General features: G+C 38.0%; 1 protein-coding gene across 1 annotated transcript; it reads left to right on the top strand.

Annotated features, from left to right (window-relative positions):
- The first annotated feature begins 41,975 nt into the window (after positions 1-41,975).
- GALNT6 (polypeptide N-acetylgalactosaminyltransferase 6) lies at positions 41,976-134,978 on the top strand. The gene is made up of 11 exons (XM_053708230.1): positions 41,976-42,216; positions 84,063-84,630; positions 107,863-108,035; positions 112,117-112,266; positions 113,314-113,548; positions 121,627-121,744; positions 128,526-128,726; positions 129,202-129,333; positions 132,210-132,311; positions 132,621-132,779; positions 133,354-134,978. Exons 2-11 carry the CDS (start codon positions 84,146-84,148, stop codon positions 133,465-133,467), a joined length of 1,869 nt encoding a protein of 622 aa, XP_053564205.1. The 5' UTR covers positions 41,976-42,216; positions 84,063-84,145; the 3' UTR covers positions 133,468-134,978.
- Positions 134,979-144,179: the final 9,201 nt, after the last annotated feature.

Here is a 144,179-nt window from a genome sequence, read left to right as displayed (position 1 = left end):
CTAATAAAGTTATAAACCCCTATTCCGCCGCTCCCCGACATCACTGCCACTAAATGAAGTTAATAACTACTACCTGTAAAAAAACACAAAGTCCCCCCAACAGTAAAACCCACCACCCAACCAACCCCCCAAATTAAAAAACCTAACTCTAAAAAAAATAAGCTACCCATTGCCCCTAAAGGGGCATTTTTATGGGCATTGCCCTTAAAAGGGCATTTAGCTCTTTTGCATTGCTCTTACAAGGGTATCTAGCTCTTTTTCAAAGCCCAAAGCCCTAATAAATAAAAAAAAAACACCCAAAAAAACGGAAAAAAAACTAACACTATTCTGGGGTTTTAATTTTTTAATTTTATTTTTTTGTGTATTTTTTTTAGATAAGGGCTTTGGGCTTTGAAAAAGCGCTAAATGCCCTTGTAATGCCCTTGTAAGGGCAATGCCCATACAAATGCCCCTTTAGGGGCAATGGGTAGCTTAGGTTTTTTTTAGAATTAGGTTTTTTTATTTTGGGGGTTGGTTGGGTGGTGGGTTTTACTGTTGGGGGGACTTTGTATTTTTTTACAGGAAAAAGAGCTGATTTCTTTAGGGCAATGCCCTACAAAAGGCCCTTTTAAGGGCTATTGGTAGTTTATTGTAGGCTAGGGGGTGTTTTTATTTTGGGGGGCTTTTTTATTTTTATAGGGCTATTAGATTAGGTGTAATTGTTTTCATTTTTGATAATTCTGTTTATTTTTTGTAATCTTAGTGTTTTTTATTCTTCGGGATTTTAGTGTTAATTATTTTTGGTAAACTTAGATTTTTAAATTTTTTCGTAGGATTTGTTTTATTTTGTTGTAATGTAGATTTTTAATTGTTTTTCTTAGTGTTAGGTTTTTTTAAATTTGTAATTTAGATATTTTAATTGGTAGTATTTTTTATTTTATTAGATTAGTTATATTAAGTTAATTTATAGGTTAATGTTAGGTTTATATTTATTTCACAGGTAAGTTTTTATTTATTTAAATCGAGTTATATTGTAATTTTAATTTAAAGTTAGGGAGTGTTAGGTTTAGCGGTTAATAGTTTAATTTAGTGTTTTGCGATGTGGGTGGCCGGCGGTTTAGGGGTTAATAGGTTTATTTAGTGGCGGAGATGTGGAAGGCCGGAGGTTTAGGGGTTAATAACTTTATTATAGTGGTGGCAATGTCGGAGAGAGGCGGATTAAGGGTTAATAGCTTTTATTAGTGTTGGCGATGTTGGGGGCGGCAGATTAGGGGTTAATAACTTTATTTAGGTGTTGGCGATGTCGGGGGCAGCGGATTAGGGGTGTTTAAGCTAGGGGTTTATGTTAAAGTTAATAGGTTTAAACGTACCTTTTTTTCCCCATAGACATCAATGGGGTTGCTTTATGGAAATTTTTCATTCCACGTTCGCAGGTGTTAGCTTTTTTTCTGACACTCTCTCCCCATTGATGTCTATGGGGTGAAAGCGTGCACAAGCATGTCAAAGCAGCCCTTGGATTTTGTGCGGTATGGAGCTTAACGCCACCATATCGCACGCACAAGGAGGCTTTTCAGAAATTCGTAATGGCAGCAATATAGGGGGTGAAATAACGCAACTTTTGTTGCGTTCGTTTCACACCCTGTATAGCACAAAACTCGTAATCTAGGTGAATGTAATTTCAAAATATGAAGTTAAATTATAGTAAAAAGGTAAAAAACTAAAACCATACTTAATTTTTCTTAAAAATAGTCTCAAAGTCTTGTTGAGTAGGCTGAATGGGGGCACTTCTTGGGTGTATTTTAAGTTCTCTTACAAGTCTCACTTTATTCTCTAAACATGCTATGTCTGCAAGTCTTGCTGTTTATCTCACCAAATGTAAACTGTCTCAAAATATGCAATGCAAATTATGCAAAACTGGAAGTAAATACAAGTTAGCATATGCTGAAAATACCCCAACTTTGATTTGTATTTGCTTTTAAAAAAATGTTTGTTATCAGGTTATCAGTGCTATGGTCCTTCCTATTAAGGGCCAGATTACAAGTGGAGCGATATTTAACTCTACCGCTCAAGTGTAAGTGTGCTAGAAGTAAGCTTTTGCATGTGTCGGACTGCGCTCATATTACAAATTGAAATTAAACTGTTTTCACTCTAGTGCTATCTAACACGCATGAACTTACAAAATTGATCTATTCCCTGATAGAAGTGAAAAGAGCAAAAAAGTGTGGGAGGTGGAAACACCCTACTCGTCGGCAAATATGATCGCATATTCTCAAGTTAATTATTAATATTTCACATTTCAATGTTCTTCACATAGAAGAATGTGTTCTATTTATTCATAAATACATATTTCTACATATATCTGATGGTATTTTGCATTTGCATATATATATATATATATATATATATATATATATACTGTATATATATATATATATATATATATATATATATTACAATAAAGAGAAAATTTCAGAACAAAGCGCATAGAGGTTAAAGTCTCTAAAAAAGTACAATTCAATGATGTGATCTGGATAGATTCCACCTTCACCTTTAGTCTAAATCTGTATAAATCTCTATATAATAGATGGTTTTAGGCTTACCAGAATGAACCTCAGTCATATGAGGTAAGATGAATGCTCCAGGATAGGCAAATGACACCACCCTTCGTCCACCCACGGTTTAACGACTGGGATAATTCCTCTTATACAGGATGAATACTTCAGGAGAGCAAGACACCACCCTTTATCCACCAGGGGTTATAATGTTCGAATATACTTTCTCACAGGAGGAAGATGATCCTAGTGGGGGATGACCGTAATTATAACTGAGTCCTCCAGGGCAGTGGCACTAGGCACTGGGGCAGGTCAGCAGCTCCTCTTACTCTCTGAGTCCTACTGTCCTAGGCAGCTCGGCTGAGTCGAGACTCTGCAGTGGCAATGCAACTGGAACCCACTCTGTCTCCTTTGAAATTATCTACACAGCAAGAACTTGCTTTTCGTATTTTCATCTAATTAAGGGACATCGGTTCTTGGTATCAGCAGCAGCAATACTCTGTCAGTGATGTCACAGTGTAAGGAATCCACTTCGCATTTTCCACTTGTTCCATGTTTTCACAAGTCAGCTGACTTAGGCTATTTAGGTGTTCACCTGTGTGCAAACAGGTGCTTAGTTATTTTCCTTGTAGCAGTTTACAGCTCTCCTGCTCAATGCAGCTACTCGCCTAAATACCAAGCTCTCTCTTTTGGATTACAATTTGTTCATTCAAAATAGAACCAGTTTTTCCTACTGCAAGTTTCTACTATGTTACCTCTCTAAGAAACCAGCTACAAATTATCTGCTGCTTGTTGCTTTATATCAATCTTTGCTACACACAGCCAAGCCTCTCTCACTAAATGGCAGTCTCACTGTAACTGAACAAACAGGATTGGCGTAACATTCTAACTTGGTACATTGCTGAACTGATTTCAACGATCTATAGTAAGTTGGCACTGTTTTCCTCTCACTCCTTACCTGCAAGCACAAGATTTGTTTGTTTCTCAGCGTCTGATACTTTTGTCAGATCCCTCCGCTTGTGCCGCTGTCACTCAGCACATTGACTCCTCCCACACATACTAAATATACTAAAGTTTCTTATGCATCCAGTACTTATCTCTCACATTTGGGACTTCCTTTACTTTATGTACTGAACAATATAGTATACCTGAAGCCTTTTGTTCTGCTTCCTGTTATTTACCAAATTTGATAACAGAGACAGCTATTGAATTTATACATTACTTTATTTACAAATATTAATTTCCTTTCACTTTCAGGCATACAGTCTATGCTATTTAATAGCCTGTTTAAGAAAGTGATACAAATACATTTTTTCTCAAGTCTGCAGTTGTGATCTTTTGCTCCTTCTTCATCAGGCATTACATAATAACTAAGCCCCTCATATGGATCCAGCAGACCTTCCTAATTTAGTCTATAACCTTTCCCAAAGGGTTGACGAACTCACTAATGGTTTGAGGGTTGAAAATGAAACTTTAAGAAAAGTTATCAAGGACATTGCTCCAGCTAAACAACAAGGAACTGAATCAACTGTTGAACCTCATATCTCTCCACTGGATATCTTCAATGGCGATAGATCTCTATACCGCCAGTATAGGAATGCTTGCCTTCTAACTTTCAATTTAAGGCCTCACACATATCCAAATGATAGAGTGAAGGTACTTACCATGATCACTTATTTACGCGGCGAACCCCGCATTTGGGCTGATACCCTATTCGAATCCAATAGCCCATTATTATCTTCTTTACAGTCATTTCTTGCTGTAATGGATGAATTATATTCTGACTCCAATCTACAGCTTACAGCAGAAGGTAAACTCAGAAAATTGAAACAAGGCAATCGGCCTGTTGAATCATACATTACAGAGTTTAAGCTATATGCTATAGATAGCCAATGGAACTCCATTGCGTTAAGGAACCAGTTTCGTCTGGGCCTGTCTGATAATGTAAAGGATGAGCTGGCTCGAACTGAACTTCCAGATTCCCTGGAAGCCCTAATCCGACTCTCCATGCAAATAGACCGCAGGTTGAGAGAAAGAAGATCAGAAAGGCAATTTGGGGAATCCACACCTAAAAGGTTGAGTCTTACTAACCCTCAGCCAGTCTCCCAGCCTACAAGATCTATCAACCCTGAGGCAATGGAAATTGGTTTCATGCGTGGACCACTTTCTTCCGAAGAAAGATTCAGACGCAAATCCAGAGGTTTATGCATGTATTGTGGTTCTCCTTCCCACTCTATCAAAGATTGCTCAACACTACACAAGAATAAGAACAGTAAGCCATATTACAATTTGAGTTCTATGATTGTGCATGACCAACCTGTTCATTGCCTTTTACCTCTCTCATTACACTGGGACTCCAAGACCATCAAGGAAGAGGCCATAATTGACACTGGAGCTCAAGCAAACTATATTGATGTTTCCCTTGTCACTAAGAATAAAATACCTCTGATTAAAAAAATGTCTCCTGTTTCCATTCGGGTAGTAGACGGCACTGAAATTTCCTCAGGTCCTATCTCTCATCACACGATTCCTATTCTGGTCACCACTCATGAATCTCACCAGGAATACATCACATTTGATGTTATCTCTAATCCTCTCTTCCCTATTGTTTTGGGGTTACAGTGGCTGCGCTTACACAAACCTGTCATTTCGTGGAATACTTTGAAGTTGCATTTCTCTTCTCCCTTCTGTAAACAATCCTGTTTCCGGGACATTCCCCTACTACAATTGTCAGAAACTACGCAAATACCCCTTGCCTATCAGAAGTTCACAGAAGTGTTTAGTAAAAAGGAAGCAGACTGCCTACCTCCACATCGGTCCTACGACTGTCCCATCGAACTTAAGCCTGGCACCACTCCACCTTTTGGTCATCTTTATCCACTCTGCCAACCAGAGCTGGACCATTTGAAGACATACCTGGATGAAAATCTAAAAAAAGGCTTTATACGCCCATCGGTTTCACCGGCTGCTTCAGGATTCTTCTTCGTTAGGAACAAGGACAACTCTCTACGCCCTATCATTGATTTCAGAGAATTAAATAAAATCACAGTGAAAAATAGGTACCCCTTGCCACTTATCCCTGAACTTATTGAAAGGCTTCAACATGCAACTATATTCACCAAATTGGATCTCAGAGGGGTGTATAATCTTGTCCGGATTAGAGAAGGTGACGAGTGGCTCACTGCGTTTCGGACCCGCTATGGTCTCTTTGAATACCTAGTGATGCCCTTTGGCCTAACGAATGCACCCTCCACGTTCCAATACTTTGTCAACGACATTTTCCACGACCTTCTTGACATTTGCGTAGTAGTGTACTTGGATGACATTTTAATCTATTCTAACAGCCTTGAAGAACATATAAAACATGTGAGTTGGATACTCTCTAGATTTCAAGTACATCGCCTTTACGCAAAATTAGAAAAATGCGTATTCCATACTACTCAAATCGACTTCCTTGGCTATACCATTGGTCCACATGGAATTAAGATGCAAGAAAATAAAGTTGACGCAGTTAGAGACTGGCCACAACCAAAAAATAGAAAGGACCTGCAACGTTTCCTGGGTTTCAGCAACTACTATAGGAAGTTTATCAAAAATTTCTCCCTTAAAACCAAACCACTGACCAGACTCACTAGCACTTCTATTCCCTTCCAATGGAATGCTTCAGCTACTCAGGCCTTCAATTCATTAAAAGATTCATTCACTTCAGCACCCATTTTACAATTCCCAGATCCCTCACTTCAATTTGTGCTCGAAGTGGATTCTTCTGACTATGCACTTGGCGCTGTTCTATCCCAAAGAAAGTCTTTAACCCAACCACTCCATCCAGTAGCTTTTTACTCCAAGTCCCTTTCTCCTGCAGAGATTAACTATTCTATTGGTGATAAGGAGCTCCTCGCCATTAAAAGGGCATTCGAGAACTGGAGACATCTTTTGGAGGGTACGGAATCCCCAGTCATCATCTATACTGACCACCGCAATCTAGAGTTTCTGCAAAAAAAACAGAATTTATGCTTACCTGATAAATTACTTTCTCCAACGGTGTGTCCGGTCCACGGCGTCATCCATTACTTGTGGGATATTCTCCTCCCCCACAGGGAAAGGCAAGGAGAGCACACAGCAAGAGCTGTCCATATAGTCCCTCCCAGGCTCCGCCCCCCCAGTCATTCGACCGACGGTTAGGAGAAAAAAAGGAGAAACTATAGGGTGCCGTGGTGACTGTAGTGTATAGAGAGAGAAATTTTTCAAACCTGATTAAAAAACCAGGGCGGGCCATGGACCGGACACACCGTTGAAGAAAGTAATTTATCAGGTAAGCATAAATTCTGTTTTCTCCAACATTGGTGTGTCCGGTCCACGGCGTCATCCATTACTTGTGGGAACCAATACCAAAGCTTTAGGACACGGATGAAGGGAGGGAGTAAATCAGGTTACCTAAACAGAAGGCACCACGGCTTGCAAAACCTTTCTCCCAAAAATAGCCTCCGAAGAAGCAAAAAGTATCAAATTTGTAGAATTTGGCAAAAGTGTGCAGAGAAGACCAAGTTGCTGCCTCACATATCTGATCAACAGAAGCCTCGTTCTTGAAGGCCCATGTGGAAGCCACAGCCCTAGTAGAGTGAGCTGTGATTCGTTCAGGAGGCTGCCGTCCGGCAGTCTCATAAGCCAATCGGATAATGCTTTTCAGCCAGAAAGAAAGAGAGGTAGCAGTAGCTTTTTGTCCTCTCCTCTTACCAGAATAAACGACAAACAAAAAAGAAGTTTTGTCTGAAATCCTTTGTTGCTTCTAAATAGAATTTTAAAGCACGGACTACATCTAAATGGTGTAACAAATGTTCCTTCTTTGAAACTGGATTCGGACACAAAGAAGGGACAACTATTTCCTGGTTAATATTCTTGTTGGAAACAACTTTTGGAAGAAAACCAGGCTTGGTACGGAAAACAACCTTATCTGAATGGAACACCAGATAGGGTGGATCACACTGCAAAGCAGATAGTTCAGAAACTCTTCTAGCAGAAGAAATAGCAACCAAAAACAGAACTTTCCAAGATAGTAACTTGATATCTATGGAATGTAAGGGTTCAAATGGAACCCCTTGAAGAACTGAAAAAACTAAATTTAGACTCCAGGGAGGAGTCAAAGGTCTGTAAACAGGTTTGATTCTGACCAAAGCCTGTACAAAAGCTTGTACATCTGGCACAGCTGCCAGTCGTCTGTGTAACAAGACAGATAAAGCAGATCTCTGTCCTTTTAGAGAACTCGCTGACAATCCCTTATCCAAACCTTCTTGTTAGAAAGGAGAGGATCCTGGGAATATTAATCCATGAGAATCCCTTGGATTCACACCAACAGATATATCCTTTCCATATTTTATGGTAAATCCTTCTAGTCACAGGTTTTCTGGCTTGGACCAGAGTATCTATCACTGAATCTGAAAACCCGCGCTTGGATAAAATCAAGCGTTCAATTTCCAAGCAGTCAGCTGGAGAGAAACTAGATTTGGATGTTCGAATGGACCTTGCACTAGAAGATCCTGTCTCAAAGGTAGCTTCCATGGTGGAGCCGATGACATATTCACCAGGTCTGCATACCAAGTCCTGCGTGGCCACGCAGGAGCTATCCGAATCACTGAGGCCTTCTCCTGTTTGATCCTGGCTACAAGCCTGGGAAGGAGAGGGAACGGTGGAAATGCATAAGCTAGGTTGAACAACCAAGGCGTCACTAATGCATCCACTAGAGTCGCCTTGGGATCCCTGGATCTGGACCCGTAGCAAGGAACCTTGAAGTTCTGATGAGACGCCATCAGATCCATGTCTGGAATGTCCCATAATTGAGTCAACTGGGCAAAAACCTCCGGGTGGAGTTCCCACTCCCCCGGATGGAAAGTCTGACGACTCAGATAATCCGCCTCCCAGTTGTCTACTCCTGGGATGTGAATTGCAGATAGATGGCAGGAGTGATCCTCCGCCCATTTGATGATCTTGGATACCTCTCTCATCGCCAAGGAACTCTTTGTTCCTCCCTGATGGTTGATGTAAGCTACAGTCGTCATGTTGTCTGACTGGAATCTTATGAATCCGGCCTTCGCTAGTTGAGGCCAAGCCCGGAGAGCATTGAATATCGCTCTCAGTTCCAGGATGTTTATCGCGAGAAGAGACTCTTCCCGAGACCATAGACCCTGAGCTTTCAGGGAATCCCAGACCGCGCCCCAGCCTAATAGACTGGCGTCGGTCATGACAATGACCCACTCTGGTCTGCGGAAACTCATTCCCTAAGACAGGTGATCCTGTGACAACCACCAACGGAGTGAGTCTCTGGTCATCTGGTCTACTTGAATCTTTGGAGACAAGTCTGTATAGTCCCCATTCCACTGCTTGAGCATGCACAGTTGTAATGGTCTTAGATGAATTTGAGCAAAAGGAACTATGTCCATTGCTGCAACCATCAACCCTACTACTACCATGCACTGAGCTATGGAAGGCAGACTAGAGTGAAGAACTTGACAAGCTTTAGAAGCTTTGACTTTCTGACTTTTGTCAGGAAGATCTTCATTTTTAAAGAATCTATTATCGTTCCCAAGAAGGGAACTCTTGTCGACGGAGACAGGGAACTCTTTTCTACGTTCACCTTCCACCCGTGAAATATGAGAAAGGCTAGAACAATGTCTGTATGAGCCTTTGCTTTGGAAAGAGACGACGTTTGGATTAGAATGTCGTCCAGATAAGGTGCCACTGCAATACCCCTTGGTCTTAGAACCTCTAGAAGGGACCCTAGCACCTTTGTGAAAATCCTTGGATGATCTTTGTGGATAGGAATATGTAGATACGCATCCTTTAAATCCACGGTAGTCATAAATTGACCCTCCTGGATTGTAGATAAAATTGTTCGAATGGTTTCCATTTGAACGATGGAACTCTGAGAAATTTGTTTAGAATTTTTAAATCCAGAATTGGTCTGAAAATTCCCTCTTTTTTGGGAACTACAAACAGATTTGAGTAAAACCCCCGACCTTGTTCCACAGTTGGAACTGGGTGTATCACTCCCATCTTTAACAGGTCTTCTACACAATGTAAGAATGCCTGTCTCTTTATTTGGTTTGAAGATAAGTTAGACATGTGGAACCTTCCCCTTGAGGGTAGTTCCTTGAACTCCAGAAGAAAACCCTGAGAGACTATTTCTAGTGTCCAGGGATCCTGAACATCTCTTGCCTAAGCCTGAGCAAAGAGAGAGAGTCTGCCCCCTACTAGATCCGGTCCCGGATCGGGGGCTACCCCTTCATGCTGTTTTGGTAGCAGCAGCAGGCTTCTTGGCCTGTTTACCCTTGTTCCAGCCTTGCATTGATTTCCAAGCTGGTTTAGTCTGGGAAGCGTTACCCTCTTGTCTAGAGGCTGCCGAGTTGGAAGCCGGTCCGTTCCTGAAATTGCGAATGGAACGAAAATTGGACTTATTCTTAGCCTTGAAAGGTTTATCTTGTGGGAGGGCATGGCCCTTTCCCTCAGTGATGTCTGAAATAATCTCTTTCAATTCTGGCCCAAAAAGGGTCTTACTTTTGAAAGGGGTATTAAGCAATTTTGTCTTGGAAGATACATCCGCCGACCAAGACTTTAGCCAGAGCGCTCTACGCGCCCCAATTGTAAACCCTGAATTTTTTGCCGCTAACCTCGCTAACTGCAAAGCGGTGTCTAAAATAAAGGAATTAGCTAACTTAAGTGCGTGAATTCTGTCCATGACTTCCTCATACGGAGTCTCCCTACTGAGCGACTTTTCCAGTTCCTCGAACCAGAACCACGCCGCTGTAGTGACAGGAATAATGCACGAAATAGGTTAAAGGAGGTAACCTTGCTGTACAAAAATCTTTTTAAGCAAACCCTCCAATTTTTTATCCATAGGATCTTTGAAAGCACAATTGTCCTCAATAGGAATGGTCGTGCGCTTGGCTAGAGTAGAAACCGCCCCCTCGACCTTAGGGACTGTTTGCCATGTGTCCTTCCTGGGGTCGACCATAGGGAACAATTTCTTAAATATAGGAGGAGGGACAAAAGGTATGCCTGGCTTCTCCCACTCCTTATTCACTATGTCCGCCACCCGTTTAGGTATCGGAAAAGCATCAGGGTGCACCGGGACCTCAAGGAACTTGTCCATCTTGCACAATTTTTCTGGGTTGACCAGATTGTCACAATCATCCAGAGTAGATAGCACCTCCTTAAGTAATGCGCAGAGATGCTCTAATTTTGATTTAAATGTCACAACATCAGGTTCTGCCTGCTGAGAAATTCTTCCTGTATCAGAAATTTCCCCATCTGACAAACCCTCCCTCACTGCCACTTCAGATTGGTGTGAGGGTATGACAGAAAAATTATCATCAGCGCCCTCCTGCTCTACAGTGTTTAAAACAGAGCAATCGCGCTTTCTCTGAAATGCTGGCATTTTGGATAAAATATTAGTTATGGAGTTATCCATTACTGCCGTCAATTGCTGCATAGTAACAAGCATTGGCGCGCTAGAAGTACTAGGGGTCGCCTGCGCGGGCATAACTGGTATAGACACAGAAGGAGATGATGTAGAACTATGTCTACTTCCTTCATCTGAGGAATCATCCTGGGCAACTTTACAATTTGTGACAGTACTGTCCTTACTTTGTTTGGACGCTATGGCACAATTATCACACATATTTGAAGGGGGAACCACATTGGCTACCATACATACAGAACATGATCTATCTGAAGGTACAGACATGTTAAACAGGCTTAAACTGGTTAATAAAGCACAAAAACCGTTTTAAAACAAAACCGTTACTGTCTCTTTAAATGTTAAACAGGGCACACTTTATTACTGAATATGTGAAAAACTATGAAGGAATTATCCAATCTTTACCAAATTTTCACCACAGTGTCTTAATGCATTCAAAGTATTGCACCCCAATTTTCAAGCTGTTAACCCTTAAAATGTGGAAACCGGAGCCGTTTTTAATTTTAACCCCCTTACAGTCCCAGCTACAGCCTTTGCTGCGACTTCACCAATCCCAGGGGGGTATATGATATCAAATGAAGCCTTCTAGGAACGTTTTTAGTGGATTCCAGACCCACACACATGCAGCTGCATGTACTGTACTCAAAAGTAACTGCACAGTAATGGCGCGAAAATGAGGCTCTGCCTACTACAGAGAAAGGCCCTTCCTGACTGGGAAGGTGTCTTAACAAGTGCCTGGTGCTAAAAAACGTTCCCCAATGTTATAAAAGTGTGAAATTCAACATCAAACTGCATATAATACTTAAATAAAGCAATCGATTTAGCCCTTAAGAGTGTCTACCAGTGTATAGCCCATAATAAGCCCTTTATTCTGTTTGAGACTAAGAAAATGGCTTACCAATCCCCATGAGGGAAAATGACAGCCTTCCAGCATTACACAGTCTTGTTAGAAAAATGGCTAGTCATACCTTAAGCAGAAAAGTCTGCAAACTGTTCCCCCCAACTGAAGTTCTCTCATCTCAACAGTCCTGTGTGGGAACAGCAACTGATTTTAGTTACTGTCTGCTAAAATCATAATCCTCTTTTAAACAGAACTCTTCATCTCTTTCTGTTTCAGAGTAAATAGTACATACCAGCACTATTTTAAAATAACAAACTCTTGATAGAAGAATAAAAAACTACAACTAAACACCACAAACTCCTCACCATCCCAGAGGAGATGCTACTTGTTCAGAGCGGCAAGGAGAATGACTGGGGGGGCGGAGCCTGGGAGGGACTATATGGACAGCTCTTGCTGTGTGCTCTCCTTGCCTTTCCCTGTGGGGGAGGAGAATATCCCACAAGTAATGGATGACGCCGTGGACTGGACACACCAATGTTGGAGAAATAAAACCCTCTCTAGCAGACAAGTTCGTTGAAGCTTATATTTTAGTAGGTTCAATTATCACATTATATATAGACCTGCTGCCAAGAACGGCAAGGCTGATGCCCTCTCCAGACGAGATCCAAGACCATCTTTTCCTTCTGAACGTACGAGCATTATTCCTGCCGACAAATTCCTCGGTCTCCTACTAACTTTTAACAAACGAATACAAACAGCTCTTCGCTCTGACAATACTATCCCATATGGACAGCTCACTCTGCGAAATAATTTATACTTCCATGGAGATAAAATATATGTTCCAAATATGCTCAGAAATGATCTGATTAAGCAACACCACGACCCCCCACTACTTGGTCACCCTGGTATAAATAAAACAAAGGATCTCCTTTCTAGAAGTTATTGGTGGCCAGATATGTATACCACTGTGAAAGATTATATCCAAAACTGCACAGTCTGTATTACATCTAAAAAGGACAGAAATAAACCCTATGGACAACTTCTACCGATTGACATACCTGAACGTCCTTGGTTTCACATTGGAATGGACTTTATTGTTGAACTTCCTACTAGTTCTGGTTTCAATAACATTTTAGTAGTCACTGATATTCTCACTAAAATGGCTCTCTTTATTCCATTCCATAAAGTACCTACTGCTTCTGAAACTGCACTTCTGTTTCTTAATACTGTTGTTCGTCTCCATGGACTCCCCAGTATCATAACCTCTGATAGAGGTACTCAATTCACCTCAAAATTTTGGAAATCCCTATCAGAACACTTACAAATTGATCATCTGCTGAGTACAGCATTTCACCCGCAAACCAACGGGCAAACCGAAAGACTAAATCAATGGCTCGAACAGTACCTCCGGTGTTACTGCTCCTATCATCAAGAAAAATGGGCTGAATATCTATATTTAGCAGAATTTTCATACAACAACTCTACCAATAGTACAACTAATCTCTCTCCCTTTTATGCTAATTATGCATATCATCCACACTTTAGGATTCTTGACGACACTCCTGTGAATTCACCTGGAGTGGATGACCTCCTAAGAACTATTGTGGAAAATTTCCATCTTCTAAGGAAAAACATTCAAAACGCACAATCCTCTCAAAAGAAGTATTATGACTTACGTAGGAGACCTGCTCCAGCATATGCAGTCGGAGATAGAGTGTGGCTTTCCACTAAAAATATAAAAATTCCAGTTCCCTCAAAGAAGCTTTCTGGTTTGTACATTGGCCCTTTCACGATTACTCGTGTTATCAATGTTAACGCAGTCACTCTGGACCTACCTCCTTCAATACCTATCCACCCAACCTTCCATGTCTCGCTTCTTAAACCAGCTACTTACACTAGCTCTACTTCCATCGTTCTCCCTCCTCCAGCTCTACCCTTGGATTCTGATGTCTTTGAAGTCCAAGACCTCCTTGACTCCAGAATTTGCAATGGGGAATTGCAATACCTCGTAAGGTGGAAGGGTTACTCTCCTGATGAGGATACTTGGGAGCCACATAACCTGATTAATGCACCTCGCCTCCTCTCCCGATTCCACAGACGTTACCCTACGAGACCCAGGCATCAAGCCGAGGATCGGCTTCCTTGGGGGGGGGGCATATGTAAGGAATCCACTTCGCATTTTCCACTTGTTCCATGTTTTCACAAGTCAGCTGACTTAGGCTATTTAGGTGTTCACCTGTGTGCAAACAGGTGCTTAGTTATTTTCCTTGTAGCAGTTTACAGCTCTCCTGCTCAATGCAGCTACTCGCCTAAATACCAAGCTCTCTCTTTTGGATTACAATTTGTTCATTTAAAATAGAACCAGTTTTTCCTACTGCAAGTTTCTACTATGTTACCTCTCTAAGAAACCAGCTACAAATTATCTGCTGCTTGTTGCTTTATATCAATCTTTGCTACACACAGCCAAGCCTCTCTCACTAAATGGCAGTCTCACTGTAACTGAACAAACAGGATTGGCGTAACATTCTAACTTGGCACATTGCTGAACTGATTTCAACGATCTATAGTAAGTTGGCACTGTTTTCCTCTTACTCCTTACCTGCAAGCACAAGATTTGTTTGTTTCTCAGCGTCTGATACTTTTGTCAGATCCCTCCGCTTGTGCCGCTGTCACTCAGCACATTGACTCCTCCCACACATATTAAATATACTAAAGTTTCTTATGCATCCAGTACTTATCTCTCACATTTGGGACTTCCTTTACTTTATGTACTGAACAATATAGTATACCTGAAGCCTTTTGTTCTGCTTCCTGTTATTTACCAAATTTGATAACAGAGACAGCTATTGAATTTATACATTACTTTATTTACAAATATTAATTTCCTTTCACTTTCAGGCATACAGTCTATGCTATTTAATAGCCTGTTTAAGAAAGTGATACAAATACATTGTTTCTCAAGTCTGCAGTTGTGATCTTTTGCTCTTTCTTCATCAGGCATTACACACAGTTAGGAGGCGGACACACAGAGTCAGTGTGTTTTGGAAGATGCCGGTCCTGGCGTTAGGAGTAAGAGCTGTTACTATAGGAATATCTATTTAGAAATACAAAGAACATATTCTGCTGCACATTCAGTTGTTAGATACATAAATAACATTTTGCTCATGATTATATTATAAACATGATCATATGTATAGATATATACAGATATATAGGAATATGTATTTAAAACTGCTTGGAATGTTAAATATTTACAGTAAATACATAGTTAAACACTTTATTAAACATAAATATTTCATACATGTTTTTTCATGTTTTTATCTGCTTCCCTGTAAAGGTCTCCAATGCACTTATGTATACATATGTATTTATGTGTTTATATGTGTATAAATGTCTTTAAATACATAAATACACATATAAATACATAAAACATAATACATGTACATAGACATGTATGTATAGAAATTTATATGTATGTATCTCAATGTTAAATCCCTTTGAAGCCTTTTTTTTCTCTCTGAGACTGCATATCTTTGAGCCCTTATAACTTTTGTCTGCAATGTTTTTTTTGTAATATTTTTATTAGATGGTGTTATTATGAGTGTAAGTGTTCTTTTAAATGTATTTTTGATGTGTTTTCTGACACTTTTTTGTTTTGCAAAAAAGTGAACCAGAGCTCTGAGGAAGCGATAACCTGACATGCGTTTACTTTAATTGCGCTCAAGCGATCGCGTTTACTTTCAACTTGTAATTCGAGCAAAAAAAATGTTTTTCACTTGCTCTCAACTGTTAGCCGCACTTGGAAACGAGCCCTAAATTTGGTGTCATCTTTGAGGTTCATCAGTCCAAAGAGCATCATTACTTTCTATAGGAGGCAACTCGCCACTCGCAGGGAGATCCAAGTTTAGAACGCTCTTTTTTAGAGAGCTATGTGAGCTCCCTATGAAGATAGGTGAGATATTTCACTCTATGCCAGTGAATTTTAGATAATTGGACCCTAAAGCAAGGCTCTATTCCTCCTGTATCCATCGTTATTCCTATTTTATGTATGTTTATGCATAACAGGTTGATCACATATATTTATTAAAACTAGACAGACTGTACTTGCTTAAGGGACAGTAAACTTGATTTTGTTTTTTAAATTTCATTAAATAATGCGATCTTTGTAATTGTTAATAAATCCAGTCACATTTCTTAAAGTGGCGAATTAAAATTATATACTTGCAAAGAACCTATTTGTACCGGTCTCCAGGCCGATCATCAGATTTAACCTTTTTTTTTTTTTTGCAACACTGCCGGTGCCTTAGCTTATGGATAGCCATCTTTGTATTGCCATAGACTATAATAGAGCACGTTCACTCAGTCTCTCTGCCCGGCTTTCCTGTTGTGACTTAGCGTACATGCACAATAAACGGGAACCCCCACACACACACTGCTGCAGATGTATAGCATCTCTTGCTCAGCAGAACAATGGGAATCAGGCTATAGACAGGAATTTGAGGATGCTCAGCTCAGACTGAGCGGGGAAAAAAGAGCTCAGGTTGGGGCGAGCAGGAGGTTGTAGTGGGGGTATGTAAAAATATAACATTTAGTCCAACTGGTGTTTACTAATATCGAGCTAAAAGCATATTTACTCAATGAGTAATAGATGTAACATAAAAACTTATAGTTTTTTTTTTTGTTTGTGACACTGAAGCTTATGAGTGTGTAGTGAGGTGTCAGGTTCTTCCACCAGACCTTTTCAGTGTAATTGAGCATCTTGAAGTAGCAGAGGGAGCAGCAGGACATTGAACCTGAAGTTCCTCCAGAGATTTTAGACAGCAGCCAAGAGTCTTCTGGAGAGCGGAGACTGAATATTTATGGCTCTATGACTGCTACTGATCATTTCTACTTAACACACCACTCCTATTTCCATCATTGGGACCACTTTTGCCTGCTGTGGGGACCCTTGATATCACCTGCACGAACCACCTTACTTGCTGGGGCTCATCATCCGGACTACCCATCTTTCCAGTTCCAGAAGGGGGCCTTGGGATTGTCCCTGGAGACACGACGGAAGTTTCAGCAAGCTGGGTTGCTGTTGAGTACCCAGTACGTGCCTAATAGCACTGTCTGAGTGCTCCTACAGAATGTGAGTACCCTGTTGTGGGCTTTTTTATCTCACTCATCTGTCTTTATTGGTACACACATAGCGCCTCTCTCTTTTCTTCCTTCTTTTTGCACAAACGTCTGCCATTCGTGATGTGAGGAGAGTGCTGCTGCCGTCTTATATTCCTGGGATACTCCTTGTGATTTCCTTTCAGCTGATACCCTGTTGGACCTTCTCAAATAAGTGACTTGTTTTTCCTTTTTTTGGCTACCATTGCCAACTGAGACATTTCTCAATACACCTATACATTGTTTTTTATTGTTTTTCCATTATTATTATTGTTGTTATTATTATTACTATTATTTATTTATATTTAGTTATGGCTCTTAAGCGCCCCCTATTGAGCTATTTCTATTGAAATAGCTATTTCCTTTATAAAAACATATTTGAAGTTTACTGCCAATTTAGCTGAAGTGCTTTAGTGATGAGTGGATGCTGGGAGTACTGTGTTGTAGAATGTGAATATATATGTGTTATGCCAATATATTTTTATTGTATTAGACCCCAGAGCACAAAATACCAGTAAAAATGGTACCGCCTAGTATAATGCTGTCCCATTTAAATTTAAAACTAGCCTAACCCTATATCTATAATTATCTAAAACATACTCTGCATTTACCATGACCCTGTCTAATCAGTAACCCATCCCAAATTCATAATGGGACACATAGTCTAATATTTACTAAACCTCTGATATTAACCTGCTATTTGTTAAAAAGGCGGCTCTGATATTCTTGGGTAATTTCAGGTTATGGATGATTAACATACATACAACAAAGACTCGTTAAAAACTTGCTAATATACAGTATAATTTAAAAAAATGTTATATGCTAAATATTGAATCACTTGAAGCTATTATATTGATATTAAATACAAAATTATATTGACACTTAAAGGGACATGAAACCCAAGATTTTTCTTTCATGATTCAGATAGAACATACAATTTTAAACAACTTTCCTTTATTATCTTTATTATCTAATTTGCGTAGTTTACTTGGTATCCTTTGCTGAAAAGGATACCTAGTTAGTAGGGATAGGCAAATGTTTTGCAACATACAAAAAATTAAACGAATTTTAACACATTCGTTCGTTTGTTTTAAATTTCGAATGTTTGTACAACATTCTAACATTCGTTTCAAGTATTCAAATTATGCAATATTCAAATTCGAAAAATTTGAATTTATATATTTGTAAAAGTATTTTTAATGATTTCTTTAAATGTAATATTCAAATTATGCAATAATCAAATTCGAAAAATTCAAATTTATATATTTGTAATAGTATTTCTAATGCTTTATTTAAAGGGCCATGACAACCAAATGTTGAAACACTTGAAAGTGATGCAGCATAGCTGTAAAAAAACTGACTAGAAAATATCACCTGAACATCTCTATGTAAAAAAGAAAGATATTTTACCTCAAAAGTTCCTCAGTAGCCACATCCCATTGTAAAGGACTTCTAAGCAGCAAATCAGTATATCTGTCCCGAGACAGGCAAGGGAGTGAGCCTCGTGAACTCTCATGTTATTTCCCTATTCAGTTTAAGGAAGTTTACTATGAAATCTCATGAAAGTTAAGTCTAATCTCATGAGATCACAGTAAAAGAGTTTATGACCTCAGCACTGTTGATGTTGATTGGCTGCTGTTCATTTCTTCATTTTTTTTTTTTTTACTTGCAGCTGGACAGCAGCTGAAGTATAACTTTTTACACAGAACTTACTCTGCTGAGCTGAGGAAATTGTGAGGTAAAATATCTTCCTTTTTTACATAGAGATGTTCAGGTGATATTTTCAGCTTTTTTACAGTTATACTGCATCAGTTTCAAGTGATTTAGCATATGAGTATTATGTCCCTTTAAATGTAATATTCAAATTATGCAATATTCGAATTTGAATTATTAGAATTGATATATATGTAATGGTATTTCTAATGCTTCTATAAACGTAATATTCAAATTATGCAATATTCGAATTTGAATAATTAGAATTGATATATATGTAATGGTATTTCTAATGCTTCTATAAACGTAATATTCAAATTATGCAATATTCGAAATAGAAACATTCAAATTGATATATTTGTATCTATTGTGTATCAATTTACCAATTTCCCCACCACATGAACTATTAAACTTCTGAATAGTATTTGTTAAATCGAATGTTACATTCGAAATTTCGAATGTGGACATTCAATCTAATTATGAACAAAAAACTGTAAATAGCATTCGATTATAGAAATTTTGAGAATATTCGTTCTTGTCAACACTCAATTATGTAAATCGAATTTCTACAATAACCTTCATTCTAACATTCAAATTCGAATATAAACATATTCGCCCATCCATACTAGTTAGGTTGGGATGGGAGCTAGCTGCTGGTTAGTGGCTGCACATATATTTCTGTTGTCATTGGCTTACTGATGTGTTCAGCTAGCTCCCAGTAGTCCACTGCTGCTGCTTCAATAAAGGATACCAAGAGTATGAAGCAAATTTGACAACAGTAGTATCATAAAAGAAACATTATGTGTTTAATTTCCCTTTAAAGGGTAATTGTAGGAGAAAATGTGTTATTAAGAAGCAATTAACTTAAAACTGTTGCATGAAAAAAAAATCTATTTCTATCGAACTAGCAAGCAAGTCGGTTTATTCAGCACGGGACCGTCTGTTGCTGCATCACTTGCATATTACAAGCAAAAAACAAAATGATCTCTATAGCTTTTACCACATTCACATTCTGAATCTTTTAAACAAAGTTTGCCTGTACAACCAGGCGCTTTATTTGGACTATGTGGCATCTTATTAACTGCACATAGCAATGCTTTGAAGAAAAAAAATATAATGATTGAGAAATTCATTTAGGTGCAAGCTTTGGAAGAAAATTGACTCTTTTTACAAACAAAAATAAAAATGGTTTTATCTTACAGTATTTGCAAAAAGATGAATTAAAGTTGCCTAATCACCTCCATGTTCCTTTAAATCACTCACATTTTTATATTTAGATACTAATTTAGGCCTAAATTACAAGTAACTCTCCAAAGTAATTTTTTTATAACTCAATAGTCTAGGTTGTGCTAACAGCTGAATGTTAATTAGTGGGTGCTTTAAATCCCTCCCTTAACTGATGGAGCACATGTTAGGGAGTTTGTCATTTAGTTCTGGGCTATACCATTTCAATAAAGACATAAGCATAAAACAACTTCACACACATACATATACACACACACTGTGATGACAGTTTGGTATGAGTAAGATTAGCATAAATGGATTATAAATTCATCCAAAGAGGTTATTCATCAGATTGAATTCATTAGGAAATAGACTCAGTTATGGAAATCTCTAGACAATCTTTATGGTCTTCTAAGAAAGAAAAAAAAGAAACAGAATAGCGTTATTTTTGCAACAAAATACAGCTTGGTAAGAAGGTACACAGGCCTTTATGTAATCATTGGCATGTTTTACAAATCTGTAATTCTAATTTACAAGCCTTTCAGGAGCTCCAAATAATAGCATATAGAAGGGGAGACAGCCCAAGAGACACATTAGTGCAAGTGGACATTAGCCCAAGTAGGGGATGAAACAGAGCTATATTGGCTAAAAAAAATATGGACTGCTTTTCATGTCTGAATAGTTCAAATTGTAACAGCTTGATACGTGGCCCCTATGTGAGTCATCCGAGAATGGGCAAATTATTTTACATCAAAAGATATTATTTGCAATACAGAATATGTTGTGTATTTAATTATATGCCCATGTGGGATGATTTACATAGGGGAGACTATAAGACGTGTCTGTGAGAGGATTAGCCAACATAAAAGGAATATTTGAAACAATCAGATTGATGTGCCAGTTACACACTACTTTTTGCAAGAGTGGCACAATTTAAATCAATTAAGGTTTCAAATCATAGAGCAGGTAGTGTTCCAACAGAGAGAGGGAGATTGAAAGTAAATTCTTAAACAGCAAGGACCATATTGGATATATAAATTGAATACGCTGACACCTAGCGGTTAAAATATGGAATTGGATTAGACCTTATTGTTATAATTTTATGACGATTTGTATATTATTGTTGTACCTCTTGGTGGCGGTATAATAGGTTTTGGGTAAACCATGGTTTCTGTATGGTTAACGTGATTGTTTAGTGGGAGGGGTTTGTGGTCCTTTAAATTGCAAATATTTTTTTTTTTTGTAATGTGACATAACTAAGGGTTAAATACCAAAAAGTTGACTTGTTTTTTTAGTCTTTGCAGAATAAAGAGAAAACAATTTATGAGAATAGTTTTTTATGTAAAAGGCTTGTGCTGTTACCAAATGCAAAATTTAGATAACAAGGCCTTAAGCTTTTGCCCTCACTTGTTGTCATGTTTTGCTATCTAAGTAGCGTGATTATTCCTTATTTTTGGCTATATGTAGTTTCCCCTTTAATTAGGGGTTGTCTTAAAATCCTTTATAAACATCTTCACACCTGTCGAACATTGCTTGTTAATGAAGAATTGTCCCTTCGTTACTGGGAAATCTCCTACTAAGCCACCTGTGTATTAGCTCCTGATTTACTCGCTGATCACCTGTCTAGGAATTGCAGCTACATTCTAACCGTACCTCTGCAGGATAATCCTAAAGCTGTTACAGCTCCTTCTGCTGCTAGCATCGGACCGCCTCCTCCTGTGATCCGTCTTCGCGGTCAAACCTCCAGCTCCGTTACGGTTTCCTGATCCTCATCTATCAGGTTCGTTCGTTCCTAGAACTTAGTCTGCCGTTTCGGTAAGTAAATCTTTCATTTCCTAGTGCAGAGGATATGCACTTATGTTCCAGCAATCACGGAATATTCCGTTCTCTAGCATGTTAACAGTTTCTATTCTCATCGTTCTAAAGCTACAACGTATATGTTTGCTTCTATGTGCACAAGTACTGGGTATATTCTGTAACGCTCCTCGCTTCCGCGGCTCTGTTGCTGCATTGCTTAGCAACATCCTTTGCCTCTGAAGCTGTCTCACTCTGCTGACACGCTCCCTGAAGCCATCCCATTCTGCTGACGTCAGTCCGGGTTCAAATTCTGGCGTGTCCTTCACCAGATGCCTGTTTTCCTTTCTGTGGCTTTGTGAGTACTTATTTGGATACTTTGTTGCCTGATATTCTGTTAACTGACTTTTCTTGCTTGACCATGTCTCTGTTTAACAGTTTCAAACCTGAGGATACTTTGCTACCTGATATACTGTTAACGAACTTTGCTTGCTTGACCACGTCTCTGTTTAACCCTTTCAATCCTGAGTATACTTTGCTGCCTGATATACTGTTAACGAACTTTGCTTGCTTGACCATGTCTCTGTTTAACCCTTTCAAACCTGAGGATACTCTGCTGCTTGATATACTGTTAATGAACTTTGCTTGCCTGACCACGTCTCTGCTTAACCCTCTCAAATCTGAGTTTACCTTATTGCCTGATCTCTCGTTGCCAAATCATTGTCCACCTGACTACGTCTATTTCCTGACCCCCTAACTACAATCAAGCTTCTTGGTGGTATTCTTTGGAATCTGTGAGTACCATCTCACCTAGTTTCATTCTTTTCCTGTGAGGCTGTCATGGGGTCAGGTCCTGGTTTATACTCAGTGTGCTAGTGTGTTGTTAATAATCATTCTAGCATTTGGGTCTGATTCAGGACTTTACCTAACCTGACATAACAAACAGGCCATATATGGATCCCGCTGAGTTATCCAGGGCCGTGACCCTACAAGGGCAGCTTCCTGGAACTCACACAACACACCTGCAATCTCTAGAATCTAAGTTGGACCAGATCACGACTCTTCTTCATAATCTAGCCTCTCCTGTTCAATCTCCTGCAGCCCTGGTTGTTGCTGCTGCCAGTTCTAGCTCTATATACAACCCACCTCAGCCTACTAGTAACTTAACTCCTAGGATTCCTAAAGACTGACGTGGATTCCTAAACCAATGTCATCTTCATTTCAGAAATAACCCTCATGTGTTTTTAAACTCATCCTCTAAGATCACGTTCTTGATTTCCCTCATGAAGGGCAAAGCTCTGGCTTCGGTTTCACCTCTTCTGGAAAAAGATGACCCTTTGCTTTATGATGTATTCTGTGTTCGACAAACCCGGCAGGTCTGCAACAGCCAAGGCAGGACTGTTGGACCAAAAACAAGGTTCTCTCTCTGTAGCACAATACACTATAGAATTCCGGACTTCTGGGCTCTTGCGGCTGAGACTACTTGGAATCCTGGGGCCCTGAGAGCTGCCTTTCGCAAAGGTCTAGGTGAACGTCTAAAAGATGAGCTGAAAAGTTACCCCCACATCAGACTTTTGATTGTCCAATTGATTTTTTACCTAGAGCTCCTCTCCCTAAAGGGAAAACTTATCCTCTGTCAAGTCAGGAATATGTCTCTCTGGAAGAATATATCAAAGACAACTTTCCAGAGGGTTCATTCGTTCTTCTTCCTCACCTGTAGGAGCAGGTTTTTTCTTTGTCGAGAAGAAAGATGGGGGCCTCCGACCCTGTATTGATTATCGTGCCCTGAACCAAATTACTATAAAGAATTCTTATCCTCTTCCGCTCATTCCTGAGCTTTTTGACCGTCTCCAAGGCGCATCCATCTTCTCCAAATTGGATCTCCGTGGGGTGTACAATTTGGTCAGAATACGTAAAGGGGACGAATGGAAGACAGCATTCAACACTAAATTTGGTCACTATGAATATCTTGTTTTGCCTTTTGGGTTACGCAATGCCCCTTCTGTATTCCAACACTATCGGCTAGATTTGGAGTTTTGTCGGTAACGACCCGAAAAACTAACGCCGGCTTTTTTCTGGCCGCACCATAAAAATAACTCTGGTATTGAGAGTCCACAAAAAGGCTGCGTTAGGCTCCAAAAAAGGAGCGTAGAGCATTTTTAACGCAGCTTCAACTCTCGATACCAGAGTTGCTTACGCAAGCGGCCAGCCTCAAAAACGTGCTCGTGCACGATTCCCCCATAGGAAACAATGGGGCTGTTTGAGCTGAAAAAAAACCTAACACCTTCAAAAAAGCCGCGTTCAGCTCTTAACGCAGCCCCATTGTTTGCTATGGGGAAACACTTCTACGTCTGCACCTAACACCCTAACATGTACCCCGAGTCTAAACATCCCTAGCCTTACACTTATTAACCCCTAATCTGCCACCCCAGCTATTGCTGACCCCTGCATATTATTATTAACACCTAATCTGCCGCTCCGTAAACCGCCGCTACTTACATTATCCCTATGTACCCCTAATCTGCTGCCCTAACATCGCCGACCCCTATATTATATTTATTAACCCCTAATCTGCCCCCCACAACGTCGCCTCCACCTACCTACAATTATTAACCCCTAATCTGCCGACCGGACCGCACCGCTACTATAATAAAGTTATTAACCCCTAATCCGCCTCACTAACCCTATAATAAATAGTATTAACCCCTAATCTGCCCTCCCTAACATCGCCGACACCTAACTTCAATTATTAACCCCTAATCTGCCGACCCAATCTCGCCGCTATTCTAATAAATGTATTAACCCCTAAAGCTAAGTCTAACCCTAACACTAACACCCCCCTAAATTAAATATAATTTAAATCTAACGAAATTAATTATCTCTTATTAAATAAATTATTCCTATTTAAAGCTAAATACTTACCTGTAAAATAAATCCTAATATAGCTACAATATAAATTATAATTATATTAGAGCTATTTTAGGATTAATATTTATTTTACAGGTAACTTTGTATTTATTTTAACCAGGTACAATAGCTATTAAATAGTTAAGAACTATTCCAATCAGCCAATAGAATGCAAGCTCAATCTGATTGGCTGATTGGATCAACCAATCGGATTGAACTTGATTCTGATTGGCTGATTCCATCAGCCAATCAGAATATTCCTACCTTAATTACGATTGGCTGATAGAATCCTATCAGCCAATCGGAATTCGAGGGACGCCATCTTGGATGACGTCCCTTAAAGGAACCGTCATTCGTCGTTAGTCCGTCGGGCCAGCAGGATGTTCTGCGTCGGAGGTCTGCAAGATGGATCCGGAAGAAAGAAGATTGAAGATGCCGTTGATAGAAGACTTCATCCGGATCATGGACCTCTTCAGCTCCCGCTTGGATGAAAACTTCATCCGGATCATGGACCTCTTCAGCCCCCGCTTGGGCTTGGATCAGGACATCGGAGGAGCTCTTCTGGACAGATCGTTGAACCCGGTGAGGTGAAGATAAGGTAGGAAGATCTTCAGGGGCTTAGTGTTAGGTTTATTTAAGGGGGGGTTGGGTTAGATTAGGGGTATGTGGGTGGTGGGTTGTAATGTTGGGGGGCTTGGGTATTGTATTTTTTCTTTTACAGGCAAAAGAGCTGAACTTCTTGGGGCATGCCCCGCAAAGGGCCCTGTTCAGGGCTGGTAAGGTAAAAGAGCTTTGAACTTTAGTTATTTAGAATAGGGTAGGGCATTTTTTTATTTTGGGGGGCTTTGTTATTTTATTAGGGGGCTTAGAGTAGGTGTAATTAGTTTAAAATTGTTGTAATATTTTTCTTATGTTTGTAAATATTTTTTTATTTTTTGTAACTTAGTTCTTTTTTATTTTTTGTACTTTAGCAAGTTTATTTAATTGTATTTATTTGTAGGAATTGTATTTAATTAATTTATTGATAGTGTAGTGTTAGGTTAATTGTAGGTAATTGTAGGTAGTTTATTTAATTAATTTATTGATAGTATAGTGTTAGGTTTAATTGTAACTTAGGTTAGGATTTCTTTTACAGGTAAATTTGTAATTATTTTAACTATTTTAGCTATTAAATAGTTCTTAACTATTTAATAGCTATTGTACCTGGTTAAAATAAATACAAAGATACCTGTAAAATAAATATTAATCCTAAAATAGCTCTAATATAATTATAATTTATATTGTAGCTATATTAGGATTTATTTTACAGGTAAGTATTTAGCTTTAAATAGGAATAATTTATTTAATAACAGATAATTAATTTCGTTAGATTTAAATTATATTTAATTTAGGGGGGTGTTAGTGTTAGGGTTAGACTTAGCTTTAGGGGTTAATACATTTATTAGAATAGCGGTGAGCTCCGGTCGGCAGATTAGGGGTTAATAATTGAAGTTAGGTGTCGGCGATGTTAGGGAGGGCAGATTAGGGGTTAATACTATTTATTATAGGGTTAGTGAGGCGGATTAGGGGTTAATAACTTTATTATAGTAGCGCTCAGGTCCGCTCGGCAGATTAGGGGTTAATAAGTGTAGGCAGGTGGAGGCGACGTTGAGGGGGGCAGATTAGGGGTTAATAAATATAATACAGGGGTCGGCGGTGTTAGGGGCAGCAGATTAGGGGTACATAAGGATAACGTAGCTGGCGGCGCTTTGCGGTCGGCAGATTAGGGGTTAATAAGTGTAGGTAGGTGGAGGCGACATTGAGGGGGGCAGATTAGGGGTTAATAAATATAATACAGGGGTCGGCGGTGTTAGGGGCAGCAGATTAGGGGTACATAAGGATAACGTAGGTGGCGGTCGGCAGATTAGGGGTTAAAAAATTTTATTCGAGTGTCGGCGATGTGGGGGGGTCTCGGTTTAGGGGTACATAGGTAGTTTATGGGTGTTAGTGTACTTTAGAGTACAGTAGTTAAGAGCTTTATAAACCGGCGTTAGCCCAGAAAGCTCTTAACTACTGACTTTTTTCCTGCGGCTGGAGTTTTGTCGTTAGATGTCTAACGCTCACTTCAGAAACGACTCTAAATACCGGAGTTAGAAAGATCCCATTGAAAAGATAGGATACGCAATTTACGTAAGGGGATCTGCGGTATGGAAAAGTCGCGGCTGAAAAGTGAGCGTTAGACCCTATTTTGAGTGACTCCAAATACCGGCGGTAGCCTAAAACCAGCGTTAGGAGCCTCTAACGCTGGTTTTCACGGCTAACGCCAAACTCCAAATCTAGATCTATGCAAATGAAATTTTCAGTGATTTTCTTAAACCAGTTTGTCATCATCTATCTGGACGATATTCTGATCTACTCTAAGTCCTTACAAGAACATCTCCATCATGTGAAACTAGTACTTCAGAGACTTCTCTTTGCCAAACTCGAGAAATGTTCTTTCCACCAGACCTCTATTCCTTTCCTGGGGTATATAATTCTGGAGTCTGGATTTGAAATGGATCCAGATAAACTCTCTGCCATTAAGGACTGGCCTAGACCTACCACCCTTAAGTCCTTACAAAGGTTTCTTGGCTTTGCCTATTATTATCGAAAATTTATAAAAGACTTTGCTAATATTTCTTCTCCACTCACTTCCTTTACTTAAAAGGGTCAAAACTGCAGAGATTGGTCAAGCACTGCTATACAGGCATTTGAAGCTTTTAAATCTGCATTTTCCTCTGCACCCATCCTCTGTCACCCTATTCCTGAACTCCAATTTATTCTTGAAGTGGATGCCTCTGCTATAGCGGCAGGAGCCGTGTTATCACAACGAAATCCCATTACCAGTAAGATTCATCCGGTAGGATTTTTCTCTAAAAAATTTAATCCAGCGGAATTAAATTATGATGTAGGCAACAAGGAGTTACTTGCTATAAACTTAGCTTTGGAAGAATGGAGGCATTGACTAGAGGGTACTGCCCAACCGTTTCTTATCTTAACAGATCACAAGAATCTTCTGTATCTCCACACTGCTAGACGCCTCAACTCTCGGTAGGCCCGTTGGGCTTTGTTCTTTTCAAGCTTTAATTTTGTACTTTCTTATATTCCTGGTACGAAGAATTCTAAGGCTCCTTTTAAGGATTTGAACCTATAACTTTTCCTATTTCTACCAGTACTTCTACAGTTCCTGGAGCTGATCGCGCCGTTAAAGATCTTTGCAAGCATTGGCATAGAATTCAACAGATCCTTCTCCTCTCTGCAAAGAAGTATAAGAAGTTTGCTGATCGCACCAAATTCATTCATCTTAAACAACCCTGTACTAAATTGGGTCCCAAATACATCGGACCTTTCAGAATTGTCTGCAAAGTTTGTTCTTCTGCTTACCGAGTGGCCTTGCCCAAGACCTTGAAGATTCACCCTGTGTTTCATGTGTCTCTTCTCAAAACTGTAGTGAAGAATCGATTCTCCACCAAGTTCAAACCTCCGCCACCTTTACTTATCGATGGCGCTTCTGAATTTGAGATCAGTCAAATTTTGGACTCCAAATTACGGGGTAACCGCTTGTATTACTTGGTTCATTGGAAGGGGTATCCCATTACTGAACGTTCCTGGGAACCCGCTTCTCAAGTACATGCCCCTATTTTGGTGAAACAGTTCCACAAAAGATATCCTTCTAAGCCTGGTCGGGTTCCCCGGAGGGGTCATTGAGAGGGGGGCAATGTCACGCTCCTTGCTTCTGTTGCTCTGTTGCTGCGTTGCTTAGCAACATCCTTTGCCTCTGAAGCTGTCTCACTCTGCTGACACGCTCCCTGAAGCCGTCCCATTCTGCTGACGTCAGTCCGGGTTTAAATTCCGGCGTGTCCTTCACCTGATGCCCATTTGTTTTTCCTTTCTGTGGCTTTGTGAGTACTTATTTGGATACTTTGTTGCCTGATATTCTGTTAATGGACTTTGCTTGCTTGACCACGTCTCTGTTTAACCCTTTCAAACCTGAGGATACTTTGCTGCCTGATATACTGTTAACAAACTTTGCTTGCTTGACCACGTCTCTGTTTAACCCTTTCAAACCTGAGGATACTTTGCTGCCTGATATACTGTTAACGAACTTTGCTTGCTTGACCACGTCTCTGTTTAACCCTTTCAAACCTGAGGATACTTTGCTGCCTGATATACTGTTAACAAACTTTGCTTGCTTGACCACGTCTCTGTTTAACCCTCTCAAACCTGAGGGTACTTTGCTGCCTGATATACTGTTAACGAACTTTGCTTGCTTGACCACGTCTCTGTTTAACCCTTTCAAACCTGAGGATACTTTGCTGCCTGATATACTGTTTCCGAACTTTGCTTTCTTGACCACGTCTCTGTTTAACCCTTTCAAACCTGAGGATACTCTGCTGCCTGATATACTGCTAATGAACTTTGCTTGCCTGACCACGTCTCTGCTTAACCCTCTCAAATCTGAGTTTACCTTATTGCTTGATCTCTCGTTGCCAAATCATTGCCCGCCTGACTACGTCTATTTCCTGACCCCCTAACTACAATCAAGCTTACTGGTGGTATTCCTTGGAATCTGTGAGTACCATCTCACCTAGTTTCATTCTTTTCCTGTGAGGCTGTCATGGGGTCAGGTCCTAGTGTGCTAGTGTGTTGTTAATAATCATTCTAACATTTGGGTCTGATTCGGGACTTTACCTAACCTGACATATTCTCTCTCGATACACAGCCTTCCATGCTTATTCCTATATATATATATATATATATATATATATATATATATATATATATATATATATATATACATAATTTGCACCAGCTGAACGCTTCCTCTATGACTTTGTTTCCCAACATATTCTGTGTATTTTCAGTAATTCTATTATATCTACCAACATATGCCTTAATGTATTGCTCCTAACCAGTTGATATATATATATATATATATATATATATATATATATATATATATATATATATATATAAATATAATGTGATCACATTACTCATTCTCTGAGGAATTCTGTTATCTTTTTTTTATTTTTTTTTTTTTTTTTATATATTTTATTGAGGTTTTAAGAAAAATAATACAAGCAAGTAATTACTTAAAACAACACACAGTTGGATATTCATCCTATAGCGTCGCCCATTAACACACATATTGCTTGACAATATAAGTACAAATTGAGCATTAAACCTCAGTTTTCTGATAGAACATAACCTCCTACACCATAATAATATATGAAATGGAGTTAAATTAAATTATTTCCCCCAAAGAACTAACGAGGCCTCTTTTGGACCTCCTGGATTGCATTATACACTTAATGGGGGACTTTAAGGAGGGGAAAACAAAATAAAAAATAATAAATAGGCCACTCTTGGACCTAAGGATTGAAATAATATGATGTCTTGTCAACTATGTGGATTAAGAGTTAAACAGTTTGATGGGACATAACAAGGCACTCTGAGACTATATAACTTGAATATGTCTATAAGGAGGCAAAGGGCATTAACATAAAGAGTTTTAAGAGCAGAGGGGAAGTGTTTATCTGAAGCATACTTAGCTTATTTAGCACAACAAACTGATTGACTGATAGGAACTTAAGCCTAACATAATTATTAGAGCATATACAATCAATACAAGCAGTCATAAGATTGTTTCTGAAAAGAAAGAAAAATTTTTTTTTCCTCCTTGTGTATAAATATAACGCGTCTGGCCTTAGTTAGGGATCAATCAGGGGACAAATACATATAACTAAAGCTAACATAATGAAACGAAATAAGTCTAGAAGGGTGCCTAACTCTGTGTGCGACTTTTCTATGGCTTAGTAGGGGCTCAAATCATTGTTGAAGGGATCTGCAGACACATATGAGAGGACATGTCAAACATCATTAAACACTATATAACTGAGTGGGAAACAGTATGCAAATAACACAAAGAAACAGTACAGATCATTCCTTGTTACAGGTCTAGCAATAAATGAAACCACCACTGCCATCATCAAATACCCCCAGAAAATGTTAACCGTGGAGTGAAATAATAACAGCACTCAGTGGATTGCCCCTGTAGTTAAGGGAACTGGACCGGGAGGTATATACATTTCAAAATTTCAAAGTCCGTTGGCCAGAGTATGCACTGCAGATTAAATAAAAATAGTTCAATTACAGCATAGTCAATCTCCTAATAAGTGGGAGAGTAGTCTCACTGTGTAAAGTATGGACCCTTACCCCACTCCGGTACTGCTAAATAGTCCTTTTAGCCGATGCCATGTCTGCTAGCAAGACAGGACTGATTACTAACCCCTTTCTGAGGGTACAGCTGATAGCCAGGCCATCGCTTCTGGGGAGCGTAGCTATTGCCACTCTCGGCCTCACCTGACTTGAAATGTCCCAAAAGTGAGCCACGAGAGGCGGAGGCTCTACCGTGCAGTTGCAGTCTGATCAAAATGGGATTCTGGTATGCAGAGTGGGGATCTGCGGCCACATCCACTATTACCACCTCCTTGTGTACTGCCTGGTGAGCAAGTTTCGCCCGTAGCTGCTCCTTCCCGATCATTTGATTGAGGTCCCAGCGCTCCAGAAGTACCTGAGGAGACGCCATCTTGGCTCCGTCTATCTGCATATGATGCGCCCTCTCAGACACCGCAGGTAAGGTTCTGTCAGTTTCAAACTGCATACTCGGCCACGGCACCTCTCCTCCCAGAGATTCAATCTCGCACTCACTGCTCTCCGAGCAACTCGTCCACGCAGCTCTCTGCGTCAAATCAGCCGGCCGCTGTTTGCTATCATCGGGCGATTCACTCGCAGCCGCCATGACTGCACTTTGGTGGGTCGTTAAAGTTTGAAGAGGTTTCCCCTTTTGAATTGGTATGGGAACCTGGATCGGGCATGTGGTAGGGTTAATGGGAAACTTTAGTGAAGGCTGCATTTCTCCCTTTGCCTTAGCACAAACATCTTTTAGGGAGGCGAACTCCGCTTTAAGTACTGCACACATTTCCTTAGAGTGGGCCTCCAGCATGGCTTTCATTTCCCTAAGGATCATCGTAGTGTCTAGTGCCATAGTAAATATGTGATGTACGATGTTCGTATAAATGTGAAACGTCCCTTATCTCAAAAGCTGACAAAAAGAAAGTTCCACTGTAGATACTTAGAACATCAGTGTCAAAGCACTGTATACCCGGCTTGCAAGATACCGGGGGGGGGTGTTGAGGACCTTTCTCTGTGGAAACTGCCTTAGGCCTCAACGCTCCAGATCGGTTGTCACAGGTAGTACTCCCACAAATGTAGATTCAATCGAATCAGCTCGGTCTGTAGACTTGTGTTAGCAGGAAACACCAGGTAGATGATTCTTTTATTCACGGATAAAAGGCAGATTATCTGTGATCCCCTGAGAGCAACCGATACTGCAACCATTCAAGGTGTTGCCCAGAGACACGCCCCTGTTGTTATCTTTAACTTTAGTAACCTCATTGATTGATATATCAATTGCTACTGTTGCAACCATTCCCTACAGGTTAAAGGTGTGTTATTTGTAGATACATTCCCAATTATAGGACTACTATACATACATGTATATACATCTGGTTTATCACATATATTCTAAGTACTGCATGTTTGGTTCATTTCAGTAACACCCTGACACTTGTAATGGCTGGTTAATTATCGCATGCCTGCAAATTAGCAAATTTGCCCGGTTGCGGGCACGTGATAATTTAGTGCTCCACTTGTAATCTAGCCCTTACTGTTTGGTTTAATAATGCTGGTAAGTTTTAGACTGCTCAGTGTTAATATAATAATATATATATTAACTGAAACAGTTTTAACTTTTACTCCAGAAATATTTTTAATTTATTTAACTAGTGCCCTTTTATATTCAATATATATATTTATTTATTTATTTATTTAAATGACCCTTTAATGTGATGAAGTAAGTGATAAACCAATAAACCAGACCAGTAGTCTGTATTTAAGCTTTTTAGTTCTTGCTGTAAAGGTTGTAATAATGCTGCATATGTAGAGGTAAAAACAACACACACAAAAAGTGCAACCCTATGTCCATGCCAGTGAGTTTTTGATAACCAGGCCAGCAGTCAACAACTGGTTATATGAAGCAAACTGAATAATCACTGACACAATACAGACCACTTCTGGCTTTCTGAGCAGACACAGGTCAAATGGAACATCCAAACATATGTCACTGAAACAGGATTAGATTTTACCAGAAGCATTTTTGCAAAAGCAAGTATTGTGCAAAAATGCTTATATTAAAAACTGAAACACACTCATGCACATGGTAATTTCATAAAGGCACTTATAGCACTATAACTATTCATACAGTATTCTCAGTCAAGTTTAGAAAAGGCTTACATTGAATTTAATCTCTAGAAAACAGAATTAGACTTCTCCCTTGCCACCTGGTGTTGTATTGTAAATTAATATTTGACGTGGAAACATTACATGGGCAGTTGAGGTTTCTTTTTTCAAATGAAGGAGTGTTTATTTACATGAGGGCGAGGCATCCTTGTCTGTTAGCTATATGTTACATACAGTATATAAAGCTCCTAATTTGCAACTGTAAATATTTATATTTTATGTTTAATGCAGTATATAAACTAATAGTTCGACATAAACAAATGACATTAATGAGGATTAGTTCTCAGACAGCCTTTTTAAATAGCTATCTTTTCAAAACAAAAATTTAGTTTGGTCCAATATTTATTTATTTATAAAATATTTTACCAGGAAAGATACATTGAGGTTTCTCTTGTTTTCAAGTATGTCCTGGGTACACAAAACATTGCATTGATACAATGGGTACAATAAAATACAAAAACAATAATAATACACAATATATGCACAAAAATTTAACATAGAACAGGTAGGAAATATATAATCAACCATGACAGGTGCATTCTGGTTTGAGATATGTAGAGAGGGATCTCTTAAAGGATATTAGTCATGGGGAAGGTTTGAAAGTGTGTGGGAGGTCGATCCATAATTGTGGTGCTCTGTAGGAAAAGGAGGATTATTATATTATGGGCCAGATTACAAGTGGAGCGTTATTTAACGCTCCCGCTTGAATGTTAATTGTGCTAGAAGTAAGCTTTTTGCGCTCATAATACAAGTGGAAGGTGAACTGTTTGTGCTTGCTCGCTTACCCGACGAGTGTAAAAAAACAAACTCACAATATTGCACACGCGATAACATATTCCCCCATAGAAGTCAAAGGAGCAAAAAAACCTACTCGTAGACACACACAATTGCATATTCTCAAGGGCACTAACCTGACATGAAAATATGAATAGTTCACACCCCAATGTTCTTCACATAGAAGCATATGTTCTATGTATTCATGAAAAGTTAAAACAAATAATAAAAGTATAAAAATAACAATTAAATATAATAGATATGTTCCCCAAGAATTTTTTTAAATTTAGTTGAAATCTGAACCTTAAACTAAAATTTATATAGTTTTTAAACTAATTTGCATGTTCAAATGTAGGGGACATTGTCTTATATATATGTTTTATAAATTACATAAGGCTACGGTGCTGGCACTACATTATATTTATCTCTTTGAAAGAGTCTACATATACTGTATATATCTGTTGGGTATTGGAACATCCTGCATGTGGAAATTACTGAGGGATGGTGGGAGGTAAGCAAATCTTTTAAATGGTGTCTAATGTTTACCTCTGTATAATGATTATTTTCAAGCTCTATTACCTGCAGGAAAACCTGCAAAGTTTTGGAAGCCCAATGTTCCTACTTTATAGATCAACAACTGTGTACTAGGATATACACTATGTGGCCAAAATGAAGTGTTCAGCTGACTATTACTCCTATATGAGCTTATTAGACATCCAATTCCAAAACCATGGGCACTAATATGGAGTTTCCCCCATCTTTGCATCTGTAACAGCCAACTCTCTTCTGGGGGGGGGGGGGGGGCTTTCTGCAAGATTTTGTAAAGTATCTGTGGAACTGTGCCCATTCAGCCAAGAGAGCATTTGTGAGGTCAGACACTGGTGTTGGATGGGAAGTTCAGGCTTTCAAGCAGCGTTCCAATTCATCCCAAAGGTATTCAATGGGTTTGGGGTCACGGTTGTGAGCAGGACACTTGAACTCCACACCAGACTCGGTACACAATGTATTGATGGACCTTGCTGTGTACACAAAGGAACAGTCATGCTGGCACAGGAAATGCCAACAAAGTTGAAAGCACCCAATCCTCTAAAATGTATATGTATCCTGTAGCATTACGATGACCCTTCACTGGATCTAAGGGGCATAGTCCAGACCTTGAAAAACCAACCTAGACCATTATCCATTCTCCACTAAACTTTACAGTTGGCATTATTAATCCAATAAATAGTGTTCTCCTGGCATCCACCACACCAAAATTCTTCCATCAGACTGCCAGATACTGAACCATGATTTATCATTCCAGAGAACACGTTTCTACTGCTCCAGAGTCCAGTGAAGTCATGCTTTATACCACTTCAGCTGACGCTTGGCATTTCATATGTTGATATGAGACTGGTATACAGCTGCTTGGCCATAGAAACAATTACATGATGCTCCCGACACAAACTTTATTGCGAAGGTTACAGCTTACTGCAGCGTTCTGTGTTAATAAAATACAGATGCTGTAAAATCTAAACTTTTCATTCTCAATGATTTTTTCAGCTATACAACATTATTATATTTCAAAAATCAGCTACCAAGAATACTGCAGTGTATCTAGAAACAAAAAGGGGAGCCTATTTTTAACTCTGTTTGTGTGTTGTGCATGTAGCATGACATATTTCAACCCCTTAAAGGCATTGTGAGAGTGTGCCTGTACCTTAAAGTGAAAGTCAATCCTTGCGTTTGTGAAATGCTAAGATTGACTATTGAAACAAATAAAAGGGGCTTTCATTCATGAAGTATAAGATACTTCATATTGAATGCTCCTTTATTTGTTTCAAGCGATCGCCGTTCTTAGCTGCTCAGGCAGCCCACGGCAGATCGCTGTTTGGCTTAAGAGGTGATGCACCTCTTAGCCAATAGCCGTGCGGTAAATCCGGATTGGCGCCCTTGGGAGCCATATTTACCGCATGGCTATTGGCTAAGAGGTGAAAACGTCACTTCTTACCAAAATATTTTTTTTGCAGTGGGCTGCTATAGCAGCTAAGAACCAGCGATTGATTGAAACAAATAAAGGAGCTTTCTACATGAAGTATCTCATAGTTCATGAATGAAAGTCCCCTTTATTTGTTTCAAAAGTCAATCCTAGCATTTTAAAACACTAGGATTGGGGGGGGCACCCGGGCGGCGGCCATCTTATAGGTCGCACTGAGCTTCAGCTCCTCATGCTTTCTCCATTGTTACCCTGTTTACCATTGCATGTTCCTTAATATCCTGCCTAAAATAGTGGGGAAGCTTGTCTGAAGAGGTCAACATTCAGGATATAGGGTTTTGGATGACAACTGGGCCTCACAGCCCTCAGTACTGGACTTTTCATTTGAGGCCTTCCCCTACAATAGAAGCCTCAACCTGCCCCCACAACTAGCTGTGCCATGAGCGCGCAGTTTTAAGTTTGAAGAACACTTCAGACTTTGAGTTATCCACACAAGTCAACTTACTCTTTAGCCTTTTTCTATTAGGCACTGCATACTATTCTCAGAGCATGGAGGATACCTATTTGATCTCACAGCTGCAAGTACTACTGCAGGAACATGCACGGCGGCTGGAGCAGAGATTTGCTGCTCCCTTTTCCGCTTCTCAGCAGGACCAGCAGAAAGCGGGCACTTTGGTTCCTGATACTAATGGAGACTCGGCTGACAAATATGATCCTCCAACAGCATTGAAAGAAGCTAGCCGGGTCGTTGGCGGATTTGACATCCAGCACATGGAAGCAGTTACTTCCCCTGAACAGCAAGGCTCCGGCAACCTAACCTGTATTATGGGTGAAGAAACTAAGTGTCGAAATGCCATGATCCAGCACTACCCTATCCTAAACTCCGATGCCTGAATGGCTGAACCGGGCGCAGAGCTGTGGCAACTGCAGGGCAAAAGCTGCGCAAGTGAGAGTCAGAGTCATCAGGCCTATAACGCAGCAGTTGAGAGATCCGGACTTACCTTTGAGGGACAACTGTTGCCGGTGTCTGTTTCTTGCTTAATGGGAACTCTGCTGCCTGACATAGTGTGCCGGGACCCTGCAGCGAGCATCTCCCGGCTGGGACAATCAATTGAGCTTGAAAAGAAAGTGCTGAGAATGCAGCTATATCGGTTGGTAGTGGGCTAATTAACGCCACTCGGTGCTGACCCCCCTCTCAGCTGTGGGATCCAGACTGGTTCACGGGGCAATGTAAAAGACTATAAGACTGGCGTGGGCTAAACCGGGAGATGGTATTGCTGTTTAAATGCGGGGTATATGGTTACTCATTTTTTTATGGCAGGTTTTGATTATCTCTGTCGCAATGCTTTGTTTAAGCATTAACAGCCATATTCTCTTATAGTACTAAGTTTAATTGTATTGGCTCAAACATAACCTTATAAGTTCACAGACAGCGGTATTTGCTTCATAGGGATCGTATATGTGTATTTACTCCTATCTGCCTTACTATTACCCATTATATGCTGGGGGAAACAGGGGATTAATTGTTGCCCAAATATTGCTTAAAACCACCTACATAACCTTATACATCATCAACCAATAGACATATAAGCCCCTCTACCCCTCCAATTACACAATGCTTGGAAGCTCTCCTGCTGATGATCCCTTAGATGAGGTTTTAGGACCCCCTAACTTATGTATCCCCCCAGCTGCTCCTATATAAGATATGTGTGCTACCTCGCAGTCCTTTTACAGGTTCACGGCAGCAATATGTCCATGCTGAGCACTTTGAGCCAACAACCTGGATAAAATATATGTGCCTCTCCATAATCTGGTCACTATGCGTGCATATGAATGGCTGTGCCTCCCTATTTCACTGAATGTCTGTATATCCCAGTGTAATTGTACTACTATCAGGGATCTATCCGATATCTGATAAGTGTTAGCTCAAGATATAGGGCCCTTATATGCCAGCAGTACATAACTCATAGCATGGATACTATCTTCACGCAGAGCTACTTAGTACTACACCATAGAGGACCTATCTGCACTAACAGGATCCATACTAGAAGGTCTGCACTTGCTAAGAGACATATAGCTATATCTCCAAACGTCTACTTTATAAAGTGCTATTAGCAAATATTCCTCACATACAATATACGTGAGGTTACAGACTTCCCCTGTCCCTTAAAACTCAGGTACATCATATCAGCCGTCACCTATACAGACACCTATATGCACCTACATATGTTATGATAGATCCACCTATGACCCTGATGGGTCTTCACATATTGTTCATCCGGCCATATTAATATTTGTTTGCCGTGGTTGCGCTCATTAATACACTTTTACTGTACGCTAGTGGTTAATTTCTCTCATATTTAAGGTTATTACTTGAATAATTCACTTACTAGGGCCCAAGAGGGACCAACTTTACTGTTTCCCCTGAAACTTCCCCTGTATGATACAGTTCCTAATTCGGTTGGTCCAAGAGAGGCCATTGTTTCCTTTTTGGGGGAACCTATATTTGATTTGCACTTAAAAATGTTTTAGGGGATACTTACTCTCACATAACAGAAAAACTGAGGTGTGTCGTTATTTAACTGTACTGTATATCCAACATTTTAGTATGATAACATTGTTCCAATGTATTTCTCAGCACCAATTTATATATGTGTAACAACCATCTTGTTAATTGCTATTTCTTGGTGTACTTTGGTTGTCCTTACGTCAATCTTGTTTTGTTCTTGATTTACGTGCAGTGAGCTGTTCAGACTGTGTATATTGGGTTTGCATATGCCTGTAGTGGGGTGTATTATGGCCAAGGCCAACAAGGTCGGTGCCTAGGTCAGCAGATTTCGGAGGGGCAGCACTAGGGATGGGCGAATGTTTCTAAAAATGTGAAATTTAAAACGAATTTTGATACATTCGTTCATTCAAATCGAATTTCGAATGTTTATATAACATTCTAACATTCTATTTTCGAATTTTCGTTTTCGAATTTTTCAATAAAATTCGAAAATATTCATTTGAATAATAGAATGTTTAGCTATGTATTCATTCAATTTCGAAATGTAATATTCGAATTTGAATGTGATATTCAAATTTGAAATAGTATTTCTAGTCTACAACTGTGTTTAATAAATGTAATATTCAAATCTGAATGCTACATTCAAATTCAAATGTCACATTCAAATTTGAAATAATATTTCTAGTCTAATACTGTGTTTTAAATGTGATATTCGATTTGAATGTGATATTCGATTTGAATGTGACTTTCGAATTTGAAATAGTATTTCTAGTCTAATACTGTGTTTTATAAATGTAATATTCGAATTCGAATGTGACATTCGATTTGAATGTGATATTCAATTTGAATGTGATATTCGATTCAATTCGAATGTGACATTCGAAATAGTGTTTCTAGTCTACAATTGTGTTTTATAAATGTAATATTCAAATTCGAATGTGATATTCGAATGTAACATTCGAATTCGAATGTGACATTCGAATTCGAATGTGACATTCGAATTCGAATGTGACATTCGAAAACTGTAAATAACATTCGAAAATTTTTAATTATATTCGTTCTTATCAACATTCTATTATGTAAATCGAATTTCTAAAATAACATTGCTTACAAGGTGAGGCTGGAGGAGAAGACCTTGTACCGATATGCTGCCTCCCCTTGTCAGCTGTGGTGGGTCTGCGAGTGCAGTGCTTATTGCAGGTTTTAGTAACTAACAGACTGGATGCGTCTGTGCGCTACTTAGATCAACTTGTGATGTCTAATCATAAACTCTCAGCGCTAATGTATGTTAGCTACTAATAGCTAGATTTCTCTGCATTCATGAACCCACGGAGTAAACAGTAAACGGACACTTTAAAAGTTTCATTACTTGAATAATGGTAATTACTGTATGTTGTTGCATGTGAAGGGCAGTGATTGTTTCAAAGTGTATTCTTCTTTCCCTCCCTTCCTCTCTCCCTTCTGTCCCTTTCTCCCTCAACTCCCTCCCTTGCTCCCTTCTTCCAATCCTTTCTTTCCCTCCCCCTTTTTCTCATCTCCCTCCCCACTTTTCTCTTCTCTCTCTCTCTCTCTCTCCCTCCCTTCTTTCCTTTTTCTCCTTTTTCTCCCCTCCCCTTCTTTTCTCTTCTTTCTCTCTGAGAAAATTGTATGAGATGCATGCAATTCAACCCACCTGTATGCAAGTTTTTGCTAGCCCATTTTCTTTTGAATTGTTATGAAAAAAGAAAAAAAAAAAAACATTTTACAAACTGACCCAAAAAAATATTAAGGGGACAAAAAGGCCTAAAACCTTTGGGTGTATGTGTGTGTGGGGGCAACAGAATTGTGAGTGCCTAGGGCAGCACAAAATCTAAATATGCCGCCCTGTACCTTTAAGACTTTGTGCATATGGTGCGACTTCGCAATTTGTGTGTGTGTGTGCCAGTTCTTCTAAAACTTGTAGAGTTAGATGTCCCTTTAAGCCTATGTGCGCTGGTTGTGTTTGTAAGTGCTGTGTTTTTTCCCTTTAAGACTGTTTTTGGGTGTGCTTTAACGCTATGTGCATTGTGTGAGTGTGTCTGTGCTTTTAAGTCTGTGTGTGCATGGTGTCATCTGTTCCTTTAATAATCTGTGTGTGTGCCAGTACCATTAAAACATAAGGTTTGCACCTCAGCCATGTTTTACTGGACAGCTATGAGTTACACATGCTGCAGGGTATGCAGGGAGTAACATAAATAGTGCTGTTGAAGGTCACTAGGTCACTATTTGTGTGCTATCTAGAAGCGCAATACATGTTCCCCTCTGCACACCCTGCAACATGTGTAACTCACAAATGTCCAGGAAAACATGGCTGAGATAGCAACCCTATTAAGCATGTGTGTGGTGCAAGCTGTCTTTTTAAGGCTGTGTGTACCATGTGTATGTGCTTTGTTCTGTCCCTTTAGGTCTGTGCCATGTGCGGGTGTGTTTGTACTATTAAGACTGTGTGTAAGTGAGGTGTGCTGGCCCTTTAAGGCCGTGTGTCATGTATTTATGATCTGTCCCTTTAAAACTTATTTGAGTGTGCCTTTAAGCTGTGTGCATTGTATTGTGCCTGTCCCTTTAAGACTGTGTGCACATGGTGGGAACTCTTCCTTTAAGTCTGCATGCATCATATGTGTTAGTGTGTTCTGAGATGTCTTCTTAAGACTGTTTTTGAGTATAATTAAAGGCTGAGTGTGTGTGACTGTTCCTTGAGCTGTTCCTTTAAGGTGGTGTGTGTGTAACTGTACACCTGTACCATTCAGACTGAGTTTTTTTTGGTGTGAACTTTCCCTTTATAGTTTGTATGGGTTATATGTGTGTTTGTCCCTTAAAGACGGTATGAGCATGGGTTGAGCTGTCCCTTTAAGGCTGTGTGTATTTGTGCATAGTTTGAATCATCCATTCAAGGCTATGTGCATTGTGAGTTTGTGTGCCTGTACCATAAATGCTGTGTGGGGTGTGTGTTTATATTCTTTTAATGCTGTGTACGCTTGGAGTGATCAGTCCCTTTAAAGGGACACTGAACCTAAAAATGTTTTCTTTCGTGATTCAAATAGAGCATGACATTTTAAGCAACTTTCTAATTTAAGTTCCGATGCCGGCCCATTTTTGGTGAACAACCTGGGTTGTCCTTGCTGATTGGTGGATAAATTCATCCACCAATAATAAAAAGCTGTTCAGAGTGAGTGTGGTGTGCACTGTCCCTTTAAAGGCTGTGTGAGTTGTGTGTGCCTGTGACTTTTAGCTTGTGAGGATGCAATGAACTGTCCCTTAAAGGCTCTGCTGTGTGAACATTATTTTCTTAGCAGGTTTTGCCTTTGCAGTTGATATTGTCACATAACGTATTGATAGTGCTGGCAAGTGAAAGTCTATGGGGAAGACAGGTATTTTTCACCCTAAAATATGGTTCTCTTTTGTGTTCTTGGAGACACAGATACTGCAGTAATCCTCATTTGAAACCCCCACATTATTTTTAAAGTAAAATCTGAAAAACAATGTTACCACTAATCGCCAGTGATGGCTCTAGCCCATTAAAACTGCTAGTGATGACTCTAGGACCCAGAGGGATCCTGTCCAGCCTCCCACAAGGATACACCTGTTTAGCTACTTGCTAATTGTGTATGGTCCGCCCCTGTCTGGGCAGGTAATGCTTTGTCCTGTGGCTCTCCCATCTCATCTTTTACTCGCCCCTCCTGTGTGTCACTGACTGCACCCTCTTTCCGTCTTCTCACTAACATCAGATCATTTCCTGAATGATTTAATTGTGGTTAAGAAGCAGCAGCCACCAGCAGAGGTAACTGACAGCTCACACTTGCCAAGCACAGAAGTTTCACTGCCATTTCCTTGTTGGCTACAGGGGTATCAAATACATCTCTATCTATCGTCTGGGCTGCCTCTCTTTCAGCTCCCCCAATGCTGCTGATCCAAAGACAAAAGGTAAAGTGACAGCCACCTACCACTCTGTATACACAGCTGTTTTATTGTCCAGCAAGTAGCTTAGCTCTAAACACATCCTACACTATATATATATATAACAAATTTACAACCTAGTGAAAGGAAACCAAAATAATATGCCACAATTTATAGAAGTTTGTTCAGCATGTCATTTTATGATCATTTTGCTGACCAGCATTGCTGGTGTCACTAATGTAGTTGTATTAAGGGTAGTTTTTATAGGGTTTGTCTTGGCTTTATGTTCAGATTTAATACTTTTTAAGATGAATGAAAGTGCAGTAATCAGTAAGTTGGCAGCTAAAAGTGCCAGACTATTAGCAAGTGTCTGCAAAGCTATTTTATAACCTTATAGAGTGTGGCTGTCAGTGTATTAATGTGAATGGGTTTTACATAGCTTTCAATCAGTCAATGAGTTTCTATTTCCCCCTCCTCAATTACTTTTATGATTCAGATAGAGCATGTAATTTTAAACTATTTTGCAATTTACTTTTATCACCAATTTTGCTTTGTTCTCTTGGTATTCTTAGTTGAAAGCTTAACCTAGGAGGTTCATATGCTAATTTCTTAGACATTGAAGACCACCTCTTTTCAGAATGCATTTTAACAGTTTTTCACCACTAGAGGGTGTTAGTTCATGTATTTCATATAGATAACACTGTGCTCGTGCACGTGAAGTTATCTGGGAGCAAGCACTGATTGGCTTAACTGCAAGTCTGTCAAAAGAACTGAAATAAAGGGGCAGTTTGCAGAGGCTTAGGTACAAGATAATCACAGAGGTTAAAAGTATATTAATATAACTGTGTTGGTTATGCAAAACTGGGGAATGGGTAATAAAGGGATTATCTATCTTTTAAAACAATAAAAATTCTGGTGTAGACTGTCCCTTTAAGATTTGACTATATCTGAAATGTGTATAAGTGTCAGGTGTTCTGTATTCCTTTTGTACATGTATTGAGTACTAGAAATATAGTGGTTTTATCTCATTTATATAGATAATCAGTAACCTATTTTATACGTACAAAGGACTAAATAATCTTTTAGGTTTCTAACAGTCTGATCTTGCCATATAGTTATTTTCTGTGTTTCTTCCTCACTTGTAATTTGCATAAATTTTCGTTATCATGCATTGCATACATTTCATACCTGAGCTAAAACCATATCTGAATAATTGTGTGGGTGTGTCTGCAGTTAAATGGACTTTCACCAGTTAGGGATAGGCTTTATTGTTGAAATCCTGCCACAAGAACAAAATTGCATTATTGAATGAATACCTAGACAGTAAAGTCAAAATTAAAGTTTCATAATTGTATGTCATTTTAAACAACTTTCAAGTTTACTTCTATTGTCAAATTTGCTTTGTTTTCTTAGTATCCTTTTGATTTCTATGTACTTTTTTTTTTTTTTTTTTTTTATTAATCTCTGGATTGTATTTAAAGAGAGAGTTAATATTTGCAACATAATTGTTTGGACTTGTCATACATGCTATAATTATTTAAAATGTCCCTTTTATTATAGTGGTTAAATTTGTTTTTATTGGCGCTTCTGGGATAAACTGAGCGATATCAATATTAAAAGTTAGCTTCTTTTGCTTAAATAGTACCCTATATATGAGATAATGAAATACCACTTTATGTACAATTGAAGTGCAAACAATCATCTAGGGAAGATCATTTGTACATAGAGAATGTTGGTGAACACATGATAAAAATTGCATTTATATCAGAGGGAAGAAACAGGGAATTCCTGGTTTCTGTACTGAATGGGAATTAAAAATGTAACACAATTTTGAGCTTTCATAAAAGCTTCTGGTTGAGGTGATATAGTCATTGCGTGAAGCATCTTGGTGGGAGGAAGGGTGGGCAGAGATTATTTTTTAATTAAGTAAAGTGAAGGTAAAGTTACCTTGATCGCAATATCCAATAATTGTTCCCCTAAATCAATACCTATTAAAATTCTGGCCGTTAGGCGGCCATCAATCTAAGTCATTCGCCTCCCGGAGTGCAGAAGCAAAGAGTTTTTCTCTATTTGATAACTTTCTCTGACATAAACATTTTTTTGTTCTTTATTGTTAAGATATTCCACACTTCATGATATTTCAGCTTCACTCCAGATATGTATAATAGCTGTAGGAATGATTCTTGCTCATCATGGAAGTATTGAAATATATTTTATTGATCAAACATCAATTACTTACTGTTATGTTTGTTTTTAGATTTTATTACAGAGGAACTTCCTTTGATTACAGGGACCACTCTTTTTTGATTTTTTTTTTTTTTTTTTTTTTTTTTTGGGTTCACATATTAAATGTATTTCTGATGTTTTGAGTATTTCCTTAGTGTTTGTGTTTTCTATAAGGGTTTGAGATACAATTACAATATTTATTTGTTCATACATGCATTTGATTAGTAAAAACTGCTAATCCTTTACATATAAAAATGATTTTGTCTTATTTCTTTGGTGTCATTTTCTAACTTCCTCAAATCCCCTGTGCCCTATCTTTCATTTTTTTTCTAACAGTTCATGTTATGCTTCAGTATCAACTGTAATATTCAGGAAAACATTACCCAAGGAAGACTCTGATCAAAGTGACATTACTGTGACATGCTGCATGCAGATATTTGTTGTCATGTGTCAAACAGAACACTTGTTTGTACAGTATTATACCCTCACGTATACAAGGGGACGTAAATGCTGTCTCTGTGGCCAACCTACAAACGTCGCTTTATACAGTATTATAGTGTTCACACCAAAAAGTATTAATAGATTTATATATTCCAGAATTCTGTTATATTTTATATATTTACTGACTTTCATTTGAGTAGAACTTGGTCAAACATACATGTAATCCTTAAATGGAAACAGAAATAAATATTGTCATTGGTTCACCTGTGTTCAGCTAGCTCCCAGTAGTGCATTGATTGCTGCTCCTTCACAAAGGATATCAAGAAAATGAAGCAAATTTGATCATGGAAAATTGCTCTACCTGAAAAATTAAAGAAACCCTTTTGGTTTCATGTCTCTTTTAATATTGGCTATTAATTCCAATTTGTTTTTTCATATTTTTTCAATAGTTAATTTAATGGATAAATCATGTGTAAGATTCATATATTTTCATTTAAGATCTTAATTTATATAAAACAAACAAGGAAAATGTTATGTTCTGTGAAACTAATCTTGTGAAGATAGTTATATATTTATATAATGTATGTGCAACTAAATTAATTTGACTCACTTGTGTTCCCTAAGGTACAATATGTATAAAAGTTTCTCATCTGCATGCACTTAAAGGGACATTTTTCTCCCCTTTTAAATGTGTTCCCAATTATTCAGTTTACCTGCTGAAGTGTATTCAATTTATTTACAACTAGCTCCTTAACTTTTTTATATCAGCGTTTTTTAAATAGCTGATTTTTTTGCCTGTGGTATCCCTAGCTTTACTGAACGTTTCTATACTTAAGTATAGGCTATATAAAAGCTGTGTAAACATAGCAAGAAGAAGAAATTATACCCCCATTGGGGATTAGGAGAGATAAGTAATAAAACATTAATTTCCCATTGTTCTCTCTAAGTATTGGGATTTGGTTTACAGACAGAGATAAGATCAGAAAGCATTTTTGTGTACAGGAAGTGATAAAATAAGGAGATCTGATTTTCCTGCAAGTTAAACTCATAAAAGAAACCTACAAATAACAATTTCTCATACTCTGCTACTGTTATTATAGCAAGTCATTGGGAACACATTAATGGGGGGAAAAATTACTATATATACTGTCCCTTTTTAAGCAATGTTCCTTAAGGTACCCTGTCTTTCAGAAAGTGTTGTTAAGAGCAACTCTACAAATTCTGTACTTTTAAAGGTAGATGAAAATGTTTTAAAATAGTCTTAACATTTCTATGCAAATCATGAAAGGTTGTTGTGTTTTTTTTTACATTCATGTCTCTTTTTTTTTAAAAAAAAAATCTAAAGCCTTTTGTACATTGTTCTTAAATGATATTGATATTGCAAAACTTTTTGGTTTAGAGGTGTGTGTATCTATATCTATCTCTATATCCACCAATCAACAGCTAGAACCTAGGGTTCTCTGCTGCTCCGAAACTTGCCTAGATAAACTTTTCAGCAAAGGATAACAAGAGAATGAAGCAAATTAAAAAATATAAGTAAATTCAAAAATTGTTTAAAATTTAAACTCTATCTGAATCATCATGGAAGAAAAATTTGGGGTTTTATGTCCCTTTTTAAAAAAAAAAAAAAAAAGTTAAACCAAAAAAGTTATAAGTAAAATTATAGCCACTGGAATTCATATACAATAACAGTACTTACTTTATTCACAACGTGGCTCACTAGCTTGAGAGTTGGTCATTAAGGAATTTTTTTTTTTTTTTTTTAAATGCTAAATGCATGGGACATTTGTTTTGATAATAAACATCTTGATCTGTCCAGAAGGCCTTTTACTTTATCTAACTCAACTCCAAAGCAGCATACAATGCTGTTGATAATGTTGTATAGATACTGGGCGTTCTCAAACCTTCAAGGAGGTTAAAACCGATGCCTATGCTTGAGAATCTTATCTGTTGTTCCATATGGTAACCATCCTCACATAATTCTGCTACCCTGGTGAAAAGTTTATTTGTAAAGAAATAAATTCTGGACTCACATTTTGTGGATGTTTTACAATGAAACAGCATTGTCTGTGCTTGAAGGGGCAGCAAACTCAATAATCCACTAGAAAGGTTAAATTAAAGGACATCAAATCCTTTATATTACAGGTTCAAATGGTTTGTTATGCATATTAAAATACCCTGTACTACATTCTACATTAGATATTCTCCAATAATCCTGAGCTGTCAGATTATCATGGGTTTCTAGCAAGATGACCCTCTTTGTCCCTGGTATAGTAATTTTAAACAAAATGCAAAGTTTAAGTTTTACAGTGGGTGAAAGTTATTTTCAAGAGTGTAAGGGTTAAAAAGAATTGTTTTAGTGATGGTATTGCAGAATTTAGATGTTAAACAGTTCTTGGCTGATGTATTGAGTGATTTCTTAAAAGGTTTTAGTGACTAGATTATGATACTATCCTGAGACCTGTGTGTGGTTTTATTTAAAAAAAAAAAAAAAAAAAAAAATCCTTCTGATTTAGCTTAATGCACTACTGTATTCCATTTCCCTGCATTCTTTTTCATCCAGGGCATACCTACACTATTGTGTCCAGACTTTTGGCATGTGCACTCCTGTCAGTCTTTTTATATAATGGTAGTCATTTTCTCTTGTCTGTCAGTATTCAGCTATGGAGTCTGAGTATATCTAATTGTACAGAATGGCTTTGCTCCTGGCAACCAGTCCTTTTTTTTTTTTTTTTTTTTTTTTTTCTCCCACCAGTCTACATTCTGTATGACTTGCATTTCCTGTTTGACTGGCAGGTAGAGTTATACTGTTTCTACTTCTGCTGTGACAGAGGCTAAAGCATCCAAGCCAACCCTGCTTGCCATTCGTTAACTGCCTATATAAAGAATCCATAACCATATGTGTTGTGGGTTATTTATTTTTTTCAGGAAAAATGTAAATTTGGGATGAAGGTATGTGATAGTCATGAAGAATAGTATATTTAAGTACTAATAACTTGCTGTTATAACATGTGATGCAGTAGTTACATGAGACATTTAGTTAAATTAATTAGAAGCAATTTTCATCTCAAACTTGTATTTTGGGAGTTAATGCCCCCAGTATTATAGATTTCTCAAAAAATATGTCCACTTTTATTTCTTTACTAAGGTAGCTGTAAACCCCTCATACTCCACACCAACCGTCAAATTGTTTGGAGTGGTTCATGACTCATTGTCACAAACAGGCCAAACTACAGTGTAATATTTTTTATACAGAATAGAAAATTGCAGGACCTCCCGAGTAATAAGCCCTCTTAAAGGGGTAGTAAACACCAAAAATGTTTAAAAAAAAATAGATAATCCCTTTATTTACTATTCCCCTGTTTTGCATAACTAACACTGTTATAGAAATATTATTTTTACCTCTAATTAGTTAATTACCTTGTATCTAAGCTTCTGCTGGCTGCCTCCTTATCTCAGATCTTTTGACAGACGTGCATTTCAGGCAATTAGTGATGACTTAAATAACCCCACGTGCATGAGCACAATGTTATTTATGAAACACATGAACTAACGCCCTCTGGCTGGGAAAAACTGTCAAATGCATTCAGATAAAAGCATATCTAGGGGTAGATTTATTATAGTGCGATCGGACATAATACAATGTAGCGTATCATGTCCGCTGCACATCGATAAATGCCGACACCATACGCTCTCAGCATTTATCATTGCACCAGCAGTTCTTGTAAACTGCTGGTGTAATGCCGCCCCCTGCAGATTTGCGGCCAATCGACCGCTGGCAGGTGATGTCAATCAACCCAATCTTATTTGATCGGGTTGATTTCTGTCCGCGGCCTCAGAGCAGGCGAACAAGTTATGGAGCAGCGGTCTTTAGACCACTGCTTCATAACTTCTGTTTACGGTGAGCCTGAAGGCTCGCCCTGAAACGGGCATCAATCTCCATATGGAGCTTCAGAAATCGCCCCCCCCTAATCACAATTCATACTTTTAGCCTATAGCAGCTAACAATAGCCGGCATGATCAGTAGAATTTTGAGGGTGAATGCATTTAAAGAAAAATACTTATACAATTCATGCACTTTAACATTTCACTTGGACCTAGTTTGTGTGCGTTTCTCTTCGCTTAACCCTTCAATAGTCAAAAAGAAAATTCTTGCCAATAAGCTCTATCAGATCTCAGATCAAGGCCCGATAGACCCAGCTAACCTTTTAGTGCCTTTCTACATAATGTAGAGAAACAAGTTAAGCAGACAAGCTATAATTTTAACAAACAAAATTCCACATTAATTATCTATGGCTAACTACTACCCTTAAATTGCACATCTCTACTTACAAACATGAAGCTTTTCATTTCTTCCTAGTCTGGCTGTGTTTCCATCACATGCTATTTTCTTGTAGCATTGTTAAAGGGACAGTCAAGTCCAAAAAAAACTTTCATGATTTAAATAGGGTATGCAATTTTAAACAACTTCCCAATTTACTTTTATCACCAATTTTGCTTTGTTCTCTTGGTATTCTTAGTTGAAAGCTAAAACTAGGAGGTTCATATGCTAATTTCTTATACCTTGAAGACTGCCTCTAATCTGAATACATTTTGACCACTAGAGGGCATTAGTTCACATATTTCATATAGATAACATTGAGCTCATTCACGTAAACTGACCTAGGACTGAGCACTGATTGGCTAAACTGCATGTCTGTCAAAAGAACTGAAATAAGGGGGCAGTCAGCAGAAGCTTAGATACAAGATAATTACAGAGGTAAAAAGTATATTAATATAACTGTGTTGGTTGTGCAAAACTGGGGAATGGGTAATAAAGGCATTATCTTTCTTTTTAAACAACAAAAATCTGGTGTTGACTGTCTCTTTAAGCCTGATAAGATGTAAAGTATGCCTAGGGCTGGTATGTCCAGTAATAGATCAAGACTCTCATTCTGAAGCAGTTTACACAAATAAAAAAGCTCACAAAAAGTCTGTTAATTTGAACTGTAGAAACAAATCGTTATTCAGTTGTATCTGTTTCTCAGTCTGTAGTCCAAACCGTTTAGCTTTAGTGGAGCATAACTAAACAATTGGCTCCCCTCCGTGCCTACTGAAATCCTTTCCTGACTTATAATGCAAACATCAAGTTAATTTTACATGGTTCATAGTATGACTTTAATATGAGTCTACACTCGCACAGCTTTAGACAGTGTATTTTTTATTGTAATATTATTCATCCCTGTAAGCCGAGAAATGTTACTTTATTTAATATCTGGCAGCATCAGTAGTTCAGATCTACTTCTTTCAAATAAGTACAAATAAATATTTACTGCTAAGTTGACTTTTATAGTCTTTCATTTTGTTTTTTTCCTCTAAAAAAGCAAATATTTAAATGAAATGGGTAATTTGTTTGATAATATCATCACTATGGAGCAAACTGTATGTGTTACTTTTAAATCCATACCTTTTTATAGCACCCGTCCTTAAACAGATATTATAGAGAGTTGTTTTTTTTTTTTATTGAGGTTGAAAAAGGAAAGGCATACAAAAAGAAAAAGTATACAATGAAATGTCACAATAGGATCAATTGAAAATTAACAATGTATCACTTAACAGTGACAAAATACAATATATTAGTGTTCATGTAATCTGCCTAATATACGGTATATCGCCCTGTGAATATAGGAGACCACTCCTGGACCTCAAGTAAGATTAATCAGGGTATGGAAGGTGTATCTATTAAAGAGATCACTTTTGGATCTCTATTATCAAACCACTTTTTTTCTATTTTCAACTCAAGCTTTATTAACAGTCTAAATTTGTATAGGCAACTAGAATGATAAATAATCTTGTTGAGCTTGGGGGAGAAGGATAGGGTCAATGTTATTTTGCTCTTTAAGATATACTCCTAAGAAAAGGAGTTAGGGTGCGGTATAGACGAGACAAACCACGTATTTAACCCTCCTGGTATAGGAGGTTTATTATAGTGTTGGGGGGGAGGTGATATTTTGTGGGTGGTAAGCAAATTAGTAGTCAAATCGCCATATCTATTTGGAAAGTTTTAAGGGCACCGGGATAATCTGAAAATATATTGGAACAAGCTTGTTAATAGAAGGGCCAATGCTGCACCATGCACGAGAGGATCAAGAAATCTATTGTAGCAACCCTGACGCCGGTTAAGTAGCTCATTTACAAAATTATGATGAGGGAGACTATACATAATAGCACTACTATAGGGCCAGCCTCCTCTAGTACTTTTTTCTAATATGCTCATACTGAAACACTCAGGGCATAATTACAGAAGCCAGGCTATGTTGACGGGTGGGATGGGGAATATGCAAAAACATAGGTTATTATTGGAGCAACATAAATATTACGTTTGATTCTATAGCCACACAATTTTGTAGATTATTATAGGTGTTAGAAATATAAATATAAATTAGCTATACTTTTAATTTAAGGGAAGTAAACACTATACACATTACATACAATTGAGCAGAACAGTGAACAGACCTTTTTTTCCCTTTTTTTTTTTTTTTTTTTTTCTCAATTTACCATTCCCTTCTTCACTTAAAGGGCAACTAAACCCGAAATATTTATTTCATGATTCAGATAGATAATATAAATTTAAACAACATTACAATTTACTTCTAGTATTTATTTTGCTTATTTTTTTTTAGATATCCTTAGTTGAAGAAAAAGCAATGCACATCTAGATATGCTTTTCAGCAAAGAATATCAAGATAATAAAACAAAATGGATAATATAAGTAAATTAGAAAGATGTTTAAAACTGCATTCTCTTTCTAAATCATGAAAGAAAAAATGTGGGTTTCATGTCCATTTAATAATATATTAGAAAAGCTACTCATTAACTGTCACAGAGTATGCACTGTGTATTCTTATTGCTAGAGATTTAAAGAAGCTAGGGTTATACATGCACAGTAAAATTTCTCTAAGCTCTTAATGAGATAAATAGAATAAAAAATTAAACTTTTGCAGCAACCTTCAACAAGGATATATAGGGAAACAGAAAACATCCAAAATAGAAAATAGCTGGACCTTCGAAGTTAGCTTGTATAAGACAGTGTTATATGATGAGATCCTGCACCTGGGCACAGGCCCCATGCCCATCGGCAGGTAAATCGGTTAAATTAAGAATTAGATCCAAATAGTAAACTGTTCCATGTCTCTAGCATGTCTATTTTAATGGCCTTATGTTAGGGTTATCTATGTTTGTAAGATAGTACATGTGGCTGCTGGCCTGGAAGAGCTATATAATGTGACAGAAGATGACAAATCAACAACATATTGTGAACCCATCAAGATTCACATAAAATTTTATATATATATATATATATATATATATATAATACACATGTACAAAAAAGTATTTAGTCAGCCACCAATTGTGCAAGTTCTGCCACTTAAGAAGATGAGAGAGGCCTGTAATTTTCATCATAGGTATACCTCAACTACAAGAGACAAAATGTGGAAACAAATCCAGAAAATCACATTGTCTGATTTGGAAAGAATTTATTTGCAAAATATGGTGGAAAATAAGTATTTGGTCAATATCAAAAGTTCATCTCAATACTTTGTTATATATCCTTTGTTGGTGACAGGTCAAACATTTTCTGTAAGTCTTCACAAGGTTGTCACACACTGTTGCTGGTATGTTGGCCCATTCCTGCATGCAGATCTCCTATAGAGCAGTGATGTTTTGGGGCTGTTGCTGGGTAACACAAACTTTCAACTCCCTCCAAAGGTTTTCTATGGGGTTGAGATCTGGAGACTGGCTAGGCCACTCCAGGACCTTGAAATGCTTCTTACGTGTTGGGTGTGTTTGGGATCATTGTCATGCTAAAAGACCCAGCCACGTTTCATCTTCAATGCCCTTGCCGATGGAAGGAGTTTTGCATTCAAAATCTCACGATACATGGCCCCATTCATTCTTTCATGTACACAGATCAGTCATCTTGTTCCCTTTGCAGAGAAACAGCCCCAAAGCATGATGTTGCCACCACCATGCTTCACAGTAGGTATGGTGTTCTTTGATTGCAACTCAGCATTCTCTCTCTCTCTCTCTCTCTCTCCTACCAAACAGTTCTCCTTTTGGTTTCATCTGACCATATGACATTCTCCCAATCCACTTCTGGATCATCCAAATGCTCTCTAGCATACTTTAGACGGGCCCGGACATGTACTGGCTTAAGCAGGGGGACACGTCTGGCACTGCAGGATCTGAGTCCCTGGCGGCGTAGTGTGTTACTGATGGTAGCCTTTGTTACGTTGGTCCCAGCTCTCTGCAGGTCATTCACTAGGTCCCCCATGTGGTTCTGGGATGTTTGCTCACCGTTCTTGTGATCATTTTGACCCCACGGGGTGAGATCTTGCGTGGAGCCCCAGATCGAGGGAGATTATCAGTGGTCTTGTATGTCTTCCATTTTCTAATTATTGCTCCCACAGTTGATTTCTTCACACCAAGCTGCTTTCCTATTGCAGATTCAGTTTTCCCAGCCTGGTGCATGTCTACAATTTTGTTTCTGATGTCCTTCGACAGCTCTTTGGTTTTCACCATAGTGGAATTTGGAGTGTGACTGTTTGAACTTGTTATCAGTATAAAAGACATCTGTCCACAACCTCAAACAGGTGCCATTAATACAGGTAATGAGTGGAGGACAGAGGAGCTTCTTAAAGAAATCTTGCTCGTTTGTAGGTGACCAAATTCTTATTTTCCACCATAATATGCAAATAAATTATTTCCAAATCAGACAATGTGATTGTCTGGATTTGTTTCCACATTTTGTCTCTCATAGTTGAGGTATACCTATGATGAAAATTACAGGACTCTCTCATCTTCTTAAGTGGGAGAACTTGCACAATTGGTGGCTGACTAAATACTTTTTTACCCCACTGTATGTGTGTGTGTGTGTGTGTGTATATATATATATATATATATATATATATATATATATATATATATATATATATATATATATATATATATATATATATATATATATATATATATATATATATATATATATATATATATCAGCGCTGCGGAATCTGTTAGCGCTCTACAAATACCTAATAATAATATATTGGGTCAGCTATCAAACAAAACGTGTTGCAACAAAAAAAACTCACGTCTTTATGTAAGAAAACAAAGCCTAGTACCCTAATCTCATGCAAAACTGCAGTATAAAAAAAACATTTATATATTTACACATAACGTGCTAGTATGAGCAAGCATCAATAAACTTTATGCAAAGTCCTCTTGCAAACTGAAGATAGAGTTACTTAGCCCATTCCGATTCTGGGGAGTTTTAAAACCTGTTCTTTGTGGAGCTTCCGAGGTTTCAGAATTGTAGCCAGCTGCGTTTCTTCAGCTGCTACATTATTGTGAGCAAATTAAATGCTGGCCAAACTGAAAGACATCTCAATGAAAAGCTTCTGGGGGAAGATGGCCAACAATCTCCTGTGCCTCATTGTACCTGCAGAACCACATGGCGCCGATTTCTGAAGGGAACCACCTACTATCTCTTCAGGAGGTGGAATAGATTCAAAGCAGTGCTCTGGTGAGACAGATTGCCCCCTGCTAACTGAACGGTCGGTACTCGGCAAAGAAAGAGGTTGCGCAGTAGGACATTCAACTGCCGTAGTAAGTATCAGTCCCCTCTGTTTACAGTGCAGGAACTCAATTGAATCCACCCCACAGGTTTCTGTTTGATGTCTGACTTGGAGGTCTGTGTTGCGTCTGTTATCAATGCTATAAGGCACTGTTCTAGGGATTGAAAACGGTAGTCCAACATTCATTTGACATCCTCCTCCCATATAGTCACTGATTCCATAACTCTGACAAGGTATATTGCTCACTCACTGTCCTTAAGTACGATAGGATTAACAAGCTGGGTTTGACAGACAGAATAGGCCTCAATGGCGCAGACCACTGTATCTCATCTGATCTGACGCTGGAGTAAACAATCCGAATCAGGGTTAGTTTAAAGCTCTTAAGAGGCAGGGGTATTTTCCCATATGAAAAACTTCAATAATTGGTATAGCACAGCTCACATAACAGGATTTTCCATTCAGATTAAGACGGAGCTCACATGAATACATCTGCCCTGATAGGTTGCTGGCTCCGCCCCCTAGAGATTTTTTTTTTTTTTTTTTTATTGCATATTCCATAAAAACCTCATTACATGTAATTTAAATTCTCCATAGACATCGATTTGGCAAATGTGCAGGGATTTTGAATTGTGTGGTTGTTTGTGTGTGTTTTTTTTTTTTTTTTTTTTTAAATATATTTGCAAATTGTTCCCTACATTTAGACTTGCCCCAGCCTGTGTATCAAGGTGTATATAAAGGCACAATTCTTAAAGGCTTTCATTATAAGTATTCTTATAACTTATTGGCAATCTTTATTTTAAAAAAACTTCACCATTCAGCAAAGTGCAACTTCTTTCTTACAGTTTGTAAAGTCTAGTAGACTTGGTGGAGCTGTGGCGCAGTGTTAATTTTGACGGCAAATTTCAATTTAGTCTTAGTTTAGTCTTTTGACTAAAATGCCATTTTAGTTTTAGTCGTATTTTAGTCAACTGAATTGTTTTAGTTGACTGAATCTCCAGTAGATTTTAGTCAACTAAAATCTAAGGGGTTTAGTTAAAGTGTAATGCATTATTTAAACATTTCTCTATCATTTGCAAACTGATTACATACTCCAGGAGTAAACATAACACCTGTTAATATTTATGGTATTGAGGTTTAAACATGCAATACAGACACAGATTTAGCTGTTGTGATATGTAACATCTTTATTAAACTTAAAATGAAATAAAACCAAGTTTCATAAACAAACAGAAGTGCAACTTTAAAATATAAAAAAACAAAACTGTATTGAACATATTACCCAATATAGAACGTTAACAGTTCTCTGTTAATAATTTAAAACATGTATCAAGTAACTCAACACAACAAAGTGGCACAGCATTGCTTAAACCCATATTCGTGGGTTATGCTTCTTTCTATAGGAAGAATCAATTGATTGTTCACAGATTCGAAAACGTTTCGGCAACGATATTAGCACTGCTTTTGAACTTCCAAACTCATTATATACTCCTGGAGTAAAGGTTTATTAACCTGTTTTTATTTATGGTATTTAAGGTTTGAACATACAATACAGATTTAACTGTTGTGGTATATAACATGTCTTTATCTTAAAATTTAATCAAATTAAGTTTTGTAAATTTTACAAAAGAGCAGTAATTGGATATGGATTGATTATAACAACTTGCATAAAATGTTTTTATCAGCAAATTTTGATTTAGTTTTAGTCATAGTCTTTTTACTAAAATGTCGTTTTAGTCGTATTTTAGTCAATAGAATTTCTTTAGTTTTATAGTCATTTTAGTCTAGTTTTAGTCGATGAAATTAACACTGCTATGGCGCAATGTCATGTGCGCACCTGACAATTAGAGGCATTTCAGTAAATTTAAAAAAAAAAAAAAAAAAAAAACGCACACATTTTCAGGCTGTCAGGAATTCAGATGGTTTGTACGTTGAACCATTCCTTTGTTAAAGAGACATAAAATGCACATAAGTATTTCACATTTTGAATAAAAAAGCAGTTTGCAATAAACTTTTTTTTTTTTTTTTTTTTTTTTTTTTTTAAATTTACATTTTTAACTAAAATGACTGCCCCCTTGATTAAAAAGCCTGCATACCTTCTGTCTAGGAGTTAGCTTGTTTGTGCTATAAAAAGTTCTACAACTTATTGTGTACTGAAATACTATGGCCTAGATTTAGAGTTCGGCGGTAAAAGGGCTGTTAACGCTCCGCGGGCTTTTTTCTGGCCGCACCATAAATTTAACTCTGGTATCGAGAGTTAAAACAAATGCTGCGTTAGGCTCCAAAAAAGGAGCGTAGGGCATTTTTACCGCAAATGCAACTCTCGATACCAGAGTTGCTTACGGACGCGGCCGGCATCAAAAACGTGCTCGTGCACGATTCTCCCATAGGAAACAATGGGGCTGTTTGAGCTGAAAAAAAACCTAACACCTGCAAAAAAGCAGCGTTCAGCTCCTAACGCAGCCCCATTGTTTCCTATGGGGAAACACTTCCTACGTCTGCACCTAACACCCTAACATGTACCCCGAGTCTAAACACCCCTAACCTTACACTTATTAACCCCTAATCTGCCGCCCCCGCTATCGCTGACCCCTGCATTACACTTTTAACCCCTAATCTGCCGCTCCGTAAACCGCCGCCACCTACGTTATCCCTATGTACCCCTAATCTGCTGCCCTAACATCGCCGACCCCTATGTTATATTTATTAACCCCTAATCTGCCCCCCACAACGTCGCCGACACCTACCTACACTTATTAACCCCTAATCTGCCGAGCGGACCTGAGCGCTACTATAATAAATGTATTAACCCCTAATCCGCCTCACTAACCCTATCATAAATAGTATTAACCTCTAATCTGCCCTCCCTAACATCGCCGACACCTACCTTCAATTATTAACCCCTAATCTGCCGACCGGAGCTCACCGCTATTCTAATAAATGTATTAACCCCTAAAGCTAAGTCTAACCCTAACACTAACACCCCCCTAAGTTAAATATAATTTTTATCTAACGAAATAAATTAACTCTTATTAAATAAATGATTCCTATTTAAAGCTAAATACTTACCTGTAAAATAAATCCTAATATAGCTACAATATAAATTACATTTATATTATAGCTATTTTAGGATTAATATTTATTTTACAGGCAACTTTGTAATTATTTTAACCAGGTACAATAGCTATTAAATAGTTAAGAACTATTTAATAGTTACCTAGTTAAAATAATAACAAATTTACCTGTAAAATAAATCCTAACCTAAGATATAATTAAACCTAACACTACCCTATCAATAAAATAATTAAATAAACTACCTACAATTACCTACAATTAACCTAACACTACACTATCAATAAATTAATTAAACACAATTGCTACAAATAAATACAATTAAATAAACTATCTAAAGTACAAAAAATAAAAAAGAACTAAGTTACAAAAAATAAAAAAATATTTACAAACATAAGAAAAATATTACAACAATTTTAAACTAATTACACCTACTCTAAGCCCCCTAATAAAATAACAAAGCCCCCCAAAATAAAAAATTCCCTACCCTATTCTAAAATACAAAAATTACAAGCTCTTTTACCTTACCAGCCCTGAAAAGGGCCCTTTGCGGGGCATGCCCCAAGAATTTCAGCTCTTTTGCCTGTAAAAAAAAACATACAATACCCCCCCCCCAACATTACAACCCACCACCCACATACCCCTAATCTAACCCAAACCCCCCTTAAATAAACCTAACACTAATCCCCTGAAGATCTTCCTACCTTGTCTTCACCATCCAGGTATCACCGATCCGTCCTGGCTCCAAGATCTTCATCCAACCCAAGCGGGGGTTGGCGATCCATAATCCGGTGCTCCAAAGTCTTCCTCCTATCCGGCAAGAAGAGGACATCCGGACCGGCAAACATCTTCTCCAAGCGGCATCTTCTATGTTCTTCCATCCGATGACGACCGGCTCCATCTTGAAGACCTCCAGCGCGGATCCATCCTCTTCTTCCGACGACTAGACGACGAATGACGGTTCCTTTAAGGGACGTCATCCAAGATGGCGTCCCTCGAATTCCGATTGGCTGATAGGATTCTATCAGCCAATCGGAATTAAGGTAGGAATTTTCTGATTGGCTGATGGAATCAGCCAATCAGAATATAGTTCAATCCGATTGGCCGATCCAATCAGATTGAGCTCGCATTCTATTGGCTGATCGGAACAGCCAATAGAATGCGAGCTCAATCTGATTGGCTGATTGGATCAGCCAATCGGATTGAACTTGATTCTGATTGGCTGACTCCATCAGCCAATCAGAAATTCCTACCTTAATTCCGATTGGCTGATAGAATCCTATCAGCCAATCGGAATTCGAGGGACGCCATCTTGGATGACGTCCCTTAAAGGAACAGTCATTCGTCGTCTAGTCGTCGGAAGAAGAGGATGGATCCGCGCTGGAGGTCTTCAAGATGGAGCCGGTCGTCATCGGATGGAAGAACATAGAAGATGCCGCTTGGAGAAGATGTTTGCCGGTCCGGATGTCCTCTTCTTGCCGGATAGGAGGAAGACTTTGGAGCACCGGATTATGGATCGCCAACCCCCGCTTGGGTTGGATGAAGATCTTGGAGCCAGGACGGATCGGTGATACCTGGATGGTGAAGACAAGGTAGGAAGATCTTCAGGGGATTAGTGTTAGGTTTATTTAAGGGGGGTTTGGGTTAGATTAGGGGTATGTGGGTGGTGGGTTGTAATGTTGGGGGGGGGGTATTGTATGTTTTTTTTTACAGGCAAAAGAGCTGAACTTCTTGGGGCATGCCCCGCAAAGGGCCCTGTTCAGGGCTGGTAAGGTAAAAGAGCTTGTAATTTTTGTATTTTAGAATAGGGTAGGGAATTTTTTATTTTGGGGGGCTTTGTTATTTTATTAGGGGGCTTAGAGTAGGTGTAATTAGTTTAAAATTGTTGTAATATTTTTCTTATGTTTGTAAATATTTTTTTATTTTCTGTAACTTAGCTCTTTTTTATTTTTTGTACTTTAGATAGTTTATTTAATTGTATTTATTTTTAGCAATTGTGTTTAATTAATTTATTGATAGTGTAGTGTTAGGTTAATTGTAGGTAATTGTAGGTAGTTTATTTAATTATTTTATTGATAGGGTAGTGTTAGGTTTAATTATATCTTAGGTTAGGATTTATTTTACAGGTAAATTTGTTATTATTTTAACTAGGTAACTATTAAATAGTTCTTAACTATTTAATAGCTATTGTACCTGGTTAAAATAATTACAAAGTTGCCTGTAAAATAAATATTAATCCTAAAATAGCTATAATATAATTATAATTTATATTGTAGCTATATTAGGATTTATTTTACAGGTAAGTATTTAGCTTTAAATAGGAATTATTTATTTAATAAGAGTTAATTTATTTCGTTAGATAAAAATTATATTTAAGTTAGGGGGGTGTTAGTGTTAGGGTTAGACTTAGCTTTAGGGGTTAATCAATTTATTAGAATAGCGGTGAGCTCCGGTCGTCAGATTAGGGGTTAATAATTGAAGTTAGGTGTCGGCGATGTTAGGGAGGGCAGATTAGGGGTTAATACTATTTATGATAGGGTTAGTGAGGCGGATTAGGGGTTAATACATTTATTATAGTAGCGCTCAGGTCCGCTCGGCAGATTAGGGGTTAATAAGTGTAGGCAGGTGTCGGCGACGTTGAGGGGGGCAGATTAGGGGTTAATAAATATAACATAGGGGTCGGCGATGTTAGGGGCAGCAGATTAGGGGTACATAGGGATAACGTAGGTGGCGGCGATTTGCGGTCGGAAGATTAGGGGTTAATTATTTTAAGTAGCTTGCGGCGACGTTGTGGGGGGCAAGTTAGGGGTTAATAAATATAATATAGGGGTCGGCGGGGTTAGGGGCAGCAGATTAGGGGTACATAAGTATAACGTAGGTGGCTGTCGGCAGATTAGGGGTTAAAAATTTTAATCGAGTGGCGGCGATGTGGGGGGACCTCGGTTTAGGGGTACATAGGTAGTTTATGGGTGTTAGTGTACTTTAGGGTACAGTAGTTAAGAGCTTTAGAAACCGGCGTTAGCCAGAAAGCTCTTAACTCCTGCTTTTTTCAGGCGGCTGGAATCTTGTCGTTAGAGCTCTAACGCTCACTGCAGAAACGACTCTAAATACCAGCGTTAGAAAGATCCCATTGAAAAGATAGGCTACGCAAATGGTGTAGGGGGATCTGCGGTATGGAAAAGTCGCGGCTGAAAAGTGAGCGTTAGACACTTTAATCACTGACTCCAAATACCAGCGGGCGCCCAAAACCAGCGTTAGGAGCCTCTAACGCTGGTTTTGACGGCTACCGCCGAACTCTAAATCTAGGCCTATACCTTTTGTAGTATAATGAACTTTTATAAACATTAGTTGTTTTGTGATTCTTGTAGGTAACCCTATGCCTGACAGGAAAAATATGTTTAGGACAAAGGACACAATGGTAGTTTTATTCCTATTTTACAGTTCTTAATTTAATGTATAAAGCAAGATACTTTGAAAGGATGAGAGGGTAAGGTATTACATATTAAGGGATATATATTCACTACTTTGATAACCATAAAATATGACCATAAATCACAATTATGCCCATTTAATAAATAAAGCAAAAAATAAATACAATTCCACTGAGCATAAAAAATATCAATGACTGCTAGCGTTGCCGCCTTTTTTGAAAAACAAATTACCAGCCATGGTCATTGGCATACCTACTTATACAGCATAAATCAGGAAATAAAGCTTCTACAGCTGATTTTAAATAATTATTGGTTTATAATTAAATTATAATACACTTAGAAGTTTGAACATGATAGCAACTCCTAAATGTATTTTTTATTTTCAACTTTAGAGCTCAACCTTAAAAATACCGGCCATGACTGAAAAATATAATTTGGGTTGCAAACCTAGTGACATGTGCAGCAGGCGCAAGTTGCTTATTGTACACTGGACATTATTTTAAAAATAAAGTTTCAGTGGCATTAAAGGGTGATTTTAAGTGGCTGCTTATTTATGAATACGGGGCAAATATTTAGCGGACATATACCCTATGCTGCCCCCCCCCCCAGCATACCCACGGATGGGCAGAGTTAATTCAATAGTGTAACACAATCAAGGATTTTAAAAAAAGTACAAAATGTTATGTTAAAGTGTGTGTGTGTGTCTCTATCTCTCTATTCTCCCACCTGGGTGCAACTTCTTTTAGCCCAGTAATGCTTTTCCCAGAGTAGAACTTTCCTGTAGTATATCGGTATAATCCCGCCTATAATGGTCAGTCCAGCGCCTAAATACCAGGCAATTCCTCTCTGTGAACAAGGAACACGGCAACCCCAGATGATTGTTTCGGCCTTCATTGGGCCTCGTCAGTGAGGTGTAGCCATATTCCTCTAAACACACTGAGCAAGGAGTCCAGGTCTGGTTGCCCATTTTTCCATTAGGGAGACTAAATACACACAGAGAGAAGCACACTCACAGGAATGAACAACTAGCTCAATAACATTGTTAGCCTGTTCTATGGCGATATACATGGTTTGTTTTTTTTGTAATAAAATGTTTGCATGTATCAAATTTTACTTTTTCCGATCTTTAATATTGAGTGGACTAGTAACTTTTCCCCTCAGGGCTAGACATTTTTAACCCTTGACTAGAATATTTTATTATATGCTCACCACTCGCTGGTCATTTGTAAGGCAAATCTTATGTAGTTATGGTTTCAACGTTCACTGACTGAGGAAGGAGTTCTAATCTCTAAAGCAACACAAATAAAATGCCCTTTGCCTTCCAATGGATCAGTGAGTGTTGCTTCCCTGTATAGTTATAAAATGTGTTTGAACATAACTTCATCAGGGTGAAGTTCATTCATGAAACAGGATGGTGTTTTATTCAAATGTTCTAATTCTGTTAGTAGCCCCTTTATTAAGCAGAGAGTTCATGTCCACAGCACTGTATAAGTTGAAAAACATTTAATAATCATGCATGATTAAGGGGTGGGGGAGTGAGCCCAAAACGTTGCTGTTTTGCTACTTGTCTGTTTGCTTTATTAAAAAAAAAAAATTCAACGTATACAGTGCTGTAGACATGATCTTTCTGATATATATATATATATATATATATATATATATATATATATATATATATATATATATATATATATATATATATATATATATATATATATATATATATATATATATATATATATATATATACATACTTTGGGACCTTGGCCGTGGCCCCTAGTCCAGCGTGCACTACTTAGGAGCGTGTATCCAGGTTCTGAGCTATGTTTGTTACGTGCCACTTTAAGTAATTCAGATAAGCAAATCAGAATACCTAATGGTAATTTGAAGAACCAAATGCATTAGCCGCTCGTCCAGCAGAGTTTGCAGCTTGGATGTTCCAGCAGTTTAGTGACAGTTTGCAGTTATTTAGTACATAACCTGGGAACTATTTCTTTATCCTATTTGCACTATGAGAAACACCTGCAGCATTCTCACAAATGTAGGAATTGAGCCATCACTACACTGCCAAGATTTTGTGCCAAAGTAAATACTACTCTATGCAATGTGTTAGTCCTTAGACTGTAATGAAATTGACCTCTGAATCCGATTAAAAGCAGGTTTAAGTAGAATAACGCAAAGGAGAGGTTGTATTTTGCATTCTACCACAAACTACCTCCTTAAAGGGACATGAAACCCAAAAAGTTTTCATGATTCAGATAGAGCATAACATTTTAAGCAACTCTCTTTTGATCTACTTCCGTTATCAATTTTGATTAATTTGCTTGGTATCCTTTATTGAAGGAGCAGCAAAGCACTACTGGGAGCTAGCTGAACACATTGGCCATTAACAAGGTATATATGTGCAGCCGCCAATCAGCAGCTAGCTCCTGTGGCTACTTAAGTATGCTTTCAACAAAGAACACCAAGAGAACAAATTAACTTAGATAATAGCAGTAAATTGAAAGTTGTTTAAAATTGTATGCGCTATCTGAATCATGAAAGAAACATTTTAGGTTTCTTGTCCTTTTTAATATAAACATTTGGCATGACAATATTGTTGCTGATATTCTAAAATATGTCCTAGTTTCTACTGAGTGTAGCTTTCAATGTTCTTTTAACTTCTGCAAAAGCTTTAGCCTTCTAGACTAGTGGCCCTTCCAGGTTCCTAGTGTGTGTGTGTGTAATTTTTAATCTGGGGCAATATTGAAAAGTTGGATGATGTACTGCATCTGAGTATTATATAGAGAGTGTTAGAACATTTATTTTTACATTTTTATGCCCCTAATTTTGGATTCTCTGCTTTGTATACTATAAATATTTACACATGTACAGTCCAATCAATTGTTTATTGTATTACAGACAGATAATCATCCCTGATTTAATGGCTCTAGGAAAATTCACAGCCAGAGTTTACAAAAGGATATGTACAATGAAGGATGTTCATTTCATGCCTTGATTGCATTCGTGTCCATATCCTGAACCGTGTTCTAAATCTGTCTCCAGGTTATTGTCGCTCTCTACAGCTCTGTAAAACCAAGATAAAAACTCTGGCACACACTGTGTAAGTGACATAAGTCACACAGATTAATTGCAATGGGATTGTTTAATATTGAAGGTCAAGATCCTGTTACAATATTCGCTACAAATCACATGTAACATTACATTTGTTCTTGATAAATATTGACCGTTGGATTTTGCAAGTACCTATGTGTCAGACACAAAGCCAAAAGACAACACTTCCTTTTTTTAACCTATAAAATATTTAAATACATTCAAGAGAGAAATATTAAGGGGAAACTTAGCTTTATTCATTTACAATCTTGTAAATGTAATCTTGAGTGTACTATATTTGGTTAAAGGGCTAGTCTAGTCAAAATTAAACTTCCATGATTCAGATAGAGCTGACAATTGTAAGCAACTTTCTTATTTGCTCCTATTATGAATTTTTCTTCATTCTCTTGGTATCTTTATTTGAAAAAGCAAGAGAGTAAGCTTTGGGAGCTGGCCCATTTTTGGTTCAGCACCTGGGTAGCGTTTTCTGATTGGTGTCTAAATGTAGCCACCAATTAGCAAGCGCTACCCAGGTTCTGAAACAAAAATGGGTCTGATCCTAAGCTTACAGTCAAATACAGATACCAAGAGAACAAAGAAAAATTGATAATAGGATCAAATTAGAAAGTTGCTTAAAATTGCCTACTCTATCTGAATCATAAAACTAGACTAGACTATTTCTTTTAAAGGGACATTTTAGTGAAAAACCTTTTATCTAATTTAATCATATTGTTTCACTACTCTCCCTGGTACTCTGTGTTTAACCCCCGCAAAGGGAATAAACCTATTAAGTCACACTCAGAAACTGCACTGCTTGTCCTGAGCTGGAAACAGCCAGTGAGCCAGTCTGCATTGGATCCTGCCGATCTCTATCTCAAGAGCTGCAATGTTTGTGGTCCTGAAGTTAGCAGGACCTTATCTATGGAATTAATTAGGGGGGAAAATGACATGCTCTTAAATTTAGATCTTATCACATATTAATAAGAGGTTGTTATTATGGTGTAAGACTCTAGAATACAACATCTGCCACATATAATCCAATGCTGATTTTTAACCTCTTTGCAACCCTATACATTTAGCCCTCACTAATACTTTCAGGGCTGTAGGAGCACAGTCTTGCTGATATGTCATCACTGTTGTGAAGGGGTTAAAACTTTGCACCAATATAGCTGTGTATGGTGTTTGGCTGTTATGTGTTTTTTGCTTTTATCATCATCGTTTCAGGTTTTTTTCATGAACAGAACAGTCACATGACTTCTACAGATGCAAACTGACACTTTTTTTTATATAGGGAAAACCTTTATTACCAATTAAATAAAAAAATGTAATGGTTAAAAAATACATTTTATATATTGTGTACTAAACTGTTTCTTTTGAAAAAGATCCATGGAATATTACTCACTTTTTCCAACCTATGAGAATATTTTTTAAAAAAAAATGAATATATTGTGACTTTACATTTCTGATCATTTTGTTACCATTTCACACGTACAAATAAATAAAAACTTTAATGTGAAGGGACCTTTCAGACTTATATTTGACACCTTACTAATTCAACTTTGATATTGATGGACTGACATGGAATTGGCCATTGTTCATATTCTGGTTTGTTTACAAAAGTTGTAAGATTTCAACTTTGACCTTTTTAACACAGAAATTTTTATGGCCTTAACTTAAGAGCTCATTTATTATAGGGAGTGTACTACTAGCTTTATCTTCTTTTAATCAAACTGCTGAAATTTATGACTTTGAACTTAAAAGATTAATTAAAAAATAGTTTTTTCCTGAGGTTTTTTTTTTTGTTTTTTTAAAACAGACTGCAATGTGTGTTTAGAATTCTAGTTATTCTATTTTTAACACCAGTTTCTTATCAATCCCCACTACAAAAAAATAAAATAAAATCATGACTGGTTCCATGTACTCTCCTTTTTATGGCAAAATATATAAATTATTATAAACTGGTGTCTGAAATCCGTAAATATTTAAAGTTCTCTTTGGTTAATTAATAATACAACAGATTGAGTCTGATATAAAACCTAGATTTGTTTAACTTGGTGCTTAACAAAAGACAGAAGTGCGGTCACCATAGAAGCTAAAAATTGGCACCCAGTAGATTGTCCATTAAAGGGAAATGAAACCCAAAATGTTTTTCATGATTCAGACAGAGCACACAAATTTAAACACCTTTCCAGTGTACTTCTTTTAGCTAATTTGCTTCATTCTCTTGGTATCCTTTGCTAAAAAGTTTATCTAGATAGGCACAGGATCTGAAAGCTAGCCACTGATTGGTGGCAGCACATATAAGCCTTTTGTGATTGGCTAACCAATGTGTTCAGCTAGTTTCCAGTAGGGTATTGATGCTTCTTCAAGAAAGATCCCAAGTGAATGAAGTAAAATTGATAATAGAAGTAAATTGGAAAGTTTACATATTTATGCTCTATCTGAATCATGAAAGAAAATGTTTGGATTTAATGTCCCTTTAACCGGATTCCTATACCTACCAACTCCCCTTCCTTTGCAGTATATTTTACACATCACAGTGACTGGCTGCTATCTCTGCCAGGATTAGTTTGACTAACTCCTTTGCCTATGTGTGCAGACTTGACCACACGACTGCCCTCTTGTCCCACAGGATACATGCATAGTGGTGGAAGTAGATGTAGGAAAACTTTAGGAATGTAAACAATTTTACAGTTACTTATTCTAAAACCCAAACTCTTTTTTTTTTTTACTATTTTTTTATTTTATTTATTAAACTATTTAAAAAAAAAACAAAAAACTTTTATTCCCTTAACCTCTTAAGGACATATGATGGAATTTTTCCGTCATAAAACAATTGAGCAAACTGAAAGCTGTGTCCTTAAAGGGTTAAGTCAAATTATTATACAATTATATAAAACTACCTTTAGTTACATGTATAAGCTGTATTATAACATTTAAATATTGTCTAAATGACATAAGATATTGTTGTTTTACACTTGATTCCATGCTCTCTGTTTTAAAGATGCAAATGTTCCAAAATCCAAACCTTCTCCAATCCTAAGCAGTTTGGATAAAGGGTTTTCTACCGTAGAGCCTGTGTACTTGGGGATCATAAATGGTTAAAAAGAGGGTCACTATTCCATTTTATGACTTAATCTGAATATTGCTGTCTTCTATATTCATTTTAGATATGTACTGGATTTATAAAGATACAATATCGGCATTTTTAACACATTGCATATAATATATACGTGCTCACACACCATAGAAAAACTTTTTATTGGTTTCAGATCTATGCATTAAAAAATAATATGCAATTATTAATGTACTAAATGATTTAACTTTATTTGCATTCAGTGTCATAAATATCTAAGTTGATTTATTTTACCTAGTGGAGATAGATCAGAAAATGGTGTTAATGTCTAATAATTATTTTGGAGATCTGTTTTGAGTTATACACCACAATATGACTGGGGTATACATAAAGTTATAAATACACACATTACAGGCTATTCAATTTATAGCTCGAAAATCCTAAACCATGTCCAACACTGAAAGACTTTAATTGAAAAATGTTGCCCTTTTTTTAATTTTCCTGGATTTTGTAAATTAAAATTCCTCTTCTCTGCAGACTTTGAACTTAGGGATATGAATGTTAGAGCTGTGTTTGTTACAAACAGGATGTCCTACATGTAGTTCCTGAAGCCACGTTGTCAGGGCTCAGTGACATGGAAAACTAATGTGCCTATCTGCCACATATCTCTCCTTTTTATGTGGTGCTGGATCGGAGTCCTTTTTATAAATTTGGTGCAAACCTGTTTACTTCAGTACCTCCTGCTATTTCAGCGATTTAAAGAATGATACTTTGGCTACTTAATAATGTAGCCCACATATTTTTTTTTCTTTCTTGATTCAGACAGAGCATGCAATTTTAAGCAACTTTCTAACTTACTTCTATTATCAATTTTTCTTCGTTCTCTTCCTATCTTTATTTGAAAAAGGCAGCCAATTTTTGGTTCAGTACACTGGACAGCAATTGTTTATTGGTGGGTGAATTTATCAACCATATATAAAAGACAGCAGCACCAATTCTTCACAGCAAAGTTATGTGTTTATTAGGACATAATCAACAAGGTACAACAACGTTTCGGTCTACATGACCTTAATCAATTTATCCACTAATCGGCAAGAACAACCTAGGTTGTTAACCAAAAATGGACTGGCATCTAAACTTACATTCTTGTTTTTCAAATAAAGATACCAAGAGAATGAAGAAAATTTGATAATAGTAGTAAATTAGAAAGTTGCTTAAAATTGCATGCTCTATTTGAATCACAAAAGAAAAAAATTGGGTTCAGTGTCCCTTTAATGTAGTGTTGTACTTTGCTGCAATTGATTCTTGATGACAATCCCCATCGCCCCTAGCCCTAAAAAGATTTCTTTAACAGTTTAAAAGGGATATAAATCTATTTATTTTTCTTGTATGATTCAGATAGAGTACAAAAATAAAAACTTTCCAAATGACTTTAATATTTTACTTTTACTTCATATTCATGGTGTCCTTTGTTAAAGATCATACCTAGTTATGCTCAGGAGGGTGCACGTTGTTAAAAGCATTGTTGCAAAACTGTTGCATATAGTGCTCCAGCCACGTGTACATTCCTGAGTCTACCTAGGTGTACTATTTTAACAAAGGGAACAAACTAGGTTTGTTGACACAAGTAAATTGTAAAGGGTTTCTCATTTGTATGCTCTGTCTGAATAACGAGAGAAATATTTTTTTATGACGTTTTAATTAGAAATGTTTTATTTTTTTGCAAAGCCCTGGTCAAATTCATCTTTCTTTATTCAAATACATTAGAGACATGAAACACAAATTATTTAATGATCCAGATTTCCAACTTTCCAGTTTACTTCCATTATTGAATTTACTTCATTCTGTTGGTATCCTTTGTTGAAAAGAATACCTAGGTATCAACTGGGAGCAATCTACTGATTAGAGACTGCACTTGAATGCCTGTTGTCATTGGCTCTTCGAATGTGTTCCCTTAGCTCACCGTAGTGTATTGCTACACCTTTAACAAAGGATACCAAGATAATTAAGCAAATTTGATAATAAAAGTAAATTGGAAACTTGTTTAAAATTGTATGTTTTATCTGCATCATGAAAGGAAAAAATGTTGGCTTCATGTCCCTTTTAACTCTGAAACTTTGGGTTTGTAGCTGTCCAGTATTTAATTGGCTGTCTTCAATGTCTGTTAAAAATGACACTGCTCATACAAGGTTATTTCCTTTCCTTGCTGGAAGCTTATATCATGCAGAGACCTAGACAATTCGGAACTAATCCAACATCTGTATATTTCTTATAATTTATAAGGTGATTCTCCTGGTTTGTAGACAACAATGAGCTTTCTTAAATTACTATAGGTTCATTACATTTAAAGGGACACTGAACCCAATTTTTTCTTTTGTGATCCAGAGAGGAGTAAATTAGAAAGATGCTTAAAATTGCATACTCTATTATCAATTTTTCTAAATTCTCTTGCTATCTTTATTTGAAAACGAAGGCATCTATGCTTTTTTTTTTTTTTTGGGGGTTTAGTTCTCTGGACAGCACTTTTTTTTTTTTTTTTTTTTTTTTTCTTATTGGTGGATAAATTTATCCACCAATCAGCAAGAACAACCCAGGTTGTTCACCAAAAATGGGCCGGCATCTAAACTTACATTCTTGGATTTCAAATAAAGATACCAAGAGAATGAAGACAATTTGATAATAGGAGTAAATTAGAAAGTTGCTTAAAATTTCCTGCTCTGAATAACGAAAGACAAAATTTAGGTTCAGTGTCCCTTTAAAGGGACAGTCTAGGCCAAAATAAACTTTCATGATTCAGATAGAGCATGTAATTTTAAACAATTTTCCAATTTACTTTTATCACCAATTTTGCTTTGTTCTCTTGATATTCTTAGTTGAAAGCTTAACCTAGGAGGTTCATATGCTAATTTCTTAGACCTTGAAGCCCACCTCTTTCAGATTGCATTTTAACAGTTTTTCACGTATTTCATATAGATAACACTGTGCTCGTGCACGAGAAGTTATCTGAGAGCAGGCACTGATTGGCTAGACTGCAAGTCTGTCAAAAGAACTGAAAAAGGGGCAGTTTGCAGAGGCTTAGATACAAGCTAATCACAGAAGTTAAAATTATATTATAACTGTGTTGGTTATGCAAAACTGGGAAATGGGTAATAAAGGGATTATCTATCTTTTTAAAGAATAAAAATTCTGGTGTAGACTGTCCCTTTAAGCAAAATCTGGTCATAAAGATCCTTTTTATTAACATACATTTTATTAACGTACTTTTTTTTTTTTTTTTTTTTAAAAGGACATAAAACCCCAAAAATGTATTTCATGATTCAGATAGAACATACAATTTTAAACAACTATCCAATTTACTTTTATAATCAAATTTTCTTTGTTTCCTTGTTATCCTTTTTTAAAAGCAGGTAAGTAACTTCAGGAGCGTGCACGTCTGCAGCACTATATGGCAGCAGTTTAGCAAGAGCACGAGAAGGCAGTACTGTTTCCTGTTATGTAGTACTCCAGACATGTGCACACTACCTATCTAGATATCTTTTAAACAAAGAATAACATGACGCACATTTGATAATTGAAGTAAATTGGAACCTTTTTATTTTTTTAAATTGTATTCTCTTAATCATGAAAGAAAAAATTTGTGTTTCATGTTCCTTTTAAATATTGTATCTTTTTAAAAGAATTTGGGATGTATGTCTAATGTATGTTAATATCACATATTACCAACCACTTTCAGTTAGAAAACGTACAATTAAAGTCCCTATTAAATGTGTGGTAAAAAAATTGCAACGCTCACTTTTCATATCATCTGAGAACTGAGAGGTATTTCCATTCCCCTTGAGGAGAGGTTGGAATGTTTTGCACAGGATCCAGAACCAAGGCCCTGTAATATGGTATATGTTAAAGGGACATACATATCAACATTTAAACTTTCATGGTTCAGAAAGAGCATTCAGTTTTAAGAGACTTTTACAATTTACTTCATTCTCTTGGGGGCCAATTTATCAAGGGCCAAATGGCCCCTGATGTCCCTGTTTCTGTGCGAGCCTACAGGCTTGCCAGAAACAGCCGTTATGAAGCTGTGGTCTTAAGACAGCTGGTCCGCTGAGGCTGCGGATATCAATCCACCTGATCCTATACAATCGGGTTGATTGACACCCCCTGCTAGCGTCCGATTGGCCATGAATCTGCAGGGGGCAGCATTGCACAAGCAGTTCACTAGAACTGCTTGTGCAATGTTAAATGTCGACAGCGTAACTATGCTGTCGGCATTCAGTGATGTCTGTCGGACATGATACGCTACAGTCATTACTTAATCAGATGTGTTTCGCTAGATCCAAGTACTGCTGTGTAACTAATTTTAGCAATGTGTTTAACCCATTTGCAGGGGTTAAACACAGTTATATGCAGGCAACAGTACAATAATAAAATGCTCCCACATTATAGCATTCTTTTTGCACTTTTGTCCCTTTTAATTGCTTAATCAGTGCTGAACAATGAGCACTAAAGAGCTTTTCTGTGGATTGCACAACAATGCTAAGTTTGCTAACAAAGGGCACCTGTAAATGGTTTTTAAAACCATTTTTTTTTTTGCATGCAGATACATTATATTGATTGCTTAAATACAGTGTATATGTTTTAAAATATTTTAATGTAGTTTTAAAAAGAAATGCATATAGCAGTTTTTATGTATTTCTTGCTATTTAGGTTATTGATAGGTAGACTTTCCTGCCTAGGGAAACTATACTTTGACAAATTTTAGTTTTTTTCATCCATATATCAAATTTATTTTATAAATTTACTTAATTGGTGACCCATATTTTATCTTTTCAAGTAAGTTGTTGAATACAGAAAACTCAGAACTTTCTGAATTCTAAGAACCAGTAGAACTGTGTTCCTTACCCAAAAAGTAATTTTCATTCTAAAAATACTTTGTGTGGCCTCAATATAGTGCTTTGTTCCGTCAAGCTACATTTCATAAGACTATTGTTCCTAAGTATAACAAATACAAAGATGAGCAGCTTTTATTGTCTCTGCTCTTCTGTTGTCTACAACGCTCCTTATATTTACGGTAGAACATTCCCAAACATAACTGGGAGGAGATTAGAAATGGATACATGAGAGCTGGCTTGTTTTCCTCTTTGCCCTCAGTGCGGCCTCTGTTTTCGAGAAGAGAGCTGGGCTTTGACAAAGCTCTATAGTGGAATAGGACACCGTCCTTTAGACCTGACTTTTTTTTTTTTCTTTTGGCTGTGTTCTAAGAGAGAAGCGATTGGCCCTATCTAACAGAGCTGTAGAATCTAGGCTTTGTCCTGTTAAACCTAGAGGTCACTGCTTTTGTGCATACGAGATGCTGCACTGGATGGAGATCAGCTGAACAAACCACTTGCTGTAGGCAAGTTAACCTTTTTTTAAAATCTTTTCAAAGACAACGTTGTTCAAGATAAGATTGTCTTGGGACTAGTAACACATTGGCATTTAGTGCTTCTAAAATAGAAGTAAAACTATTGCAGATAAAACACAAGGAGGATATTTGCCAAGATTTTTTTTTTTTTCTCTCCGTAAAATGTCTAAATCTGTTCAATTCCCTCACAATTCTATTTGTTATCCCTCAAGACGGTATGTCCTAAAACTCATTCTACCTTATTAGAAGTTAGCAATGCTTTGTTCTAGTATTATACAGAGCTGGTTCTGTACAGATCTTTATTTCCAAATGTAGATTTGAGTATGATTTTACAATTCTTTACTGTACTTTGGGGACTATATTCACTTTCACACCATACCCATAATGCAGTATATGTTAAATATAGTTTAATCAGAACACCTGTTAGGAGAAGGGCACATGGTTTCCTTTTGTTTTCATACTGTTGGAGGTATTAAGTATATCCCTATGTACATTTCCAGTTTCAGTTTTAAGATAAACAGATTGAAAAGCATACCTAGGTAGGTTTAGGGGCTGGGAGTTAGCTGCTGATTGGCATCTGCCCAAATATGCCTCTTTTCATTGGCTTACCTATGTATTCAGTTAGCTCCCAGTAGTCATTACTGCTTCTACAACAAAGGATACCAATAGAATGAAGCAATACTGATATTAGAAGTAAATTGGAAAATGGTTTTAAAAAGTATGCTCTCTCTGAATCATGGGTGTTTTTATGTCCCTTTAACTGTTAGGCAATGTAGCTAAACGTCCAATCTAGGGGGCAGTGTGAAAAATCAGCAGGACAGAAACTGAGCTAAAACTGATGAGATGAGTTTCAGTTCTTGCTCAAACCACAAGATTACTGGTTCTATCCTCAGTTAACCTTCTGAGGCTGATTAAATGAGTACTGTTAGTCTTGAAACTATCTTGTTAGCTGATGCTATTCTTGAACAAAGCTCTGCACTAAAGAGCTGTAAGTATATTTTAGAGATTACTATATATACATAGTATTACAGTTATTGTAACTGTAGATATAATGTTGTTGATGATAATGTTTAATTTACTTCATTATAATCTAACCATTGTAATTGCTGAAGAAAAGGTCACTTGGTTATATACATTTAATTTCCTCCATACAAGTGAATAACTGTATGTGGCTGATCCTATCTGGTATTGCATTGCATTCTCCAAGCTGCCATACTGGTTTCTGTAACTGCCTGTTGTCATAGAAACCACAAAACACTCTGATGGACCAATACAGACATTTATAATGAAATGAATCCTACTATTCTTTCTCTTAACACACGCACACTTGTCAGGAGGCACACTGAAAAAAACTTAAATTGTTCATGTAGATTTGTGTAGTTTTGCTTATTTATTTGTATTTTTTTTTTTTTAAGCTTATGAACAATGTGACCTACCCTACTTTTTGTCCGTATAAAGTAACATCTTCTCCCTAAAAAAAATATTATTAACCTTCCAACATTTTATATTAGTTGATATCAAAACCTTTGTAGAAGAAAGTGACAGGACTTTTTCAGACTGCAATGTTATTATGTAGCGCAGTATAACATATAGGGCTCTATTCCAAAGTGAGCTCCGCTCTAAAGTGCACTCAGGTGGGCAGTACCCTTTGGCTCACCCCTTTTTAAAGGGACAGTATAAACCAATTTTCATATAATTACATGTAATATACACTATTTTAAAGTAGAATATACACAGATACCAATATAAAAATCCAGTATAAAACCTTTTTTAATAATTTCCTTAGAAGCTCCCAGTTTAGCATTGTTGATGAGGTTAGGTTGGGACAGCCAGTGAAAGGGGCTGCGATATCAGGAAGGACAGACACTTCCCCCTCCCCTGAATATGAAAAGAGCCATAAGACAAACAGAAGCAGTATGACGTTTGTATAAATCTAATAATTTGGGACTTGTTAGGTGTCTTAAAATCAGCACAATGTCATTTAAAAATAAGCAAAACTATAGATTCTTACAAAAACGCTTCCAGGTGGGCTATATAAATGGATCAGCTACAGAACATTTATGCACAGAAAAATCTGGTGTACAAGTCAGTCGTCATCCGTATTGAATTATGTGTCATTATGTTTTTCTTTTGTTTTAATCACATCTTTCTTTTGCTTCAATGAATGTCTCTCTGAAAAGCCATTGTTTGTTTGTTTTTAATGCATTTATTTATTTTTAAAGTGGAATAAAAATAGGCTGCTATATTTTGAGTGTTTTCTCCATGTTTTGGCTATAATGGTTAAACCCATATAGTGATGCTAGTAGGGTTTACTGGATATGAGTGTACCCAAATCTGTTTTCCCTAAATGTAAAAAAAGAACACTTTACTCTAGAATGTCCCTTTTTTAAATGACAGGGGACAAAGTTTTAGTACCTGTTTTTCTGCATTTTACTGCAGTTTCTGTCTATCTTTCTCTCATTTCTGTTTCTTCTGTCTAAATATTTATTTTGAATGCCCACCAATTCTTTAGAACAAACAAGCAATGTACAAAGTTAAAGGAAAGAAATAACATTTTAGAGAAACCTAGCATTACCTTTCCTGTGCTTTTTTGTTTGCACTATTTTTCCCCCACCTGCTAGATTCTCACGCTGAATTGTTCTGTGCTTCTCATTCTCTAGAGAGATCCTATTCCTACTGAGATACTGTAATTCTCTGAAGGTGATCTTTTCACATGTTTGTTGTTTAATTGAAATCAATGTATGTATTTTCTCTTCCCTAACCGCCACTACCTAGTGACCCCACAAGCCCCCCCCCCAAAAAAAAGGCAAAAAATAAGATATATATTTTAGAGTAAACAAAACCAAAAAAGAATACAGTGTCATTTCAACTTATTGAACTTTTTAAAAAATCTCTTAACATATATTCTTATCCTTTTTTAAAGTAACCTTCTAGTTTACAAGTGAAATACTTATTTTCTTCTTAAACGGGGAGAGTCCACAGCTGCATTCATTACTTTTGGGAATTCAGAACCTGGCCACCAGGAGAAGGCAAATACACCCCAGCCAAAGGCTTAAATACCTCCCCCACTTTCATCACAAGAGGTTGGCAGAGAAGTGTCTGGAAGATTAAAGATAGTCTCTTATGGAGGGTAGTACTCTTCGAAATGGGACTGGAGTTTTAAATAGTCCCTTCAGCCTCTCAGTGAGAGCATGAATGAAAGTTAGAGTCTGGAGATGCAGGGAGAGTCTTTCTGCGAAACCATCACGACTCATATTAACAGCTCCTTAGCAATCAGCGTTGACGACGAGTTTTGCTGCCTGCTTTGTTCACTCAAGTCCATGTCAAAAGTGAGGCTACTATCTGTCACACTTGAAGGGCCATGTTCCTGTTCCACGGCGTAGATTCCGGTAAGATAATTTCATTTTACTTTGATATGTGAACGTAATGTAAATGAAATAGTCAGGGTCTCAGTGGGACTTATCTTATGGAATCGAGGGTTAATATCTCCGGAGGGGATTATTGAACAGGGGGGATTTTAATCATGTTTATGTGATTCTGTCTGCTAATGTTGGGTGATATTTGGGCATGTGGCTATATCGGAACATAACAACCTTTTTTTTTTTTGTCAGGCTGCGCGGCCCTTGTGGCTTTGGCACACTTTTCTTTGACCTGCATGGTGTACATTGTGAACAGGCGTGGTCACATTTCTAGTCACCCACTTTCCTATTCCTGACCGTGTGGCAACAGAGAATCTGTTTCGCTAGTTGTCTGGGTCATAGGAGGGGGTGCGTGCCCCAGCCATTGGAGGTGTAAGGTGGCGTTTTTATTTTTTCTATCCTAGTTATGGAGGATTCTGACTTTTTGGAGATGGATGTCTCTGATTCAGATTATACTTCTTGCGAAGAGTATGAAATAGCCCGGGTAATCCATGCCCATCAGTTATGTTTTGCATGCCGCTTTAGAGTGCTTTTTTCTCCTGAAATAGGAACTTGGAGTTCACCAAGCCATCCACCCCTAGGGACACTGTGCCCTAGATCCTTCTTTGGCTACGCAAGCAAGTGTCCCTAATGCTGTTACCCCTTCTCCGGATGGTGGCTTGTTTCCTCAAGAGGTTACGGCACGGTTCTGTGTGGCCATATCTATGGCATTGGCGCATTTACATCTTACAGGAAGGAAGATGCTGATGAGATACTGTCCGTGTTCTGTCAACCAGGGCTCATCAGGCAAGAGATTGTGTGGTGTCGGATCGGCCTTCCGGGGAAGCGGTTTCCTCTGAGGCTTCAGGGGTCCAATCCTCGGGATCAGGGTCATCAGTTCCCCCGGTGGAGGTAAGTCTTGCTTTTCATTATAGACTGGCGCTCCTTTGTGTCCTACTGCAGCATGTTTTGGCAGTGCTGGAGGATCCCAGTCCTGATGGGTTGAGGGGTCCTCTGTCTTCCGTGCCGGACGGCAAGCTGGGTTAGACGTGGGGGGATGATATTAATCTCCTTGTCTCCTTTTTCTTTGGGGGTATCTTATTCCAGTTCTGAGCTTCAAGAGAATGGGGTCTCTGGCTGGTCCTGTGGCTGGTACCCATTTTTCTTGGGCGTTCACCTGCAAGTGCTCACTCTCTCTCTTTTTTTTTTTTTTTTTTTTTGATCCGGTTAGGATGTATTTGATTTGGTTTTGGAAGCTCATGTTTGTTATAGTTTCCCTGTAATCTCTTCTCTGAAATTTTGATAATACCGTTTTTGTGGTTGCTTGGACACTTCTGCGGAAGTTGCATGTTAAGGTGTTAGTTACATGGTTCTATAGATCTTTTTGTCTTTTCCTACTGGGGTTTCGATTTTTCTGTAACCTGGTTCAGTTCATGAGTTCCCTCTGTAACAGGCTTGTCCTGGTCAGGCGCTGGTTTCTGTTCCTTAAGGTCTATACCATCCACGTGGTGCTGGTGTATCTGGCTGCCCTGATTGGATGGTGAGTTGCTCTCTCACATGAGAAGTTCATTATGCTAGGTTTCCTCCTTCAAAACAGATAAATATTTTCTTTGGGATAAGGATTTCCAGAGAGGAAAACCATGAGAGTTTGATTCTTTTTGTATTTAGACTCTGCACTTGACGAGACTAAGAGAGGAGGCCTTTTCGGGGATCGACATCAGGCTGGTTCTGGTTTATTCTTTTTGGGTCGGGCATCAAGGGGTTTGTACTTGGTCCTGTTCCTGATTTGTTGGTGGGGTTCCAGAAGCGGATCCTGCTAAGAAGGGTTCCGAAGGTTCTTTGACCTCAGAACTAGAATCCTTCATTTCCAATGGACTGGAGGTTTAGATGACTCCTTAAACATCTGGAGTACCAGGTTTGGTCATTTTATTATTTCCCCTATGGTATTATTTTTGGCCTGCTCTTCTTTTTTTTTTTTTTTTTTTCTTTGGTTCCTCTTTCTAAGGGGTCAAAGGGACTTAGGCTTCCTTTTTTCCCTTTCTGGGGATGGTTGTGGGGTCATCGGTTCTGGAAGTTCGGGCATTTTCAGCCTATTTTCTTCCTCCTGCTGCTTCTCGTCTGCTTCCATGTTTTTGAGGGCTCTGGAGAATGCGTTGGTCTCCTTTTTGTCCTGGAGCTACCCTTTCTTATGACATATCGGTTTGATATGCCGTTTCCTGGGATATAGATGATCGTTCATCATTTTCTCCCTTGATCTAGGGAATTTACAGAGAGGTTTATCCAGATGGATCGTTTGGAGACTATATTGCAGACTTTGTTGCAGAGGTGCGCTATTTCTTGTCAGCTTCTTAGCTGTGGGTCTTGGGGGTATTATCCCTCAAATCATGATGAGTTATATTTTGTCTCTGGGATGCTTGTGGAATGTCCAGTATCCTAGGACTTTTGGATGTGGCTGCAATTGCATCTCCTAGGGTTCTCAGTATGAGGTGTTCCTATGGTTCCTCAGGGGTTCCTAGTTTAGGCCAGCTCCGGATGCCAGTTTTTCTGGACCTGGTCTAGGATGTCTGACCGGACCTCCTAGTTGGATCCTGAGTGCTTCAGTCCGTACGGTCCTGAGACATCCGCTTGCTCCTTCAGGTGTTGGGTCTTCTCTTATCGGAGACTTGGAAATAAGCCTGATGGTTAGTTTAGCTACCTAGCAAGCGGGAGTTTGAATTACAGCTACTTCCACTCTAGAGGAGCAAGCTGTTTTAGCTTAGTGGTTATCGAGCTCACCTAGCAAGTGAAAGGTTGAGAGTTTGAATATGGCTGAGGCTGTATAACAACATAACATTGTAAAAAACCTTCTACAGATAAAATATATTTAATGTCATGTAGGGGTGGATTCTGGTATCATGCTAACACTGTTGTTTCAGTGTGGTCTCCCTTTTGTCTGGGAGTGTACCTTCTTGTAGGGAAGGAAACTGGGTCTGGGTTCTGGAACCAGAGATCATCCTATGTTCTGTTCTGGCTTAGTAGTTTAGCATGCCAGTCTTGTTACATATGGTGGGGTTTGCCTACCTTTTTGATTCCGTTTAGTCCTTCCTTTTTGGAGATCTGGGTGGACCGGGGAATTTATTTCCCTGCCTTCGGACATGCCAGTCGTGTGGTGCTGGGTCCATTGCCTCAATGAAGCAGCCCATGTATCCTAAGGGGTGGCTTTGCAACTCAAGGGTTGTTGGTTTGCATACAGCTGCTTGTGCTGGTTATCCTTTTAATGGTCTGAGGTATGTGGACTCGCTTAAGCCTTGACAGCGTTTCTTCTCCAGATCTTGTGATCTCTCCATAGGTGGAGTTTAGCGTAATTTCTTACTCAATAGAGAGCTGTTCTCTGCTGGGTTTTGGATGCTTTCCTACTTTTCCCTCCTTTTGCCTGGGAGGGAGTGGGTTCCTGCACTTCTTGGAAGTTACCCTCTGTGGGAGTTCCTGGTGCAGTTCCTAGCCTGATAGGCTAGTTTCGTGGCTGGTGTCCACTAGATTTGTGTTGCAGGGGGCGCCATCTGGAGCACAATAAGTTCTTAAGGTGCTAATTTTAGGCAGTTCTGGGGAGTGTCTGTTTTTTCCTTGATCGCTCTTTTGTAAATGTGAACTGCACTCTGTTTGAGGTATGAGAGCTACCTTGTCCCTCTGGGTTTTCATAGGGCGTTTCATGGTCCTTTTGGACTTCCATTCATATAGGGGTAGGGTTTATTCCTTCTCTTCCTTCTTGTCCGGTCGTTGGAGTTCATTCTCTATGCATTTTTTTTTGTCTGGTTGACTTTTGCTGGGGTTCCTTTTTACTCTAGTTGCTGAGCTTTTAGATCTCTTGTTGAGCTTTTAGATCTCTTGTTGAGTCTTTCCCTTTCTTATTCCGTTCTGGGAATATGTGGAAATTGTATGGGCTGGGAGCCTGTGGGACTAGGGGGCTTTGTGCTCGGTGTAATCTAGCAATTTTGAGCGGTCTCTATCTGGGTCTTGCTGGATTTCACTGATAGGCAGTTACTTTAGTCCTTTCCATTTTTGTCATTCTGTTCTGTACAGCTTTTTTTTTTTTTTGTCTGGTTTGGGTAATTTCAGGTTGTGGTGCCCTACAGATGGGCCGCCTCGTCTACCCACCATTTTTTGCATTGTGTCCTCCTATAGCTTGGGTATTTTCCCAAAAGTGGGGGAGGTATTTAAGCCTTTGGCTGGGATGTCTCTTCCTCCTCCTGGTGGCCAGGTTCTGAATTCCCAAAAGTAATGAATGCAGCTGTGAACTCTCCCTGTCAGAAGAAAAGAAAATTATCAGGTAAGTATAATTATTTTTGTGTTTTTGAATGTCCTTTTCACTATTTTTAGCCAAACAAAAAGGTTATAAACGAATAGTTAATGTCTTGCACCTAGCACACAATCTTGATTGGTAGTATGTATGTAGTTCCTGATTGGCTCACTTGCCTTGTTGGTCTCAGGAGCAGCAATGCATTGTGCTTGGTTCACAGCTGGCATCAGCCCTTTGAAGATGATAAATATCTATTGTAAACCTGACATTTATTTAAAAATAAAAATAGAACTTTTTACTCTAAAATGTTCCTTTTTTTGACAGGTCACAAAAAGTTTAGTACCTGTTTTTCTGCACTTTAATGCAGTTTCTCACTATATTTCTCTCATTTCTGTTTTTTTTTTCTGTCTAAATTTTTTATTTTGTCCCCAAATTGGTTTATGCATATGTAATTGTTTTGTAGGGACTCAACACCTTTGGCCAACTGATTATTTTGCTGCAACTTTGTCATAATAGTTGTGAAAATTAGCTTTTTATAAAAATGAAGTGCAGTCTGTATTCTGAGTTTTATAAATAACAACATAATTTATGTAAGAACTTACCTGATGAATTAATTTCTTTCATATTGGCAAGAGTCCATGAGCTAGTGACATATGGAATATACAATCCTACGAGGAGGGGCAAAGTTTCCCAAACCTCAAAATGCCTATAAATACACCCCTCACCACCTCCACAATTCAGTTTAAAGAATAGCCAAGTAGTGGGGTGATAGAAAAAGGAGTAAAAAGCATCAAAAAAGGAACTGGAAGCATAATTGTGCTTTATACAAAAAATCATAACCACCATAAAAAGAGTGGGTCTCATGGACTCTTGACAATATGAAAAATGAATTTATCAGGTAAGTTCTTACATAAATGTATGTTTTCTTTCATGTAATTGGCAAAAGTCCATGAGCTAGTGACGTATGGGATAGTAATACCCAAGATGTGAAACTCCACAGAAGAGTCACTAAAGAGGGAGGGATAAAAATAAAAACAGCCATTTTCTGCTGAAAAAATTAAATCCACATCCAAAATAAGTTTTTCTCATAATAGAAAAGAAAAAAACTTAAAACATAAGCAGAGGAATCAAACTGAAACAGCTGCCTGAAGAACTGTTCTACCAAAAACTGTTATCGAAGAGGCAAATACATCAAAATGGTAGAATTTAGTAAATGTATGCAAAGAAGACCAAGTTGCTGCTTTGGAATCTTATCAACTGAAGCTACATTCTTAAAAGCCCACAAAGTGGAGACTGATCTAGTAGAATAAGCCGTGATTCTCTGATAAGCCTGACCCGACTCCAAATAAGTCTGATGAATCGAAAGCTTTAACCAAGATGCCAAGGAAATGGCAGAAGCTTTCTGACCTTTCCTAGAACCAGAAAAGACAACAAATAGACTAGAAGTCTTCCTGAAATCTTTAGTAGCTTCAACATAATATTTCAAAGCTCTTACAACATCCAGAGAATGTAAGGCTCTCTCCAAAGAAGTCTTATGATTAGGACACAAAGAGGGAACAACAATTTCCCTATTAATGTTAGAATTCACAACCTTAGGTAGAAATTTAAATGAAGTCCGCAAAACTGCCTTTTCCTGATGGAAAATCAGAAAAGGAGACTCGCAAGAAAGAGCAGATCATTCGGAATCTCTTCTAGCCGAAGAGATGGCCAAAAGTAACAACACTTTCCAAGAAAGTAATTTTAATGTCCAAAGAATGCATAGGCTCAAAAGGAGGAGTCTGTAAGGCCTTCAAAACCAAATTAAGACTCCAAGGAGGAGAGTGATTTAATGACAGGCTTAATATGGACCAAAGCCTGTACAAAACGGTGAATATCAGGAAGTTTAGCAATCTTTCTGTGAAATAAAACCAAGCAGAGATTTGTCCCTTCAAGGAACTTGCAGACAAACCTTTATCCAAGCCATCCTGAAGAAACTGTAAAATTCTAGGAATTCTAAAAGAATGCCAGGAGAATTTATGAGAAGAACACCATGAAATAGAAGTCTTCCAAACTCAATAATAAATCTTCCTAGAGATTTACGAGCCTGTAACATAGTATCAATTTCAAAGCTCTTACAACACCCAGCAGGGTTCCAACAGTGGATTCTGAGACAGGATCAGATTGAGACATCTTGCAAATGTAAGAGAAAAAAAACATATAAAGCAAATTTATCAATTTCCTTATGGCAGTTTCAGGAATGGGAAAAAATGCAAACAGCATAGTTCTCTGAGCATAGAAAAAGGCAAGAGGCATATAGGAAGTGGGGTTTAAATAATTAAATTATTTGGCGCCAAGAATGACACACAAAGCAAAATGAATTTTTTTTTTGGTGCTAACAACATCCGGATGGCAGATGCAACCTTGTGCAGGGAAACCTGGAGTCAACTAAGATGCCAGAAATTATGAATTTGCGACACCAAATGTACCTTCGCCAAACAAATTCTCGCGCCAAGAATGATTCAATAAATATCAGCATTTTGTGACCTTGCGAGCCTAATTTTGCCTGTGAAAATTAATGAAAAAGCAGTCAATTTGAAAAAAAGACTATACCCCAAGTAAGAAAAAAGTAACTTCCTAAATATCTTTTCCCAATTTTGAAACTGATAGTCTGCTAAAGCAAATATACCTAAACCTGACTCATGGCAAATATAAGTACAATACATATACCTGAGACCATAGCTGAGAGTGTCTTAAGTAGTGAAAACATACTTACCGAAAGACTCCAATCCACATATAGCAGATAGCCAAACCAGTACTGAAACTGTAACAGTAGAGGTAATGGAATATGAGAGTATATCGTCTATCTGAAAAGGGAGGTAGGAGATGAATCTCTATGACCGATAACAGAGAACCTTTGAAAAGATTTCCCGTGAGGAAAACCATAAAATCAATAGGCGATACTCTCCTCACATCCCTCTGACATTCACTGTACTCTGCAAAGAATCGGGCTTCAAAATGCTGAGAAGCACATATCGCAGAAGAAAATCAAGCGCAAACTTACTTCACCACCTCCATAGGATGCAAAGTTTATAAAACAGAATTGTGGGTATGGTGAGGGGTGTATTTATAGGCATTGTGAGGTTTGGGAAACTTTGCCCCTTCTGGTAGGATTGTATCTCCCATACGTCATTAGCTCATGGACTCTTGCCAATTACATGAAAGAAAGAAATCCCTGTTCCTTTGTTGTGTTTTTTGGGTGTTTGTGTTTTTATTTTATTATTTATTATTATTTTATTTATTATTATTTTATTTTTTTCTAATACATTACTTATTAAAGTGTTTTGGTCTTAAATATAGTTGCCTTAAAGGGACACTGAACCCAATTTTCTTCTTTCATGATTCAGATAGAGCATGTCATTTTAAACTACTTTCTAATTTACTCTTATCATTTTTCTTCATTCTCTTGCTATCTTTATTTGAAAAGCAAGAATGTAAGTTTATAAGCCGGCCCATTTTTGGTTCACAACCTGGGTTCTTGATGATTGGTTGCTAAATGTCGGCCACCATTCAACAAGTGCTGTCCAGGGTCTGAACCAAAAATTGGCTGGCTCCTTAGCGAATGAAGAGCGAAGAAAAATTGCTAATAGGAGTAAATTAGAAAGTTTCTTACAATTTCATGCTCTATCTGAATCATGAAAGGACAAAATTGGGTTTAGTATCCCTTTAAGGTGTTTTCCAGTAAGAGTGGACACACCTAGTAAAACCGGAACTAATAGTGGCTGTGAGTTACAAATGTTGGCTGCAACCTGTTTGTTCATTTCCATTTATAACTGCTCTGTGTCTCTCTCTCTTTTTCTATTCCCTAGATATTTATATGAATCCTTGGGTTTAATGGATTGATTCCTCTCTCTAACAATTGCCATAAAAAAAAGTTATACAAACCTTCACAATGAGGCTATTACGAAGGCACTATGGACCTCTTAAACTTGCGGCTGTGGGCATAGTATTTGTAATATTTGTGTTTATTATGCACAAAGATGTTGGAAATGGCAGTAAAGAAGATCCATGGCTTCAGAACATTGTTCAAAAGAAAGATCAAGTGATAGACATTATGATAGGAGCTGTAAATAATTTAAGGGACTCAATGCCCAAACTGCAGATTAATGCCCCGGTTCAACAAAATGAGCCTGTACAAAAAATGAAGTCATGCTTGCCTGGATATTACACATCAGCAGAACTGAAACCTTTCATGGAACGACCACCACAAGATCCTAACAGCCCCGGAGCTGATGGAAAAGCCTTTAAAAAAGATCAGTGGACACCAGAAGAGACTAAAGAGAAAGACGAGGGATTTAAGAAGCATTGCTTTAACGCTTATGCCAGTGATAAGATTTCCCTTCAGAGAGCGTTAGGACCTGACTCCCGACCTCCAGAGTAAGTAGTTTAAAAATGTTTTTCATAAAGGAGCAATAGTTTAACTTTTTTTTTTTTCTCTTAATTTAAATTGCATCTAAAAAAAAGGGGGGGGGGGGCATTTTAGGTTAAAAATGCAGTTATCTGTTTTGCTGTAGTATTTTTTAATTTAAGCACATCCCCATTTTGTTACTGTGTGCTTAACATTTGTAAAGGGGGTCTAACATATATTGTCAGTCATGCTCAAATGAAAGAGCATTTTATCTTTATACTAGAATGTGTGTATGTATATGTGTGTGTGTGTGTGTATATATATATATATATATATATATATATATATATATATATATATATATATATATATATATATATATATATATATATATATATATATATATATACACATAATGTGTGTTTATTTATATATATATATATTATAAATCAAATTTATCTTACATGCTATCTAACAATTGTGCTATGAGAGTCATCTTTTTATTAGCCAGTGAACCATCTGTCCTTAGGAATGCATTTTAAACTAGTTTAACATGATCTTCCAAACATATTTTAACATAGCAACGTTACTCTTTTTTTCTCACTACCTTATGCGGGTCATGTCCAAGTAATAAACACAAGAAGAATGCAATCTGTTTATTTACCAGTTAAAGTATCAATAGATGTCTCCATCTGATAATACTGGCTTCAGATCCTGCCTTACATGATCCATGTGACACAAAGCCTGATGCCTCTGTGCCACATCCCATCACTAAATCACCCTTTTTTTCCAAGATGTTTTTCTAGCTGCCTGGAAGTATTTTAGTAAACTCGCCATACCCTCTACCTATCCTGGCTATGCTACCTTGTGAGCGAGCACCTGGTAATCACACGCGTGTGTGACCGAAATGGATCAAACTTTCACAGAATGTGAACAAGTGCTTTAAACTTTTATACCAGACACTGGGGGGGGGGGGGGGGGGGGGGGCTCACTCTGAAACTTCGCCATTAAAGTTAATGGGCAGAGGGCAGTATGTGATAGGCTTTTTATATGTTTACACTTTACACCTTGTACGGTATGAAAACCCTGTGTCTTGACCATTAAAGTGTTGCTTTCTAATGCACTAAGGGCTCCAGAGCCCTTGTGGGGCAGGTTTGCACGTGCAAACCTGCTTCCTGTAATGTAAAAAGAAGCCTTCATTAGAAATCACCCCAAATGCGTTCACTCGGGGTGATTGACAGAGGAATGGGCTTTACATGCTCACTTGTGTGTAATGATATATAAGGACAGCGGACTAACAGGGCTATTATTCGAGTAGCCTGGTTCCTGTAGCTCTCTGCTGGTACTTGGAGAAGGGAGAACAGGACAGATCTGACCCTCATCACAGGGTGCAATCCACTGGGTCCGATTTCAACAAAACTGCCTGTGCTACTTCCAAGATGGGGACAATTCATACTTTACTTTCTTTAGTGCAGGAGGGTCAGTTTATGTCTACCATAGAATTAAAAGATGCTTATTTGCATATACCTATCCACAGGGATCATGTCCATATTCTGAGATTTTCTTTTCTAGACAAGCATTATCAGTTTGTGGCCCTCCCTTTTGGTCTGGCTATAGCTCCCAGAGTATTTACAAAAGTATTGGGAGCTCTGTTTTTCTGTGGTTCGAACTCAAGGAACTTCTTTAGTTCCTTAATTGGACAATATTCTGGCTTAGGCTCCTTTAATATTATCTGGCTGTCTCTCACACTCAGATGTTTTTTCATTTGCTTCAGAGTTCTTCCAAACAGCTCATTAACTCCTCAGACTTGTTTGTCTTTTCTGGGGTTCATAATTTGATTCTCTGACAGATCTAGTTATACTAAAGCTGTAACAAGCTTGTGCCCTTCTGCAGCTGAATCCTCTCCCTTCCTTTGCTCAGTGCATGGAAGTTGTGGCTGCCTCAGATGCTGTTCCATTTGCCAGATTTCATCTTCAGGCCCTCCAATTGCAGAATGGAATGGGGACCATAAAGGATCTGTATCAGTGGACTCTGTTAGATCACAAGTCAAGACAGTCATTGGCTTGGTGACAGACTTACCAGCCCTTGGTTTAGGGAGCATCCTTTCTTCAAGCAGTGTATATTGTAATATTCACAGATGCCAGCCTGTTAGATTGCAATGCAGTCTGTGGGTCTCAGAAAGATCAGGGAGTTTGGTCTCTCCAGGTGGGGAGGTTACCATTAAATATTCTGGAAGTTTGGGCAATATTAAGGGTTCTCCAGAGTTGGCCCAACCTCTGGAATCTCAAAAAAGCTTTGTGTGTCAGTCGGACAACGTCACGACAGTGGCTTATGTTGGGAAGTGTCCAGCATCATTATCACAATTGAAGGATTTCTGTCATACACATCTTGAGTGTTAACAACTGGGAGGTAGAATTTCTAAGTCTCTTTAACCAGGGGAAGGGTCACTGAATCAGGAAGTTTTTGACCAAATTGTGAAACTGCCAAAAAACACAAACTTCCTCAGTATTGTGCTAGGTCTTTGGACCCATGGTCGAATCTGATAGATGCCCTAGTGGTCCCGTAATTGTTCAACCCGATTTTACATTTTATTTTGTTTGTGTTTCTATCCAGAGTGATAGCCAGTATCAAGTAGGAACAAGCCTTGACAATTCTGATGCTCCAGCATGGATCTGCTCTCTCAAGGCCCTTTTTATTTTGTCAACATCTCAAAACTCAGAATTAAATGTTCAAATGCCATGTCAAATTCAGTCTCAGAGAGATATTGTTCCATAAGAAAATTGCTAAAATTCCTGACTTTCAGGCCTTTGTTCAGATTCTTGTTAGGTTTTTTTTTTTTTTGTTTGTTTTTTTGAGTTTTAACGATTTTTATTGGTTATCACAAAAGTATAGAAATAAAGGAAAAAGACATGCGGGGCACAAATACAATTATAACATTCATGCCTGGTCGTTTTCTGGGTTCGGTCCAAGCTAAAGTCGCTACATTACCCCCTTTTCAGTATATAGTTGTCTAACTGTACCCAGACCTTATGATCTGAATTATGGCTCCAGTCCATTATTTGTTGCAAGGCAATAGCTTTCCTGTAAAGAGCCAGATTGGGGACTCCAAGCCCACCCCTCCCCCTAGGCTGGCATACCGTCTGTCTCCTCACTCTGTTTCTTTTTCCACATCTTATAAAGCTATCTATAAGCGATTGTAATTGTGGGATGAATTTCATAGGCGTGGGAATAGGCAAGGCTTGAAATAAATATAATAAACGGGGTAGAATATTCATCTTTATAATTCCTATCCTGCCCAACCATGATAAAGGTTCGTTGTTCCAAGAGTTAAGATCTCTGGAGATCTCATTTTTCAAATGAGCGTAGTTGTATAAGAAAAAATTCTTTGGGTTGTCTGTAAGATAGATGCCTAGGTATTTGAGTTTGGATGTGGCTACTGTAATATGGAATTTTGTGACTAGGTGATTAACTAGTTGTGGTGGCGTTGAAATGTTAAGTAGTTCTGACTTTGATAGGTTAAGATGAAAGTTGGAAAACTGGCCATATCTCTGTAGTTCCGCCAACAGTTCTGGGATTGAGGTGTCAATGTTAGACAATGTGAAAAGTATGTCGTCTGCATACATAATGAGTTTATTATCTAAATTGCCTGTTTTTATTTCCGGTGATCCTTTCATTGAGACTTATTTTTTGGGCTAGAGCTTCGAATGAAAGGATGAATAATAAAAGGGATAGTGGGAATCCCTGTCGGGTTCCGTTTGTTATATCGAATGTATCTGACAAGACACCACTAGCTCTCACCCTTGCGTTTGGGTTGGAATACAGCGAGAAGACCATACGCAAAAAAGGTTTGCCAAAGTTCATCTTGGTCATTACTTGCCTGAGATAGAGCCAATCCATTCTATCAATGGCCTTCTCAGCGTCTGTTGAAAAGAGTGAGAGGGGAAGTGAATTATGTTTGGAGAAATTGATAATGTGTTGTATTCTAATGGTGTTGTCTTTGGCCTCGCGCCCGGGAACGAAGCCCATCTGGTCAATGGATATTAGTTTTGGGAGGATTTTATTTAGTCTATTGGTCAATGTTTTTGCTAAAATTTTTACATACGTATTCAACAGAGAGATTGGGCGGAAATTGCCTGGGTTATTGGGTGTTTTGCCTGGTTTGGGTAGCACAGAGATATGAGCCTCAAGCATCTGGTGTGGTAGTGTTTCAGTATTAATCAAGTCATTAAAAAGAGTAAGGTGTGGAACTAAAAGGGTTTTATAATTTTGGTAGTATTTCGGGGTAAATCCATCTGGTCCTGTGCATTTCCCTGATGGACGTTCCCTTATGGCTTGTGCTATTTCTGTGTCTGAGTGGTGCATCGAAGGCAGAATATTCTTCCCTGGTAAGAGAACTGAGATGTACATTTTTCATGTAGTCTGTTATTAGTGCTTGTTTAGTGGTACTCTGAGAACAGTTAGTGGTGTCCGGGACTTGGTTTAGGTTATATAGTGACTGATATTGGCGAAATACATTCACTATACCTTTACTGTCCTTAACCTCTGTAGAGTCGCTTGTCCTAAGGGAGTTAAAAAATTACTTGTATTTTTTCCGTTGTATGGATCTGGCCAATAGCTTGCCGGGTTTATTAACCTCGTCATAATAAAGCTGGCGAAGGTATAAAGCCTGTCTTTGAGAGTCAGCTGTAATAAGTTCTCCAAGCTCCTTTCTAGTTTGGGTTAGAGATGCCATGAGAGAGGAGTTTTGCGGGTCAATCTTAATGTTTTTGTTCTAAGTGGTAAATTGAAGAATATAGTTTCTCATAGTGTGCTCTTTTATCTATCAATTTTTTTCGCCCTAATTTTGATTAGCTCTCCCCTTATAACACACTTATGTGCTTCCCAGTTGTTTGAGCTGGATGTGTCTGTGTGTGGGTGTATTAAGAGTGAAAAATTCTGCAATAGCTTTGCCTACATTTCCATTTGTAAGTGGTCATCCAATCTCCAAATAAAATCAGTCAGAGGAGTTTCAGGCCAGACCACAGCACATGAGACTGGAGCATGATCTGTCCAAGTGATTGTGCCTATGTCACATTTAGTCAGAGGAAAGTCCTATCGAGTCTGTAAATAATAAATACGTGAAAACTTTTTATGGACATTAGAGTAGTATGTGTAGTCCTTTGTCGTGGGGTGTAAAGTATGCCAAATGTCGTGGAGGTTAAGATCCGATATGGTAGTTTTGACTGATTTTAGAATATGTCTGGGAATGCTGGAAGTGTGATTTGAGTTATCTAGTAGTGGATTAAGTGAAAAATTTAAGTCTCCGCCCAGTAGTACCATTCCTTTGCGATGGTCTAATAAGAGGCGTGAATTTTTTTTAATGAAACGGTGCTGTTCAGTGTTAGGAGCGTAAACATTGAGCAGGGTGATAGGTTTCCCAAACAGGACGCCCACAACTAATATTTAATGGCCCTCTGGGTCACTGATTACCGTGAGCGGTTGTAGAGAAATCGACCCATGGAGCAGCACTCCCACTCCATTTCTTTTGTGAGAGTTAGAAGCAAAAAAGGTAGTGGGGTATTTGGGATTGGACCATTTAGGTTGGTCTGGGATGTGTCATGATTGGAAGCCAATTAAAACGTCTGCGTAGCACTCAATTCCTGGGGGGAGGGAGTAGAAGGCGGGGGAAGAAAATAGAAAGGATGGGAGTGTTACCTGTGTACAGGTTAATAGGATGTGGGAGGGTGGGGATTTATTATCCGGTTACTGTCTAAAGTTTTGTACTAGTGGGAGGGGGAATGAGTATAGTAAACCATGGGGGTGGTAGAGTTGGAATGCTCAGTGGTATACCAAGTGTAGAAGAGGTAGAGACAAGAGTGTCAGTGGGGATGTGTCCCCGTGGCATATGTGTGTCATATCAGTGCATTGAAATTTTAGAGGTAGAGTTAACCCTATCCTCCACGTGTAATATATAGGTAGTTTAGTTTTGTTAGTGTTTTACTCCGCAATAGGGGAGTCCTAAGGGAACAGCAACTATTGTGCATAGTAACATTGTAAGTAGGCACATGTGAGAGGAGGGATTAAAGTAGAAGGCATTTGATAACTCAAACTGTAACAGGTTAAACATTTAACATCAATGCTCAGAGCTTAATATCCATTTGCTAATTATTTTATGCCCAACCTGCTATTCCAAGGACAGCAAGACATATTCTATGGACATTATATCTATCTTGGTTAAATGTTGCATCAGGACTGGTGTTCATAATATTGTAAAGTCATACCAGCAGGCAGTCCAAGAGATGACTCTAATAGCCGGGTGAGACTATCTATGTCGCAGTGTCCTTGTCTAAGCACTCAGCAGCCTACAAGACCATAGGGCCAGTGTTGAGCATTATAAAACTATGCTAAACTTTGACATCCTAACATTTTTAACTATATGTAAGACATTATATAACAGAATAACGATTTTTAAGACTAGATTGGTAAAATGCATAGGTAAAGAAAAATAAAAGTACAACTTGAGCCTTAGCTCTATGTGATATCACCTGACAACCTCCGGATCTTGCATAATGTTTTGAGGGACCATCCACCCTCTAGTTGACCCAACCCGGTTTTCTCATAAACAATAGTGTCTCAATATTATCCCGGTGGTTATGCATGTGCTTGGTGGTAAAAGCCCAAGTTCGCCATCCGCAACCATTCTCAGTTACTTTCTCCTCTGTTGGCTGGTCTTAGATGAGCAATCACTTAAGGAAATGAGGATATGCCCTATGTAGGCCTTTCTGAATCTTCCAATGTCGGTCTCAGCTGGGGGTCATTATTTGAGGAAGTTGGAGATTGTGGTACATCAATTTGAGAGTTCTCGGCAAAATTGTGGTAGGTCTTCCTCTGTACGATAAATCACATTCTTATTGTCCTTTGAAGCTATGATAGCCACTGGAAAACCCCATCTTTATGGTATCTTGTGTGCTTGCAATATAGAGGTGATATGTGATAGTGCTCTGTGCTTTTGCAGAGTTACTGGGCTCAAGTCACTAAATATTTGCATTAGCATGCCAGCATGTTGAAGAGGCTGCTTAGCCCTGGCGTTGCGTAAAATCTCTTTATCTTGAAAGTTGAGCAACTTGAGAATAATATCACGTGGCGGGGCTTTAGGAGGTGGCCTTGGCCGCAATGCTCTGTGTGCTCTTTCAATTGGATTATGCGCTGAGCTTGGGGTCCCTTTGATGGTTCTGAATAGGTTTTGGAGATACCCCTCTATTGCAGTGGTGGAGATTGACTCAGGGACACCCCTCACTCGCAAGTTGTTGCAGCGGCTGCGATTATCCAAATCCTCTATTTTGTTGTTAAGGGACTGTATTAGACTATCTTGAGAGGTCACTTTATTGGTAAGCTATGTTATGTTAGTGGAGGTTGATATTTAATCATCCTCCACCACAGTGATCCTGTCTTTGAATGTGGATATATCTTTATGAAGCTCTTTGTATAATGTGCGTACTTCATGCATTACTACCTTTATATCCTCTTTAGACAATAAGTGGCTGAGGTCCTCTTTGGTGACATAATTTGGAGGTAGAGTGTCAGCGTTATGTGCTTCTGCCATTGTATTCTGTTGGTCACTTGTAGCTTGTCCTGGGGGTGCGGGCCCCTGGGTTTCCTTTGGCTTTAAATAGTGGCCCAATGTTCTGCTAACATTGATTTTCTCTCCTCTGGCTTGCTTCTTGTTGGGCATCCCAGAATGTTGTAAAGATATAAAGCAGGCAATTTGGTGCCCACTCAGGTAGCTTGTAAAGAAAAATGTTAACTGCGGTTCCCTGTGCTGGGTGGGTTGATGGGAAAGTTTCCAGGCAAAAGTGCGATATGATGCTCTGCAAATGAAGGCCCCGTGGGATTTGCCGCTTTACTGAGGATAGGGTATCTTATACAGTGTTAATGTAGGTTTAGTCTTCTTTATTATCAGGCAGTGTCTGTGCAGCTATTTATGCAGGTATATGTTCGCTTCTGTATTGCCCATGTGGCTGATGGCTGCTTCCTCTACCCTTCCCTTTATCTTTATCCCACCACTGTTTTGTGAGTCCAGTATTTACATAAGCTTGGCCCGCTGCTTTTAACGCACTGTCCTGTGCTATATTTCCCTGCTAGTCAAGCTTAATTGCTGTAGGCCCCCCCTTTATGCCCCAGGCTGCCCAGCACCTGTCTGTTCTGCTATGGCCGTGCGACTGCGTTCTTAACTGCCTGCTGCTTTCTAATGTCGGGACCGATCTTGAGGGTGCTCCGCCAGTTGAGGTCTGTTTTACCGACAGCTCTGTCTCAAGCAGGAAGTATATACCTGCTGTGACGCTTTGTAGTGTCCCGCCTAGGCCGCAAGTCATCAGATATCTTTTTGGCCACTCTGCTCAGTGTAGCATTGCCAAAGTCACCAATTGTGGTCTCTGCTATGCTCCGATATTGCGGGTGTTGTTTTGGGTAATGATGATGGTCCTATATATTTATTATTACACATTTTGTGCCACAGGGCTCAGGAGCTCTCTGATTACTGCCATCGGCCTGCATGGCTAAGCTCCGCCCCCCCCCTGGTTAGTTTTTAATAAGTTATTCGTCCAGTTTCTCCTCCTTGGAATCTAAATCTGGTTTTGAGGGTTCTTCATTTGTTCATTTTTTGTTTGTATCTAATACATGGAGAAAGAAAATGCATTTGTTCATTTAGTGTGTTCCATTAATAATTGAATGATGTCCAAAATATTTCAACTCTGTTGTTCCTTAATTGATCGAATAAAATACACTGCTCAAAAAAATAAAGGGAACACTTAAACAACACAATGTATCTCCAAGTCAATCACACTTCTGTGAAATCAAACTGTCCGCTTAGGAAGCAACACTGAGTGACAATCAATTTCACATGCTGTTGTGCAAATGGGATAGACAACAGGTGGAAATTATAGGCAATTAGCAAGACACCCCCAATAAAGGAGTGGTTCTGCAGGTGGTGACCACAGACCACTTCTCAGTTCCTATGCTTTCTGGCTGATGTTATGGTCACTTTTGAAGGCTGGTGGTGCTTGCACTCTAGTGGTAGCATGAGACGGAGTCTACAACCCACACAAGTGGCTCAGGTAGTGCAGCTCATCCAGGATGGCACATCAGTGCGAGCTGTGGCAAGAAGGATTGCTGTGTCTGTCAGCGTAGTGTCCAGAGCATGGAGGCGCTACCAGGAGACAGGCCAGTACATCAGGAGACGTGGAGGAGGCCGTAGGAGGGCAACAACCCAGCAGCAGGACCGCTACCTTCGCCTTTGTGCAAGGAGGAACAGGAGGAGCACTGCCAGAGCCCTGCAAAATGACCTCCAGCAGGCCACAAATGTGCATGTGTCTGCTCAAACGGTCAGAAACAGACTCCATGAGGGTGGTATGAGGACCCAACGTCAACAGGTGGGGGTTGTGCTTACAGTCCAACACCGTGCAGGACGTTTGACATTTGCCAGAGAACACCAAGATTGGCAAATTCGCCACTGGCGCCCTGTGCTCTTCACAGATGAAAGCAGGGGCACACTGAGCACATTTGACAGACGTGACAGTCTGGAGACGCCGTGGAGAACGTTCTGCTGCCTGCAACATCCTCCAGCATGGCCAGTTTGGCAGTGGGTCAGTAATGGTGTGGGGTGGCATTTCTTTGAGGGGCCGAACAGTCCTCCATGTGCTCGCCAGAGGTAGCCTGACTGCCATTAGGTATCAAGATGAGATCCTCAGACCCCTTGTGAGACCATATGCTGGTGCAGTTGGCCCTGGGTTCCTCCTAATGCAAGACAATGCTAGACCTCATGTGGCTGGAGTGTGTCAGCAGTTCCTGCAAGACGAAGGCATTGATGCTATGGACTGGCCCTCCCGTTCCCCAGACCTGAATCCAATTGAGCACATCTGGGACATCATGTCTCGCTCCATCCACCAACTTCACTTTGCACCACAGACTGTCCAGGAGTTGGTGGATGCTTTAGTCCAGGTCTGGGAGGAGATCCCTCAGGAGACCATCCGCCACCTCATCAGGAGCATGCACAGGCGTTGTAGGGAGGTCATACAGGCACGTGGAGGCCACACACACTACTGAGCCTCATTTTGACTTGTTTTAAGGACATTACATCAAAGTTGGATCTGCCTGTAGTGTGTTTTTCCACTTTAATTTTGAGTGTGACTCCAAATCCAGACCTCCATGGGTTGAAAATGTTGATTTCCATTTTTTAATTTTTGTGTGATTTTGTGTTCAGCACATTCAACTATGTAAAGAACAAAGTATTTAATTAGAATATTTTATTCATTCAGATCTAGGATGTGTTATTTTAGTGTTCCCTTTATTTTTTTGAGCAGTGTATTTTTAGACGTCATTATTTTACATTGCTCAGGACAGAATCCTGGGACAGATTTTACCATGATACAGCAGGGCAAAAAAACATTTCTGTTCTTAACAGAAACCACTCCTTCTTTTTTTTTTTTCAATGTAATTGATTATACCTGAAAAGTAAAATCCATTTTATAAATAAAATATTTCTGGTGACATCATAAAGGGGGCAGGACCAGATACTGTCAGGCAGTAAAGGGAGCTGGATGGAAGAGGTTATGAAAAGTCCTTTATTCTCTGCTCCCTTACTAGCCACAGATTTCCAACATTCTCAGACTAACAATCTCCTAATTTTAAAAAGAGAATTATTGCTCTTTCAAAGGGTGGTCTTGGAAACCACAAGCCCATAAACAGGTTTTCAAAATGTAAGGTCACAGACAAAGGCTTGAACTGAAATGCGTCTGACCGTTTTTTCCCTGCATGTAGTTTTTTGAATTGTTTGCTTTGTATCCAGATTCATGTGTAATAAAGTGTAGTTTTTTGCTTTGACTTACCTGTGCTCCGCTTTTTCTGTTTTTCCTTTTCTTTTGATTTTAAAATGTAAACCACAAAATATGGGTTTTTGCTGGAAATGGGTCTTTATAGGCTCAATAAAAGACAAGTCCATATCTTAAATATACGGGGGGGGGGGGGGTCTGTATAGTTTGGGTGATCACATTTCCAGGAAAAATGCTTTCAGATCTTTATAGTCAAAAGGGGGTCCTTATAGTTTATATTATAACCACTCTAAAGCCTGTATGGCTTTATTTTTTATTATTTTGCAGCTTTCTCATCTGCCATGACAAATATATTCTGAAAAAAACCCAAACAATATATTATTTGTGTGGGTCACTCACTGAAATATGATTTAAAATAGTGTTAAAAAGTAAGTAGCAACAAAAAAATCAGCTTGGCACAGGGGTGTGATAAAAGCAAAAATTAACCTTTCATAATTCAGATAGAGCATGCAGTTTTAAGAGACATTCCCATTTTTTTCCATTAATAAATTGTACACAGACTTTTTATGTGAACATTTTCTGAGGCACCAACTCCTACTGAGCATGTGCAAGAGATCAGTGTTTGCTTATGAGTCTGATTGGCTGATGGTCATGTGATACAAATTTGTAAAATCCAATGCTCACATAAATTTCAGAATGTTATGGCATTTGTCTTCCTATTATTTACTTGGTTTTTTCATAAAAATGTAATTTATTTTTCCTTTATTTTGCCTGTTTTTTATGGTAATTCACCTCTTAAAGGCATGTTAAACAATGCTTGCTTTTATGTATAAAGAAAATGCTCTTGTCATACTTTATGGAATGTTAAAAAGCTAATTCTTAAACTTACACAAGATGTTTTAAGATCCCTCTTAAAGAACCCTTAAATACAGTAGAATTGAATAATTGACAAATACACAATTAAAAGACAATAGCACTTGAATTTAAAATAAGCAGTATAATAGCTTTCTGGCAAAATTCAATTAATCCAATTTTCCCTTCACCTATATCATGTGTCATCAGCAAACCATAAAATGTATATGCTTTGTACTTTTGTACATTCTCTATAGTAACTGGAGTCCTGTGTGTATATTTATGTGTGTGTATATATATATATATATATATATATATATATATATATATATATATATATATATATATATATATATATGTATATATGTATATGTATGTATGTATGTATATATGTATATGTATGTATGTATATATGTATATGTGTATATATGTATATATATATATGTATATATATATATGTATATATATATATGTATATATATGTATGTATATAATTTGAAAAAGGCAGGCACTCTCACTTAATGGTCAGTTACCAGGGTGTCCAGCTGGGAAAATTACATCTCAAAAGAACCCATACAGAAGTTGTGATAGAGAAGCGGCACTAACTGGATTTGAAATTTAAAGCAAACAACTTATTATTTTTTACAATACTGTGACGTTTCGAGGTCACAAGCCCCTTCCTCAGACAGTGCAAAAGTGAAAAAACAACACACTAAAATAGCATGTATAATCAATAATGCAAATATTCAAAATGTGAACAATTAAGCAATGAAACATACCCCTCTGTGCAGTTAGAAAACTTGCAGTTTGAATCCTGAACCACTTCCAGTTTACTCTCCCATGTGATCTGACCCCTGGGTTACCATAGTGATCATGATAAACAAAAACTATTATACACATAACATTGAGACACTATGTTACACTTAGTGATTAGAGTGCTGAAACAGATTGTGATACAATGTGGATGGGTGAGCTTAATAAGTAACAAAAAGCCCACAAGCGCTAAATCAAAATAATATTTGCATTATTGATTATACATGCTATTTAAGTGTGTTGTTTTTTCACTTTTGCACTGTCTGAGGAAGGGGCTTGCGACCCCTAAACGTCACAGTATTGTAAAAAATAAAAAGTTGTTTGCTTTAAATTTCAAATCCAGTGAGTGCTGCTTCCCTACCACAACTTCTGTATAGGTTCTTTTGAGATGTATATATTTTCATGGCCAAAAAATATTGTCACCCCTGAATTTCTGTCAGATAATGCACCACTTCGCCCAGAAAATTGTTGCAATTAGAAATGTTTAGGCATTCGCATGTTTATTTTTTGTTTTGTTTGTATTGGTATATGACGAAAAAGCCAAATCTGACACATTCCACACAAAAATGGACTGGACAAAATTATTGGCACCTTCTCAAAATTGTAAGAAATAATTGTATTCCAAGTTTGTGAAGCTCCTGTAATTTGTAATTAAACTCACCTGTATCAAATAACAGGTGCTGACCATATAGAAATCACACTGGCGACCAGTTGAAATGGTGAAAAATGTACTCAAGCTTTCTGTTGTGTGTCTGTGTGTGCCATACTGAGCATGGATAAGAGCAGCAATTAATTGTCTGAGGATTTGAGAACAAAAATTGTGGAAAAGCACGTGCAATCGCAAAGTTACAAGCCCATCTCCAGAGATCTTAATTTTCCTGTGTCCACAACATTGTCAAGAAGTTTACAGCCCATGGCACTGTAGCTAATCGACATGGACGAAAGAGAAAAATTGATCAGAGATTGCAACCAAGCATTGTTCGAATGGTGGATAAAGAACCTTGATCAACTTCCAGAAAAATTCAAGCTGACCTTCAGGCACAGGGTACACATCAGCTCGCACTATGCGCTAAAAGGGACGCTATGGTAGGAGACCCAGGAGAACCCCACTGCTGACACAGAAACATAAAAAAGCCAAATTGAAGTTTGCCAATATCCTTTTGGGAGAATGTGCTGTGGACAGGTGAAACAAATTTACAGCTTTTTGTTAAAGGTCATAATTCTAAAGTTTTCAGAATAAAATAGTTCTTAGTCAAACATGGTGGATATTCACTGATGTTTTGGGGTTACTTCAGGCACTGGCTGTCTTGACTGTGTGCATGGCATTATGAAACCTGAAGACTACTGTGATGCAATGTAGGGCCCAGAGTTGGAAAATTGGGCCTCCATCAAAGTTCATGGGTCTTACAGCAGGACAATGACTCAAAGCATACATCATAAAGCACCCATAAATGGGTACCTGTGGAGAGATCTCAAAACAGCAGTTGGGAAAAGGAACCCTTACAATCTGAGAGCAGTTGGTGAAAGAAGAGTGGTCCAAAATTCCAGTAGAGAGGTGTAGGAAAAAATAACTGAAATCAATCACTTCCTGTAACCATCAGTTTCTAAGGGGTGTGCTACCAAACATTAAATTGAGGGTGCCAATAATTTTGTCCATTGTGTTAGTTTCGCGTGGAATGTGTCAGATTTCAACATGAGAATGCCTAAGCATTTGTAATTGCAACAATTTTCTATGCAAAGTGGTGCATTATCTGACCGAAATGCAGGGTTGCAAATATGTTTGGCCATGACTGTATGTATGTATGTATGTATGTGTGTGTATATATATATATATATATATATATATATATATATATATATATATATATATATATATATATATATATATATATATATATATATATATATATATATATATATATATATATATATACACACATACACATAAACACACACAGTACCTGGATCATGAAACATTAATTTTTACTTTAGTAGCCCTGTAAAGGAACATTAAACACCACTTGCTTTTATTTGTCCTCCTAGTGAGTGTGTGGCAACTTGGTTAATGTCCTTTTAACATAGTGTTTTTTTTTTCATTTACTTACTCCTCAAGAGAGCCTGAAGTAAATCATTCATGTTGCAACGCAATTGCTTTACTGCAATTGCAATTGCTTTACTGCAATATGATGCTCACTGGCAGTTATTACACCATTATGGCACATTTATTTATTTATTTTAAGAATTTAGTAGATCACTACTGTACCAGCTTTTTATTTTGCGGTGTTGTGTTTTGGGGTTTGTTTTTGTCTCTTTTTAAAAGGATATATCTTATAAAATGTGTCTCTCCCACTTTTGATAATGCCATGTAACTGTTGAAACATATTAAGGGAGAGTTAGGGAGCTTAATATAGACTCCTACAAAGGTTTTTAAGTAATCTGCATGGACCTATTGTTCAGTTATGTAACTGCAGGTAATAGGATCTTTAATATTAGTGTGTGGGCTAATAATAAAATAACATATAAATATTTGGAGTTAATCCAGGTATATTGGATAGTCACACAGGCAGAGGTGTGATCAAACCGCTTGTGAGATTAGCGTATGCTCACATTACATACATTCTTATGTTAAAGCAATTTCAGAGAAACTGTATCTTGCTGCTCAAGCAGCGTCCTATTTAATGTGAACTTGCAACATAGAATATATTGTTACAATATTTGAAGAAAAAGTATCGAGTTAACTAAATGTGTTACTGCCATTGTTTATGATAGTGGTATTATTTATCCAGCATTTATTCTTTATTTGTTGCAATAACCTATAGACTAGAGATTGCATGTATTGCAATAATCATCAAAACCCTGTGAGATCTGGGAGGTCCAATTATAATGAATATGCAAGCTTGAGGAAAAAAAAAGTCCAATTGCTGATATGGGGCCAGATTACGAGTGAAGCGGTATTAATTGCTCCTGCTTGTGTGCTAACTCTGCTAGAAGTAAGCACTCGTACTACAATTTGAAAGTAAAACGTTTTCACTTCTGTGCTAACACAATACACACAAAGTTAGAATATAGTGACCTTTGTTAACGTATTCCCTCATAGACGTCAATAGAGCAAATAAAGTGGGAAAACAAAATACGCACGCGCATAACCGATAGCATATTCTCAAGTGCACTAACCAGACAATCTGGCCTGTGGTATTTTAAACTTACATACCCATATTTTATTTTAGTAGGAACAAAAGTTTAAATTGTATGCTATTAGGTATATTCTCAATTGAAATAATTTCACATTACCATAGGCATCATTCAATGATTTATAATTAAGTAGTTTGATTTTTGTACAAATACAGTTTGGCTCATCCTTTTTTGTTTCTTTTTTTCTTTCTTTCTTAAAATTCACAATATGTCTGTGTGTGTTAAAGGGAGAAGGCTGGTGGGAGCTCTAATACTTGCAGCAAATGTGAGCACAAGTAATGTTAATTAGGTTGCTTTTGATGGAATATTTATAACAGCAGATACTTGTACCTATTTGTAGACCCATATTTGTAAATTCTACAACCTGTCAAGCAAGTGCATTCAGGCATGATGGTCCAGTCTAACGTATAATGCACTCGCACTATACTCCTAAATGACAGGATATCTTCCTATGTGGTCTTTATAATGTTTATTTGTGCAAGTGGTGTGTACACAGCTGTATATTAACCTCTTGTAGTACTCTCCAAGGCCATTTCACCGTATTATTAGCTCCGGATATCAGTGTTGTTATAGTGCAAGATGTGGATAAATATTATGCACATTGAGTGATTGAAGACATTGATAATCCACCCAGCATTAGATACATTTTATGCCGAGCTATTATGATAGCTCGGCATAAAATGTATCTAATGCTGGGTGGATTAAACTCAGTATCTTGCGCTATTCTCTCTGATAGAATATAAGGAGCACTTTGATACTATGCTGGCATGGGAGTGATTGCTACATTTCTATGCTGATTCACTGTGTACTACAACACAACCATACAACTGTTAAACTGCTGTAATAATATCCATTATAAACCAACGTGTAACACTGGGAACATTTTGCAGCTAACATTTCTCTAGCATTTTAGTTTTAATTTTCACCTACTCATTTTAAAAGATATTAATAAAGTTTGTTTTAATCACTTTTTTGACATTCACACCTTCACATCATTTAAATTAGGGGTGACCATAAGTGCTTACATAGTATCGCTTTTCTGTACCGTCTGTAACTGAATTTGTATCCTATTTCAATTGATGCATAGCACCACTATACTAGCTTTATATAAGGCCAATCAATTATTTTAGTGGTAATCGCCCCTTTTATACCAGAAGTGCCATGTGTCAGGCGATGTGTGTGTGTCTCTATAAATACTCAAAAAATGTTAAATTCTAAGTGAGTGAATTAAGTTAGTGAATTAACTTCTAATAGTGTCAGGCTATTAATACAAGCTGACAATGACCTTATATAACCATTGGATTTATATAACCTATTCCGAATTTGCATACATGGTCTGTCGATGTGAGTGACTCACTTTCCCCTAAGTTCCGACGTCGGCTTTCCTTTTATGTTCTAGAGTTTTATGATGCAAATTTTTATTTTATTTCATTTTATGTTTTTTCATATTTACACATACTGTGTGCAAGCTATTTAGCTTGAGCCACCATCCTGCATACGAACACTTATTACTATTCAGTCCTAACTTTGGAACTTTCCACTAAGTGACTATAACTTATCCTACTTGCCTTATTCATTTGCTAACCGTCCTTTTTCTAATGCATATTTGATTATATATATATATATATATATATATATATATATATATATATATATATATATATATATATATATATATATATATATATATATATATAATATACAGGTGGCCCTCGGTTTACAGCGGTTCAATTTGCAGCGTTTCATGATAACAACCTTTTTTTTCAGTCATGTGACTTATTGAAAAGCATCTGTGTGTGTGTATATGTGTATATATGTGTGTATATATATATATATATATATATATATATATATATATATATATATATATATATATATATATATATATATATATATATAAAATATAAAATATAAATTGGGTGGATGGAAAAAATAGCAGGAAAACCAAGTGTTGAAGTGAATATCTAACACACACACACACACACGTGGCCCTCAGTTTACAACGGTTCAATTTGCACCGTTTCATAACAACCTTTTTTTTCAGTCATGTGACTGTTATTGAAAAGCATTGAGAAGCAGTGCATTAATTAAAATAGCCAGTAGGTGGAGCTGTCTGCTTTTGTTGCAGAAAAGATATGCAAGCCAAGCACACAAACAGGCTGAAATTAATCAGTGTAGCTAGCTAGACCTGAGCTATCGAGCAGCTTTCAAAGGAACAAGATCTTCCTGTCTATAAATCCATCCAGATTGGAATGCATAGAAAGAACTGTTTGCAAAAAAATGCAAGTAAAGTCTGTGTTGTGTGATTTTTTTTTTTATTAGGTTTATAATGCTGTTTTAGCAAATGTTTTTTTTTTCATTTAACTTAGTTTAATTATATATTCTGTGTCTAATGCTGTTTAGCATTTAAAGTCTTCATTTCAAAGCTTTAAAAATAATGTATTAGGAGGGGCGGAGTTAGCCCGGTATCTGAGCGGTCGCACTCTACATCAGCTCCGGCTGTATTCTTTAATATTTTTACATTTCCAACCGCTCAGACCAGGCAACTTTCACTGAATGGGAGCTGTTTAAGAGGTAGAATACTTAGGTCAATTATGATGGCATAAGAGGCTTGAATAGCGGTATATCTTACGATTCCTACCCACAGAGAGCCACAGCGACTATATTGAAGACGCCATCTTGACAACCAGACCATGCTGGAATCTCCCCTCTGCGAGTAATCCTTTTACCGCGGCAACATTGAGGACTTTATAACCCCTTTAATATGGAGGAACACCTATCCTATATAGTTGTAGCTGATCTGCTAGCAGCTTTTGAGCGGCAAATGGATGGGGGCTTTGAGGACCTACTACACGCACTGCACCCGGAGCACTCAAGCGCTGACGTTAGCCTGGAGAAACCGGAGACTAGGATACATACCCAGGGCAATGGCCTGGAACCTCAGGTTCCCACTCAGTCAGAATATACTATTGCCCCTATTATGGAACAGACTGAGCTGATGTCTCTGCCGGGCACTGAACTGTTACATATGTTGGATCGACTTACTATTACCCAGCATCCGACACCCAGGTCCCATCACTGACAACAAAGATTCTAGGTAAGCTTGCAGCTGAGGATTGGTAACTTTAATTCCCCAGCTTCCTGTTCCGGGTGCTATGACTATGACTTACCCCACAATTTGGTTTGTTTACCTGGCCCCATGCAACCACAGCTCAGCTCTGGAACTGCTGCTTCTAAGGTTATCAGGGGAGATCCACCGGGCATTTTTACGACAACGCGTGTAGAGGAGATCGCAGGCTCTTATAGCTGGAGTCTCAGTACTAGCCAGAACCCAGGAGGCATTGGTGCTGCCGGACTTCTCTCAGGGCATCAGAATACTCGCTTGCTGTATCACAACACAGCTTATGGGACAAACTCATCAGTAGCTCCTTCGCTTTTGAAACGCAGAACTGGTGTGGGATAACTTTATATCTGCAGTCCGACCGTCTCTTTTACCCAATTCTAGCTTATATGTAGCAGGATATGTGGGTGCTGAGATCATATAAGAAAATATATACCACGCAATTTCTTCATAGTTGATGTTTGAAATTTATTCATGTTTGCTTCATACTAAAGTTCACATTCCTGTTATTGACTTTTAATTTCAAAACTTTATATTGGTGTGGTGTTGGGGACAATTTTCAAAAATGTTCACTCTAAATGGATTGGTTTGAATTCTCACTCTTCCAAATGCTATGTTTAGCTCATGTACTGTAGGAGTGGTTATGGGTTCTTGGTAACCAAGCTTGTCTTTCTCTCGCCTTTATGTAGGTTTACAAATGATTTAGCACTTCCAATATACAGCTGGCTATTCTCCTGGCCATCAGCAGCCCTTATGTTACATATATATTTCCCCTAGGTTACTGTAATGAGGCAACTAACTTAATATAAAACATGTTATCTTAGTGATAATTACATATTCTAATAGCAATGTTAAAATATCTTCCTCTAGGAATATTCTTTGCACTGTGTTTGGTGAACTTTCTACTACTACATCCTCATACACACTATCTAAGCTATATGCTATTAATATCTATAAGATCCCCACTTATTCATAATTAGGGTGCCTTCTGACTTTTTGAGATCATGTATGTTGAGCTTGTCAGATTACCATGCTAGACTACTTTTGTACATGTGCATTTTGTGCCTTACTACACTTAGTTTCCTCTTTATAGACAATTTTGTATTGGTATATAGACATGTCATATACAGGTTTTTCATATAAGCTCTCCCTTAATATAATCAATTGTACCCAACATCATATTCTCCTTAAGGCACATTATACATTGGCATTCTGGTGTTTACTAGTAACCCTTATCCCCCTGTTTATACTATCTATCTCCCTTGTCTTTACAGCTCTTTCCATTTGAGTGTATACAGTGAGGTTGCTAAATATTAGCCTGACATTTAGACTCAATCACTGATTATGTCTTATACTGCAATATCCTATTTTTAGGTATAGGAGGTTATGTTAAATATTATATTGTTATGTCTATTGTTCTAATATTGCTTACCCCTCACTTTAGTATAGTTTCATAGTTAGCTGGGCTCTTACCCAGCCCTAGAAGACTGAGCATTGGATAAAGAATTTTTGCCTTATTACGCCCTGCTTAAACCTTCCTGTGTCAAGCAGTTTACTGTTGAGTCTTTATACTGATATTATAATAACTATAGGCAAAGGATATTTGTCACCTACTATATGTGTATGTATATCTGAGTGTATAGCATAAACAATATGTCATGCCCAGGTTTGTTCTTTAGCCCACACTAGCCATTTAGACAGAGGCACTCACCCCCTCTTATTGCTGTTATATATTAACCTATATAACATCCTATAACCTATATTAACTATTAAGACCTATGTTTTATGAGTACAGCTTCTATAAAGGCTTATGCTAGGTTTTGTCAGCGTGTATACTCCCCCCGCCTAAATAAAATAGCCAGTAGGGGTCCATTTATCACTCACTGATCTCAATATAACTAGCTACCTAACTTTATAACTTACAAAATTACCTTAGGCGATAGTATTATAATTGCTTATCACTGTCCCTTTCGCCCTGCTTGCATACCTATAAATGTAGTGTAAGCATTTTGAGCTCTTTTTACAATATACTAGCCCCCTCCTAGTATAATATTACTAAATACACTCTCATCTATAGTATAAACTCAACATAATATAGGATATCGCCTAGCAGCAATCAGGCTATAGGCCCTTCTTCACTGTTAAATATATTTTGGTTATATCGTCGCCATTAAGCATATGTATGACCATTCCACTGAGGTCTTTAAGGCATAGCTTATTATTTATTCAAAGGATAATAGATTCATTTATGGTATCCTCTTATTCTGTTTATATTCGGACACCAAGTTATATTACTATATAAGTTGAGTGGCTATGTATGTCCTAGGACATCCCCTATGGCTACTATGCACAGATTTCCTCCTCCCTGTTATAGCAGATATTTATAATTGTTAGTCACCTATGTTAGTGGGATATATATGCCTCTATAGGTCACTTTTTGATTGTGTCACTCCTATTGTTGCCTAAATGTTATGGTATTTTTATTCTATATGTTATCTGCTCTCATCATTTGTGACTGTATGACTGTCATCCCTAGTTTCTCTATAGTCTTGTCCACATTATTAGTACATATTAATTGTTCCTGTTGAGCCTCTCTCCTCCCTTTCCCGCTGGTACTTTCTGCCTGCGGGTCATATCCCTACTCCTTTTTCCCGCATCGCCTATAGGTGGCACTCCCCTAGGAGAGGGGCTCACCCAGAGGTCCCCTATGCTCCAAACATTCTAAAGTCCCCCTCACCACATAATAACTTTATGTTTGGGGTTAATTGCTCTTCTATGTTATATACTTTTTTCTTTCCATATGAGCCAGATGTTCTATCTATACAAAGTTTGCATATCCTCTTCCATGTTCATAAGTGTGTCAAGCTGTCAAATACCATATGATTAGTAGTGTCATTTTATCCCACAGTTAATTAACTTTAGAGATTCCGCCATGCGCCTTAAATTACCTATATATATATGGCTCCGCCCTCCACCCTTTCCCTTGTATGTATAGCGGTGCTCATCCGCTGAATTTCCTCTCCCCTTACTAGGCCCATGCAAAAAAAACAAAAACAAAAAAACAATTTCCCTTGTCGCCTCTTATTAGATTTCTCAATTCCAAAAAGTGACCACTAGAACAAACAGGGAATCATTTCTATCATATACAAGAAAAAAAGAGGTTCCATTTTCAGACATTTGCATTATATAACCGCTACCACAGCCTGCCACTTCTTCTATATATACGCAAAGTAGCTCTAATTCCTTATGTTAAGTATGCATACCAGTGTGATGACATTTGCTTTCCTATATGGTAATCTTTTACGCCTAACTGGTTTGTATTATCTATATCTGGGGTAGTGCTGTTCTCTTTGTTTGACTTGTAAACACAATTATATATACATACACACACATACACACACACACACGTGTGTGTATATATGTGTGTATATCATACACACATACTGTACATACAAACATATATATATATATATATATATATATATATATATATATATATATATATATATATATATATATATATATATATATAATCAATAAATTATGAGAAGTGAGTTAAACTACCTGTGAATGCTCTGCTCTGATAAGTTGCATTCTTAATCTAAAACCTCCCTTTTCTACCACTTGCAATAAAAGTGAAATATGGGACATTTTGTATACTTCATATGCACTTTAATTGAACCCATGACCTAATCGTGGTTTGGATAGTATAACTGCAGCGTAACCTGCTGCACCAGATAATCAGACAAGGTTAACAATTGATGTATCTGTGGGAGTTTTTCTCATGTAGCTGAAAGATTTGAGAAAGCTCATATTCCACAGCGGGTGTCTGTTCCTGCATTAGCAGGTGTGTCCATGACAAAGAGGAAAAAGTAAGTTCCCTGGGGGTGTAAGAATGCTTCTCAATAAAGGAAGGAGGAAAAAGGGGACTAAACCAATTTAATTTGAAATGGGGAAGCCACCCCCTTTAGCAACTTCCCTTCCAAATGTATTTTTTCCCCGAACTGTAAAAGCTGTCTCCATGGCTGGTCAATAGAGAAAATGAAAGGAGCATCATTGTTTAATGTGGAGGCAGCAAGAAAACCTGAGCTCTCATGTGGAACATTTCCTCTATTTGAAGTAGGATTGAGGTATGTGGCATGTAAAAGAACCATTCACGCTTGTGCTGAAAGCTGGGAACAGGGTTCATGCAATATAGCTATCGCAATGTGTTGTTTCATCCATTTTTTTAAGTTTCCTGTCAGATGGCTGAATTCCTACTGTACTACACCTTTCCCAGATGAAAAAGTAACTGTACAATGCATGGAAAATAAATTACATTGGGAATCTCCTTAAAATAAAAAAAATCCAGCTAATAAATTGCTCATTTTGGTATATTGTTGTTGGGTTTTTTTTAAATAAAGATATTAAGTTTTATTGCAGTTATTGACAGACTGATCCATCAATATAAGACCATAACATAGTGTTCTTTATTGCAGGTGTATTGAACAAAAGTTCAAGCGTTGTCCTCCACTTCCAACCACAAGCGTTATTATAGTGTTTCATAATGAAGCCTGGTCCACACTGCTCCGCACAGTATACAGTGTTCTACAAAGCTCACCTGCAATCCTGTTAAAGGAGGTTATTCTGGTAGATGATGCTAGTGTCGATGGTAAGCCAAACTGCAATTGTATCCCCTTTCCTGCTGAACTGTTTCATTTAGAGATGGCTCTATAATGGGTCCTGGTGAAACCATTTGACCCAGGTAGCATTTAACAGGGTCACTTAAAAAAATATATAAAAGTGCCCAAGTCACTTGTATATGTCTATGCATCTGTTTTGACTTTAGGATGCAGTGCAATGGTTGGGTTTAGACTCTAGTGGATAGAGAGATAGGGGTGTCATTTTATTCTTGGCCCCGGGCAGCGCATTATCAGTGCAATGGTTGGGTTTAGACTCTAGTGGATAGAGAGATAGGGGTGTCATTTTATTCTTGGCCCCGGGCAGCGCATTATTAGTGCAATGGTTGGGTTTAGACTCTAGTGGATAGAGAGATAGGGGAGTCATTTTATTCTTGGCCCGGGCAGCGCATTATAGTATATAATATAGAACAAGAAGCTTGCATCAGCACTGTTTTCTTAAAAGGTTTTCATTCTTTATTCAAGTAGCAAACGGATTAAAACATCAACGTTTCGAGTCTCACAGACCCTTAGTCATGCATAAGGGTCTGTGAGACTCGAAACGTTGCTGTTTTAATCTGTTACTTGAATAAAGAATGAAAACCTTTTAAGAAAACAGTGCTGACGCAAGCTTCTTGTTCTATTATATATTCACATTAGTGAGGTTGGCATAAAAAGAATAGTGCTGGACTTACCTTTTGGATTTTGATAACAAGAGAAGGAAGCAAATTAAATAATAGAAGTGATTTGGAAAGTTGTTTACAATTGTATGCTCCATCTAAATCATGACTATCTATCTATGACTTTACTGTCCCTTTTAATATGCAGATATATCTTTAAAAAAAAAATGTATGAGCTGTTTCACTATTGAAAACAATTTGTGTCAGTACAATACAATACAGCAATGGATGCCGCCATGTTGTAATTAATGTTCCCTTCTCTGCTGAGGCCAATAAGGGGCAGTTATAAATTGGTCCCTAGAGTCTGCAGCCAATGACTTTGTGGAATATAGAGTTAGCAAGCCTTAAAGGGGCAGTCTACTTGAATTTGTTTAAAAAAGATAGAGAATCCCATTCCCCAGTGTTGCATAACCAACAGTTATAGTAATATCCCTTTTTTCCCTCTGTGATTACCTTGTATCTAAGGTTCTGTAGATTGCCCCTTATATCAGGGCTTTTGACAGACTTGCATTTTAGCCAACCGGTGCTGATTTATAAATGTCTCCACGAGAGTGAGCACAATGTTATTTAAATGGCACACATGAACTAGTTCTATCTGTTAAAAACTGTTAAAATGCTCTGAGATAAGAGAAGGCCTTTAACAGCTTAGAAATCAGTTTGTCTACCTAGGTTTAGCTTTCAACAAAGAATGCCAAGAGAACAAACCTAATTTAATGATAAAAAGTAAATTGGAAAGTTGTTTAAAATTGCCTGCTTTATCTGAATCCAAAAAGTTTTTTTTAATTTTTACTTGACTGTCCCTTTAAGTCTGTATGTCTACTTTTAGCAGAAATTAAAAATCCCATACTTTTCAGAAATAAATTGCAGGGAAAGGACAGGTTAAATATTTTTTATTTTTTTATTTTACTACATAAGCTTGCCTTGTTTTTTCTTCCAAATCTCTTTTAGAAAAATAACATTAGATCTCGTAATTGATGCGGAGTAGGAAAAAAAAATCCTACCATAAAATATCAACATACTAACTTGGCACCTTTTTATTTCTGGTTGATACTTTTATTAAATGGACAGCATTCAAATCATGGTAAAACTATTCTGCACATGTACTTAGCATGTCTAATAAAGACTTTACCATGTTTGTTTGTTTGATATACTGTATATAGATCCCTTTGCCTTTTCTTAGCCCGACAAATGCTTTGATGCACAGCCAGTCAGGAATGGGGGAAGGATTTTTGAGTAAAAGTGCAAAACACAAAAATCTGTGCAGATACCGATATTTGTGTGTTGCTTTTTTAAAATAAACTGTGCATAAACTAGCAGAATGCTGCAGATTGCTGTCATTTTTGGAGTTTGTTAGACGAATGTTAAATATTTGCATATTTCTACTGTTCTCTGCCCAAGCCTCTATCTGGTGTAGTTAAGCTGTTTCTTGACATTGTGTACTTAAGGGACACTAAATTCATTTTTTTCTTTAGTGATTCAGATAGAGCATGCCATTTTAAGCAACTTTCAAATGTACTCCTATTATCAATTTCTTTGTTCTCTTGCTATCTTCATTTAAAAAGCAGGAATGTAAAGCTTAAGAGCCGGACCATTTTTGGTTCAGGACCTGGGCTATGCTTGCTTATTGGTTTGCTAAATGTAGCCACCAATAAGCAAGCGCTATCCAGGTTGCTGAACTTAAAATGGGCTGGCTCCTAAGCTTTAAATTCCTGCTTTTTAAATAAAGATAGCAAGAGAACAAAGAAAAATAGATAATAGGAGTAAATTAGAAAGTTGCTTAAAATTGCATGCTCTATCTGAATCTTGAAAGAAAAGAATCGGGTTTAGTATCCCTTTTAAGTAAGAAAGGAACTGTGTTTGCCAAAATTCTGTGGCCTATGCCTGTTTTGCAAGATACTGTGTAAAATTGACTTATCAATTTTCAGAAAATGACACGAGTCGTAAAGGGACATTAACCCCTTAATGACAGATACCTAAAGGGTCCTGCTGTCCTGAGCTTTTAGAGTGTTTTTTGCCAACAGACACAAGACTAAGTTATTTCTGCATTCCTCACAAGTGAGGCATTGCAGAAATAACCTAATCGAGGCCATACCAGGCTATCCTGCCAGAGGGGTTTCTCCATTACCTTTAGTACACACTGCGATCAGCAATTATTTTACGCTTTTACTGGATGCCTGCATGTGAAGCAATCCAGCAACTGTACAGTAACAGTCAAATATGACAGTTTCCATGTATAACATAGTAACATAGTAGATGAGGTTAAAAAAAGACCGAAGTCTATCGAGTTCAACCTATACAAATCTAAAATACTTACAAAAAGCTGCAGTTAAGCTTAAATAATCCCACTAAAAGGTGACCCATTTAATACTAGCAATCATATCCATGAATTTTGTTTCTAGACAGAAATGTATCCAAACAATTTTTAAATGCATCTAGGGTATTGGCATTCACTACCTCCTTTGGTAATGAGTTCCACATTGCTCTTACAAGGAAAAAACGTTTCCGTTGCAGGAGATTAAATCTCCTTTCCTCCAACCTTAAATTGTGACCCTTTTGTCACAAACAATTTTCTTGGAATAATCGGAGCTTCTGCCATCTCTGTATATGGGCCTTGAATATATTTATATAAATTAATCACGTGTGGTTGTATACTTAAAATGAATCCTAGATACTAGCATGCTGTATCATGCTCACTGGGATATCACTGGATCTCAAGAGTGAGGCAGTCGAGTGATGTGCAATAAAGTGCCCCATGGTTACTATTATGAATAAGAGAGAGCAATATTTAAAAAAAAAACAAATGATTGCATGTATCTTGACCTCAATAAAAATATATATAAAAAAAGATAAAAATCTTTGTTCATGATAGCTATAAAAGACAATCCATTTTTGTAATAGACATTTTAGAAAGTTTAGTTTGGTTCCTATATAGCATCTGTAATGTTTCCCTTCATTCTGATGGGGTAATTTTTCAATAAGCAAAACTTTATTGCATCTGGACAACTACTAATTTGGCCAACATGTTTTTTCATTTGCATTACTAGTGTTTTCCCACTATATACACATATTACAAACTGATTAAACTAGTTTCCACCTAGTTATCTAGAGCAATGTGCCTCAACCAGCTCACTATTATGGATGACTAGATTTCTGTTTTTATATTTCATTCATAAAACACCAAGTTACATAGAGCTAAAGAATGGAGTGCAGATGCATTCTGCTTGAGATCACCACATCAAGTCCACAAATATGTATGTGCACAAAAGTTACTTTTCATAATTCCTTGTTGTTTTTGTTACTATGTAACTTTATAAAAATGTAATATAATCTGTGATCTAATAATGCTTTGTGTATAAGGATTTCTTGCTCAAACTACCTTCCTTGCTTTGCACAGAATATTTGAAGGAGAAGTTGGACACCTATGTAAAGGCTCTGCAGATTGTGAAGGTTGTTCGACAACCAGAAAGAAAAGGCTTGATCACAGCACGGTTACTGGGTGCCAGTGTTGCCACAGGAGAGGTTCTGACCTTCCTTGATGCCCATTGTGAGTATAAGGGATTCATTTAAGTTTGAGATAAATTATTCACTTTCCTTTACCTGTGTTAGAAAATATAGAACAGTTTTTGGTTCAAATTTTGAAAATTTGCACTGTTTTTTTCCTTTTTTTTATAAATCTAAATTTGTTTTTCTTCCTGTCGATTTTATTCACAAGGTTCAATGATTAATATGAAGTTTAATTATGGAGATGTGAGATTACGACCACCAGTAAATTGTTTCTATCGAATGTTTCCAGGGTTGTTCCATCATGAAAAAAAGTGTTGTACTTGCAAATTAGAAACCTAATCATAAGGATACTAGTACCATGGTATTATGACCATTTTCAGACGATGTGTAAACATTAGGAAATACCATATAACAAAGTTTGTTTTTAGACATGTTCATTTTTTGGAAGAATGTTAAAATTTAAAACCTTTTGCTATTTTTGGGGGATTTATATGAAATACAATAAGGAGAGGCTATATGAGTCATTTATCAAATGATCATGTGGTTAAAAAGTTTAATCTAAGGATCGAAAGACTTCAAAATTATATGTTGTGCTTGTAGCTATGGCATTAGCCTAGCTATTTCTTTAACTTTTATTTAAATTGTGGCTGGTGCCAATCTGTTCCTCTGCTGCCCTAAAGATAATCCTCCAATCCTCACCACAGGAAATGGTGGGTGAGAGGATTTTGTTAAACTGAATCTTAATGACAATTTGTCCTAAACAAAAATTGTTGTCCATGGACATATCTAATTTTATTACTGCCTTTCAGAGAAACGGAGAAGGCCTTTCTGTCATGTAGCACAGGGGTCAGCAACTTTTGGCCCCCAGAAGTTTGGGAACTACATTTCCCATGATGCTGAGACACTCTTTAGGCTGTCTAAGCATCATGGGAAATGTAGTTCCAAAACATCTGGGGGCCCAAGTTTGCTGACCCCTTGTGTAGCGTACTCAATCACACAGCTAAGGCTATTGTTTGTGTGTCAGAACACAAATGTAAAAGTAAATAAACCTGTTTTGTGCTCAGACCGTTTCTTCACTATTTTCCAGGTGAATGTTTTCATGGATGGCTAGAACCCCTTTTGGGTAGAATTGCAGAAGAACCCACAGCTGTAGTGAGCCCAGATATAACTACTATTGATCTCAACAGCTTTGAATTTTCCAAACCAATTCAGTACGGCAAGCAACATAGTCGTGGCAATTTTGATTGGAGTCTGACTTTTGGATGGGAAGCTATCCCAGCCCATGAAAAAGAAAGAAGAAAGGATGAAACATACCCAATCAAGTAAGTTCATTTAGTAGTAGAATCTCAATTTGCTATTTTGTTGGACACACACACACACACACACACACATATACACACACATGTTAGCTAAGGGAAAAGCCACACTGAAGCAATATTGGAAAAATGGGTTAAAATAATTCCATCTAATAAAGAGTATTAGCATCATAGATAGCATTAAATTGGTAAGAAAATCAACTATGCAGTGGAAATATGAGAATCTTACTTAAAACTGATATACCTTGCATACAATACACCTACAAATTTGGAGAAGAGGGTAAACTTAAAATGTAATTGCAACCTACAAGATTTTAAACATTGCATATGGGCTTGTCCCAAAATTCAGAAATTCTGGTTTATGTTAATATTCTGGGTAAATAAAATATGTGGTACAAATATTAAAACAAGCTTCCAAGTCATTTTATTGTTTTCAGAAACTATAAAAAACAAACACATTTATAGTTTTAATCATATTCACCTAGATTACGAGTCTTGCGTTAGCCTTAAAAAGCAGCGTTTTTAACGCCCGCTGTTATTACGAGTCTGGCAGGTACAGGTGTACCGCTCACTTTTATTCTGTGACTCGAGCTTACCGCAAATCCCCTTACGTAAATTGCGTATCCTATCTTTTCAATGGGACTTGCATAACGTCGGTATTACGAGTCTTGGAGAAAGTGAGCGGAACAGCCTCTCCTGTCAAGACTCCTACCGCATTTAAAAGTCAGTAGTTAAGAGTTTTATGGTCTAACGCCGTAACATAAAACTCTTAACTAAAGTGCTAAAAAGTACACTAACACCCATAAACTACCTATTAACCCCTAAACCGAGCCCCCCCACATCGCAAACGCTTAAATACATTTTTTAACCCCTAATCTGCTGACCGGACATCGCCGCCACTTTAATAAATACATTAATCCCTAAACCGCCGCACTCCCGCCTCGCAAACACTAGTTACATTTTATTAACCCCTAATCTGCCATCCCTAACATTGCCAACACCTACCTACATTTATTAACCCCTAATCTGCCGCCCCAACGTTGCTGCTACTATATTACATTTATTGACCCCTAAACCTAAGTGTAACCCCCCTAACTTAAATATAATTTAAATAAAACAAAATATTACTATCATTAACTAAATTATTCCTATTTAAAACTAAATACTTACCTATAAAATAAACCCTAAGATAGCTACAATATAACTAATAGTTACATTGTAGCTAGCGTAAGATTTTTTATTTTACAGGCAACTTTGTATTTATTTTAACTAGGTACAATAGTTATTAAATAGTTATTAACTGTTTAATAACTACCTAGCTAAAATAAATACAAAAGTACCTGTAAAATAAATCCTAACCTAAATTACAATTACACCTAAGACTACACTAAATTAAATTACTAAATCACCAACAATTAAGTACAATTAACTACAATTAAATAATATAAACTAAAGTACGAAACCCCCCCACTAAATTACAGAATAAAATTACATGAATTTTAAACTAATTACACCTAATCTAATCCCCCTAATAAAATAAAAAAGCCCACCCAATCCCCCCTTAATAAAACCTAACACTAACCCCTTGAAGATCACCCTACCGTGAGACGTCTTCACCCAGCCGAGCACAAGTGGTCCTCCAGAAGGGCAGAAGTCTTCTGCCCGTCTGGAGGTCCTCTTCTGCCCAGATCGGATGAAGTCTTCATCCAGGCGGCATCTTCTATCTTCATCCATCCGGAGCGGGTCCATCTTGAAGCCAGCCGACACGGAGTATCCATCCAGACCGATGACTACACAACGAATGACGGTTCCTTTAAATGACGTCATCCAAGATGGCGTCCCTTGAATTTCCGATTGGCTGATAGGATTCTATCAGCCAATCGGAATTAAGGTAGGAAAAATCCTATTGGCTGATCCAATCAGCCAATAGGATTGAGCTTGCATTCTATTGGCTAATTGGAACAGCCAATAGAATGCAAGCTCAATCCTATTGGCTGATTGGATCAGCCAATAGGATTGAACTTCATTCCTATTGGCTGATTGCATCAGCCAATAGGATTTTTCCTACCTTAATTCCGATTGGCTGATAGAATCCGCCAATCAGAATTCAAGGGACGCCATCTTGGATGACGTCATTTAAAGGAACCGTCATTCATCGTGTAGTCGTCGGTCTGGATGGATGCTCCGTGTCGGCTGGCTTCAAGATGGACCCGCTCCGGATGGATGAAGATAGAAGATGCCATCTGGATGAAGACTTCTGCCCGTCTGGAGGTCCTCTTCTGACCCGATCAGATGAAGACTTTTGCCCCTCTGGAGGACCACTTGTGCCCGGCTGGGTGAAGACGTCTCAAGGTAGGGTGATCTTCAAGGGGTTAGTGTTAGGTTTTATTAAGGGGGGATTGGGTGGGTTTTAGAGTAGGGTTGGGTGTGTGGGTGGTGGGTTTTAATGTTGGGGGGGTATTGTATTTTTTTTTTTTTTTTACAGGTAAAAGAGCTGATTACTTTGGGGCAATGCCCCGCAAAAAGCCCTTTTAAGGGCTATTTGTAATTTAGTATAGGGTAGGGATTTTTATAATTTTGGGAGGCTTTTTTATTTTATTAGGGGGATTAGATTTGGTGTAATTAGTTTAAAATTCTTTTAATTATATTTTTTTCTGTAAATTAGTTGGGGGGGGGGTTTCCTACTTTAGTTTATTTTATTTAATTGTAGGTAATTTAGTAAATTAATTTAATGATAGTGTAGTGTTGGGTGTAATTGTAACTTAGGTTAGGGTTTATTTTACAGGTAAATTTGTATTTATTTTAACTAGGAAGTTATTAAATAGTTAATAACTATTTAGTAACTATTGTACCTAGTTAAAATTAATTCAAAGTTGCCTGTAAAATAAAAATAAACCCTGAGATAGCTACAATGTAACTATTAGTTATATTGTAGCTATCTTATGGTTTATTTTATAGGTAAGTATTTAGTTTTAAATTGGAATTATTTATTTAATTGTATTAATTTTATTTAGATATATTTAAATTATATTTAAGTTAGGTAGGGTTAGACTTAGATTTAGGGGTTAATAAATTTATTATAGTGGCGGCGACATTGGCGGCGGGAGATTAGGGGTTAATAAGTGTAGTTAGGTGGCGGTGACATTGGGGGCGGCAGAGTAGGGGGTTAATAAATAAAATGTAGGTGTCGGCGATGTTGGGGGCAGCAGATTAGGATTTCATACGGATAATGTAGGTGGCGGCGGTGTCCGGAGCGGCAGATTAGGGGTTAATAATATAATGTAGATGTCGGGGGCGGCAGATTAGGGGTTAATAAGTGTAAGATTAGGGGTGTTTAGACTTGGGGTTCATGTTAGGGTGTTAGGTGTAGACATAACTTTTGTTTCCCCATAGGAATCAATGGGGCTGCGTTAGAAGCTGAATGCTGCTTTTTTGCAGGTGTTAGGTTTTCTTTCAGCCTATTCTGCCCCATTGATTTCTATGGGGAAATCGTGCACGAGCTCGTTTAGCCAGCTCACCGCTACCGTAAGCAGCGCTGGTATTGAGGTGAGATGTGGAGCCAATTTCTGCTCTACGATCACTTTTTTTGCGGCTAACGCTGGGTTTAAAAAAAAAAACGTAATACCAGCGTTGTCTTAAGTGAGTGGTGAGAAAAAACTGCTCGTTAGCAACGCACCCCTGTTAACGCAAAACTCGTAATCTCGGTGATTGTTAGCAAGGAAGCTGATTCTCAAACAATGGAAATAATATACTTCAAAGACTATCAGTGTTAAAGCTTTAAAAGATTATATGGTAATAGAACAAATAGTTGTGCAAGTAGCTGGAGAGAACAAAGCACAGCTTTACTTGAGGAAAAATGTGAACGTTTTATTCTTTCTCAGACAATAGAAATACAAAAACAAGTGTTGACTGTATTTAGAAACTCTGTATTTTATGAAACAGCAATTTAGATGTAAATGGAACGTGATCTGAGGCTAATAATAAGAAGGTAGAAATTAAATGTATAGGGGCCGATTTAAGAAAGTGCGAGCGGACATGATACAATGTAGCATATCATGTCCGCCGCACATCGATAAAATGTATCATTGCACAAGCAGTTCTTGTGAACTGCTTGTGCAATGCCGCCCCCTGCAGATTTGCAGCCAATTGGCCGCTAGCAGGGGGTGTCAATCAGCCAGATCGTATAGGATCGGGCGGATTGATGTTGGCAGCCTCAGAGCAGGCAGACACGTTATGGAGCAGCGGTCTTTAGACCGCTGCTTCATAACTGCTGTTCCTGGCGAGCCTGTAGGATTGCACGGAAACAGGGGCACCAAGCTCCATTCGGAACTTAATAATTCGGCCCCATTGTATGGAATTTTGTTAAATATATTCACACAAAGGTGTGTTTGTTTTTTCTTCTCTACTATATTGTGAAGATTTGTATAATTCATATGTATTGAATATTTTTTTAATTTGTGATTTTTAATGAACAGAACTTGAAAAACTGAATTTTTCTTTATCAGATTTCAAATATTATAAAAAGATATATATATATATATATATATATATATATATATATATATATATATATATATATATATATATATATATATATATATATATATATATATATATATATATATATATATATATATATATATATAATCTCAAAACACTAATATAATAGTATGTTAATGGTAAAAAACATTTTAAAGAGACCGTAAAGGTAGGCTCATAAGAGCTCAGGAGTGTGCACGTGTCTTAAGTACTCTATGGCAGCAGTGTTTTGCAACATTGTATAACAAATCTACAAATGTTGTAAAACACTGCTGTCATAGAGTACTAAAGAAACGTGCACACTCCTGAACTCTTATGAGCCTATCTATTTTTACTCTTCAATAAAGATACCAAGAGAACAAAGCAAATTTGATAACAGAAGTAAATTTGAAAGTTGTTTAAAATGCCATGCTCCATCTGAATCATGCAAGTTGAATTATTACTTTACTGTCCCATTAAAGGGACAGTATACTGTAAAATTGTTTTTCCCTTAATGTGTATACAATTGCTTTTTTTTACCAACTGCAGAGTAAAAAATGTATGAAAATTAGCTTTTTATGGCTTATTTGTGTATATTAAAGCTCTGATTTTGTGTTTTGAAGCCACAACCTAATAAAATGGGTTGAGCTTGTAGGTATAATCAGATCTCATTACTGTATCACATTGTGCACATATACCTGCTTCTTTATCTTATATCTGTCCATTCACCAGTACTTTGAGAGAACAATGGAAAATCAACATTTTATTACCTTATCTCTGCTTTATCACACTGGGAGTGTAATTTCTTCTGCTGGCTGTGTTTACAAAGCTTATCTATAGCTGGTACGCGCGGCCACAAACTTTCAGAATAGGTGGGGATACCACAGGCTAAATAAACAATTTTAAATTCTAATATAAGGGTAAAGGAACTACTTGTAAACAATTTAATACACTCCAGCAGGTAAAGTGGATCATTGGGAACAAATTAAAGGGAGAAAAATTTTGAGTAAACTGTCCCTTTAAGTAAATTACTATATTGTAAACATCACATCTTATATGCAATAAAGTGCGGTATTATTATTAAATCCTGATTCCTCATCTTGATAATTCAAAGCATTTCTCAAACCATTGTGTAGATTTGATAATTGTGCTAAAATCAACGGGACATGTGTAGTATATATCAGAAACAAAGTCCTGCACTGCAAAAGGTCTGTATACAAAATAAATGTTTTCAAAGCATTTTCATTTTGATAATATTGGCATTGTTTTACAGTCTGGGCACACACATTTGCAAGAATCTGTTGAGTAGGCACTTTTGGTGTGGCCAGTTACGGACAGGTGTAAATTACCTCCTGCAGTGATCTAGCAATTGGGGTGTAATTTGTTGCAAAGTCCTCTCTGGGACAGTGGAAAAAAACACAATTTTCAGACATAAAACACTGAAGCAAAATAAATAATTAAAGTGCAAGTCAAAGGCTTTTGGTGTACACAATTTAAATATTTTATGGGGATTACATTTTGAGATGTCTCTCTTTTTTTTTTTTTTTTTTCTTTTTTTTTTTTTTTTTTTTTTTATAGAAACTCTGTGTTCTATAATACATTTTGGCTTCCTAATAGATATAGATATGAAACAAAAATTACAAGGCAATTTTCAATGTGATAATGTTAGCTTTGTGATATTAGGGGTATAATGACATTCTTTATTAGAGGTGTAATTGCAGGGTACATCAATTATCTTATCTCTGATCAACTGGCAAAGACCAGACATTCCGTTTAAACTGCTCATATTCAGTTGTAACAAATACTCACTATATAGAGATTATTATTGAGGCTTTTGGGGAAAGGTCAACTGATGACAAGGTAAGATATGGCTGTCTAGCACTGATGCTTTCAGAAAGTCAAGGTAATTATTTATCAGATCTTGGCTTTTTGTTCTGCAGTCTTTACATGATCATCACTATTAACACTGAGACTTTACAAGGACCACACAGGGTTTTTAATTTGTCTTCATATCAGTGTTGGACTTGCAACAAAAACATTCTGGTTGGGTGATGGAGATGGGGTATAAATGATTGAAGGGGTAAAATATAGTGTGTTAACTTTGGATTAACTGTGCAATGATTAATGACCAGGATGCAATCTGATTGGATGATAAAGCTTACTATTGTAGTAAAGGTATACTTATGGCACATAGCAGTGGGGTGTCAGAGAATGACTACTAGAGGTGATGCTGTGTAAGAGATGGTTAAAATATGATAATTATTAAAGCTTTTGTCTGTTACATGTTCATTTTAAAGGGACATGAAACCCAAAATGCTTGCTTCTTGATTGATATAGCATACAATAAAAAAAAAAACCTTTCCTATTTACTTCTATTATCAAATTTGGTTCATTCTCTTGGAATCCTTTGCTGATGGTGCAGCATTGAACTACTGGGAGCTAGCTGAACAGATTGCTTGAGCCAATAATAAGAGACATATATGTACAGCCACCAGTCAGCATCCAGCTCCTAGCAATTCATTGCTGCTCCTGAGCCTACTTAGGTATGGTTTTCAACAAAGGATACAACGAGAACAAATGCATATTTAGATAATAGAAGTAAATTGGAAAGTTAAAAATTCATGTTCTGAGTCATAAAAAGTTAGTTTTGCCTTTACCATCCCTTTTGAGCCTAATATACATAATAGCAGTTTGTTTTAAAGGGACATGAAACACTTTACAAAACGCTTTTATTATTTATGTTGCTTACTTTAAAGGGACAGTTCACCCAAACATTTTCTCCCCTATAAATTTTTCCCAATGATCCATTTTACCTGCTGTAGTGTAATAAATTGTTTACAAGTAGCTCCTTTACACCTATTTTGACATTTGAAATAATTGATTTAGCCTGTGATATCCCCACCTATACTAGTAGTTTCTATACTAAGCCTAAGTAAACACAGCCAGCTGAAGATATTGCACTCCCAGTGGGTTCAGGATAGTTACGTCATAAAATGATAATTTTCCATTGTTCTCTCTAAGTATTAAGCTTTGGTTTTCCAAACAAATATAAGATAAAGAAGCAAGTGTGTGTACACAAAGTGATAACAAAATGAGATATTTTACCTGCAAGCTCAACCCATTATAATAGACTTTGGTTTAAAAGCACAAAACCAGATACTTAATATACACAAATAAACCCGAAAATGCAATTTCTCATACATTTTATACTCAGCAGTTGATATAACAAGTCCATTAAAAATACATTAATGGAAAAAACTATTTTACAGTGTACTGTCCCTTTAAGTCTGAACACTGCAGGTTTCACAAGCCTAGCCACAAATGGTGATCATAGTTTTATTATTGAAAAACATTTGCAGCAAACAAGTTATTCTCAATGTACTCGCCCAGTATATTAATTTATTGCAAGATTGCAGAAAAATCTTGTAGATACAAGATAATTACTGCCCCTTTAATAACAAGTTAATGATTTGCCTGTTTGAACATTTCTTTTATGAGAAATGCAGACTATAATTCCTAGCCAGTTATGAACAAGTATACAATTTTTTTTTTCTCTTATTTTCTAGGTCTCCTACATTTGCCGGGGGTCTATTTTCAATATCAAAAGTCTACTTCGAGCACATTGGTTCGTATGATGACCAAATGGAAATTTGGGGAGGAGAAAATGTAGAAATGTCTTTCAGGGTAAGAATTTCCCAAAGTCACTAAATGGACAGTAAAGTCAGTTAAACTTTCATGAACAACTTCCCATTTACTTCTATTATCAAATTTGCTTTGTTCTCTTGGTATCCTTTATCGAAGCGTAAACCTAGGAACAGCAATGCATTATGCAGGCTAGCTTAACAAACTGAGTGTTCCAATGAGAAAAGGGTATATATGTGCAGCCACCAATCACAAGCTAGTTCCCAGTAGTGCTTTGTATGCTCTCCAACATAGGATACCAAAAGAACAAAGCTAACAATAATAAAAGTAAATTTAAAATTGCATGCTCTATCTGAATCCTTAAAGGGACATAAAACAAGTTGGGATAGAGGCAAAATATAATATGTACTTTAATTACTTTACCTGAAAAATTATACTGCAGTGCCTCTCCATTAAGCCTTTCATTTAACTTTCCAAATTGTAAAGCTCTAACTCCCCCCACACATTGCCTTCTATGGCTGTATCTATATCTATTGTTGTTTTGGTAGAATGCAAAAGTGAACAGGGATTATCTGCTGGAGCATGACTAGAAGCTGTGAACTTAGTTGAAAAACAATGCCTGTGTCTAAACCCTGATAAGGCGGGTGGAGCACAGTGCTCCAGATAGCATGGCTATTTAAAGGGACAGTCAACACCAGAATTTTTGTTTTTTAAAAAGAAAGATAATCCCTTTATTACCCATTCCCCAGTTTTGCATAACCCACACGGTTATAAAATACACTTTTTACCTTTTTAATTACCTTGTATCTAAGCTTCTGCAAACTGCCGCCTTATTTCAGTTCATTTGACAGACTTGCATTTTAGCCAATCAGTGCTCACTCCAGGGTAACTTCACATGCATGAGCTCAGTGTTATCTATATGAAACACATGAACTAATGCCCTCTAGTGGTCAAAATGCATTCAGATTAGAGGCAGTCTTCAAGGTCTAATAAATTAGCATATGAACCTCCTAGGCTTAGCTTTCAACGAAGAATACCAAGAGAATAAAACAAAATTGGTGATAAAAGTAAATTGGAAAGTTGTTTAAAATTACATTCCCTATTTAAATCATGAAAGTTTTTTTGTTTTTTTTTTTGGACTTGACTGTCCCTTTAAGTATTTTTGCTTATTTTTGAAAATTATTTTAAAATACTTGCCAGCGATTTTTAAACTTTTTTTTTTTTATATGCAAACTATTTTCAATTAATTAGACCTTTTAGTATATGCACAGATCTCAACCTGTTTTATGGCACTTAAAATTTTAAGTCAAATATTGTTCTAGTTTTAAGGAACTATATTAGCCCCACCCACAGACCAACTGGACACACCAACATACCTCTCTAACACGCCCACTTATCGCACAGCAATGTTACAAAACCCATCCATGATCCACACGTGGTTCTGCCTCTCTCTCAACATGGTCCCACCAACAAAATTTTTTATTTTTTTATTTGTTTAAATCTCCTGAGTACCAAAGAGCCAAGCATAAATGTTGGGAGTACGAGTTATTGCATATGGCAATTTTAAACCTACGTTATGCAAAAAAGATTGTTCTTGACACAGTTTAAGCTTGATTTATTAGTTGCAGCTTTATATTTAGAAATTTGAATTACAGCGAAAGTTAATACTTATTACAATGTTCTCTTTTTTAAGTAATTCTGGGTAAAATGTTTAATCTACTCTTGATTTAAGTATATAATATTTATGGTTTCCTGTAATAGATACATGGCCTTAGAAGTGGTTGGGAACCTTTTTCCTCTGTGTATAGTTCTCATCTCCTGACAGAGTACAGCATGGGTTGCAGCTCTGTTACAGCCAGAAAATTATGCCTTAGAAGAGGTTACTACTGCTGCTGCAGGGGTTAATCCTATGATTAAGTGCAGATAGTAGGCATGAAATACATAAGGATATTTTAGGGCTCCCAACCTTTGTGCTAATTGAATTTCATCAATAAAAGCTACATTTTATCATTTTTGGGTGTTTTTTGTGCAGCTGCCTTTTTTTTGTTGTTTTATATTCGCTGTGGCGTCTCCACCACTTTCAGCACGCACCCCCATAGATGTGACGGTGTTGGAACCACCCTCGGTTTCCTGTAACATCACCGTATGCTGAGGATCTGTAGCGGCGAGGAGCGTGTTTGTAAATCTGCTCTCCAGTCTCGTACATGAATGCTTGTAGCAAGTTTGAGTCCCTTTATACAAGCACTTTTTTCCCAGAATTGTTGTTGTGTAAAAAAGATTGAAAATCCCTTTTATTCCCCAGTTTTGCATAACCAACATGGCTATATTAATACTTATTACCTCTGTGATTACCTTGTATCTAAGGCTCTGCAGACTGCCCCCTTATTCCAGCTCTTGACAGACTTGCATTTTACATATGCAAAACAGAATGAGAAGCAGTCTCCAGGAACGAACAGCAGCATCAATAGTTTGTTCTATGGCCCGGTTGCCACCTGTTAGTAGCTTCTTTCTGCCCAATTGTGCTTTTCACAGAGGAAAACTTTCCTGTAATATATCAGTCTTATCCCGCCGACATGGTCAGTCCAGCCCTGAAATACCAGGCAATTCTCCTCTGAACAAGGAACATGACAACCCCAGACGATCGTTTTGGCCTTCTGTGGGCCTCGTCAGTGAGGTGCAGCCATATTCCTTTAAGCACATTGGGCAAGGAGTCCACGTCTGGTTTCCCCCATCACCCATAGGGAGACTATCCCTGGGTCATATTTACATAAGCAAAACAGAAAGAGAAACATTACTGAGCTAAAAGAAGCTGCACCCGGGTAGTGAATCGCCATAGAACAGGCTAACAATGGTGTATTTAGACTTGCATTTTAGCCAATCAGGGCTGACTCATAAATAACATTGTGCTCACTCCAGTGGAGTTATCTATATGGCACACAGGAACTAGCGCTGTCTAGCTGAAAAAAAAACCTGTCATAATGCACTGAGATAAAAGGTGGCCTTCATGGACTTAGATTTAACTTTCAACAAAGAATATGAAAACAACAAAGCAAATTTGATTATAAATTTTGGAAAGTTGTTTAGAACTATATGCCCTATCTGAATCCTGAAAGTTTAATTTTGGCTAGACTGTCCCTTTTAAGGCATTGCTTGTTTTAACTGGGACATTTGCTGCTGTTAAACACAGAATCTCAGTGTCCAGCACCAAATGCATCTGACCCACTATACATCTTTTGGTGTACTGGAGCTCTTCTAAATCATAGTTCAATATAGAAGAGATAATAATAAAAAATAATCAACATTTAATTGATATTAAATATAAAATTATCATATCCAACACTTTCACAGGTGTCACTAAATACCGCTTATAGGGACAGTCTAGTCAAAATTAAACTTTCATGTTTCAGATAGGGCATGCAATTTTTAACAACTCTCCAATTTACTTTTATCATCAAATTTGCTTTGACTTCTTGGTATTCTTTGTTGAAAGTTAAACCTAAGTAGGCTAATAAACTGTTTTCTAAGATTTTGAAAGCTGTCTCTTATCTCAGTGCATTTTGACAGTTTTTCCACAGTTGGACAGCACTAGTTCATGTGTGCCAGCACTGATTGGCTAAAATGCAAGTCTGTCAAAAGAACCGAGATAAGGGGGGAATCTGCAGAGTCTTAGAAACAAGGTAATCACAGAGGTAAAAAGAATATTAGTAGAACAGCGTTGGTTGCGCAAAATTGGGGAATGGATAATAATTAGATTATCTATCTTTTTAAACAATAACAATTTTTTTCAAGTCCCTTTAAGCCATAGTCTTATTGACTAGGTTTGGAAGGTGTTGTGTTCAAATGTGCTGAAAGATATCCATGTCCAAAAATTAATTATAATTTACAGGTTAATTAAATTGCCAATATTTTGTTAAAATAATGGTTTGCCATCAACCTTGGTTTTTCTACTCTTCAGCGCTGGTAATAGTAGTGTAAAATCCTTCCCCTTGATTTGCTCCTTTTTTCTTCTGTTGTGCAAATACATGCAATAGCTTACACTATTGTGGTGGTCTCAGGGGTAGAAGTGCAACTATCTCTACTGGGGCAATAATGTATTCATTCAAATTTCCACACACATATCTTTTATGGGGGGAGGGGAGCACTGTTCTATCTAAACTGATATTTAGGCTCTTTATGATTTGATCCCACATTCCAACCTCGTTTTTTCCAAAGGAAGACTGTTTTCATCAAGATTTTATCTTGGAACACATTATTAAAGTTTCTCCATTTATTGTGGAGTCCCTTCAGTCGTTTCTGAAACACTGTGATTTATCTATACATTTTGAAGGACTTGTATCTTTTTTTATTTCCATCAGATAAATATCCCAAGCTGGCAACTTGTTACCTGTGGACTAAACCACCAGTAAAATTAGGGATAAACATCAAAGCTACTTTAAAAAGAATGATGCTGCAACATTGCATTAACCATAAATCAAACATTCTTGTTTGCCTTGACACATTCATATTTTCTCATAAAATAACTAACTATTTTTAATTGAAACAAAACTTGAGAAAAGTAACATTTTACCTTCAGAGAGCAAATGGCCAAACACATTTGCAAATCCTCTTTTGAGAAGATCTGTTGAACAATGCAGCTAAATAAAGATTTGCTTTACATTATATATCAGTTATGGAACTGCTAGAATTACGATGATACATGGAGCCCAGTGTGTGTATGGATATCATTCATGTTCAGAATCTAGGTCACATGGAAAATGTTTGCAGGGGTTGAAAATCATCCCAAAATGTTACTAGTCCTAGTTTTCTAGTACACTATATGCTAAACTTTAATACATTTTTACAAAAAAGTTTTGAGTGAGGTGTAATAAAATGAATGTCTATCATAAATAAATGAAAATAGAAGATAAGTTGCATTATATTATCCATAAAGAGAAAAAAAAAAAAAAGAAACACAAAATAACCAGCATAAGTTAAACTATACATATAAAAGCTAAAACTGCTAATCGTATATTGCCTAAAATATAAACATTCCTCTACTTTTGCTATTGGCAAAACATTTAACAATTTATTCCAGTATGTGAGTAGGAGGACTCAAAGTGAAACCTCAGAGCAAATTGCCATTAATGAGATATCTATTCTTTGCTGCTTCTACAAAGGAGGTGGGAGAGGAAATACTCCCTGCTGCCTTCCCCAGTGTGTACAAAAATCTCATAGCCTCATACACACAGTGCATCTCCTCCTACATGGCTCATGGCAAATACTCACAAAGCATGGAAGAGGGGGCATGACCTCATGCAAACTTTGTGCCTTCCAGGAAGCTCACTTTCCACAACTGTACAATGCATGCTGGGAATTGGAGTCCAGAACTGCAGTGGCACAATACTGAGAGGGAAATATTGAAGTACAAATTCCACAATGCTATGTAATTCCCAGAGCACTGCTTCCTCTAAAATGGAGCTACATTTTTCTTGCACCTGGGCCCTGTGGTTTCTAGTTACACCTCTGAGCCCCACCCCCTCCCAGATCCCTTAGATCTTTTATTTACCCATTCTCTCCCCCCTTTCTCCCGCTTATTACAATTAAATTTTCCTGTAGTGTAGCAGTTCCCACCCACTACAGCCCGATGCATGCACTCGCTCCCCATGCATGCGCATCCGTGCACGTCCCGGCAACCCTGCCCACGATCCCGCCCCCTTCTAACTGCAGGCACTCATCGATGGCCGCCCACATCGGCTCCCACCCACCAATGATTGCGGCCATCGATGTCCGGTGCAGAGAGGGCCACAGAGTGGCTCTCTCTGCATCGGATGGCTAAGAAGAGTTATTGCAGGATGCCTCAATATTGAGTCATCACTGCAATAACCGGAAAGTGGCTGGAAGCTATCAGGATCCACCGCTTTCCAAGACTAACGATGTACGGGGTACGCCTTCAGTCTTAACTGTATTTTTTTAGAGGACGTACTCCATACGTCGTCGGTCATTAAGGGGTTAATGGGACATTAACCAAAATTTTTCTTTCAGGATTCAGATAGAGAATACAATTTTAAGCAACATTCCAATTTATTTCAATTATCTAATTTGCTTCATTCTTTAGATATCCTTTGTTGACGAAATAGCAATGCACATGGGTGAGCCAATCACACAAGCCATCTACGTGCAGTCACCAATCAGCAGCTACTGATCCTATCTAGATATGCTTTTCAGGAAAGAATATCGAGAGACTTAAGCAAATTAGATAATAGAAGTAAATTTACAAAGTTGTTTAAAATTGTATTCTCTATCTGAATCATGAAAGAACATTTTTGGGTTTAGTGTCTCTTTAAGCTGTACACAAAAGAAGTGATGCAATGTGAAGTTCATCCCAGACATGCCAATTTCTGTGTCCTGTTCACGCATAATCCTATTTACTGTCTCTTTAAATAGGTCTTAACTTGGTTGCCTGACAACTGACGCTCACAGTTAAAGTTTCTACCAACTCCAAGAAACCAAAATACTGTATATACACCAGCACTGTACACTTTGAGTATAAATGTCTTCTTTAAAAAAATAAAATATATATATATACACACACACACACTGTACATTATAACAAAGTGTCCTTTCTTCAGTGTTGTCACATGAAAAGATATAAAAAAAAATGTGAGGGGTGTGCTCACTTTTGTGAGCTACTGTACATGTGTGTGTTTGTGGTTCCTTTAATTTCCTAATTATGACATATGATGATCTCTGTAGTCTGAATAAATCTCACCCTGATGCTTCAATATAATGTAAGGCACCTGAATTGCATATAAGTTCTGTTTCAAATTATACCATATTGTTGTAGGTCTGGCAGTGTGGTGGTCAACTGGAAATCATCCCCTGCTCTGTGGTTGGCCATGTTTTCCGTACAAAAAGCCCTCATACCTTCCCCAAAGGCACACAGGTCATCTCAAGAAACCAAGTGCGCTTGGCTGAGGTTTGGATGGACGACTACAAGGAAATATACTACCGCAGGAATCAGCAGGCTGCAAAAATAGTTAAAGAGGTATGTTGACATGGGAGTAACTGGATCAGGCATTGCAACACTATAAACAGCAGCATGTCCTGTTACTGACTGAAACTGTATACATTTGCTTAAGATTTACACTGAAGTCTCACTGGATTCTGCACTACATATGAAATGTCAAAAAAGTTTTATTTATTTATTTGTTTAAGATTTACCAAAATTGTATGCTTTTATAAAGTTCTTTCTATGAACTTGAGAATCTAGAAGCATGGTAAATGTTGTGATAGTAAATAATTCTGAAGATGGTGATGCGTCCTTAGTTCATGTCTTCACATTCTTTACAGTATGCTTAGTGCACCCCCTAGTGGTACAATAGCGAAATCTTAGTAAATGCTTCTTTCGCATGTAGTCAGACTTGCACATTAATAACCAGTTAAGTTATAGCTGTAAAAAATAATTACTCCGTTACAGCTGTGTAGGATCTTTTATGTTCCTTCTCTTTTCTTTCATGTAGAAATCCTTTGGTGATCTGTCTCAGAGATTGAAGCTGAAAGAGGACTTAAAATGTAAGAACTTTTCATGGTACCTGGATACAATTTACCCAGAGATGTTCCTACCAGATCTTTCTCCTATATTTTATGGTGCGGTAAGTCTCCCTGGAGTACAATGTGCAGCCACCAATCAGTAAATAGCACCCAAGTGCTGAGCCTACCTATCTATGCTTTTCAACAAAGGATACCTAAATAATGAAGCAAATTAGATAATAGAAGTAAACTGGAAAGTTGTTTAAACTTGCATACTCTATCTGAAAAAAATTGGGTTTCCTGCCCCTTTAACATATTGCATAGAATGAACCTGCTTGTAATGGATTAAATTCCCAGGCAGGTTAAATTGTGACAGAGAAAATGGAAATCCTAAACACAGACATTTTTTTAAACCAACATTCACTGAATCAAAACTCCATCTACCTATAATGTTTTTAAACTAAAACCAATAATATAAATAGAGGTAATTTAACCCAGCATCAAATTCGTAAACATTTTTCAATATATTAGAGTATAATTCTGTAATATATTTTTCTTTTGCATGATGTACCGAGTCCACGGATTCATCCTAACTTGTGGGATATTGTCCTTCCTGACAGGAAGTAGCAAAGAGAGCACAACAGCAGAGCTGTCTATATAGCTCCCCCTTAACTCCACCCCAAAGCATTCTCTTTGCTGGCTCTAAGCAGGAAGAGCAAAGAGAAGAGGTGTTAAACTTCCTCGTTACGGCTCCAGGTCAAGGGATCCTTAGGCTGTACTGATAGATGCTCTAGCAGTACCCTGGTTGTTCAACCTGGCTTATGTGTTTCCACCTTTCCCTCTCCTTCCACGTCTGATTGCCAGAATCAAACAGGAGAGAGCATCAGTGATTTTGATAGCACCTGCGTGGCCACGCAGGACTTGGTATGCAGACCTTGTGGACATGTCATCCCTTCCACCATGGTCTCTGCCATTGAGACAGGACCTTCTGATTCAAGGTCCATTCAAAGATCCAAATCTAATTTCTCTGCAACTGACTGCTTGGAGATTGAACGCTTGATTCTATCAAAGCAGGGTTTCTCTGAGTCAGTCATAAATACCTTGATTCAGGCTTGAAATCCTGTTACCAGGAAAATTTATCATAAGATATGGCATAAATATCTTTTTTGGTGCGAATCCAAAGGTTTCTCCTGGAGTAAAATCAGGATTCCTAGGATTTTGTCTTTTCTCCAAGAGGGATTGGAGAAAGGATTATCAGCTAGTTCCCTAATGGGACAGATATCTGCTCTGTCTATTTTGTTGCACAAGCATCTGGCAGATGTTCCAGACGTTCAGGCTTTTTGTCAGGCTTTAGTTAGAATTAAGCCTATGTTTAAACCTATTGCTCCACCATGGAGTCTAAATTTAGTTCTTAGAGTTCTTCAGGGGGTTCCGTTTGAACCCATGCATTCCATAGATATTAAGCTTTTATCTTGGAAAGTTTTTTTCCTAGTTGCTATCTCTTCAGCTTGAAGAGTTTCTGAACTATCTGCATTACAATGTGACTCTCCTTCTTGTGTTCCATGCTGATAAGGTGGTTTTACTTACCAAGCCTGGGTTACTACCTAAGGTTGTTACTAATAGGAATATCAATTAAGAAATTGTTGTTCTTTCTCTGTGTCCTAATCCTTCTTGTAAGAAGGAATGTCTGTTGCACAACTTGGACGTGGTTCGTGCTTTGAAATTTTATTTTGCAGGCAACCAAAGATTTTCGTCAAACATCTTCTTTGTTTGTTGTCTATTCTGGAAAGCGTAGGGGTCAAAAGGCTGCGGCGACTTCTTTTTCCTTTTGGCTGAAAAGCATCATCCATTTGGCTTATGAGACTGCTGGACAGCAGCCTCCTGAAAGGATTACAGCTCATTCTACTAGAGCGGTAGCTTCCACATGGGCTTTTAAAAATGATGCTTCTGAACAGATTTGTAAGGCTGCAACTTGGTCGTCGCTTCATACCTTTTCAAAATTTTATAAATTTGATACTTTTGCTTCTTCGGAGGCTATTTTGGGGAGAAAGGTTTTGCAAGCAGTGGTGCCTTCCGTTTAGGTTCCTGTCTTGTCCCTCCCTTCATCCGTGTCCTAAAGCTTTGGTATTGGTATCCCACAAGTTAGGATGAATCCGTGGACTCGGTATATCATGCAAAAGAAAACAAAATTTATGCTTACCTGATAAATTTATTAAATTTTGCGATGTACCGAGTCCACGACCCGCCCTGTCTATTAAAGACAGATTGAAGTTTACATAAAAAAATACTGTCTCCTCTGCACCTTATAGTGTCTCCTTTTCTTCCTTGGCCTTCAGTCGAATGACTGGGGGGGTGTAGTTAAGGGGGGAGCTATATGGACAGCTCTGCTGTGGTGCTCTCTTTGCTACTTCCTGTCAGGAAGGACAATATCCCACAAGTTAAGATGAATTCGTGGACTTGGTACATTGCAAAAAGAAATTTTTCAGGTAAGCATAAATAGTTTTTTACCCCTGAAATATGTGTTTGTTTTTTTTACCATCTAAATGTTGTTCTCAGAGCATAAAGAGACACTAATTCACGTGCAGTGTACACATGCATCTTTCTTTGTTACCTTTACTTGCAGTGAAGTGTACAATGCTCAAGTTAGGTCTTAGAACCTGGATCACAATTTGCCCCGAAATAAATGCAATCATTATACACTAAGCTTGCTTTATTTATTAATAAAGAATAACCAAGGACTCCTAACCATCCTATATTTTGAAGGACATTCCCATATTAGTGTATTTGGCTCATTGTCCCATTGGGATATGGTAGCTTGTTGTAGTAATTGATTTCATGCTCTAATTAGAGTACAGACTGATTTGATTCATTTAAGACGATGTCCTTTCATTCTAAACATTTTGCCTTTCTATATATGCACTTGCAAAAGAAACAATGTTTTTGGGAAAGAGTGTTTATAAAGGTTGAGAGTAGACTACTAATACTGTGTTTCTTTCAGATTAAAAATGAAGGATCTCAGAGTTGCCTAGATGTTGGGGAGAGTAATCATGGTGGAAAGCCTCTGATCATGTACCCCTGCCATGGGATGGGAGGAAACCAGGTGTGTTTGTTAGAATACTCTTATGATTTGTCTTTGTGTACGTTTGCTATGGATGATCTGTGCAGCAAAACAATCCATGAAATTCTTGAAGGAAGAATTAGTTACATGTTTAGACCAATGGACCAGTGGAGAAAACTTGTGTGTTTATACATAGTGTTGAGAGAAGCACAATGTAATCTACATGAATACCCCTAGTTGTTTGTTCATTACAGGATCATCCATTAAAGCACTGCAATATGTTTGTTGTGATCCCTACAGAGTTCTGTAAGCCTCGTTGTTAAATAATAATAACTCTCTTATGTTTTCCAGTATTTTGAATTCACCACTCAGAAAGAGCTTCGGCATAACATTGGCAAGCAGCTGTGCTTGCGTTCTAAGTATGGGCCAGGCCAGGTAGAACTAGGTGACTGCCAGTACCGGGGTAAAGGTACAACTGTGCCTGGAAATGAAGAATGGTTACTAACAAAGGTGTGTGTGCTATTATATGGAATGTGTTGTCTTTTGGTTTGTAATGAGTAAATATAATCCAGCATGCTGTTTTTTTTTTCTCCCTGTAATTCGCATATGGCAGGTTTTTCTAAATTTGTGGACTGGGGTATTTAAAAAAAAAAAAAAAAAAAAAAAAAAAGATGGTGGTAGTAGTACTTGAGTAGGAGTCAACATAGAATAGTAGTATTATTTAACCTTGTATAATGTGTGTTTTGGGGGGTTTCAACTTCTTGGTAAAGTTTATTAAGCATTTAATGATCTATAATAGAGTACATTACCTAAGGAGGTAGTAAATGTCAATACCTTAGATACATTTTAAACATTGTTTAGATACATTTCTGGCTAGAAACAGAATTAAGGGATTTAAATGGGTCACCTTTATTAACGGGATTCCTTTAAGTACAAATTGAGCATTTATTGTAGCTATATTGAGATTTGTATATGTTGTACTCAATGGACTTTTGTCTTTTTCAACCTCATCTACTATGTTACTATTTAAATGTCTACAGAATATTTGACTTTTTTTTTTTTTTTTTTTTTTTTTTAATTACAGGAGCATTTGCTTAGAAATATAGGTTCCAATATGTGTTTAACAGCAAGAGGGGAACACCCAAGCACAACAGAATGCAACGTTTCAGATTTACACCAACGCTGGGGATTCAGCTAATCCCTGCAAATTACAATAGAGGCTGGGTGATGGTATATCAGGTAGTTTTGCTGAAAGTGCCTTTTAATCCACTGGATCCTAAGGAAAAATCGCTAAGAGACAAAAGAAGCCCTTTATTTATGTCGAGTCTTCCACTGCTGTGTTTACAGTTTACAACAGTGCCTTATTGGATGTTTCCCTTTAAATCAAAAACCACTAGAAATAACGCAAGATTTTTTTTTTTATTTTTTTTGTTAATGTTCTGCCATGGATATACCTGCACATTAGTGTCTTCAGCCCTCAAGAGATCTTTTGTTTTACATGATGTAAGAAGAACTGAGATTGCACTACAGTGAATTCCAATGCAAAGAAGTCAAACATTACACTACAAGTGTAGTTATAAAAATACTCTAGATTAATACTCACTTTTGATATTGTTAGAGTAATTTAAAGGTATTTTTACAATGCCCTTGCTATCACTTTTATATACAGTATATATATATATTGAGAGCCTACTATATAATGAAACTCCTGCTTGAAGACACAATTTCACTTTTAATAAAGTGGATTTTAAAGAGCATTTAATTTGCAGATTTACAAGGCAAATACATCATCCCAGAAGCTACATTATTGTTGCTACCCATCTGTGCATTTTTATTTCTTGCTCCAGAATATTGCAACCAATCTACAGCTTAGAACATGATCAGCGATGTAGCATTTGAAGGGAACTATTGAACAGTTAATACACTAGAGCAAAAAACTGGGATTACTTTTGAAACTTTTTGAGTACATTGCTCTATAACTCTTCAGAGAGATGCCTGGATCACACTCTGGAATTATTTAAATGTAGCTATTTAGCTCTGTGATTAATAAAATGCTACATGAATCCATAACATTTTGTAATTTATTTTTTGTTGTTGAATTTGGCATTGTTTTAAATGAAGGGTGTACCTGAAAAGGTACTGCAGCTGAATAGAAGGCTGAACTCACTGTGATTTAGAAATAAACTTTGAGCCTTATGGTTTATGCCTAAAATAGGCATTTTTGTAAAAACATTTTTAGGGATGTACTATATTCTGGAATAGAATTCAGAGAACTGAGAAACTTTTTATGGTAGTCAGATATGTACCAAAATTTTAGAATTGTAGTAATTTGCAACCACATGGGGTATGGTAAATAAATGGAAGAGCATATTTGCTAATTACATTTTCCTGTAAGAAAGATTATTCAGCCATGCATTCTTCTTTTTTTTTTTTAATCATCAGGAATTGACCCTCGTGCTAATTTTTTATTATTCAAGTTTTATAGCTTTCTGTATCAATCAGAATATTTGGAAAAGTTTTATATTTATCAAAGACTTCCTCATGTTCCCACAAAGTACATCCCTACATAGAATGTCTCAGTACTTAATGTAATATTTATAATATGTTAATGTATGCAAAGTCTAGAAGAAAATACTGTGGCATATACTGTTGCAACACTGGCTTGTTGGTCTAAAATAATTTCTTTTAATAAATCATTTTTAAAAATCATTTTACCTTGCATTTCATGTTTGTCTTATAATACTAATAATGTCTACAGATCAGATATGCATATGGAAAATGTGTAATATGTTAAAAAACATAATTTATGTATAGTGATGTCCCGAACTGTTCGCCCGCAAACGGTTCACAGCGAACATAGGTTGTTCGCGTTCGCGTTTGTGGGCGAACGCATAGCGATGTTCGATCCGCCCCTATGTGTCATCATTGTGGAAACTTTGACCCTTTATGTCACAGCCGCCTGACACATTAGAGCCAATCAACATCAGACACTCCCTCACAGACACTCCCAGCTACTCGGAATCCGCCATTTTAGACTCATAACGACCTTGCTTTTTTAATGAGAGGACGTGTTGTGTTTTTGCTCCTGACATTAATAGGAAAAACATAGCTAGGCTAGTGTATTTACAGTCCAGAAGGACTCCACTCATCTCTGCTGCAAGCACAGCACCCCAAAAAGCCCTTTTTAGGGCTATATTTCGTGCCGTTATTTTTTTTTGTTTGTTTGTTTTTTATTAGCATTTGCCTGGCTTTCAGCTGTGTGTTTAAGGCTCACAGCATATGCTGTGACTACTGCCACCACTGATATCTCCCTAACAACATTAGTTTAAATTTAACTAACCCAAAAATATAATTATTTTTCTAGTGTAATTTTTTTTCATTTTCTATCAGGCCAGTGTCACACAGCATATACTCTGGTTCATTGCTCTGTGCCAGCCAGCAGCCAGCAGTGTTAATATCCGTTTATAACATTATTTTTAATTTAAAAAAAAAAAAACACAAAAAAATATTTTTCTAGTGTAATCTAATTACATTTACTATCATGCCTGTGTCTGTCAGGCTCACTCAGCATTAATATACCTCTTTTTTTTCAGTCTTTTGGTTAATTGGTCTGTGCCAGGCAGCCACCCAGCACTCATATCTATTTTTCTTTCACCTTAATTTTAATATATAAAAAAAAAAGTTTAAATTTGTTTGCTAGTGTAATCAAATCTAATTTTCTATCCGGCCTGTGTGTTTTGCTGACATAGAGAGCCTACTGTGTTTACTTGCTGCCCTCCCTAGTCTATGAGCCACGACTCATATGTGTTTAACCTTTTTTTAATTCCCCCCCCCCAAAAAATAATTTCAATCATTTTTCTAGTGTAATCTAATAGTATTTTCTATCAGGCGTGTGTGTATCCGACATACATAGCCTACTGTTTTTAATAGCTGCCCTTCCAAGGCTATCAGCCACGACTCATATGTATGTGCTTAACCTTTTTCTTAAAATTTCCAAAAAAAAAGTCTTTAAATCATTATGCTAGTGTAATCTAATTGTATTTTCTATCAGGCCTGTGTCTAACTGTCTATCTGACTTACACAGCATACTGTTGTTATAATTGCTGCCCTACGTAGCAGCCAGCCAGTGCGACCACTCATAGTCATATGTGCATTGCACTTCTTAACATAATTTTAATATTAAAATCTAAAATTTTAAAATATTTTGCTAGTGTAATGTAACTTAATTTTCTATCAGTCCTGTGTTTTTGTCACTTACACAGCATACTGTGTTAAATTACTGCCCTACCTACCATCCACGACTCATATCTGCCAGCCTGTCTGCCAGGCCCAAGTAGCCAATTAGTGGCACCAATCACAATTCTTGTAACAGTAATAAAAAAAAACCAAAACATTATTTTTTGGACTGCAAATATTCAGTCTCCTAGGGCCATTGAATTTCATTTACCTCCTGCCTGCCACTGCCAGCATTTTGTGCCAGGCAGTCTAGCCAACTATTTACACCAATCATAATTGTTGTCACAGTCAGACAGTATAGTTATTAATTTAAATAAAACATTTTTTTAGTGTTGATCTTAACCCTCAGTTTGCTCGTGCCTTTGAATTGCACTTTTCTACAGCCTTCCAAGCCTGTGTGCCAGGCCTACTTAAAAAATATTTACACCAATCATATTTGTTGTGACAGTATTCTAATAATTAAAAATTAAAATTTTTGGTAATAGTTGCTGTGATTTGAATCGTCAGTTTGCTGGTGCCATTGAAACGCACTTTCCTCCTGCCTTGCAGCCTGCTGTGAGCCAGGCCCCCATCTAGCTAATTGTTGTCAGCAATCATATTTCTGTTAACAGTATTGCAAAAATCGTCAATCATCACTGTTTAGACTGTCAGTAATCAGTCTCCTAGTGTCCTTGAATTGCATCTCCCTCCTGCCTGCCATCCTTTTGTGCCAGGCTGTCTTGCCAACTATTTACACCAATCCTAATTATTGTCACAGTATAGTTACTAATTTAAATAAAAAAAATCTTGATGGTTGATCTTAATCCTCATTTTGCTTGTGCCATTGAATTGCACTTTTCTACTGCCTGCCAGCCTGTGTGCCAGGCCCAACTATCCAATTAGTGCTAGCAATCCTATTTCTTTTAACAGTATTGCAAAATTTGTCAATCAACACTGTTTTGACTGTCAATCTGCAGTCTACTAGTGCCCTTGAATTGCATTTTCCTCCCGCCTGCCTGCCTGTGTGCCAGTCCCAACTAGCCAATTAGTGCCACCACTCATATTTATTGTAACAGGATTGGAATTTTTGTTAATCATAACTGTTTTGACTGTGATTCTTCAGTCTCCTAGTGCCATTGAATTGCAGTTTCCTTTCTCCCAGCGTGTGTGCCAGACAGGCTCATTTGCCAAATAGTGCCAAACAATCATATTTGTTGCCACAGTACTAGTAATATTTAAAAAAATTAACAATTTGTGATTTTTAAAACATCTGTCTTTTTTGTTGTTGTCAGTCTCACAGCGTATACTCTGCCCACTTTCACAGTGCCACCACTCAATTGGTGTAATAGTATTGTTAGTGTCCATTTAAAAAAAAAATGACAGGCAGAGGCAGGCCACCCCGCAGGTTCCGTGGTCGTGGTGCTGTGATTCCTTTAGACCCTACAAATATGCACATTGTTCAGACGCCGGGTGCCAGGGGGGATGCAAAAACTTCTGAGGAGGACCTAGTTGAATGGCTAACACAGGAAACCCAATCTTCTTCAGCTTCCGCTGCTAGTCCTCCTAACCTTGACGCACCATCTAAGTCCAGCTGTGCTTTGGGCAGGTCTCAAGTGACCAGTGACACTCCGCCGCCTGTCGCCACCACCAACACTAGCACCACAGCCGCTTCACTTGATCTGTCACAGGAGTTATTGACACATCATTTTGAAGAAATGAGTGATGCGCAACCATCATTGACAGAGGATGTAGATAATAGTGATCAGTCTCAGTCAGGCAGCATTACCGACATGGAGGTACGGTGTGATGATGGTGATGTTGTACCCGCTGCTGCTTCCTTTCTTGATGTTTCAGATACAAGTGAAGCGGTTGATGATGATGTGTCGGTGGATGTCACGTGGGTGCCTGCTAGAAGAGAAGAAGAAGAGGGGGAAAGTTCAGATGGGGAGACAGAGAGGAGGAGGAGGAGACTATTTGGAAGCACGGGGAGGTCGTCTCAAGGAGCTAGTGGCACAGTCAGACAGCATGCATCGTCACCAGGGGTCAGCCAGACAGCCTGCCGACGCCCATCAACGCATGCTGTTGCCACCACCAGAATGCCGTCATCGCAGAGCTCAGCAGTGTGGCATTTTTTGTGTGTGTCTGCCTCTGACAACAGCGATGCCATTTGCAACCTGTGCCAAAAGAAACTGAGTCGTGGGAAGTCCAACAGCCACCTAGGTACAACTGCTTTGCGAAGGCACATGGTCTCCCATCACAAAGGCTGATGGGAAGAACACATGAGTAGAAGCAGCACACAAAGTGAAAGCCGCCCTCCTCCTCCTGCTCCAGCATCTTCAGCCACGTCAACCAGTGCTGTCCTCCTTGCCCCCTCTCAACCATCCTCCACTCAGTCTCTCTTACGTAGCAGTTCCTGGTCATCTGCCACAGTCAGGTGTCTGTCAAGGACATGTTTGAGCGTAAGAAGCCAATTTCTCAAAGTCACCCCCTTGCCCGGCGTCTGACAGCTGGCTTGTCTGAACTTTTACCATACAAGCTGGTGGAGTCTGATGCTTTAAAAAAATTTGTATCTATTGGGACACCGCAGTGGAAGGTACCTGGCAGAAATTTCTTTTCACAAAAGGCAATCCCAAACCTGTACTCTGTTGTGAGAAAGGAAGTTATGGCATGTCTGGCACACAGCGTTGGGGCAAGGGTCCATATGACCACGGATAGCTGGTCTGCAAAGCATGGTCAGGGCAGGTATATCACCTACACTGCGCATTGGGTAAACCTGCTGACTTCTGACAAGCATGGAATGCGTGGCTCTGCAGAAGAGTTGGTGACACCGCCACGACTTGCAGGCAGGCCTGCTGCTACCTCCTCTACTCCTCCTACTCCATCCTCTTCCATAACCTCTTCCTCGGCTGAGTCCTCTTCAACTTCTGCGTCTTGCTCCACATCTATGGCACCCCCCCCAGCTCCCCAGGTACTATGCTACATCCCGGGTACGGCAGTGTCACGCTGTCTTGGGGTTGACTTGCCTGAAAGCGGAGAGTCACCCCGCATCAGCACTCCTGACCGCCCTGAACGCACAGGTGGATCAGTGGCTGACTCCGCACCAACTGGAGATTGGCAAGGTTGTTTCTGACAATAAAAGTAATTTGGTGGCGGCATTGAAATTGGGCAAGTTGACACATGTGCCGTGCATGGCACATGTGTGTAATCTGATTGTACAACGATTTGTCCATAAGTACCCAGGCTTACAGGACGTCCTGAAGCAGGCCAGGAAGGTGTGTGGCCATTTCAGGCGTTCCTACACGGCCATGGCGCACTTGTCTGATATCCAGCGTCGAAACAACCTGCCAGTGAGGCGCTTGATTTGCGACAGCCCGGCACGGTGGAATTCAACACTCCTAATGTTTGACCGCCTGCTCCAACAAGAAAAAGCTGTTAATGAGTATTTGTATGACCGGGGTGCTAGGACAGCCTCTGGGGAGCTGGGGATATTTTTGCAAAATTACTGGACGCTCATGCGCAATGCCTGTAGGCTCATGCGTCCTTTTGAGGAGGTGACAAACCTTGTCAGTCGCACCGAAGGCACCATCAGCGACATCATACCATTTGTTTTCTTCCTGGAGCGTGCCCTGCGAAGAGTGCTGGATCAGGCAGTAGATGAGCGTGAAGAGGAAGAGTTGTGGTGTCCATCACCCCCACAAACAGCCGAATCAGCATTGCTTGCTGGACCTGCGGCAACGCAGGAAGAGGATTGTGAGGAAGAGGAGTCCGAGGAGGAATGTGGCTTTGGGGAGGATGAGGAGGAGGAAGACCGAGCACAACAGTCATCCCAGGGTGCTAGTTGTTGTCACCTCTCTGGTAACCGTGGTGTTGTACGTGGCTGGGGGGAAGAAGATACCATCAGTGAGATCAGTGAGGAGGAGGAACGCAACATGATTAGCTCAGCATCCAACCTTGTTCAAATGGGTTCTTTCATGCTGTTGTGCCTGTTGAGGGACCCTCGTATAAAAAAGCTGAAGGAGAACGACCTGTACTGGGTGTCCACGCTCCTCGACCCCAGGTATAAGCATAAAGTGCCTGAAATGTTACCAAATTCCCGCAAGTCGGAAAGGATGGAGCATTTTCATAATAAATTAAAAACTATGCTTTATACAGCGTATAAGGGTGATGTCACAGCACCACGGGAATGTAACAGGGGAAGAGATGAAATTAATCCTCCTCCTCCCACGGCGGCAAGGACCGGGCGCTTTCCTGACGTCTTGTTAATGGAGGACATGCGTACCTTTTTAACTCCCATGCACCATCAGAGCCTTTTGGGATCCAGCCTTAGAGAAAGACTCAACCGACAGGTAGCAGACTACCTAGCTTTAACTGCGGATCTCAACACTCTCAGGAGCGATGGACCCCTTGACTACTGGGTGTGCAGGCTGGACTTGTGGTCTGAGCTATCCCAATTTGCAATGGAACTTCTGGCCTGCCCCGCTTCAAGTGTCCTGTCCGAAAGGACTTTTAGTGCAGCAGGAGGTTTTGTCACTGAGAAGAGAAGTCGCCTAGGTCAAAAAAGCCTTGACTATCTCACTTTTATAAAAATGAATGAGGGCTGGATCCCGAAGGGACTGACATTGGGCGATACATTTGAATAAAAAACTACTGATGATGATATGAGCTGCCTTGGGCTACAACTGGTACACAGGCTGGCCTTTTTTTTTTGGTTATAAAGATGGAGGACTTGCTTGACTTATCCGCCAACAACTAGTGTTCAAGCCACAAGCTTTTAGGGCACTTTATAAATGTTTTACAAACATCGATTTTTCTGGCCGCTGCTACAGCAGTTGCTCCAACAATACCCCAATGTTTGTACATTCCTAATTTTTCTGGCCTCTGCTGCATCTCTGTGGGTACAAAACTCAAATAAAAAAAATAAGGCACATAACACTAGTGATTAAACTGTTACGAATTGTACAACTTTACACACCACTCATATCCGGTGGACCATTCAATTGAACGCAAAATGCAACAAATTTGAAAGAGTAGGACCGACCAAGCATCTTTATCCGTCTCTTGGTTGATCTAAATTATCTCTGTGTTCCATCTATGACATACCTGTACTCTATTGTGCAAAAGGGTGGCATATGTTTTGTTTCATGCTGTTGTGCCTGTTGCGGGTCGTGGCCCATGATATAAAAAGGCTGAAGGAGAACGACCTGTAGTAATGGTTGCCCCATCCAGTTTTTATAAAAATGTTCCTGGTTCCTCTCAATTATCTTTGGGTTTCTAAAATGGATGCCATACCTGTACTCGCTTGTGCAAAAGGATGGCATATGTGGTGGTGTTTCCTGCAGTTGTTTCTGTTGAGGGTGCTGGACCCTCTTATAAAAAAAGCTGAAGGTGAACGACCTGGAGTGGGAGTCCAAGCATGGTTTTTGGTGCTATTTCACTTTTACAAACAATTATCTGTGGGTTTCACAAATCAATGCCGTACCAGTACTCTATTGTTCCAAAGTATGCCATATGTTCTCTTTCCTGCTGGTATTTTGTTTGAGGGTCCTGGACACTCTTATAAAAAGGCCTAAGGTGAAAGAGGTGTACTGGGTGTCCACTCATTTTTATTCTCTATTTCTCATTTGACCTAAATTATCTCTGGTTTTGTAAAATCAATGCCGTACCTGTACTCTATTGTTCAAAAGGATGCCATACGTCCTCTTTCCTGCTGGTGTTTTTTTTTAGTGTCCAGGACCATCTTATAAAAAGGCCTAAGGAGAAAGAGGTGTACTGGTTGGCCACTCATTTTTATTTTTCTATTTAACAATTGACCAAAATGATCTCTGGGTTTGTAAAATCAATGCTGTACCTGTACTCTATTGTTCAAAAGGATGCCATACGTCCTCTTTCCTGCTGGTGTTTTTTTTGAGGGTCCAGGACACTCTTATAAAAAGGCCTAAGGAGAAAGAGGTGTGCTGGCTGTCCATCGAATCATTTTTTTTAATTCAAATTTACATTTTAAAAAATTTGTTTTATGGGTTTCTAAAATCTATGCCTTTCCTGTACTCTATTGTTCAAAAGTATGCCATATGTCCTCTTTCCTGCTGGTTTTTTGTTTGAGGGTCCTGGACCCTCTTATAAAAAGGCATTATGGATAAAGAATTGTACCTGCTGTCCATCCAATCTTTTTTTTTTTAATTCAAATTCACGGTTGCAACATATTATCCCCGGGTTTCTAAAATCAATGCCTTTCCTATAATCTTTTTTTCACAAAGGATGCCATATGTCCTCTTTCCTACTGCTGGTTTTGTTGAGTGTCCTGGAGCGTCTGCTAAAAAGGCCGAAAGATAAAGAAGTGTACTGGGTGTCTAGTCAATGTTTTTTTAGATTTCACAGTTGTAACTTATTTTTTCTGTCTTTCAAAAATCAATGCCTTTCCTGTAATCTATTTTTCAAAAGGATGCCATATGTCCTCTTTCATGCTGTTCTTTCTGTTGAGGCTCCGGGACACTCTTTTAAAAAGGCCTAAGGATAAAGAAGTGTACTGGGTGTCCAATCAATGTTTTTTTTCTATTTCCCGGGTCATATAACTGATCTCTGTGTTTCTAACATCAATGCCTTTCCTGTAATCTAATTTTCAAAAGTATGCCATATGTCCTCTTTCCTGCTGGTGTTTTTTTTGAGGGTCCAGGACACTCTTATAAAAAGGCCTAAGGAGAAAGTGGTGTACTGGGTGTCCATCAAATCATTTTTTTTATTCAAATTTACATTTGCAAAAAATTATCTATGGGTTTCTAAAATCAATGCCTTTCCTGTACTCTTATTGTATTGTTCAAAAGTATGCCATATGTCCTCTTTCCTGCTGGTTTTTTGTTTGAGGGTCCTGGACCCTCTTATAAAAAGGCATTATGGATAAAGAATTGTACCTGGTGTCCATCCAATCTTTTTTTTTAATTCAAATTCACGGTTGCAACAAATTATCCCCGGGTTTCTAAAATCAATGCCTTTCCTATAATCTTTTTTTCACAAAGGATGCCATATGTCCTCTTTCCTACTGCTGGTTTTGTTGAGTGTCCTGGAGCCTCTGCTCAAAAGGCCGAAGGATAAAGAAGTGTACTGGGTGTCTATTCAATGTTTTTTTAGATTTCCCGTTTGTAACAATTTGTTTCTGTCTTTCTAAAATCAATGCCTTTCCTGTAATCAATTTTTCAAAAGGATGCCATATGTCCTCTTTCATGCTGTTCTTTCTGTTGAGGCTCCGGGACACTCTTCTAAAAAGGCCTAAGGATAAATAAGTGTACTGGGTGTATAATCTATGTTTTTTAGATTTCACGGTTGCAACTAATGATCTCTGTGTTTCTAAAATCAATGCCTTTCCTGTAATCTAATTTTCTAAAGTATGCCATATGTCCTCTTTCATGCTGCTGGTTTTGTGGAGGGTCCTGGAGCCTCTGCTAAAAAGGCCTAAGGATAAATAAGTGTACTTGGTGTATAATCGAAGTTTTTTGTGATTTCACGGTTGCAACTAATGATCTCTGTGTTTCTAAAATCAATGCCTTTCCTGTAATCTAATTTCTTTCATGTAATTAGCAAGAGTCCATGAGCTAGTGACGTATGGGATATACATTCCTACCAGGAGGGGCAAAGTTTCCCAAACCTTAAAATGCCTATAAATACACCCCTCACCACACCCACAAATCAGTTTGACGTATGGAA

This window comes from Bombina bombina, chromosome 3 (genome assembly GCF_027579735.1).
Source record: "Bombina bombina isolate aBomBom1 chromosome 3, aBomBom1.pri, whole genome shotgun sequence".
Taxonomy (NCBI): domain Eukaryota; kingdom Metazoa; phylum Chordata; class Amphibia; order Anura; family Bombinatoridae; genus Bombina; species Bombina bombina.
This window is presented reverse-complemented; position numbering and strand designations above follow the sequence as displayed.

Excerpts from the sequence above, each read along its gene's own strand:
- GALNT6 (XM_053708230.1), top strand. The coding sequence starts at position 84,146 with ATGAGGCTATTACGAAGGCACTATGGACCTCTTAAACTTGCGGCTGTG. Across the intron at positions 84,631-107,862 it reads CCTGACTCCCGACCTCCAGA|GTGTATTGAACAAAAGTTCA; the intron begins GTAAGTAGTTTA and ends TCTTTATTGCAG. Across the intron at positions 128,727-129,201 it reads CTGCAAAAATAGTTAAAGAG|AAATCCTTTGGTGATCTGTC; the intron begins GTATGTTGACAT and ends TCTTTCATGTAG.